General features: G+C 44.3%; 1 protein-coding gene across 3 annotated transcripts; it reads right to left on the bottom strand.

The window, feature by feature from the left end:
- Positions 1 to 30,841: 30,841 nt before the first annotated feature.
- FER1L6 (fer-1 like family member 6) lies at positions 30,842 to 130,056 on the bottom strand. Of its 3 annotated transcripts, XM_087825184.1 has the most exons (41): positions 129,977 to 130,056; positions 126,504 to 126,583; positions 122,456 to 122,576; positions 119,928 to 119,982; positions 119,707 to 119,838; positions 117,166 to 117,228; positions 113,489 to 113,567; positions 112,150 to 112,306; positions 111,365 to 111,551; positions 110,208 to 110,400; positions 107,023 to 107,375; positions 100,779 to 100,887; positions 99,867 to 100,047; positions 95,288 to 95,408; positions 94,602 to 94,702; positions 90,782 to 90,872; positions 87,658 to 87,777; positions 86,185 to 86,337; positions 79,707 to 79,884; positions 77,374 to 77,498; positions 72,033 to 72,167; positions 68,934 to 69,083; positions 61,599 to 61,709; positions 61,196 to 61,357; positions 59,876 to 60,056; positions 58,717 to 58,943; positions 57,101 to 57,223; positions 56,048 to 56,087; positions 54,740 to 54,855; positions 53,623 to 53,754; positions 52,633 to 52,758; positions 48,831 to 48,958; positions 45,723 to 45,893; positions 43,120 to 43,280; positions 41,123 to 41,265; positions 38,846 to 38,934; positions 38,292 to 38,390; positions 37,479 to 37,720; positions 36,320 to 36,483; positions 32,332 to 32,432; positions 30,842 to 31,097 (listed from the first exon to the last, which is right to left on the bottom strand). In XM_087825184.1, exons 1-41 carry the CDS (start codon positions 130,054 to 130,056, stop codon positions 30,914 to 30,916), a joined length of 5,664 nt encoding a protein of 1,887 aa, XP_087681310.1. In that variant the 3' UTR covers positions 30,842 to 30,913. The 3 variants fall into 3 exon arrangements, with proteins under 3 accessions (XP_087681310.1, XP_087681311.1, XP_016071484.2); XM_087825185.1 differs by lacking the exon at positions 129,977 to 130,056 and having other exon boundaries at positions 58,717 to 58,934; XM_016215998.2 differs by lacking the exon at positions 129,977 to 130,056 and having other exon boundaries at positions 58,717 to 58,942; positions 59,875 to 60,056; positions 126,504 to 126,576.
- Between the last annotated feature and the right edge of the window lie 14,123 nt (positions 130,057 to 144,179).

The raw sequence follows: 144,179 nt of genomic DNA, 5'->3' as shown, positions 1-144,179 counted from the left end.
TTTTTTTCTCACATTGATGTTTTTTTTTCTCTCTCTCCCCCCTCTAAAATCAATAAACATATCCTCGGTTGAGGATTAATAAAAAAAGCAGAGAGTCAGGTACTCACCAAATATTTGCTGTTGGAAACATATGAGAACAGCCAACCTAAATGGTTACTCAGGGCCAACCATTGTTCTAAGGGCTTCACAAGAATTACTTGAGCCTCACAATGGTCCTATAATGTAAGAACTGCTGTTATACCCACTTTAGAGAGATTATCACTGAGGCTCAGAGAGGTGTTAAGGTTGCACAGCTAGTAAGCCTGGAGCTGGCCTTCCAACCCAGGCCTCCTACTGACTCCCCGGCTGACTCCCTCCCCTGATGAACTTCCCATGGAGAAGCAGCATGCCAGTGGTCAGAGCGTCGGCCTGCACCCCGAAGGGCTCAGGGTTAGATTCTAGGGCAAGGTCACAAACCTGGGTTGCAGGTTTGACCTCCAGCCCCAGTCAGGGTGAGTGCAGGAGACATCCAATAGGTGTGTCTCTCTCACATCGATGTCTCTCTCTCTCTGGTCCTTTCCTCCCTTCCACTTTCTCTAAAAATCGATGGAAAAAATGTCCGCTGGTAAAGATTAATAACAACAACAAAATGGTGGACATAAGCCTGTAGATGGCACATCTTAGAAAGACCGGCTGACTAACAATAGCAAAAAAGATAGCTTACATAGAATGAGAGAGAACTTCACCATTTACCAGATAGTGCACCAAGCACGACGCACGGATGATCTCATTCAACTTTTGAGAGACAGACCAAGCTCTGGACCAGCAAACCTAGGTCTGAATGCAGGGTGACCTGGATAAGTTACTCAACCTCTCTGAGCCCGAGTCTCCTCCTCATTCTTAAATGGAATAATAATGGTACCCACACAGTGCCTGGCACATGTCAATAATCGTGTTTTGTTGAGTTGAACTGAATATTGTGTCAGTGTCAAGGACACTCCCAGCCTGTTCTCTTTGAGAGACGCTTGGTGTCCCCCAGCTCTGAATGAGGCACCCTGGTTCTCAGCTGTTGGCAGGGCGTGCGGGAGCCTCTGTGATGCTCCAGAGCAGGCCTCACTGGACTGCAGGAGAGAAAGAAGGCATCAGACTTTCTACTTTGGAGTAATGAGCTAATTGACATTTCTCAAAATTATTGCTAGGTCATTGTTGAAGAGTTCAATGATGTGTGTTAATGAAGAGAATGGACATTACGCAGGAATGGCTTTGGCACGAGCCTCAAACTCGTCCTGAATTTGGGCTTTGGGAGTGATCTGTTTGCCTGGTAAACGGGGGCTCCTTTTGCTTTCTCTCACTGCTTTTCAGTGGAAGGGCTAACACAATCTAGAAGGGGAGGAAGGAGACTCAGGGTGAGATAAAAGCACTTGAAAGACTTACCGTCATCTTGTTCCAGTTTTTGTCGCGAAGCATCTCGCTTTCTGGGAATTACAATTTCTGCTTTCCTCCCACCCCAACCCCACTGCTATAATCTAAGCTCCATGAGAGCCGTGTTCATTGCGATCTCCCGGGCACCAAGCACAGTGTCTGGCCCATAAAAGCGCATGCTCAATAAATATGTGTTGAATTAATTAATTAATTAATTAATGACATACTAATTTACTTATTTTAAACCCTGGCCATAATTCAACAACATCAGGGGCTTAAAAAAAAAAAAATCTAAGTTTTCAGAGTCTCCATCCTGAAAATCCTGACATACAAAGTCTTGCCCAGAAAGGACACTTCTTAAAACCTACCCTGTCTCTGGAAGGATCCACAGGTAATTAGTGACATCGGTTGCTTCTGGGGGCAGAACTGAGTGCTTGAGGGCCACAGAGGGAGATTTTAAACTGAATATCCTTTTGCATTTTTATTACCTACTCATAAAGGAAAATAAAATTTAAATTAAAGATTAAAAAACTCCCTAGATGAGTCTGATGTGCAGCTGGGGTTGAAAACAGATTGAAGACAAATTGTTATGTTTGAAAAGGAGCTGGATGGGCAGCACTGTTGACCTGTGGGCTGCCTGTGCTGCTTGAGTAGTGGGCTGTCACTAGAGCAGACTCCCCCGGATGTGTCAGGCCCCTAAATCAACTTGGGAGAGTGCCGCCTGTCGGACCAGGTGTTGAGGGGCCTTGCAGGCCTGAGCAAAATAGTGAAAAATATTCGAATGAATTAGAAGTTTCCTGTGCTCTGAGATAACCGAGCATTCAACAAGAAGTTAAAATCTTCACCCTTACTGGATAATCAAAAGCGTACCAAAAAATCAGATACATTTTCTTTCCTGGTTTCAGATTGGCAAAGCTTAAGAGAAGGATATCTAGCACTGGGGAAGGCATAAAAAAACAGGGAGTCTTATGCACTGCTGTAGGAGAGCCCAGTGCTGCAGTCTCCAGGAGAGCAATTTTGCAAAATCCTTGAAGGCATTACATGCGACCTTTTGACTCAGTAATTCTGAATTTATCCTATGGAAGTATTCAGCCAAATGAGCACATTTATATACATAAGGATGTTTATCATAGTATTTATTATAGTGATTGTACTGATTAAAAACTACACATAATAAAAAAAAAGTCTTCCAATATAAGATCATTTAAATTATGGCACCTACACACAAAGAAATAACATCATGAAAATGTGAAAAGAACATCATGACATAATATTCAGACACTCAAACTCACAGACACAAGACAGGTTACAAAACTAGGGGCAGAGTAGGGTGCCACTTTTATGAAATAAATAAATGTATATATGTTTGGACAAAAAGGGTATAAAACTAGGACATAAGCTAGAATACTAAAAATAATTTTATGGAGTATAATCATTTAAGATTGACTTCTATACATATTTTAATTTTTGCTTATGTTTTTACAATGGTCATGCAATGCATGTTAATTTTCAAATAACCACTGACATTTTAAAACATAAAACCGGGAGTCCTTTTCCTCATACCGGGTTGAAGGGTTTTGGTTGTAAGTAACAGAAACCCTACTAAAATATACTCAACAACTAGGATATTTATTGCTTTACTTGGTAAGTCTGGTGGTGGGTGGTTCCAGGGTTGGTTCATGGGCAAGAGTTCTGGGTGATCTTCTTAAGGGCACTCCTCCTCATGGTCACAAAATGGTGGCCACTGCACCAAGTATCACATCTGCAACTAATCATGTCCTAGGCAGGCAGAAAGGGGCTTCTCCATAATATTCTATTGTAACCAGGGGAGGATTGCTTCCCAGAAACCCTCTAACAGGTTCCTCCTCAGTTCTTCTTGACCAGTTTTGAGCCATACGCCCATACTCCAGCTACTCAAGAGGCCTCCCACCTTTGCAGTCAGGTAACCTCTGTCAGGAAGGCAGAATACAAATGTGGTTCGGGTACATAAGTAACAGTGCCTCCCCTGCAGGTTATTCCAAATTTGCACCTGACTCAGCACCCACCCATGCCTTCCAGAAGCTGAGGTCCCTCATGATGCTCCATTTATCCCTTGGGGGTGCTGCAAGGGAGGAGGTGATGTAGATCCAAACCAGTGGCAATGGTGGAATTAACAAGTTATCACCTTGTACTTGGCTCATACCTAAACCATTTCCAACAGGTGAGACTTTGCTTTACTTTTAAAGACCCTCAGAAGAGAGGATTTTATAATTTCCCTCCATATCCACTTTCTGTTCCTAGTAAGGTGTTGTGGACTGAATTGTGCCCCTCCCCCAATTTGAAGGTGTAACTCCTAGTACCTCAGAATGTGACATATTTGGAGACAGGGACTTTAAAGAGGTGGCTAAGTTAAAATGAGGCCATTAGTGTGGGGCCTTAATCAGATCTGACTAGTGTCCTAATAAGAAGAGGAAATACACAGAGAGACACCAGGCATGCACATACACAGACAAAAAAACATGTGAGAACACAGGGAGGAGGTGGCAGTCTGAAAGCCAAGAAGAGTGGCCACAGAAGAAACCAAACCTGCCAGCACCTTGATCTTGGACTTCCAGCCTCCAGAACTGTGAGATGATAGACCTCTGTGTTCAAGGCACCCAATGTCTTGTAATGGCAGCCCTAGCAAACTAATACACAAGGCGACATAGTATAGGGAGCCTCTCCGGCCCTTCAACCATCGGCAGCAGAGTCACCGGGGGAGGGGGAGATGTTTGTTAAAATGCAGATTCCTGGACCCATTCCAGACCCACTGAGTAAGGGTCTCCATGGCCAGGCCTGCTTGACGGAAATCCCTCTGTAGGCCTATAGAGCCCAGTGACCATGGGCTAGAGAGCCAGTGTGCCCTGTGCTCACCTGAATGTCGTCACTGAGGACTAGGGTGACCTTACAAATTGTCATCTAAAAGGGGATCATTTTGTCCTAGCCGGTTTGGCTCAGTGGTTAGAGTATCAACGCGAGGACTGAAGAGTCCTGGGTTCGATTCCCTCCAAGGGCACATACCTCGGTTGCAGTCTCGATCCCAGGCCCTGGCTGGGGTGAGTGTGGGAGGCAACCAATCAATGTGTCTCTCTCACATCGATGTTTCTCTCGCTCTCTCCCTTCCACTCTCTCTGAAAAGCAAAGGAAAAAAATATCCTTAGGTGAGGATAAGTAAATAAACGAATAAATAAAAGGAGACAATTTTGAGAATGAAAAGAGAGTGCTCAATAATTACCCTGAGACAACAGGTAGAAGCTGGGGCAGCCCCAGAGACTTCAGGGCCTATGGCCTCTTAATTACAACCAGAAGCTGTGTGACTGAGCAGAGCACTTAACCTTTTAGAGCCCCATTGGGTCCTTTATAAGATGTGACTAATAGTATCAACACCTTAGGGGTGTGGTGAAGATAAAAGAAATATCATTTGTAAAGCTCTTATGCAGTACAGAGCAATTAATTTCTCCCACGCCCTAATCCTAGCACATTAGACTAAAATAATTACACAACAGTGACTTTCTCCCATGTCATCATTCTTTGGTCAATGGATATAAACAACTGTGAGGTAATTGCATTTAAACTTTTAAAAAGTGTATATTAAATTAATTGCCTTCTTGTGCTGTGGGCAGACCAAGGGGGTATTGCACAGCTATTTTCAGTTTAATTAATTTTTTTTTTCTGAATAACTTACCCAGGTTAGGTTCTATTTTTATGCATTTGGAATAGTTGATGTATGGGACTTAGTCACTTTTAAATTTTAAGCTATGGATCTAAGTCATTGGCAGAACCCTACATCAGCTCCAGTGATCACCCAGGGTGAGAAATGGGCAGGTTGTGAAGTAGGTTGACATACATCACTTCTGCCTTCCTCTATGCAAGTGTGTTGGGGTCTTTTCAGTTTAGATTCAAATCCCAGTCTTACCGCGTAGAGAGCTGTGTGACTTGGCTAAGCCAGGAAACCTCGCTGATCCTCAGATTCTTAAGTTAAGAAATAGGAATCATAATAGTGTCCATCTCACAGGTTTATAATGTAGGTCAAGTGAGATATGCATTTGCTCCTTTCTAAGACGGGTCCCAGATGGTGATGTTTCCTAAAACATCACAAATGCATATCAAAATCCTTGGAGAAGAATGTGAGACTTTCTGAAGCCTCTTGAAAGAGGAGGAAAGGGGGACAATGTCACAGCAGGCAATGCCGGCAGATCTTCCTAACCCTTTGAGAGCACTGCCCTCCCCAAAGTCCCACGCATCATGGTACCTCTCTCTCCAATTTTTTTCCATTGCCCTCCCCCTGCTGCATGCCAGTAACTCCTCCTTCCACCTTCTGTGTCTCACCTTTCTCCTGTGCATAACTCTTTTGCTTATTACTTAATTCTGTTCCCACAGAAAGAACCCAGGAGCTGAAGCATCCCAAGAACCCTCCTTCGGGCCCTGGCAGAGTGGCTCAGTTGGTTAGAGCATTGATCCGATACCCCAAGGCTGTGGGTTTGATCTCCCATCAGGGCACATACAAGAATCAAGCAATGATGCAGAAATAAGTGGGAGCATAAACAGATGTTTCTCTCTCTCCCCCTTCCTCTCTCTCTAAAATCAACCAATAAAAATTAAACACAAAAACAAAAACAGAACCCTCCTTAGAAAGTGGAAGACAAGAAATGCTATGGATATCCACCTTACACACGGTTTGTTGTTGTTCTTGGAGTTGTTCATAATGTGTGTGCACAAAGTCATTGCTAAGAGATGCGAATTCTCTTTCCTTTTCCTTCCCGATTCTCTTTTGCTCTCTGCCTCTCCGGCTGTCCCCTAATGAGGTCCAGCGCCCTCAATTTTCCTCTTTGTCACCCCACCCAGGCCTGTCCATTCTGATGGGGTCCCAAGGTCCAAAGTTCTCTTCCAGGTGCCCTCAGTTCTTTATTTCTCTCTTATCAGGAGAAAGGAAGGGAGTTAATAAGATGTGAGCTTAAAGCTGTCTGACTGTGGGCCCAGGAAAAGGGCTCCGAGTTTGGGAATCAAAAATCTTGGGTCCCATTTAACGTTGGGTCAGGTTTTTGGTTGCAAACAACAAAATCAACTCTTGCTGTTTTCAGCAAGGAAATGATTTATTTAAAGGCATGAGACGGTCCCAGAATCTGTGAAGGTGCAGAGAGCTCTGAAGCTACATAGCCAGGATCGGTGTCGTGGGAGCTGTCCCAGTGAAAGCCCCATGACTCTCGCCACCCTCGCTGGACACTCCCTGCTCAGGACTAGACCCCAGAAAGTCTGCCACTGCAGCAGCTGTGGGAGTGGACATCCCACAGGCACATCTGCTTCCCTGGTTCCAGGACTCCTCCTTAGAGCTTCACTTCTGATCCAGGCCTTGCACGCACCTAGTTAGAGGGACCTAAGTCACATGTGTGCAGTGAGCTGCAGGGATTGTGGGAATATGACCTATTTTGGAATGGCAGGGCTCATAATGTGCAAAATTACCAAGGGGTAGACAAGAAGTTCAGAGGTTAGGGAGCCACAGAGACAAAGGCCCATAAGGAGTCACTCTTCCCTGACATTCATTGGTTATGCCACCATCAGATAGATCCCTCTGAATTTTAGTGTCCACATCTGTTAAATAATCAAAATCTGGTGAGGATGGAGATCATGGGATGAAGAATACATTTCCCTGGCATCTGGGTTCTAACCATTAAAATGCAGCCCAAGAAGCCAGATAGGGATGCGGTGCCTGCCGGAGCCTGCCGGCAGTCGAGCAGTGACCTGATTGAGGGGGTGAGGATTGGAAAAGAAAGACAAGAGACAGGATGGGATCGGGAGGGCTTCAGTACGTGACTGAGCCCCGAGTTTATTTTTCAGCTTGTAATTATAGCGCATTCAGTAAGGCAGCGGTTTAATCAGTAACCTTTGTCCCATGTATGTTCCCCACCTAGCTCTTTGTTCTCATGCATACATCATTGGTAGCCCTGTTCCTTGTTCTCGTACATACATCATTGGCAGCTGGGACATGCTGCACTTCTAACCCGGCCACGGTTCCTGGACCAAGGTACCTCCTCATGCAAGCATTGTTGATATTGGCCCCATGCTGAGCTACTCCTCATACAAGCATTGTTAATCTTAAGCTTAGCCAAGTCCCTAAGGAGGGGGAGCGGGGGGAGCAGGGCGAGTGCTAGCACCGCTGCCCACCACTCGGGTCAATGCCTCAGAGATTTCTCTCTCGATGACACTAGGGCAAGCGGGCCTCCCGGGTCTTTTTCCCTGGGCAGCACCTCGCCCGGCGGGTCCTTCCCGGGGGGAGTCCCGCCGGCTCCCCACAGGTGCCCACTTAGGAAATGACTGCTGACCAGTGATCAATAGCCCCAAAGGCAAAGCTCTCCCTGGTGACTAGGTTGGAGAATGCGGTGGGGCTACACACCTCTGAGCCTGCAGCCTCAGTGTCCTGCATACCTGTCTTACAGAAATAGGTCTGCCAGGCCTCAGGGGTGCACAGGATGAACCAGTCACTGGTGGAATAGCTGATCAGTAGCTGGCCTTATTTGGGCAGGAATCAGAAAACATGAACTCCCACTGCACCTGGGCACCAGGTTTGAACAGCAGGTCATAATGCCTTCAGGAGTCCTTCAGCCATCCACCGTGCCTGCTCAGCCACAGTGACACAGACAAGCTGAGCTGGAGGTCGCATAGTTACAGAAACATGCCTTTCCGCGCTTGGCACTGGGGGTGAGTGATGAAGGAAAAACAAGGTTTGAAACAGAGCCAGAAGCTACTCTGTGTACAGTTGTTCCAGTCATCAAATGTATAAGACTGTACCTGGTGTATTCTGTTTTCATCAATGTTCATTCAAAACGCAAGTACTCTTCTGCTAGGAATAAGTCACATAATGCAATGCATACAATTATTAATGCACCTTACTTTTCCCTTGTATTGATAGGAATGAACAAAATGGAATCTATGAAAATTTCTGTGTTTGTAGGATCCAAATCTGTAATAGTACTTCCAAGAGCAAGTGTGTCTTTGAGTGAAGTCTCACGTTCATGGACTTCTAAGTATCACATTGCCCCTTAGCACATCCAGCTCTGATAACATCTAATGGCTCCAAGTGAAATAACCTCAAGAAGCAAGTGTATTTTTAAGGCATTGGATGCTAGTTATCCTGGGATGCCAGCCATTACCAGCACAGGCGTCCCCTTTCTGCCAGAGCCTAGGCAACTCAACTTAAAATATAATTTGATGTAACCAATCAGCAAATTGAAATGAAGCCGTGATACAAGGTGGTTGCTAGTTCAGGTTGGGGAAGTGGACACCTGGAGAGTTCTTGCCTTCAAGGACTTGGGGTCAAAAATCCTTTGGAAACAAATGTAAGTCACTTAACATTATTGTTAATTTGTTGAGCAGCAAGATGGTCAGTGATGAAATCTAAGGAGAACAGCTGTGAAGAAAGCCCTCTCTTTCTACCAGGTTCAACCCCTATCATGTTGCATTCATCCTCCGTGACTGTCATTACAGCCTGACTTTAACATAAGTTAATTATAGTCTGATAGGGACTTATTTTGGCATGGAAGAGAAGGCCAGGATAAACCAGGCCAGGGCTGTGTGTGTGTGTGTGTGTGTGTGTGTGTGTACTCTTATATTCATGTATATATAGGGCTAGTACTTACAGAACAACAATTAAATCATGCTTTCAATCTGTTCACCGTGATAACAGCCATGCATTTCTGATGGATGGAAGATACTTTTTTTAAGAAACAGGCTCAAGAATTCCAGAGATATTAAATGACCTCTTGAATAACAGAGGAAACCCGGTGTCAGATAAGATGGGAGCTGCCTCCCACTTCCCCTCCTCTGCCTCTCTCAGTCTGGCCTGGTAGCCCAGGTCCTGCACACTGGCTGCTGTTCTACAATAGTGCCACCTGCCCTGTGTCCAATCTACCTGGGGGACCCTTTCAAACTTCTAATGGTAGTGTTTCCCGTCTGCCCCCTCACTGCCTAGAAATTTAATACTAATAGACACCTATAATTATTCTCTAAATGATGAGTTTCACAAGTAACCAAATAAAGGTAATTTTTGAAAAGTGCTATACTTTTCAAAGTTTTTGTCTTACTGGATTGTCAGTTTAAAAAGTAATACTCAGTGATATTTAAGGTCCAGAGGGCTGCTGATAGTTGTTCATTTGCCACCATCTTTCTGCCCTCTGGAGAGCAATCAGCTGAACTTTCTAGAAGCTTTAACTTGTACATATCCTTTAAGCTGGCAGTGCTGTGTCCATAAATTTGGCCAAAGGAAATAATTAAAAATATGAAAAATATTTAGCTACTTGAATGTTCACTTCAGTGTTATTTGAATAGAAGAAATGTATTGGGCGAGATAAAAGCCTTTATATCCAACCACAGACAACTGAATGAATTTCTAAAGGCTGAGTGTGGACTGTTTTAACAGTGAGAAACCCTAAGGGTCACAGTCTTGCGGGGGGGGGGGGGGGGAGGTAGGGGGTTGTCATATTTTCATGGGCTTTATCTCCAATAACCCTAAGAGTTTTTCACAGTGAAAATCAAGAATTATCCCCTTGTGGCTCTCCCAGGGAGAGGAGAAAAATAACCATTTGGAAATAAGCCAGAGTATTTTACATGCAGAAGCCCACAGAAAGGAAAAAGACTTTACCAGACCCTTACTCCACCTGAGGGAAGGGCATTTGTTAGACATCAGCTCCCTGTAGCTTTCCCGTTTCACTCAAGGTGGTAAGGGGATGGAGAGAAATTAAGAAATACTTTTGAAGGTCACAGTCCAGGGGCATGGGCCCACTAAATAACTGAGATTTAATAAGATTATAGAATGCTTCCACTCCTTACCACATCTTACTGTCACTCAACAGGACTCTAGTATAATGAGAATGGAATACACCTCAAAGAGTGGCAAGGTGGAGACTCTACTTAAGAAGGAGTCCTTAGGGAAACTTAAAGACAAACATGGGGGTACTAGAGGAGCTTGAAGTTTCTGGCACCTACACCTACAGTAAATATTAAAGACAGGCCAATTCCTAGACAGATTAACAAAAAACATCACAGTAAAGGCCTGCTTACTTCAGTTCTTAATACTTAAAACATCATGTCCAGCTTTCAACAAAGAATTACAAGGCATGCCAAAAGTCAAGGAAAAAAACACAATCTTCAGAGACAAAGTAAGCATCAGAACCAGACTGATACATTACAGATGTTGGGATAATCATACCAGCAATTTAAAATAACTATGGTTAATATGTCAAGGGCTGTAATGGAAAAAGTAGACGACATACAAGAACAGATGGATAATGTAAGCAGAGATGGAAATCCTAAAAAAAATTAAATGCAGGGAGCAAGGGGAAAGTGAGGGCTTCAGTAGGAGTTTCGTAAGTTGGTCCTAGTGTTGGTGGTGGAGTCGAGTGATGCTGGACGGACAGGGCAGTGAGGACAAGGAGAGGCCAAGAAGGCTGCCAGCTACACTGTGAAGGTACAGTGAGTACCACATGGGGCTGGGGGTGTAGACGGAAGGGGATGGGAGATTGAAGTTTAATTAACAAAGGAAGATGGGTTTTGGAACCAAATAACTTAAGAGAATTACCCAAGTCCTCACTGGGTTTACAAAAGGGTCCTACTCAGATCAAAAGAAAGCATTTGCACCTCAGTTCCCTCTGGCTACAAAAGCTACCCCAGCTTTGGAAGAGGTCCTGTTTTCCGTGGGAATCAGCCAAATTACAGTGGGTTGAGAAAAGTTAGGATTCTATGACATCGCCAGAAGAACAAAGCATTCAGCTTTCTCAGCAGGAGAGCCTCAACACCCACAGCTTTATGGAGGGGCAGGACTCAAACATACCACACACACATGATATATGCGCAGGCACAGGTCTGGGGAATTAGTAGTCTCAGGTTTCCTGGAAGGTTCATGCTTTTGTATTGAGTTTGTTGGCTGGAAAATAGACCAAATCTTCCTTTGCCAAGTTCAGATGTGGTAGAACCAGAATTTGCATTATTTGTATTTTCTAAAGAGCCGATGGAGGCCAATTTTCAGTGGGATTTCTGAACCATTATTTACATTTGTATTTTAGACTCTCATGTGGATGTGCAGAAAATGACACTTTTTTTCTTTTTTTTTTTTAAAGGAAACTCAAACCCACAGTGGAGTCTTTTGTTTTAATTCTGGTTTTGGAACATCACCAACCAGCACTGGATGTGCCAACCCTAGGATGTTTTTGAGTAGTTTTCAATTCTCAAGCATGTGGTTTTGCTTGTGGCATTTCTTAAAATATTGAATAATTAACAAGAATTTGGCTTTGGGAAATCTAAACTTGTTGACTACAGAACATTTTTAGAAAAGGATTCTGATGTATTTAAACAGGCACTGTTTGGGTTTTCCCATAAAGTCCTTTCTCACCTGCCAGATGGAAGAAAAAATTTTAAGAATTAGACCATGTCAATAACTTATTGAGCACCTACTATATGCCAATCACTTGAGATATATTATATCTGATCTTTATATGACAGGATGTTAAAAGGAGACTCTTTTGACTCAGTTTTCACAAAGGTATCAATGTGCTGGTTATGAGGATAGGAGCTGAGAGAGAACTCACCTCATGCAGGATTTACAGTGGAAATGAAGAAAAACCTATTCTGTCTACTGACTTGCTTTCCTGGTTTGAAATTATGAAAGACTGGGAGAAGACTGATAATGAGAGGGGGGTGTGACCTTCTAGTCTCAAGCCTAGTGGGGAGGGCCTCCAGGGACTCTCAGACCCTTGGAATGTTGCTCCTGACGTCTTACCCACCTCCAGGCCGGAGAGTACACGGTAACCTGCTAAGTGATGATTGTCCTCTCCTCCTCTGTAGCTCCCACTCCCGTTCTCTGATCCTGCTGGCAGATCGAAAAGGAAGAGCAGCTTGGGAGCAGGAGAAGGTGAGCTGTGAGACAGCAGAAAGACAGCCTCCCCTTCCCTCCAGTTCACCAAAGCAGGCCTGGGCTCAGAAGGGAAGCTAGGTCACATTCAGAGTTTGGGATTATTAAAAAGGACTGGAGCCCTGACCACTGTGGCTCAGCTGGTTAGGGGTGGTCTCATGCACTGAAATGCTGCTGGTTCGATTCCTGGTCAGGGCATATACCAGGGTTGTGGGCTGGATCGCCAGTAGATCTGCAGGAGGCAACCAGTCGATGTTATATGCTCACATCGATGTTTCTCTCTTCTCCTGTCTTCTTTCTCTAAAAATCAAGAAACTATTCTTAAAAAAAAAAAAAAAAAGAACTGGATTTTGTAATCGCTGAATTGAGGCTGTATTTCTGGCCTGCAGACTATCAAGTGTCTGTGTGTGAGCAGAGTACGTATGGGCCTGCGGGACTGGTCACTCACAGGCCTGGGGCGACCACCCCCCTCCTCCCAGTCCTACCCCCGGGAATCACATTTAAAGGGGTGTAAGAATGACAACTAAAGTATGTTTTAATCACAGTCCATCATCATGCTTATTTGGCACACAAGTTACGCCAACAGCACCACCAAGTATGTGTGAATATGTTCCCATTTTACAGATGGGGAAATAAAGGCCAGAGAGGTTAAATACTGGAGCTGGGACTCAGCTTTTGAATTCCCTGTCCTTCAAGTGTGCATTATGCCATCCTATTTTTGTTTATTATGGCAAAAGGGAAAAACGTTATGGTAAAGATTAGAAATAAGGAAGAAATAGATTTTTATAGAGAAGTTTCCCTTAATAATTGATTTTAGATATTGTTTATACTTTTAAAACAATTTGACAAAGTTCACTATTAAAAATATAAAACTGATTTATTTTTTAAAGCTAGGGGTATTTTATTTGTCATATTTCAATCTGCCTGAAACCACATATGGATGAATTTTTTCTTCTGCATTCACAGCCTCCCAGGAACACACAGAGCCCTGCATCTCTTTCCATCTCATGAGTCTATTCACTCACATTAAAACCTGAAATGATAAATCAGAGAATTGAAGAGCCGAGTTTTTATTTACATTACAATGATTTATTATAACATTAAAACTGATAAATTCTGTCTGAAAATACAATTTAAGACCAGCTACAAAATGGAAACATATAATTGCAATCTTCACCACTCAGAACAAAATAGTATCCAGAATATAGAAAAATTAATTTTTACCCATTCAAAACAAAACAACAACAACAAACAACCCACAATAAATTGAAAAGAAATTGAAAAAAGCAGAGCCCAGCTTTTGCTTTATAACATTAGTCACCGTGAGTGTTCTTATTCTGTTTACAAGTAGCAAGGGTACCAAGTTTATTTTGCAATTCATTTGATTTATAAGACTTGATGTAAGAAAGACTTTTCAGGAGCCACCACCTTCCAGAACTTCAGTGGGCACTGTCATCTTTTCCACACAACGTCCCAGATGATCATCTCTGGGCAGTGGGTGGGTGATAGAGATGCAAGTGGGGCTCAGCCACACCAACAATACTACTGGGGGGGGGCAGGGATGAAGAGTTCCTTCCTCCCGGGAGTCTTTTATTACTACTCTCTCAGAACACTTCACTTCTGACACTTTTGGCCACCAAATGTGTAGGAATTTTCCCCAACACCAAGCAATTCTCCACACCAGCTGTCCTACAGTTTAACTCAATTCAGACACTATCTACGTGGAAAAAGTGTCTGATCCCACGGGTGAGTGGCTCCATCCCATAAGATTACCCCCACTTCAGATGCCAATGGCAAGTAGCCGGTCCCCAGGTTAGCCCAACTTCTGTTTGACTTGGCCACAAACCTCAAATTCCCACAACCCCCTCCTCAGGATTGAATTTGCTACAGCCGCTCACGGAACTTGGGGAAACACTATTTACCAGTTTATTCAAGGCCTGGATAAGGGATCCAGAGGACAGCCAGATGAAGACATACACTAGGGCGAGGCCGGGGGGGTCCCAGGTGCAGGAGGTTCTGGCCCGGTGGAGTTGAGTGTGTCACCTCCCAGTACATGGATGTGTTCGCCAACCTGGAAGCTCCCTGAGCCCCACATTTTTGGAATTTTGTGGAGGTTTCATCATGGAGGCATGGCCGATCATTAACTTCTCAAGAAAATGAGGGACGGGGCTGAAGATTCCAAGCCTCTAATCTTGCCTTAGGCTTTCTGGGGACCAGCCCTCATCCCAGAGCCATCCAGGAGCCCACCTACAGTCCCCTCATTAGAACAAAAGACACTCCTACCACCCAGGAAACCCCAAGGGCTTCAGGAGCCCTGTGCCAGGAACTGAGCAGAGACCAACATATATTTTCTCTGATCTCATGCTACCCTTTTTTAAAGTTCACTTGTGCCCGGGGCTTTACATACGTGGTGAGCCGGAACCCTCACAGGAACCATGAATTGTTCCCATTTCACAGAGAACTAGAAGCAAAGGGGCTGTGACTTGCCCAAGGCAAGGGATCCACCCTCACCCCGTCCGCTGCACCATGCTGTCTCTGGTGAGTCCTGGCATTCAAGCCAGAGGCTGGCCGGCCCGGAAGGTGGGATGAAGAGTGGGGAGGAATGTCAGCAGCCTGCCAGCTGTGTGACCAAAGCATACCTGTCATGCCAAACAGCTCTGACCTGCCCCCTTTCAGGGCCTTAATTGGGTCAGCCTCTCTCCTCCCCTCTGCACTCCAATCAAAGTTGTTCATGTACTAGAAATAAATGCAAATTGAGCTAAAATGAGTTTAGCTTCAATCTCCAAAGGCCATCTTTCCCCTTCCTTGCAGCAAATGGATTCACATAATTTTATTCTGAGAGGAAATAATCACTCAACCTTTTAAAAAACACAGCCTCTTTAAATAGGTATGGTTTGCCCTCTTCTGTCACCTTTGAAAAACTGAACAGCAGCCCTGCTCTGTGCTCTTTGTTCTCATGTCCACGTTGGAGGACACAGAAATCTCAATAAATTGGGGAAGCAGGCAAAACAGGAAACATCAGGGGAGCCGGGAGTGAGACAGCACAGAAAAGCAATAGAATCTCCCCTGACTGCTGCACCTGACCTTCCTAATCTACTTGGCACCCATTAGACCAACTGAAATTAAAGGGGGCCCCAAATTATCTTCTAAAGTGATAGAACTAAGTGGGCAGGAATCATACAACATACGACACCCCGGATCTATAGTCAGATGAGTTAGGTCTCTTTGGCCCTTTCTAACTGTGACCTTTCCCATATGGAAAGTGGAGATAACAGTGCAGAGCCTGTTGTCCTGAACTCAAAGGTTAGTGTTCTTTTTGTTTGTTTTGTTTTTTTGTGGGAAGGGAGATGGTTTTAGGATTGCACGAGCTTGGGGAATGGTTGAGAAAACATGGTGGTGGTTCCAAGGACAGGCTCTCTTTTCTTGGGTTGTAATCTCTGGGCTTCTTGCTGGCTAAGGTTCTCAGTGTGTTCTATTTTCTTCTTTGCTGTGCCTTAAACTTCATGGTGACTGGAAGTGGTTTTCTGTGTGAGCCAGGTGACAAGACTGTGTGCCTGTAGGGAGCTGGGTTATAGCGCTTCTTTTCCAGACTACGGACGTCCAGTGGCAGGAGTTGAATGTTTCTCGGGCGAGGCTCCAGAAGGGGCAGTAGGTGCTCTGGGTGTGACTGCCTGGTGACCCCCTTTCTCTGGGAGCATACTCAGTCCTCAGGCCTCATCCCTGTGCCCTGGTCAGTGCCAACTGCCCATGCTCCCTGTCTTTACTGGCCATGGATGGTTTGGTTTTTCTAGAAGTGTCTACTTCACTTATGGTGGTCTAATAAAATTTCTTCTCTGGAATTTGGAATTTTAAAGAAAGGGGAAGAGGCGGGTTCACGTGCATGGTGGCACCAACAATGAAGGCCAGTGACCTGCTGCTGAGTCCTTTCAATCATCTGACACAGGCTGCTTCCACTCCTTCCTTAAGTATTTGATGAAATTTATCATCAAATTTGTGCCCATTTGGCATTGTGGGAACATTTCTTTTTTGTTATGAATTTAATTTCTTTAATCAATATAACATATTTGGTCCAAAGAATTTGTCTAGTTGCTGAAGTTATTGACATAAAGTTCTTTACAATATTGCCTTATCCTAATGTCTCATCCCCTCTTTTATTCCAAATATTAGCTGTTCTGTTTTCTCTTTATTATTTTTGGCTTTGGTAACTTTTCTACCATTTGTTTTATATTGTTGTTAACTATTTCATTAATTCCTGATCTTTTCATTGTTATTTTTCTTCCTTGTACATTGGGTTTAATTTATTTTCTTTTTCTAACTTTTAAAGGTGAAGATTGGATGATTTCTTTTAAAGCCTATATTTACTGAGATATAATTGTGATATAACATTGTGTAAGTTTAAGGTGTACAATATGTTGATTTGCTGCACTTAAATATTGCAGTATAATTATCATGTAACATTGGCTAACACCTCTACTACATTACATAATTATTTCTTCTTTTGATGAGAACAATGAAGATTTAGTCTTTTAGCAACTTTGAAGTTTATAATACAGTATGTTGATTGTACTCACTAAGCTGTGGATAAGATCTCCAGGACCTATTTATCTTACAGTTGCAAATTTGTACCCTCAAACATCTCCTCATTCCCCCCACCATAATATAATGTGGATTTCTCTCTTTTTCTGTTAGAGTTTGCTTCAAGAATTTTAAACCTTTGTAATTAGGCACATGCTCATTTAGGGTTGTTATATCTAAATTACTGATACTTTTATTATTTAGAAGTGTCTATTTTTATCTCTAGCAATACTCTTTATCTTGCCATTGACTTTGACATTAGTATAAGCACAGCAGATCTCCTATGCTTAGTATTTTTCATGGTGTTACCTTTTTCTATCCTTTTGCTTTCAATGTATCTGTGCCCTTGTATTTAAAATGCACCTTTTAGAGACAACATATAGTTAGATCTTGCTTTTTCGTCCAGTTTGACAATCCCTGCTTTTTCATTGAAGTGCTCAGTCCATTTTTATTTAATATAATTATTTATACGGGTAGGTATAAGTCTGACATTTTGCTATTTGTTTTCTATGTCACATTTGTTTTTCATTCCTGTTGGAACTTCCTTAACTAAGCTAAACTAGGCAGATCAACCTTATCAAATCAGGGACTGAAATTATTAGAAGGCCCAGTTCTTGGGAGAAATGCTGTCTTCCCATTCACTGTGACTCCTAGGTGGCAGTCCTTTCTACTGTCCAACTAAAAGACTTGTATATTTCTCCAAGCGCCTTCTCTAGTCCTGTGGGAACCCCAAAAGCTCTACTCAGCCTCTTAGGCTCAGCTTTTGTTTTTGGAATCAAGAGTTTGAGTAATAAAGATGCCCCATTTTCTGACCTCACTCTCCCTGGCTTTCCAGACCTTGGCCCAGCAAATTCTCTTTGCCTTAGTAGCTTCCTAATGCCTATAAATAAGCATTCATTATACTTTTTCTAGGTCTTCTCATGGTTGTCAGTGAGAAGGCCCAACACAACCTTGGCATGTGATTGCTGAAAGCAAAACTTGCCATTATTATTTAAAGAAAAACCAATTCAGGGATGTTGTGGCCTTATCTGAAAATCAAGTCTGTATTACTTAACTGCTGTATAATTTGGGTAAATCAGCCCCCTGTTCTGAGACTTGGGTTCCACCACTGGCCAAACACTCAAAAATATCTTGTCCTTCACGTGTTTTGTGAGGCCTTGCAGGGGTTAACTCTCAAAAAGGTTTTCTCTTTTTCTGTTGTTATTCGTTGATTTTTTTTTTTAATCCTATAGAATGAGCCTGCTCCATCAGTCATTATGTAATCAAGTTTCTGAGGCAGTTACCAATTTTTATTATCTGCAAGGGTCAATTCATTCGGTTTAATCACAGTGTGCTATCAACAGCAAAATATAATTTTGTTCTGGGCCCATATCTTTCCACAAATATCATTTATTTTTATGCATTTTAGGTTAATCAAGGTTTATTGTCCCATCAGCATGTTATATTTATGTTGTTGCTTTCTCGGGGTTGGAAGGAGTGACATGTCATTAGTTATTTATTTACTTTTAGAGCTTGGTTACACTGGAAATATACAAGTGATTTTTGGTTTCAATCATTTGAATATAACTTTTTATCACTTTATAGACTGCAATTTTGATTTTTTTAATTAAAAAAAAGAATGTAATATAAGAATGTAGTCAATGCAAATAGAGCCCAGAAGGAAGGAAGGGAGGAGAGAAGTTGGTTGGGAGGCTGAAAAATGAGGTTTAAAGAGACTTTAGGAACAAAATTTGTCATGGAAAGGGCAATGGGCTGGGAGTTGGGAGACTTGGGTTCTAGAATCAGGGCTTCTCCTAACTAGCGGTGACTATTTGGGTAGGTCCCTTCTGCCAATCAGAAGCTCAGGGATGTGAGAGTGGAAGGGAGAACACTGAGCAAAGTTCACGTCCACGAAGTGGAGGGTCTCTTTCCCAGCTAAGTGCGGGACTGCTGACCAGTAGACATCCATGCCTTCTTTGCATCTACTCTAAGATCAGTCTACCAGTACTTCCTATTTCTAGTCCTCAGTTTTCTATTTGTGAAATGAGGAAATTAAAATCCACTTTCTTTAAGGCCCCATGTAAGGCCTAAAGTTTCAAGATTTTGAAAGGGATTTTTAAGGTTTAACTCAGTTTTAGGAGCTCTGGGAACCCTTTGGAACTGATGTAAAATTTCATGTTTGTGTACAAATGTGCATTTTGAGGGGGAAAGCGTTCTTAAAGCTGTTATTTGATTCTAGGATGTTCCATGGGTGCAAAAAGATTCAGGAAAAAAGGATAATTATTTAGTCATAATAATTCATTTAATCATAGTAATCCAATAAGCATCTTAGTGAATATCTTTTGTGTGTTCATATAAGTACATAGATCTGAGAAATGTTTAGTAAGTAAATCATCAACAGGAGTTGTCTTGTTTCTCCTGGGATAGGTTGAATTGGGTCAAGTGTCAGAAATTCTGGGTTCTAGCCCTAACCTCTGGTACCTGGAGTGACTCTGACCCTCAGTCTCCTCAACTAAGAAACAGCTTTAATAGAGCACATCCTGCTTTCTTCTCAGGACCGTTCCTTCAGCTGGTAAACAGGTCACACCCAACCCTGGATGCCATGCACTGTGCGAGGTACACAGGATGCCGCTGTGAAGGACACTAACAGCGGCTCCATGGAACATGCAGGCCAGTTGGGAAGCTATGGGTGTGACTTTTCTGGGATACGGATGCTACAGAGGCATTGAGAAGTGGGAAAGAAATAGTTATACATCTCAGATGGGAACCTGAACAAATGGCTTATTTCTCCCCCTCTCTCTTCTTTATATATTAAATTGAACCAAGGGAATAAAGAAGTATGTAGAGCAGGGGTTTTCAACCGGTGTGCCATGGCACACTGGTGTGCTGCGAGAATTTTAAAACCTGCGACACCTGACTACTTCGGGGCACCCACCTCTTTTCCCTTAGGTTGTCAAATAAAAAAATGACAACAGCCAACACAACAATAGTTGTCTGGTGTTAATGATTCAAAAGTATACCTTTTTGGGGGGTCAGAGTGGGGAAAAATGTATTTTTTGGCGTGCCACAGAATTTTAGTAATTAGTTTGTGTGCTGTGAGATGAAGAAGGTGGAAAATGACCGATCGAGACAAACCGCATGCACACGGTGCCTCCTGAACGCTGAGAGGTGACGGAGATGGAAACTGGGATTTCTCTAAAGGAAGCTGCGTGCCTTTTGCAAAGCGACCCCTGGGCTTTTGCACATGCTCTGGGGCTGGCCTCCCGGAGGCTGCAGGGAACCGAGGAGAATTAAGAGCACATGCTGAGACTTCTCATTCGAGGCCGAGGTGGAAAAAGTGCCCTCATTTCAAAAGCACAGAGAAAGAATAAAAGAGGAAAAATGTGTGACAGGGAACCCTGCAGGCCAGGCACAGGGCCCCATCTCAGAAAGGGCCATAAAGCAGCAGCAGCGTGTGGGGGGCTGTGGGGCACTGATAACCCCAAAGAGAAACTTTGCACAGCCACGGCAGAGGACGGGTGGTCACCCCAAAGGGGCGCAATCACAGTGACACCAGCTTCTCAGCAGCCACATCGGATGACAGGAGACCCCGGAGGATCAGCCTCGGCACGCTGAGAGATCACCCTGAACCTGGCATTTTTTCTCTGGCTGTGTTCAAGGGGGGGCGGAGGAGCAGTCTGTCTTAACAAGACTTGCAGGTGGCTCTAGGGCTCCCTGAAGTTTGAGAACCACCGGGCTAGAGCATTTTCTCGATAGACATCCTGGGGAGGGCTTCTCTGTCCTGAATGATTCACTGTTTACTCCTTTCTTCCTGCAAAACCCTGGAACTTGACTTCCCTAATTCTGGCCCATTTTTACCAACACCTGGAGTGGGTTACAGGGACAATATCTTAGCCTAAAAGAATAAAATTACAGTGGAGTTGAGTTGTAACTCATTCGGCAGGTTGGGTTGGATCAGGAGGGGCTGGGCTAAGAAGTGGTATTTGGGGAGCCAGGTGGCTTTCCAGCAGCCACGGCATTACTTGGGGTGCTGCCTTATGAAGAGGACTTATGAAGTCCTCTAGGGTGGAGGGTCCTCTGTCTGAGTGTGTCACTGTTTATGTGTGTTGAATTATTTCTTTGCTCTAAGACAGAGCTTGAAATGAAGTTTGCAATAAAGTGACATGAAGGGGATGAGACCCACCTGTTCCATTTTTGAAAGGCTTATTTTCAGCCTCTCCAGTGAATGCTCATTAGAGAAGATCTTTACTCCCTGCTGGTTCAACTGTTTACCGTCTGGTGTTTCTAGGTCTGAGTCTAGCTTCTTACCTGTAGGACTTCTGTCGTTTTTAAAGTGTTTATTTTTCCCTTCAGATGAAAAGAAAGAAAAAGCAAGTTTCTATCAGTCACCCATGGAGAAGTGGTGGGAAGCTTTGCTTTTCAATCCTAGCAGAGATCAGACATGTCGTGATGGTCCCCGAGCCCAGAACTAAGAGGCGTGGGTAGAAGGTGGTCTGGGCACTTACAGCATCTACTGCCCACTCTCTGTCTCAGCCTCGGTCCCAGGCTAGACCATCTTTTTTATCTCTGGGTCTCCAGCACCAAGTACAGAGGTGGTTAGGAAATGCTTTTTGAATAAATGAATGGATGAACGAACGAACGAACGAACGAATGAATGAATGAATGAATGAATGAATGAATGAATGAATTTCTTCATGTTCTAGTTGAATTGCTCTCTATGTTTCCTGGCACCTAAGGCAAATAGGTCAATCCCTTGACATGTAGTTGCAAATCTTTGGACAGTACTCTACAGCCTATATAGAGTAGTCCCACCCTCACTATTTTTGAAAGAGCACCCCTCCCAGGGGTACTCTGAAGGTTGGGGGAAAAGTGCCACCCAGCTCCACTTTTGAATGAAGAGACTTAAGGACATTTAAGGCCAAGCATTCAGGAAGTAGCTGAATTGAGACCAAAAATCCATCTCTTAGGGTTCTCCCCTCAGTTAAGCTGATAATAGAGCGAATTATGTTTTCAGCCATTCTTGCTCAAAAGGTGGGAAATGCTACCTAAATGCAGGGCATAACATTAAATCACATTTCATTTAGAGGAGGTACTTGGGGAGGAAGGAGGTAATGTAGTCTGTGTTTTGAGAAAATCCAGGTAAGAACTCACAGTTGACTATGATTGAGAAGGGGAGAGTAGTGGAACAGCTATTTCTTTGAAATTGCAGTACTACCGCTGGATAACCTAGTCATTGGGTAAATTTGGAACTAGTTTCCCATTGTCCTCACTCACTGTTCTGCGCTGGTCCTCAAGGGGAGGCCAGGTATAAGCAAGGCCCAGGCCTCCCTGTGGGCTTGTCTCTGTGCCCAACTCAAACGGTGGGCGCCTGAATCCTCCAGAGAGAGTGTGAACGTCCACGAGCCGCTCTGCCAAGATCCCTGCAGGGCTCTGGGACAAAGCAGCTCCCTGCCAGGGCCATGAGCAGCAGAGGGGCCTTGTCCCCTGGCAGCTCGGCCCAGCTCTGGCACAGAGGAGCTCACAGCCATTGTAGGAGGAATTGCAGCCCTGGGAAATGGCAATGGTTCCAGCTGAAAACACGGGCTTTGTGAAAAATCAATTTGCTGAAAGCTAATTTACTGAAAGCCAACTCACCAAATGACCAAATGACAAAGTCACTGAATTATTGAAGAGTTTTTATGAAGTTTTAGTTTCACCCTTGCACCTGCCCCTGTCCTCTGCTTTTGTGTGAGTGCTGCTGACGTGGGGGGAGGGGGAGAGAGAATGCTCTCAAACATGGGTTACCATAGTCTATACTTCTGTGGACTTCTGTCCTGCCTCTGCTCCCAAATCTGGCCACTTCCTGCCTCTTGCCCTGCCTTTCTTCTACCATTTAGACCCAAGCAGGTGTGTTTTTCCTTAAAAGTAATTTAAGATCGCCTGTAATTTTGGAGATGTGTGCCTTGCCATTCGGTACCAGTTAGGATTCCTATTGACTGCAAGCCACAGAAAACCTAACAAGTTAAGGTATCCCCCGCACCCCCTTTTGAAAGGAAGTCTGTTGAGGACCAGTGCAGAACTAAGGCTCCTACACACTGCTTGATGCAATATCATTAGATTTGGCTTCAGTCCTCATATGGAGAGATGGCTGCTGCTGCTCCAAGCATCACATCTACATTTCAGAAAATAATCAAATGATAGGATCAAAGGGAAAATCTGAGCCACTACTTTTGTCAGGCAAACCAGAGCATTTCAAAAGCCCCAACCAGCAGACTTCTTAATACCTGTCATTGGCCAACACCTGTCAGGTGGCCACACCAGTCCCCTGTGTCCACATGTCTGTTCCGGCCCTGTAGCTGGAGGCCAAATGATGGTGGGTGAACTGTCCTAGGCCTAGTTTAAAGGTTTTATGTAAAAGCTTCTAGGACTGTGTGAGGGAATAAGACTCTTTAGGTGGTTGAGATCCTGGAGACCGAATTGGGTCAAGAGAATCCCAATTTAGGGGTTATTACTGTTACTGCAATCCCATTTCTACCCATCAGTCATGAGGACCCGAGGAAACTCAGTATGCAAAGAGGAATAAATAAGGCATGATGACAAGTACATGCTGATTCCAGAGCCAGATAAAATCTGTCTGGATCACAGGAGAGGTACAAAGTGCACTGGGGCTTGGCAGGGGAAAGGGAGCCCCCTCCTGGTGGGGAGGACCAACATGAGCAGAGCGCCGTACTTGGAATACTTATGTATGTATGTATGTATGTATGCATGTATTTATTTATTTATTTGTTAATCCTCACTCAAGGATATTTTTTCCATTGATTTTTTAGGGAGAGTGGAAGGGAAGGAGGGAAGGAGAGATACACAGAGAGAAACATTCATATGAGAGAGACACATCTATTTGTTGCCCCCTGCATGCACCCCGACAAGGGCCGGGGATGGAACATGCAACCCAGGTATGTGCCCTTGACCAGAAATGGAACCCGAGACCCTTTGGTGCTTGGGCCAATGCTCTAACCACTGAACCACACCAGCCAGGGCTCTAATGCTTATTTTTAAAATGGACATCAATGCACTGTAAACTGACTTCAGTGCAAATTTACTTCTACTTTGTGGCCATTGCTGGTGCCTCTACATGCCGGGATCTAACCGCTAAGACTCCAGCTGTGCTTCCTGAAGGCTATGGGAAAGAAAGGGCCTCTTGGTTATTTCCTAAGAGCCCCAAGTGAACTCTTAGAGCTGTAAGTGTTTCTGGAGAAGGAGCTCTGGAAGGCCATAAAAATGATTCACCACTCTCTGAGTTTTGTTGTTTTATTAAAAATCAGTCAGCTTACAGTTAGCAAGCACTGTCATTAAATCATCATAAACATCACAAAGACTGGTACAGGCAGAAAATTGGATCATTCTTTAGGGAAAAAATAGTCTATATCCAGTATATTATAATGTAGTAGCTATTGTGTTGGGGATAAGGAGAGAAGATGGTTTTAAAACCAGACAGAACCTCCTGAGAATTAGCTGTGGCACCTAATTATTTGATCTGTAAATTGGGAATAGCCATACCACATATGGTAAGCACTACCGTTATCCCCCCACATCTGGTTCTCTCTACTTTTGAGTGCATGGGGGGATGGTATTAACTTGTTCTCTTGAAGTTGGGCATGTCCACGCGACTTGATTTGGCCAATGAAATGTGGGTGGAAATGTCTTGTGTTACTTTCAAGTGGAAGCATTTAATAGTCAGTGTTAGAGACCCACTGCTCTGCTTTTCCTGGCCCAGCAATTGTGCAATTAGTGTTGCTATGAAGGGTCCATATGATCAAAGCAGCCTACCATCCTATCTTTCTGTTCCACTCTTCTTTTTTTAAAATTTATCTTTATTGTTGAAAGTATTACAGATTTCCCTTTTCTCCCCTCATTGATCCCCTCTACCTGTCATCTGCCCCCAGCCCCTCCCAGGACTTCTCCATACTATTGGCTATGTCAATAGGTTATGCATATATGCATATAAGTTCTTTGATTAATCTCCCCCCCAACTTCCCCACCCCTACCTTCCCTCTGAAATTTGTCAGACTGTTCCATGGTTCTATGTCTCTATGTCTATTTTGTTCATCGGTTTATTTTGTTCATTAGATTCCACACATGAGTCTGTTCCACTATTCTTTGGTGGCTTCCATAGTCAAGGTTGCCTCATGAACCAAGATAAGTGATGGAGCTCCAGCCATTACATCCACAATCCTGGTGGTATAAAAGAGGAAGAGGAAAAAGCACGAAGAGTCTGTCAGCTGAGTGAGCCCTCTTTGGTGAAATTTCCTGTAAGTTCTACCACTGAGCTATGCTCACATAGCCTTGACTATCCCCAATCGCAAGAGATTGAAAGACATTCTCTTTGAGCTCAGCACACTGCTGCCCCCAGTAGAGCTGGGCTTCTGTGACTGAGAAAGAAGGTGGAAATGGATACCTGGTATGCAGCCAGCAGGTTCTGGGATGATCAACTGCCTTCTACCCTGCCTGCTTCTTCACATAACTAATTCCCAAATCTAAGTTCTATGTCTGACTTATAAAGAGCTCAAAGAACTCAGTTAAATGTCTGCACTCCAGAGGTGTCTCAGCTTTGGGGTGGGGAGAGTCTCATTATAAGATGTGGCAAAATGAGGGGGGGAAATGTCAAAAAGATCTGGGGTAGCATGAATGATTTCTGTTACATTTTCCTAACATCAAACTTGATGATTCATGTAAAAAGAGACGTACACATGCGCCCACAGTGTGTGGAAAACACATTTCAGATATTCCAGGGGCTGTGGCTGAATCTTCAAAAATTATTAAGGACTTTTCTGACTGGAGGCAGCCCCACCTCCCTTAAATCAGTCATTGGACAGCCTCTTAAAAAGGAGAGAGCAGAAGGGCAGGAGACAGGGGTCTGGAAATCCCTGGAGTTGTGTCCTTGTCTACAAAATGAGACCATTGGGAAAATTATTGAAAAAATATACATATTATTTTGTAATCTACAATAGCATTCAGCAAACATTAGTTGTTTCTTCCTTAAATAGTAAGTGATCATTAATTTGGATACTAAGATATAGAAGACAATAAACTAGATACTTCATGAATGTTCCTCTACATCTCTCCCTAGTAAAGGATTATCTGGATGAGTCCAGTATAATTACATGGGTCCTCAAAAGCAAGAACTTTTCCAGCTGTAGTCAGAGGGAGATGTGACTGCAGAAGAAAGGGACAGAGAGATGTAATGCGAATGGCTTTGAAAACAGAGGAAGGAGCCACAAGCCAAGGAATGCCGGCGGCCTCTAGAAGTTGGAAAGGACAGGAAACAGATTCTACCCTGGACCCTCCAGGAGGAAAGGCAGCTCTGTAGACACCTTGATTTAAGTTCAGTGAAATCTGTGTTGGACTTCTGACCTATAGAACTGTATGGTAAATTTAAATTGTTTTAATCCACAGAGTTTGTTGTGATCTGTTACAGCAGCAATAGAAAACGAATACACTTGGGAGTATTACTGGTTGAAAACTTTCCTGGTCCATCTACCAGAACATTTAGAAAACAGGCCTGATCTGCCTTCCTCACTTCTCATATCCAGCTACACTCCACATCCTGTCGTTTCTACCCATAGAAATACTTGTGACACTGGCTATTATGCTTTGAGGACTGGCCTCATGCCAGGCACATGCTAGAGACTTTGCATATCTTTTCTCCAGTTTCCAGAACTCTTAATAAGAAAGTAATAATTCCCCCTTAGCAGGTGAAAAAATTGAGACTCTGAGAGATTACTTGACCTGCCCAGGTAGAAATAGTGCAGCCAAGATGAAAACTTCCCTGCTTTCTCTGGCAGGCATCTCGGGTGCTGGGAGGGAAGGGGGGTCTTACAGTGGGGTGGAGAACCTCCCCAACATTTGAGAATCTAACTCTTCCTCTCCATCCCCATGGCCATGGCCCTGCCACAGGTTCTTACCTCCCACCAGGGTTCGGCCATTCCTTCCTAAAATGTCCCCTATCTCTGTATCTCACCCCCATCAATCCACCATGCACTGTAGGCAGAGCAACTTCTCCAACGCACAACTTCTCTGCTTAAACCATCCCAGGGGTCCCCACTTTCTGCTGCATAAAGGCCAACCTTCTTAGCATAGCATTCGAAGCCCTTCACAATCTGGTTCTGGGTTCAGTTCACCCTTTGGAACTTTCTATGCTACAGATCTATCAACATGTTAGCTTTGCACTAGAATATGCCATGGGTTTTCATCACCATATATACAAACCTCGCCATATGTCAAACAAGGAAAATATAAATCAGAGATGTGAAGTTAGCTGCCATAGGTCACTCAGGCTTCTACAAAGCAGAGTCAATACTAAACCCCAAATTCCCCATTAGACCACCCTGCAGCCTTAAAGAGATCATCTCTCATCCCTCCACTTCTCTCCTCTGCCACCATTACTGAGTGAAAATAACCATCCTCTCTCATGGGGAGGAATACAATACCTTTAATCTGTTCTTCATGTGGAATGAAAATCTAATCATGCCTCTCCACGGCTTAAGAATCCTTTGCTATCCATTGCTCTTAAAGACCAAACCTTCAGGATGTGGCCCCTACAAGAACTTCCAGCCCCATTTCATGACCCCCTGCCTCTCACTTGATACTCACCTTCTTTCAGACCTCTCCACATGCCTCACTCCCTCCTGCCTCAGGGCCTTTGCACATGCTAACTTCTCTATCTGAAGTGCTCTCCTTCCTCTCCATGCTTCTCCCTCATCCTTCATGTCCCTTCAGCCATGACTTCCCCAGAAAGCCTTCCTGACTGCCAGACTAGCTGGGGGCCCTTCCCGAGATATTCTTCCTGCTCCCACTATTCTGCCCTTGTTCAGTCCTTCAGTCTGTAATTACCTGTGTGTGTGGTTATTTGATTAATGTCTTCTCTCTGTCAAACTCCACAGCTCATTAGAGCAGAGGCTTAATGTATCTGTGTACTTTTGTGTCCCCAGGGTTGACCCCTGCACCTGGAATCAGGATGGAGCCCAATATCCACTGAGTAAATAAACACCAGTGGCCCCAGCTGTGAAGTCAACCTTGTATCTGCCGTTGGTGTGTCTTTTAAGGAAAAGGGCAAGAAAGGTACCAAATGTGTCAGCTATTGGTGACACAGAATTGGCTGTCCCACGCAGTGGATTGCTTGGTGGTATTGTTGTTGCTGGTGTTAATTTTGTTGTGCTTAGTTTGGGGGAAAGGGTTCAAGTGTCAAACACATAAACAAAACCACTCTGAAACAGATTTAAGCTGTGAAAAACCTTTGATTTGCCAAATGAATAAATTTAAATTAATGTTACTTAAGAACACAACTTCTTGGGAAATGAGTTTTTAAATATTTTAATTTTTAAACTGTAGTATCTTTAGGGCCAGGGTTGCAAAATTAGGCCCAGACATTATTGTGCTTATTTTTTTTCACATGCATCACAGGCCGTAAGCAATAACCTATGTATAGAACACCAGATATAGCGGATTCCAAAATCATCCTTGCTTACCGCTTCTCGCATATTTATGACGCCATCTGATCTAAAAGCGTTTCAAATACTTGTGCTCAAGGCCTTTCGGCATTTGGACATTAAAGCAAAGTTGGTGAGCTCTGTTTAACTTTAAAGGCTTTTCCATTTTCAGCTTTTTTTTATGGTGTATGTGAACAAGGTGCATTGCTTTATCTAGAGTTGACCTGTCATTTTACTGCCCAGAATCCAGCAGAAAGTATGATGCCTTTCTTCCAACCTATCCTGATATAATACTGTTCTTTTCCTTTTCAACAACACCAAGATATACGCTGTGCTTCCCCCCCCCATTCAACAAATATTTATTAAATTCCTACTATGTGCAGAATTCTATTATAGCCATTGGGGTAGAGAGGCAAAGAATTGAAATCTCTGTCCTCATGTAGCCAACATTCTAGTAAATCATAAACCCTGGAATCCTGCTTGTACACATCAGATTCTTTTCCTGTGTGTGTGTGTGTGTGTGTGTACCTGAAACCTGTGTAATTTTATTAATTAGTGTCACCCCAATAAATTCAATAATAAAATAAGACAAAATGTTCTAATTGTTGTGCTTTTTCTTAAACCTCATGCTTGAACCATATACCCTACCTGGTGCTCTTCTTGGATACCTCATAATTTGGAGATAAAAAATATGTTGAGAAACTACTAGAATGGAAAATTCATGGCAATATTTGTCTTATATCTGTTGTATCCCCACTGCCTAGCACATGGGAGACACCCAATAAATATTTTTAATAGCATATTTATTAAATTTTTTACATTAAAAGTAATACATTTCCATCTTAGAAGTTTTAGGGGAAACAGAAAAACAAGAAAGAAAGAAAGATACAGCTACTTAAAAATAATCACTATGAACATTTTGGCACACTCTTCTACACATTTTATTTATGCATGCATATGTATTTTCTTTTTACATCACGCCATACGTAACAGCTTTCTAACCTATTTATTTTAAACCTACAATGTACTCAATGTGTATATTACATACCCTCAAGTATTTTTTACTACATTCATTATTGGGGATGTTATTCCACAGTTTATGTAACTAATTCCACGAGGAAACGTGGCCAATGCCGTAAATACTCTATTTTTCAGCACTTCAGGAAAATAGGGCATTGTGGTTACTAGGGAGTGAGTATCCAGGGCCAGAATTCAGTGAATAACACCAAGTCTAAAATCACACAGAACATGCTTCAATCTTTCTCTAATGAACCAAGGACATTCTAGAATGACTTTCCATGTGGAAGTAAACATCCTTCATTTTAGAAAAGTTACATATGTGCCAGGCTCTCTAAAGAAAACAATAGCCATAGCATTTCTGGGATGAAGAGGGGAACCCCAATCAAGCCTCCTCAATACCACCAAATGGCCCCTCACGGTAGAAAGAAGAAACGGTGGCCACATTTACTTGCATCTGAGGTTAAACATTCCAGTTCCTTTGTTCCCTTATTTTAACCGAGAACACCAGCCCCTCACTTCCACTACCTGCTTTAGATAGGGTAGCAGATCCAGACTGGGTTACTTTGAAGATCAAAGGTTCACTTTCAAGAACTGGCCCATCTGACAAGTGCGTAGGCTATTGTTTCTAAGACTGCCTTTGAAATTAATCTGTGCTTGAGAATCATGGCAGAACCTACCACCGATGGTGGTAAGACTAAGTGTTGAGTGGTGCCAAGGGTGGTCATTCATACCCCGGCCTCTGGGAACACCATATTCGGTGGGGCTTATGTATCTGGCTGAAGAGAATTCTTACTGGTACTTGGAGCTCTGCCCCTGCCCCTACACACATACACAAAATTATATTTTATATACAAAATTCCCCCTTGGAAATTGCCATAGAACATAAGTCCAAATGGATTTCTCCAGAACTCACTACTACTGATCACAAACTCCACAAATGTTGACTTTAATAGAAAACAAGCAACATCTCATCTCTAGATGGGAATTTCAACAATGAAATATTTTAAGGGATTTATATAAAGTTTCCTCCAAGCTAGTTTTGCGGCCTGAATAAGTAAATGTCTTTGTAAACTGTAAGGATTAAACAAGGTTAAGATATATGGGACAGGTTAAATACCTAGTAGTTGCTAAAATGTGCTCAGTTTATTTGCTGTAAAATTTTTATCTAAAAGAAAGTACTTCCAATAAAATCTCAGACCCAGAATTAAACATCTCAGAATAAAACCAGTGACATAAAGAAAACACTCGCCTAAGTTAAATTGAGGTCGCCATTGATTACTCTGCGGCAAAGGAGTCATTGTTTCACGCTGCCCAAGGGTGAAAACATGATTTAGAGCTTCTAAGTGTGAAAGGTGGTGGCAGGGGTCGGGTAAGGAGGGACTCCTTTCCCATCTCCCCCAAGAAGAGCTGATCTGTCCCTAGACATGGGGGCTGGTTCTTGGGCCCCCTGGGTCCACCCCACCAGCACCCAGCACAGAGCTCGTGTTCTTCTATCTTTGCAGGTGAGACGAAGAGAGGGGCAGTAGGAAGGGGGGCCCGGGTCCCCCGTGACCCTCTATGAGCCCACAACAATCTTTCGGCTGATAGCTCCCGGCAAGGTGTAGATGAAGAGGACCAGAAAGATGGTGAGGACGATCAGGATGAAAGCGATGATGATGTACTTCTTGTAATTCTTCCAGATGAGGTGGTACAGGCACTTGAAGGGGCTCACGACCCAGGAGAAGGAGGTGTCCGGGCGGCTGAGAGAGAAGCAAGAGGCAATCAGGGAGGAGGGCCCCGTGGTCCCCAGGTGGGGCTCTCTAGCCTGAGGGGGTGCTCAGGACCCCCACTCGGCAAGAGGAAGCCTAAGAACGGGACAAGATCATGTTGCCCCAAAGCAGAAGCGATCTATCACTTGGGGCAATGTTGATTCCTCACCATTTCTAGTATGGTCCGGAAGAGGGCAAGAGTCTAGTTAGAATCCAGACAGAGGCCTGAGTGCCCCCCACCTGACCAGCCCTGTCCAGCTCAAGCCCCCCCTTCCATAAAGCCCACCCTGACCATGCCAGTCCATAAGGACCCTCCTCGTTTCAAATTCCTATCTTGCCTATCACTTGACTTAGTCTCTTTTTGAACTTAACACATTTGTCTTCCACACTGTGAAAGCTGTTTTATGAGCCTGTGTGTTCTCCCTAAACAGATGGAAGGCCCCTGAAAGGCAGAGCTTATGTCTTATATTTCTTCAGTGTTTTTCAAAGTGTTCGTTTAGTAGGTACACACTGTAGGAACTCAATAAATAATTTTGAATTAAAGATAGGTTCAGAGAAGGGGACACTTACCTTGAGACATTTGAGGTATGAGGAGGGATAGCACAAATACAATTTGAAAGAGTATTTTGTATACATATTTTGTATCTGTATATATTTACTTTTTAATTGATATATAACCATGGATTAAATTGAATAGAGTAATCCTTCTAGTCATTCTACTTATTGGAATTTACTTATATTATGAAAATGGAAAAAAGGTAGATGTAAATTAAATATTCAATTATGGGGTGGCAACCAGTTCAGTTATGGAATATTCCATAACCATTAAAATCCTAATTGTGATGGCTGTGAAAACCAAGCAAAACTTTTTAGCAAAGAATGAAACATGAAGACAATTTTGTACGCATGATTGGCAGAGTAGAAAAAAATTCATGTGCCATTCACATTCACATAAAAATGAGTAAAAAATATATGAAATTAGTCTAGAAATGCCTCTGTGGTAGTATTACAGAAGAGTGCCCTCTCCATTTGCCTCTGTATTGATTTTTAGAATATTTTTCAATGATAGAAACAGAAAGCCATGTGGAATGGATGGCACCCCTTGGCTGCCTCCTGGCTTCCCAGTTCTCCCCGAGGGGGTCTCTAGAGAAATGGCCCATCCTCCGGTATGGAGACTGCAAAGAGTCTTTCGCATTTCTGATGCTTGCACCCCAACTCCACTCACTTGGGCTTGGCCAGGGGCTCTGGCTCCTTGCGTGCCTTTCCGACAGGATTCTTCTCAGCTTCTTCTGCAGTGACCAGGTGGAATTCAGCTTCAACCTTTCCCTGCACAAAGACGAAAGGCTCAATTTGTAGTCACAAAGATCTGCTGGGACATCGCCAACCTTCTAGAAGAGTGTTATCATGTGGGAGATTGCTGGGAATATTTTGACTATCCTACTGCTTTATTTTGAGAAATATTGTCAGCTTTTTGGTCCTGGGAGAAGCCATTTTTATGATGAACAATAAAAGCTCTGAAATGATGTTACTGTTGAGTTTTTTGAAGAGAGACTCCCACATGTACACAAATGCACATATACTCAGTCACATGTGCTATTTAATTTGTAATCATTTAATATCTGAAGAAATATTAATTATGGAAATGCACAGTAACTAGAAAGGGGACTGCCTACTTGAGTGGTAGAACCCTTTGGAATCTGCTAGTCTTTCCTCTCTGTCACTGATCCTCAGGAGGAAATAGGTGAATGTGTCCCTACATTTGCTGTGCGGCTTTTCCAAAGTCCTTCATTGCTTTTGCTGTCCCTACTACTTGTTTTATAATTATCCTTTTATTATACCACGTGTGATGTAAGTCTTGGGTTATCAAAGAACGAGACAGGACCTCTGCAAAAGGCAATAGTCATTCTTTCTTTATTCATTCATTCACTGCAGACTGGTGTGGCCACTGTGGAAAGCAGTGTGGAAGGTCCTCAAAAAATAAAAAATGGAACTGCCGTTTGACCCAGTGATCCCACTTCTGGGAATGTATCTTAAGAAACCCGAAACATCAATCAGAATGAATTTATGCACCCTATGCTCATATCGGCACAATTTACAACAGCTAAGATCTGGAAACAGCCCAAGTGCCCATCAGTAGATGAGTGGATAAAAAAGCATTGAGTGGAACATTTATACTATGGAATACTGTGCAGCTGTGTGAGAGAGGGGTCTCTTACTCTTTGAGACAACATGAATGGACCTGGAGATTACTATGCTAAGCGAAATAAGCCAGACAGAGAAAGACAAATATCACATGATCTCATTTCTATGGGAAATCTAATGAATAAAATGAACTGATGAACAAAATAGATCCAGAGACACAGAAGCATGGAACAGACTGACAAATCTCAGAGGGAAGGTGGGGATGGGGGGGGGGGGGAGATTAATAAAAGAACTTCTATGCATATATAGCCCAGGGACACAGACAGGTGAAGTCCTGGGGTGGGGCAGGAGCTGGGCAGAGGGGGGCAAATAGGGGAAAATGGGGGACATCTCTAATACTCTCAGCAATTAAAAAAAAATTATAGTTGTTACCTTTGTCTCTATTTCATGGATAGAAACACATAATTTAATGAGAAATATATCCTGTCCATGCAGAAACACCCAGAGATGTCCCAAGTACCCATATTCCCACAGGAAAAAAAAAATGCAAAGAAAAGGGAGGCAGAGATTATACAATTAATTCTTCCCTAGGCTCAGGAGTCATCAGATAGCATCATGAAGAGCCTGTCCCTTTTTCCCTGTGCCACCTGAGCGGTCGCAAAGCATTTACTTGGTGTCATAAAGGCAGCAGGGGGAAGATGTTTACTGACATATTCTGATAAATGCTGCTCCTCGCCCGTATCTCTCCACACAGAGGGTTCCAAGTCCCATTTCAGTCATCAGCATTCAACCAAGCCCCAGGTAAAGGTCTGAAGCTAATCATAGCCTCCAAATGTAATTTAAAATCAGAGCTAGAAAAAAATGGACAGTTTGAGAGACTATCTATTAACCTAATGACACCTCAGGATGGAAAGAAAGGTCCTGAAAAGACCAGATTTGTCGTTACTGCACATGCTATTTATGGGCTGCAGGCTTCACCATGTCAGAGCGATGTGGGGGGAGGCTGAGCGCCACCGTGTTCAGGTCAGACACGTCTTCTCCAGCAACAATGCTGCTGATTAAAACACAGGCCTTGCTGGCACGAGAGGAGGCCTGCTCCTGCAGTAGCTCCTACATGCATGCTGGCTAACCGGTTAGGAAGAGGAGCACACGCACACAGATATACACACCTATACATATATGTGCACGCACGTATGTACGTGTGAGTGTGTGCGCTTTATCTTATATCATCATACGCTAGACCTAGGAATTCCATTTCTGGGTAGCTAAAATTAAGGAAATAATTCAAAACCTTTCTGGCCCTAGGCAGTTTGCTCAGTGGTTAGAGCGTCGGCCCTCAGACCGAAGGATCTCGGGTTCGATTCCAGTCAAGGGCACGTGCCTCGGTTGTAGGCTGGATTCCCGGCCCTGGTCGGGGAGCATGTGCAGGAGGGAGGCAACCAGGCGATGCCTCTCTCTCACATCGATGTTTCTCTCTCTCTCCCTCTCTCTCTCTTTCTCTCTCTCTCTCTCTCTCAAAAGCCATGGAAAAAATATCTTCAGGTGAGGATTAAAAAAATAATAAAAAAATAAAAGCTTTCTGCATGAGGCATATTCGTTATTCTTTGGGATGTTCAAACTGTCCCACTTGTCACAAGGAGCTGTCCCAGACTCACCCTGTGTTTTATCTGCCCTAGGTCTGGAGTTAGCCTTTTCAAAGACTCCTGGTTTCCTTTAGTAGGACCTGTATTCAGAAACCAGGATCCAGGTGTTAGGAGTCTTCTTTCCTACTGGGTGATTTTTACCTTTTCAACATCTTTTGTTCTTGAAAAATTCATATTCTGCCCTGCTTGACCCCTCACCTCCCCGGGAGAGAATTAAATCCCCTGTGCTCTCTCTCCCTCGCCTGTGACTGACACTTTGAGTGCCCATGCACGACTGCACTGCTGACAATCTGTTCCCCTCGCTGGACTCTGAGCCGGCTGCGGGCAGAGGCCACGAGCACTTCATTCCTGCGTTCATCCTCTTATCAGCCACTTCACTGACTGAGCATCTAGTGTGCGCTAAGCTGCGGACCAGACTGAGTCCAGCAGCCGCCACACAGCAAACCCTCGATAAGTACCCAGGACAATGGGGAAGAGTGAGCCTGCCTGGAGCTTCCTTCTCTTCACCAATTTCACCTCTGGGGGGGGGGGGGGGAGGCTTGGGGTTACATTGATAATGGAGGGGAGATAAAAATTCCCAGCTAACAGAGTAAGACCAGACAGCACGGAGTCAGGCTGCAGCTGCCATTCACCCAGTCTGATTCAAAGGGCATCTGTGCCTCTCACCCACTGGGCCCCGGAAGCAGAGAGAGAGAGAAATAGCTCTCTACTCAGACCTGCTACCAGAAGGGTCCTGACCTGGGTGTGCTTCTGCCACTGGGCACCGGAGCAGAGGGGAGAGCATGCTCGCCCCAAGAGGAGGCCAGAGCAGAGAAAGAGGCTACCGATGCAGCTCAGCCCCTTTTCTCAACTTCAAAGATCATTTAAGTCATCCCTCCCCCTTACAGAAGCAGTGGGAAAGGGCAGAAGAAGCTTTCTTCCGGTATTTGTGAAAGGTCTGAATTCCTACAGTGTGTGCCACACGGTAGGACCACGGTGGCAGGCAGAGAAAGGCATAAATGGCTCTCCCTGCGGTCACTCTCTCCAGGAAGTTTCCAAAGGATGGATCACTTTTTAAACTGAGTCTCATGTTTGAGGGCGAAAGGATGAGATATTTATATAAAACTTCACATCAGTCAGGACTTGATGCTTAATTTCAAGAAATGTTGAAAAAAACAAAAAAACACTAATGCCAGTGGCATAAGTTCAAGCCAAAAGGACAGAAAACCACCCTGACAGAGAGAGCTATTAAATCAAGAATGCTGAAATACGGGAAGCTTAATGCATTTACAGTGTTCAGAATTCTTGCTTCTCAGCAGAACCTTTGCCCTAAAGGGCTCTGTGTCATCCACTGCAAGGCACTTCACTTGAGGTTTGCAAAATTACTCATTTAAGAAGCATAATGTTCCCTGGGTTCCCCCAAGCCCATCTCCTACAGCTGTCACTTACTGTGAGTTCTTTGCTTTTAGCAAAAGGCCACCAGCCCCGCACACGCTTTTGCTGGAATATAGAGATTTTGCTCTCCTCACTTGCATTTTCAAACTTGGTGAGATCACAGGCTTTGGCAGACTTGGCTGCCCGGGGGAAACTATTGAGGTTCATTTCCAGGGAGCCTGTGAAGAGATGCCCATAGCAGTTATGGAAGGGCTTTTGAAATCAATTACCATTATTCACTCATTCATTCATTCATTCATTCATTCATTCATTCATTCATTCATCCAACATACCTCCATCTATTCATTCATTCATTCATTCATCATCCATCAATAATCCATTCATCCATCCATCCCTCACTAGGCATTCAGTCAGCACCATATTAGATCGCTAACATGTGCTAGGTATTGGGGTACAAATACGACCAAGACATGTTTGGTGCCCTCAAAGCATTAGTAATGTGGTAGCAGGTAGGAGACAAGCGCAGAGCTACAATGTGAAATTTCAAGCCACAGTTTCAGGTGTCATTGCTGCTGGGCATCTCTGCTCCCTGGTTGCAGTCCGAATCACATGCCCATCTTCTGAGCCTTCCCCTGCCTTGGCATAGATCAGTCTATGAGAACCCCCTTCTCCCATCACACCTCCCTCTTTGAGTTCACTAAACCCTCCAGGTCGGGGATTTTTTCTTACAGTCTATGCAACTCACTAAATATTCTACTATGTTTAATGGCTGCAGGGTTATCACTTATTGGCTACTTACGATGTATGAGGCACTGTGCCTAGTTTTTAAATTATATTATCACATATACAGCTCCCAATACCCTTGAGATAATACTGAGTAATACTGAGATACGCAATATTATTATCCCCATTTTTACAATGGAGGCAAACTGAGGCACAGCATGAACCACTAATTAGCTCAAAATTTAACAGCTTCTTCGTGGTAGAGCAAAGATCAATCTAACTCTGTTTGAATATGTCTCTTCCACCATATGGAAGCAACATAACTCATTCAGCCAATCCCCTATGAATGGCTCTTTGGAGTGCTTCCAACTTTTCACTAACATAAATAGCACTGAAATCACTACCCTTGTAGCAAAATCAGAGCAAGCTCCCCCAAACCTGGGACACAACCCTTAGCATTCATATGAGCTTGACGAAGCCAATGGCTTACCCAGAAAGTCATCCGAGGACAGCCTTTCAAAATCCCAAACCTGGAGCACCAACACAGCTGGCGTCTTACACTCCATCTTCTCTAAGGAAAAGATGTTCTCCCTCTTGGTGATGACCATTTGCTTCTCAGCTGGGAGATACTGGAACGGAAACAGGAAGCGCCAGTTGAAGTTCCCCTCACCAGTGAGGGAGTTGTAATGCACGTCTGTCTCCTGCTTGTCATCTTCCAGGCCCTTTATCCACCTGAATAAAGGCAGAAGAAGAATTAAACACATTATTCAGGCACCAGTATAACCGAGAGTGACTTAGCTAGTTGTAATGTGGTCATAGATCATAGCTTTAAGATTATGACATAGTTAGGGGCAAGAGAGATATAAAATCCTTAGTTCCCGGAGTCCTAGGTTTTCTTATCAGCAGAACTAGCAAATGGGAAGTTCTAAGTTTTAGCATTTGTATTAGTCTTACTATCTTCTTATCATTTAACCTTTCTTTGATAGCACCACATCTCTCTACTTTCTTCAGGTGTAAATGTATTTTGATGTCACTCAAAAAGTCTAAGTATCCAATATTTAAACTTAAAGAGACCTTTATATAATAATATTTTTCACAAAAATATTTTCATAAGATAATAATTCTTAACAAAATGACCAAATAAGACAAATGTTTGACAAAGAAAGTGTCCTCATCTAACAAGGTAAGATGAACTCCTTTTGTGGGATGTGGGTGGAGTAGCTTCGGTAGGCACAGGTTTGGTTAGGGGTTAAGGAGGTGAGGAGGGAAGGCTAGGAAGGATGGAGTTTGTTGATGACCTTACCCTTTAACATAAATATCGCTTGACTTTTGTCCTGTGAAGATATTCTCATCCTCTAAAATGACATCTTCAGTGTTCCAGATGGTTACTCTCAATTCATACCTGGAATAAGGGAAGGCAGCATTAGGTTGAAAACTATGAACACTGAGTCAACAGGTGTCTATGGGATTCTGGTATTGCTTTGAGTCTGTAAGTTTCCTCAACTTCACCAAGTTCAAAAACAACGTTCAAAAACAACACTTAAGGTCTTGGCTTCATCAAAACCAAGTGTCCCAGCTGAAATCACCAAGGACATGAATTTCTCTGAGAAGATCCTCCTTCCATTAACCAATGTTTTTAAGAATGTTGAAGCTCAATAGTAGCTCCTACCATAAAACAGGGGCCGCCATTCCAATCTTTACACTCACCTCCTGCTGTAATTGGTCAGGCAGAAAGTGGGGTATACTTATCAGGTGGTAATTGATCAATGTAACACATGACACACCAGATCAAATGTCAAGATCTTTTAGTCGGCTACCGTGATCTCTTCCCTGAAGGTAGGGCTGCAGCTGACTTACCCTTTGGGTTGCCTTGGTGAAATGTCAACAGGGGGTCCAGGCTGAGGCATATCTTTGGGAAACATGTCCACCCACATCTGCAGGCGGCCCTTGTTAAGAAAAGAAAACCTCCTTTAGCTTTGGGGGGGTGCATACCACATGAGCAATTGATCATTCATGGTTTTAATAGATCTTTTTACTAGAAATGGATATTAGATACAGCTTGGTAGTTTTATACATTTTTAGAATATTTGTTGACAAATGCAGAACTGACATTTTAATTAAGAATAAATCAGCATATATTAAGAGCAGGAAAAGGGCAAGCGAATGCTTATTGAGCATCTGCTCTGGTAGACACAGAGCTATGCGCTTGATAAGCATTACCCCATTAACTCTTCCAATATCCCCACTGGGTAGATGTTATTATTCCTACTTAGCCAATGAGCAAATATCTTGCCCACGCTCACACAGACAATATGAAGTAGAGTCTGGATTCAACCCTTGTCTGTTGACTCCAGAGACTATGCTTTTTCTATAAACTCCTAAAGGTTAAAAAGATGATAATACTCTCCATTAGAAGTACCATGCTTTATTGTTTCCAGGGTACCTGAACATCCATTACCTCCATTAAATGCTCACCCTAGCCACATTTCTGTGTTACACATAAACTAAAGCTGAGAAGTCAAAGAAATAATCTGAAGTCCTGTGGCTGATTAGTGCAGAACAGGGCCTCCCATTCATTGCCTTGAACTCCATACATCATGTTTGCCCCTGCTGCAAGGGATTTAGGAACCCATGTGAGGAGAAGGTCTGGTTGGTTCCATGCTCAACATTCTCAGTTCTGTCAGCTCAGGCAAGAAGGTCTGGGCTGGAGTGGTCAGGGGTTATTTTATAAGAAGGAAGTAGGGCATCCACTAGAATGGGAAGCATATTCATAAAATAAGTGGGACAGAATGCTTTTGTTAGAGGAAAAAAACACTTTCCAAGGGAAGAGACAATATAAGAAAAGCTTTAGCATTTGGGAAGAGAAGAACCAATTCAGTGGAAGATTACAGTCCTGGAGAAAAGTGGGATGATTTATTCTCTAAAGATATATCAACATTCAGCTTTGATTAAAAAACAAAAAAAGCCACATCTGACAGGCAAAATCAAGGACACCAGTAACTAAGTGATTTCAAACATCCTAGTCAATTTCAGGAAACACTCACAAGCTTCTACATATGATAAAGGTTTCCCCTTTCGAGGCATTCCCTGACACATGCCATCACTAGGTTATACGCCAACACTGCTGGGGTGGGTAGCAAGGTGGGCTTTCCTGGCCCATTGTAGTCCCACGTTCATGTGCTTTTCCCAAGTTACACAGTGAGTCTAGTGCTGGGACAGGACTAGGGACTTAAACTGCCTGGGTTAAATCGAAACTCTACTTATCAGCTGAGTAACTTTGAACAAGTTATTTAAACTCTCTGAACCTCAATTTCCTCATCTTAAAAAGATCATACTAAGTACATCATGAGGCTATATTAAGGAATGACTAAGGTGACCCACACAGCCCTGTTTGCCTAGGAAAGTCCTTTGTAGCAGCATATTAATAGTGACCTCTTCCACTCTCAAAATGGACACAGTTTGGATAAACAATTCTGATCATTCCAATTATGCGAGACCATTTAAGTAAAGGACCTGATGCTCAGAAGTCTCTTAATAAAGTTTATCTTCTCTTCCCTTCTAAGTCCTAACCCGGATTTCTAGTTATTTTTTCTACCCAGTTTCTTCTGGCTGGTTCTTCAAGGTAAGCTGCCATCTATTGCTTCCATGGGAAAACTAGTGGACTGTGTGGTTACTGATAGCTTTTTGGGCAAGGACTTGAACGTATCCAATGTGTTTTGAAATTTTTCAAATGTCAGAATTCTTCCAAAAGAGTTTGGCAGCTCAAATAGTAAAAAAGAAAAAGCACTGAGTCCAACACTGACTCTAGGGCAGAGTTGCTCGACCTTGACATTACTGACACTTCGGGCTGAATGATGGATTCTTTGTTGTGAGCAGCTGTCCTGTGCAGTGTAGGATGTTTAATAGGATCCTGACCTCTACCCACTAGATGTCAGTGGCACCTCTACCCACTTGAGACAACCAAAAATATTTCCAGACATTGCTAAATGTCCTAGGGCAGGGCAGTGTGTATGTCACAATTGTCTCTGTTTGAGAACAACTATTCTAGGGCATAAAAGATTGATTTTTAGGGAAAAAGTCACATTTCTTGGGGAGGAACACTCCTATTGGGGCCAGAACCGTCTTGGCCATTACCTGCTCCATTCCTGGCTTATCCTTGTGGTACAGTGGCCGGGTTTCTATGTGTTCAGGAACCAGCCTGCATCCAACCTCCGGGATATCATCCCAAGAGTGTAAAACCTTGAGGGCCAAGTGCTCGTAAGACTCCACCGTTTCATCTGCATGGAAGAAAGAAAAATAAAGAGACTCGTCAGCTGGCTGTTCCTGTAAGGGGACAGTGATGGGCTGTCCGATGCATTTTTAAACACGCTTAAAGGTCCCTTTAAATATACTGAGACACAAGAAAAGCCAGCAAAAGAGCAAAAGGACAAAGAGGAAAAAGGAAGAGGTGGGGGTAGAGTGGCAGGAAGGGGAAGGAGGTTGAAAGTTTAGAGAACCAGACATGAGATGGGTTGATAAGAAGACCCAGAGAGTGGTCAGGGGCCTTGGAGTACAGAGCTGCTTGAACCAGATTTCTCAGAGTCTATAAGGAATGAGCTGGGCTTCAAGGTGCTGAGAGGGGATGTTTCTTCGCCAGCACCATAGGGTGAGGGCTGGGGAATCGGCACGGCCCTAACAAGGCGGTGAATGGGCACAATATGTGCTCCTGGGTGTCTCTGCCTTTTCTCATTATTGCCTGGGATTTCCTTCCTCCCAACTCCTGCTCACAGGAAAGGTTCTTTGATCCATCATTTTATCAAAGAAGGTAATTCATGATAAAACTGCTGGCAGAAGCATTATTTGCAAACATTATAAGGCAAAAATTATCGAAAGGATCAAATCTTTTGACAAAGTTTAGAATGGCCAAATGTGACGTAGGAAATTGAGCTTGTTGTTTTTTTTTAAAGGGGAGGGCACCAAAAAAATCTCTCGATAGTAGTAATTACAATCAGTAAGAGTTGATAGGGACAAACAAGTCATAGATGGACTAAATCTTTGTCATGAAGTTTAATCCCTCAAGAGCAGATCTTAACATAATTTCAGATTTTTGATGGGCAAAAAAATTGTTTCATCATGAAATATAGAATATTGACCAAGGAACTAAATTGGCTTAACAAAATATATTTTGAAAGAGAATATTTCTCAACATAAACTCATCAATATGTCATTAAAACACTATCTAAATGTCAATTAACTCTGCATGTAAGAACCTCTAAGAAGTTTTTGGGGTAAAAACAACATGGTAAAAAGAGACCTTGGCATCAGAGTGATGAGATCAACACAACAGTGTCAAAACATCCTGTGGCATGTCCTCCATCGGGTTCCTTGCATCGGAAGCACTGCACCATAATTTAGCACAATTAAGCACAAGGGTGACAGTGCAAGAATTGCTCTGTCTCATTAAAGTAGAGGTGACTTGCTTCTCATCTTAAGCTTATGAAACCCTCCCTGGGATCTTCCTGGTAGGCGCTATGATGCTCCTATGGAAAATCTCCCTGCTAGTGCTGAAATAGGAGAGTTGTTGGTATAACATTTATGGGGGTAATTTGGGTGTGTCCAGTGATTTATTGTACATAACATTCTTTTTAAGGTTATTGCCTTAAACAACAATTCTACTTATGTGATCTCTACTGCAGAAACATCAGAAATGTGCAAAAACATGTATGAGGAAGAACATGGTATCATTAAGTGTTACTCCAAAAAGTGGGCACAATGTGAATCAGTGGCACAACCATAAAAGTTAATATTGTCAATGAGTGTTTCAAAGCATAAGGGAGAATTGTCATAATCTATTAGAAATAGAAAAGGCAGGATACAAAACTATAGGACACATTTACAATTCTATGAAAATGTGATATATGGCACCCACACACGTGCACTCAGACTAAGGAACCCTACCAGCACGCAACGTGCTTCTCTCTGGTTTGGGGGGCGATAAGTGATTCGCCTTTTCCTCTTTACTTTCCTATACTTCCCCCCATGAGCACGCATTACTTTTACAATAGATGACCACTGTCCCGGCCACAAACACCACCAGAAGCAGGCTTTTCACGAGAAGAGCAAAGCCAGCGGACTGCATCGTGGGGAGTTACCAGAGTCCTCTTCAGTGAAGACTGTTTTTCCAGAAAAGACCTGGTTTCCTATCTGTATCTTCCCAGGCTGAAAGTAGGGTCCATCCAGCTTGTTGTCCTTGCAGAGCTTGGTGAGGATCTCGGTGGGTTTGGACGTGTCTCTCCAGGCGTTGTACCCTTCTCTGCCAAGTGGAGGAAAGGCGGACAGGGTGAGGCCCGGCTTCCCCTGCAAGGACACACTCACTGTCCCTATTCAAAGGGCCACCCAAGTATGACCTGTGTGATTCCCTTCAGATTCAATTGCCATTCTATACACTTGGGCTAGTGTGTTTTGTTTTCTCTCTTTTCTGGTCAGAACCTCTGCATATGATACTTGTATGAAAAGCAGGACTTCTGAATAGCTTGACATAAAAATCCTTTGCAAATTGTTTTTATTTTTTTAAAGAAATGTGCCTTAAAAAATTGAAGTAAAATTCACATAACATAAAATTAACCATTTTAAAGTGGATCACTTCAGTGGCATCTCAAACCTTCACACGGCTGTGCAACCACTGCCTCCATCCAGCTCCAAAACATCTCCATCACCCCGAAGGAAAGCCTTGTGCCCACTAAGCAGTTACCCCTTCATCCACCTCACTCCGGCCTTTGGCAAACACCAACCTGCTGTCTCCACGGGTTTCTTTGCAGGCTGTTTTTGTTTCGTTTCTGGCAGTATAGCCATTTGGCTGCTGTTTATTCTAAGAGAAAAGCCAAGCTCATTCTTTCCGTTTCTCTGCTTCTTTCCTCCGCTCTGCTTCCTGCAGCCCCAAATCATACTGTAGACTCATGACCAGGCAGAACGTCTAATGGGCTGTTTTTCTAATCAGTGATTTTCCTGGGGCTGAGTTTCTAAATCTCAACCTTTTTGTCCCTTAAAAACTAACTTTTCTTTAAAAGTTATTAACTGGCAATGAGCTGCTCTCTAAAAAGCCATGGCCAAGATGAGCTTGGATTTCTCTGCACATTGAGACCCAGGATTCATCAAAATGAACTTGTCGAAGTATTTAAATCAATCAAAACATGGCTATAAAGCAGTTGTCTTTCATTGTACTGGATACACGAGGGTCCTGGAGTGTCCATCTAAACCATGCCCAGAGCCCCACACAGGCCTCCCCAGACACAGCTGCTCTTGTCTTGTTTTAAAACATTTCCAGTGAGCAAAAGTTATAACTGTGCTAACTGAACAATTTTGCTCCCTGATAGGTCCACTGTCTGGAAATTCTTCTGAACAAAGGATGTACCACATTGGCCTGTGGCTCTCTCCCCTGACTTCAGAGCAAGAGCAGCTAATCATTTTCTGAATGGCACCCTCTCAGGTACTTGAGGGTGATATGAATACCTTGGAGGCTCATACAGTCACTGGAGTCCCAATACTGAACTGGCTTCCTGGGCTCAGAGGAGAGCAGGCCAGTAGCAGAGACGTGTCTGAAAATGCCATGGAGGAAGCAGGCACCCAGACTCTGTTCACTTGAGCCTAGATGGGGACAGCCTTTCTAGACAACCACTGGACATATAACCTAATGTCAATGGACTAATCTGTGCCTGCAGATGAATACCTACTGAATCATCAGAGGGTGAGCAGTGGCTGAAGGTGAATGCTTATAGCACAATATGTCTAATGGAATAAAGAAGAGAAACATAAATGCCCTAAAGTTCACGAAGACAAACTGATTATATCATTTTATAATAAATTCATATGCTGCAACATCATAGAGCTATTAAAATAATGATTTTGAAGAATATTAAATGATATTATAGAATGCTTATAAAGGTTAGCGAGACAAATAGTTTACAAAATCCAACTTTGGGGGAAAATAGCATAAGAAAAACACTAAAAGGAAAAACATAAAGATTTTTTACATAAGTTACTCTGGGTGGAATAATCTGAGCATTATTTTGTACTTTCTATATTTCCTATATTTTCTATAATACATATTATTTTATAGTCAGAAAAATATATTTCTAAAAGTATACCATAAAAAGCTAGTGACTGTTTTTATATTTTCCTAGCTGCAATTTATAATTGCAAGATTTTAATTTTTTCTTTAAGATATCAGATACAACATATGTTTAAAAAATGCAGCTGGTAGCCTACATTTTTATATGAAGCAGGATTCAAAATCTTTGCAAAGAGTGAGAGCAGGGCCCACGTTTCGCTTGTTTTTAAGTTGAGGATAACGCCTCAGTGGGTTTTGAGAGAATCAGCGGAGAGGCTCCATATAAAGTCCTTGGTCTATCATAAGTGTTAGTTATAATTAACTGGAATATTGGCATTTGTGCTACATTAATCATTCTTCCAGCCTCATTCTCCATTGCGGAACTCTGCCCACCAGCCCCAGCTGGCTGAGTGAACAATACAGCCCAGCCCCTGGCTCCTGAAGAGCCTTCCCTGGGCTCTGCCTCAGCTGCCTCCCCAACCGCACCCCCCTCCAGGGCAGTGGGCATCTCCCTCAATCCAGCCCTGCCAGCGTGGAGCCCATGTGAGATATGAAAGCTGAGCCTCGGCTGGCCTCCCCAGAGCAGGCCTGAGGCCACAGCCCGGGAACCTCGGACACCAGCAGTGTCTCCGCGGAGAAAGGACTTACATCTCATAGCGGCTCTGCAAGCCGCAGGAGGCGCGGTGTTTGCTGTAGAAGCGGTTCTCCAGGTCGATCCTGGTCTCGCCGATGAGGTCATCTGTCCCGATCATGTCATGGTCGTAGATCAAGACAGAGAGCAGAGATTCCTTTGGGAAGGTGGCCTGGATCTCAAATGACCTGCAGTCCAAGAAGAGGCTTGAGGAGTCAACATTTGGTGACAAGGAACATTTCCCAGCTTAGCGTTTAGCCTACAGTTCATAGGAGCACACTGAACACTCAGCAACTCACTCACTACTTAGTGAATACTTGTCTGGTTTAATTTTTCACTGAGATACAAACAATTTCCAATTCTGTTGTCACTTTTCAGTAGCCAGCAATCTCCTCTTTCATGGGCCATCAACTGCAGTCTTTAAGTAGGGTGGCAGCCAGACAGAGAGGAAAGAACCTTGGGTTTTGGTCTCAAACTGATCTCTACCCTTGGTTTCGAATCAGTCACATCCTGGCTGTAAGACTTTGGAAATTACTTCATCCCCGACTTTCGCTCTCCAGGGCGGCAGGAACCCCAATCACAGCCCAGCCGGAGCCAATTAACCCTCCCCAGAGAGAAAGGAGCAGCGAAGCTCCACAGCTCCATCGACTGACTGTCACTGCCACTGCGACTGCGACTGCGACTGCCTGAGGCAGCGGGAGCAGGCCAGGGATTCGCTGTGTGGGGAAGGAATTAGCATCTTCCACCTAAAGACATAGTACTGACTTCCTGGGGCTCTAAGATTTGGATTCCAGACGGTAATTGATTCTAGAAGCATCTCACAAGGAAGCCTCCAGCTACCTATGTCTGAGCTTAGTTGTCACCACAGCTGGTGCCACCGAGAAAGGACTTCTTAAGTGCTAACTGCCCCTGGCAACCATGACGACTCAATTTCTCTGTTCCATCTCTGTGAGCTGTGTGCTCACAGATTAACCTCTCCCGAATTTTCACTGGAGCTGTCATTAAAAAGGACTACCCCAAACAGCCGGTCACCAGGGGAAAACTAGGCTTATACCAGCTCCTGTGTCGACATGGCACGATCTCTAGGTCCGATGGTGGTTTGAGAGATGCATGGCGAACTGGGTAAAAACTAAGCCTTGTGAAACACTTAGTACCTCTCAGCTTCAGAGCAACAATTTCTTTGTTCAGTTATTTATTCTTTTGTTAATTCCTTTGTTCATTTGCCATTTATTACACATCCACTATGTGCCAGGCACCGCGGTTATTAAGAAACTGAGGAATCATCCAAGTCTGCAGACACGTGCCAGCTCAGGCTGACACAGGGTAACAGGTCCCATCAAATCCCACTGCAAACTGACTGGAGGTTTGTTCATCCATCTGTTCATTCATTCATTCATTCATTCATTCATTCATTCATTCATTCATTCATCACTCATTCATTCTACAAGTACTTATTGGGCATGAGCTCTGCACCATGCCTTGTTCTAGGTGCTGTGGACGTGGCATTGAACAGGCTAGCCCAGGTCCCTGCTCAAGTGGAGCTTATGCCAGAGGCTGTAAGGAAAAGCAGGCAAGGTGCCAGGGGTCGGGTGGAGCCTGTGGCATCCTCATACAGTGGTGGGGTCCCGAAGAGGGAGTCCCCAGAGCCTAGGTCAGGCCCAGGAGCCCGCCGCCCTCCCTGCTGGAACGCTGCAGGATGGGGCCAGCAACTTTTGTTCACGAGTCACCACTAAATACCCTTCTAGCAAAGCGACAGCACGTAGAGGGCTCCCGGAAGAGCGTCTGGGGTGCAGAGGCAGGAGAAATACCCCCTCATCCCCTGCTCCCGCTTTCCGCGCCCGTCCTGGAGCAGTAAAGCCAGTCTAATTCAGGGTGCTGCGGTGAGAGCAGCCAATGAAATGCAACTGCCAGCACTTGGCAAAATGAAGTGCTGGTTACATAAAGGCCGGATAATGATAAAGGTCACCTCTGGCCGGGCAGCAAGGGTGCCTCCCTGGCATCCTTTTAATCATTCTCACAAACTTGAACAGGAGAAATCATTTATTTCCTCATTTCCTCGGGAGCAGGAAAGCATGGGAGTCTGGTGCTCATCAAATGTCAGAGGGTCCGGAGAGACTACAAACGCGTAAATGAATTTAAAAGGCGGATGGAGATTTCACCCCACTTTCCCTGTTACTCGGGAAACAAGGAAATTACGTGCACTTACCATGTATCCGTTGCTAAAATGATTATTAAGGGAGCGAGGGGAAGCGAATGTTTTTGAGTATCTCCCACGGACTAGCATAGACAGTGTGTTTAATCTCCTAAAGGCACCGGAGAGGCAAGCGTCACTGCCGTTGCTTTACAGAGAAGGGAAACCAGGATCAGAGAGGTTAAGCCACCTGCATAAAGTTACACAGTCTGTATATGGCAGAATGAAACCTGCATCTGCTTGACTCCAACGTTAACAGCAATCAGGTGCACAAGCTCAAGCAGGAAACACGAGTGTGTGGCACACCCACTAGAACACAAGTGGGGGTGGTAGGGTTTCTGTGAACTGAGGAATGCCTGGTTCACCCAAACATACACAAATGCAATGCTTCTTAAACACTTTGCAGGAAAACAAAGCACAAGTGGGGGTACGCAGTTCAACTTTTTACTTCAGGGGTCACCTCAAATGAGCTACAAAATGATATGAGGGGAAAATTCCTTTGGTAGGTGACAAGACCAAAGGTCTGGCCCTTTCTCCTCCACCCATGCACTATGTGAACCTGAATGAGTTTCTAAACCTCTCTGGGCCTTGGCTATCTTGTTTGTAAAAAGGATACCTTTCTGTCCAAATGCAGGAGGCGGGATCTAGGAAAGATTAAGATCTAGGAGCAATCGTTATTGGAAAACCACAGGCATAAAGATCACCATATACTGTACCTACCACCTTATACCTGAAGGGACCAAGGAAAGAATTTGGTCTTTCCTCACAAAGGTTAGGTTTGGTTGGCTATTATCACAAGCAAAAGTCAGCATCTAACCTCCTGCCACCATTTACTCAGAAATACACACGTGTACACAGCAGTCCCCCTCCCCTCCAAACACAGCAGGAGCAAATGCAAAGGGGACAGTGCAGCCCCACCCACATGGCCACCGACCTTCCAAACACTGGGTTCAGCTGTTTGGGGATGTATTTGTCTCGGTCCTTGATTTCCGTTTTGCCAAGCTTGAGCACAATGTAGGGGTCGGATTTGCCATCTGGATCGGCTGGGCTAAGATTAAATGCCTGGGGAGAAGAAAGGGGAGCCCCTTGGTCGAGTGGTTCTCAGCACAGGCTGTTCAATGGGATCACCAGGGAGTTTCAAAAAATATGCCTGAGTTCATCCCCAGATTTGATTGGCCTGGGCTTTGGGATTTTTAGAAGCTCCCTAGATGATTCTAGTGTGTAGCCAAGGTTAGACACCACTGCGTTAACGTCCCCATTTTGCTGATAAGAGTTATCAACTTTGCCAAAGCTCAGCAGCCTCTGGAGTCGTCTCCCCAGGGCAAGCAGCACTTGGCACTGAGCAATGAGGAATAGGCTGGACCGGGAGGCAGGAAGCATGAACTCGAGTTCTGGTTCTGGTTTTAGGTAGTCTGAGATCCGTCTGTAAAGTCATAGGGTGGACCCCAAAGGCTCCCCACAGAAGGAGTGGTCTCTGAACCCATCACCCGTCGGTCTTGCATTTAGCACTGGCTGTTTCTGAGTAAAGTCTGACTCCAGACAAGCTGGGCATTAAACCATCATAAGCAAACACTCAATTTTTTTTAAAATCCTTGCCCGAGGATATGTTTTTATTGATTTTTAGAGAGAGAGGAAGGGAGAGAGAGAGAAAAAAAAATCTATGTGGAAGAGTAACACCCATAGGTTGCCTCCTATATGTGTCCTGACGGTGTATCGAACCCACAACCTAGGTATGTGCCCTGACTGGGACTCGAACCCACAACCTTTTGGTGTAAGGGACCATGCTCCCACAAACCGAGCCACCCGGCCAGGGCAGCAAACCCTTTCTAAGAGAAGGCGGGGTAGGGGGCATGTGAGGAATGCTACTGAGAAGATGGGGAAACTGGAGATGAGAGCTGTGAGAAGCAGTCCGTATTCGGGACTCTGTCCTCCAGGTCGGGTGGCAGAGCACACAGAGCTGTTTTCAAGGATGTTCATGATGTTGTTTAACAGCCACATTTATAAACAACCTATATGTCAACTATTTAAGGGGGAACTTAATCCAAAAGAGTCCCTTCCCCATTTACTCTCATCACATCACCCAATTTTAATCGTTCACTTAGCAGTTATCTGAAATTCATCTAATTTATCTGTTTCTTTGTTTATATTTAATACATTCTTAATCCCCTACCACCTCCAGCTACTATGTAATCTCCAGGAGAGCAAGGATACTGTCTGTCTTGTGCATTATATTATCTCCAGGACCTCGAATACGATCTTCTTAATAATATTTGTCGAATGATTGAATAAATGCATGCTAACTAATTCAGGAAAATGCTAGGTGGCTACTAAGGAGGAAGACCCGTATGTACTGATCTGGGAAAATGTCCAAGTTCTATTACTAGCTAAGGAAAGGGAATAGGAGATCATATGTAATGTACCAAGCAGGACCCTAGTAAATAAATACCTGGGTGGAGTTGCAGACAAGTGGAAATAGATATAGATTTATTTGCATATACATGGAATAGTAAGTTATTTTGGGGGGTGGAACTTCAGAGGTGGGGAGATTTTTCTTTCTTTATGCAACTTTCAAGTAGTATTTTTTACTTTCTTGGTGTTCTACTAAATTTAAAGATTTTTAATTAATTTGTGTAGTTAATTGATTAAATTGAAAAAATATCATATGCACCATTTCTCAAACTTATTTGTACACATGAGTCATTTCCAAGAGATGCATATTAATTATCTTTCCCATGAGTGACCTGAACAAGGTTTAGAAAAGGTTAGTCTAGACTGTCCTGTGAGTGGGTGTTTAGGACAAACTACTCAGCATCACCAGTGATTCTTTACAAGTACTTCCAACCTCAACATCCCTAGTGACTGGAACACGCCTGGCTCACGGTGGCCATGGTGATGATGATGAAGTGAGAGCGGCTCAACGGAAAGGTGAAATCTTAGTTTGAGAGAGCAAACCACACAATCACTATTACTAGAAATGTCAATGAAAAGCATGGACTGTCCATAATTGCAGTGAATTTGTCCTCTTGCAACCCAGGGCCGCCCCCCCACCCCCCACCCCGACTCTTCATTTGTTCAAATCCTGCTTATCCTCAAGTTCCAGCCCAAGCCCTCCCTCCCCCACGCTGCTTCCTGAGCAGGAACCTGATCTGCATTCCTGGTCTTTGTCTAAAGGGTACTGGACACATAAAAGTGTGCTGGAGATGTTTGCTGAGTGAATCAATAAATAATGATCCTTCCCCAGGCTCTGTAGTCCAAAAACTTTCTCCTTTCCTTGTACTGCTCATCCCTCTATTTCTGGGGTCCTCAAACTCTGTCCCATAGAACCGTAGTTCTGCAGGGTTTTCTGTAGAGGGAGAAAAGGGGTTGGGCAATAAGTTTAGAAAATGCTGGAAAGATTCAATAGTTAGATTTCTTTGCTTCTGGAATTCTCAGAGCCTTGAATGTGCTAATGTGCTTTGTGAACCTCAGGGGTCGGTGAACGGAAAAAATATCATATGCACCATTTCTCAAACTTATTTGTACACATGAGTCATTTCCAAGAGATGCATATTAATTATCTTTCCCATGAGTGACCTGAACAAGAGTTAGAAAAGGTTAGTCTAGACTGTCCTGTGAGTGGGTGTTTAGGACAAACTACTCAGCATCACCAGTGATTCTTTACAAGTACTTCCAACCTCAACATCCCTAGTGACTGGAACACGCCTGGCTCACGGTGGTCATGGTGATGATGATGAACTGAGAGCGGCTCAACGGAAAGGTGAAATTTAGTTCCCCTTTAGCCTTAAGAAGAATTCGTTTTTGTTTTATACTTCATTTATGGTTTTTAAAACAGGGTGCAGGCAATGTAGGCAAAGGGTTAATATAAAATAGGGCTACCACAATCTAATAAAATTATGGAAATCAACTCCAAGTTCTGTAGATGAAAACAGATACACAGACCATAAAGGTTCAGCAGACAATTGCTTGGACTGAGAACCAGACTTGGCCCTGAGCTTCCTGGCAATGAGGCCCCAAAGTTTCACAATTAAAGTTTAGTGCTTGCATATTCAGAAAGTAGGGCAGATAATGTTTTTCTCGGAAATACATTCTAAATGAAATTTCTGACCAACACGGTGCAGAGGCATAGTCAGGGGGCGGATTTCTCAGTGGCAGCAGCCCTGTTCGGCTTTCTAACAGTCTTGCCTGTGAATTCCTGTTTCCGTCCTATTTGGCTTTCTTCCCAGTCAGCAGGCAAACTCAGAGAGCAAATAAAGCTGCACATATAAAGCCTGGGAAGCCAGCAAGTAAATGTCCAAGTTACCAACCAGACTTCATACACCCTGTTGTGGACTGAATTGTGTCCTCAGAATTCATACGTGGAAGCCCTAACCCCCAACTTGACTGTATGTGAAGACAGGGCATTTAGGGAGGTAATTAAGGTTAAAGGAGTCTTAAGGGTAGTGCCCTAATCCATTAGACTAGTAGCCTTATAAGAAGAGGAAGTGACACCAGATCTCTCTCTCGCCCCCTCTCTCTGAATGTGTACACAGACGAAAGGCCATGTGAGGAAGAACACAGCAAGACTGGCCATCTGCAAGCCAGGGAGAGAGGCTGCCCCAGAAACCAGCCCTCATGGTACCTTGAGGGTGGACTCCCAGCCTCCAGAGCTGTCCGCTATTTAAGTGAGCCAGTCGGTAGTGTTTTGTTATGGCAGCCCGAGCAGACTAAGCCCCTCAGAGTAAACGGGGATTGCTCACCGCCACGATGTACACCCTGATCAGGACTTTGACGGGGTGGTTGGGTGGAATCCCTTGCTGGATTCTCAGCTGCCCGCTGTCCTCAGTGCTGGGATCCTCGGGGCTTTTGTAAATGCAGAAAGAGCCCTGGAACCACAAAGCACGACCCGTTGAAAGAAGATGGTCATGTGCACCACCAAAAACCACAGAGGGCGTAACACTGGGGAAAGAAGCACAGCCTGGGGCCTGCCAGGGGCACTCCTCTTGCCCTCTGAGTGTCCTCGGGAAATTCATCTGAGCTTCTTCGTGGTACGTTAGTGAATCGGTGTTGGCAGAGTAGCACCTCCCCACAGGGCTGTTGTGTGAGGAGCATGAATAGGAGCGTCAGATGGGATGCTGGGTGCCTTTGACACGTGGGCGCTGAGCTAATGCTTTCTCCCGTTGTCTCATTCAAGCCTGACTGCAGTATTTCAATTTTCAGATGCTGTAACCAAGGCTCAGAGTGGTCAAGCACTGCTCAAGATCATGAAGCTAGTTAGTGTTATTAACTAGGATCAAATTCCACATCGGCAAACTGCAATGCCCATGCTGTTTCCAACACACAGCACTGCATATAAAGGGCCCGGCATGCAGTAGGTTCATAGTAAGTGTCAGCTACTATTTGTGATGCTGACGCCACACCTCTGCCAGAGGAAGGGTTTGTGTTGGTAGGTTTGCCTAACTTAAACAGTTGGTAAGTTAGGGGTGGGAAGAGCAAAGTAAAACTCGGTGATTCTTTTAGGTAACAACTCTCTCTCCTTATATTCCACTAAGCTGAATTACAACCCTCTTCACTGGCCATGAATGAAATCTCTCAAAAAGACTGGGACTTGTGAGGCTCTAGAGAGGACCTGGTAAAAAGATGTAGGATTTCCCTTACACACAACCCAAGGCACAATCCATTAACAGAACTGGGTTGTGCCCAACATTTGTGGACAGGAGAGCCAAATAAGAGTTAACTCTGGAACTTGCCTTAAACTTTCCTATGACTCGGTCTCCATCGAGGCCATGGTCATCCTCAGTAGACTTGCCTCTGCAGAGCTCAAAGGTTTTCACCCAGTCTTCAAAACTGTTGAACTCACTCTCAAGGTCGCCGTCATATATCTGTAGGGAGAAGGGGGTAGAGCGTGTGCAGACAAAGGAAAGAAGGCCCAAAATTTATTCAACGAGAAATGCCGAGATTCTCTAAAGCCAGACTTGATAGAGGCCCCTTGGAAAAATCTAGAGGCTGCTGTTAATTTTAATTTATCCTGAGCAAAATAAGGGATGTGCTTGACTCGGCATTTCTGGATCTAACTATCCCTCTAAAATTTATAAAACCTTTTTGATAGACTTTGAAATTCCAAGAAATGCATAGCCGAGCCAAAATTTTTCAAATATGAGAGTATAAATATAACAAACATTTTAATAGCTAATTGATGTCATTGGTTTTTGGGATGTAGACTAGCATATTTTGAAGGCATTCAAAATATATGTTTATTAAGCATCTAATTCTTAACACATATAAAGTGATTAAATATTTGTTTTATTATAATGCATATAGGCAAGAGTTTTCCAAGTGGGAAATTATATATGCACTTTGGAAATGCAAAATTGAATTGAGTTTCAGATAACATAATGAAATCACCTATTCAAATTTTCTATCAAAATTACTTATTTGTTATCTAGATGCATAAGTTCCATCTTCCCAGCTTTCATATCCATCAATATGCCTCTAGCTAATAGTAAACGGTCTGACTTTAGTTAAGGTTAAAACTCCTGTTAATTCGAGTCCACACATGGCACAATGATGACAAGCTCCAAGAGGCGAGCCAAGGAGAACTCATGCACGGTCCATTACCTTGCCGGGCGCAGGCTAACCAGCGTAACTTATGCCCCTTTGTAGTATGAGGTTGTAGAAAATGGAAAATCAGCAAGCTCCATGATCTTGGCCTACATGCTTATTAAACCTTATTTCTTTACATCAATTATTATAATAAAGACAAAGTAGATGAGATCACGCAAAGGACAAGGACTGACTGAAGCATCAACAGAACCCCCTTCTGAGCTTCCCACCCCATCCCTGGAGGCAATGGCCGTGTCTACACACCTTCAAGACAGCCAGATTGGGGATTTCATCTTCTTTGGGTTTCTTCTTGAGCATTTTGTCTTTCTTCTTCTTTGGGCCATCTTCTATATTCACCACCACCTCATCTGGTTTTGCCTCTGTGGATATTTAGTGGAAACTGTTAGACTACTCATGGCTGTTAAGATGGGAAGAAAAAAGTCAAGCTCCCTCTTTCCCTTTGTCGTGCTATGTGTCATATGCTTGCAGGACAAAGACTCTAGGACTGCTAGAGTCTGTGCATTAGAGAACTAGAGGAAATGTCACTCACATAGTAACGCAATGCCAACAGATCTCCTGGGGCCAGACAAGTGTGATGGCCTGGCCTGGTATATGTAAGAATTCCTTATGTGGGAGAAATAATTTGCTCAGCCACCCAACTAGCAAAGAGCAGACTCAGGATGCGCTGACTCCAAAGCTTTGAGTTACATTCCCTCATAGAGCTGTTTAGGAGCTTGAGATTCATCTATTTAATAGCCTGAGGCTCAAATATGTTAAAGGTCTTGCACAAAGTCACGAATATAGTTAGAAAGGTTACCAGGTAATGTTTTAGGAGTGGGCTCTAGAAATAAACTGCCTGAGACAGGTTTTAGCTCTGCTATTTTCTAGCTCTGTAAACTTGGGCAAATTACTTAACCTCTTTGTACCCCTGTTTCATCATCTGCAAAATGAAGATAGCACTGCTTACGTCATGAGATGGTCTCCGACTAAATATGCTAATTAGGAGTGGCCTGAGGAACTGAGCTTGACTCTGGTTTTCCCACTTCCAATCGGTGTCACCTGAAACAGCTATGTCCACTTGATGTTACTGTTGTTTTTAGGCCAAGACCTTCTGCTGATTTGAATTGAGTTTGAGGTCATTGCTAATCCCAGGCCTCTTTCGTTTGATTTCTGCCAAACCAGGTCCATCCAATCCTTATAAACCGAGTTTTGGAAGCTAAATCCAGTCACCTCTATTAAAGTTTATCATGTTGGTTTTGGTCTGTCATCCCAGCTCACTTCTATTTTTACTCTGCTACTTCTACATTAAGATTGTCAATGTAGGGACATGAGCCAAGGGGTTGATTTCAGCACTGAACTAGATTCAGGAGACTTGGGATCTGGTTCCCAGCCCAGCTCAAATCAGCTACGTGACCTTCTTAAAGTGTTGTCATCTTCCTGAGATTGTTTCCTCACTTAGGAAATGAGGGAGGGGAGTACAGCTCTAACCTGCCTCCCATGGCTTCCATTTTACAATTCGCTCACCCAAATGACCTTATTCTATGTTCAAATGTCCCCAGAACAGCTACTTACCTGTATTGCCTTTTTTCTCTTTGAGATTTCTCTCCTTTTCCTTTGAGAAAAGACAGACACAAGATTATAGACACTCCCCTGCCTCATTTATTAATCCCGACTGCTGTGAGTTCTAATTCAATGATCTCAGCCCTCTGCACTCTCAGAGATGCCATTTTAAAAGAGTATTCAAACAGTCCCTAAGTTAGCTCTCAAGTGAAGCCTCACTCTAAAGACCTGAGACCTAAGGACAGCAAAATGCCCTGTCCTAGAGAAAAGATGCCCACGCATGCTAGGCAAGTGCCAGCAACCTCCAACCTCCCTCCTTTGGTCTGTTTATTTAACTATATATCAATCTTCATAGATAGTCGTAGGTGAAGAAACGATGGTCTTTCCAAACTCAAGAATCAAATACTTTCTATTCAGTTACGTATGATGACATCTGATTAATTTTTTCTTTCCTTTCTTACTCAGGGGTGAGATCTCTTACCAAATTCAGTCACTGAGCTCTGGTTGAATCTCCAGGTCCATTCCCCACTGGTTCTCTAGTTTTTAAACTCGATTCCCTTTCTGGTTCCATGTGCATGCGGCCCTGCTCTGGCAACGCGCTGATCATTCCCATTTGCCAAAACCTACACCTTTGCCTTTACTTTGATAGTTTCCCATATGAACTTAGAACCCTGCCAGAGGCCTGGAGCCCTTTGAGCTGGGTATCTCCAGGTGTACCTGAAGCCCCCATCACTGATGCCCACCCATCCAGGACCCCATTTCTCCTAGCTGGACCTCCCTAGGTCTGAGTGCTAGACAGATTCTCCGGATGCCATGCTCCACTGAACATCCTTCCAGCATTTACAACAGAGCTGGTGTCCTAGGGCCAGCTCCAGCCAGGGGTGGGGAGTTAGCAATTCTGGGTCCCTGGTCCTTCCAGGCTTTGAACCCTTCTGCAGTTGACAAAATCACACCCAAGTAGGGCCTACCTATTTAAAAGAGGGGGTAATGTGGGACTGGGAGGGTGACGGTAGAGACAACTTTCTCATCCAGTCCCTTGATTGTCACAGCAGGGGGAATCTCTACCTTCTGTGCTTCCTTCAGGGAGGCATAGTATTTGGACCACCAGTCAATGACGTTTTCAGCAGATTCATCCGCTATGGTCCTCTTTCTCCTTTTGGTAGACCTCCGGGAAGGCTTCCTGGCATCCTGGCAAAAGATGAAGACAGATTGTTAGTTAGACCCCATGGGGCTGCTGGTGGCTGACAGGTTTCCTGAGGAGAACACACAGGTGCACTCTGGGAGGTGCGTGGAGGTGTTGGCAGGTCTTGTGCTTGCAGCTCTCTGCACCACTTCAATGAACAGAAGTTTAATAATCTGCTCATTCATTCATTTATTCGGCAAGCATTTATTGAACAGATGTGAGACACTGTGCTTGACTTTGGGGATGTGAAGGGAATTAGACAGAGTCTCACATTTGAATTCTACATTAGAGTTCAGGAAGCGAGCCAGGCTTATAATACAGTGTGGTAGAGTGGACAGAGCATGAGCTTCACACAGACCTGGGTTATAAGTCATTAGGCAATTAATATAAATCTGGGGCAATAATACCTGCCTGCTTTACTGTTGTGAGGATTAAATGGCATAATATAGTCAATTCTCCTCTGGCAACATTTCTGATTTGAATGGGTGCAAATAAATGACACCTACAACATAAGCGATGGGGTAGGAGAGGTATTGATACATGTTTGGCAGAAAGGCCATATTTATTGGAGAAGACAGTTGTCCCATTAGAGGAGGCTAGCTATGAAAACATAACATGTACTCAATATCTTTTCACTCTCAGACATTTCTTGAGTCCCTACGTATGATGTATCAGGTACTCTATCAAATGCAGGGAATACAGAGATGTTCTAAAAACTATCTTTGACCTAGTAGGGCACACAGTTCTATGGTGGCAACAACCACTTAAACTGAAAATTCTAACATAAAGTGGCGGATGCAATGCTGGTGTGAGATATAGGACTGCTCGAGCTGTCATAGAGGGTCACTTGAGCCTGGAGGAGATTGGAACAGCCTGAGCAAACATCCATTAATCTATGTTACTCTGTTTTTTTTATTTCAGCCTTTATCATTTATTGGGCAAACAATCTCTTAAGACTTTCTTAAAACTACTTTCTCCTTTAAGTCAGTTGATGCCCAAGATATTGTACTTAATTTATGGCACAGAAAGATAAATCACAGTCTTGACTATGGTTCTTTGATACATGTCCATCTTCCCTTCCAGAATTTCAGCTAACTGGGCATGAGAAGTCTCACTTCCCTTTAGAATTCAGAAGACACACCTTTTTGTTCCACAAGACCTTGTACAAAATAGGTTTGAAATATCTGTGGGTTGGGTCCAGATGCAGAAACCATTGTCTTTCCAGGCTAATAAATTGACAAAAGTTTCTGTTCAATTAAATATTACTGTCCCATTTGACTAGCACTTTAATTTCGTATACATTGACATATCTGATTCTACAACAGTGCTGTGAAGTGGGTATCAATATCCCCATTTTACAGATGAGGAAATTGATGCTCAGAAGCATGAAGTGGCTTGCCCCTGGTCGCACAGCTAGTAGGTGGGAGGATTAATATCTAGAGACTCGAACACAAACTCTAACGAGCCTTGTAAATATGAAGAAAGGTTATATTCTGACCTTAGCTTTTCCATCCTGTGGTTGCTCCTGGGCTGCAGGCGTGTGTTCAGATGCCAGCACAGGGGATGAGTCGGGGATGTCAACCAGGCTGGCCTGCTGAACCTGGGCAGAGTCGGGTACCACTGTGGCAGGCGGCTCAATGTCCACATAGATGTGATCTGTTGGGGGGTCCTGAGAGGAGGTGAGGGGCCCAGAGGGCTCAGTGGCTATTAGAGAATCTGAAATAAGCAAAATGAAAGCACATCATGTCAGGCAACTGTACAGGGAGTTCATTTCAGGGACCCAGTACTGGGTATCAGACAGATCTAGATGCAAATATGGCAAGTTCCTACCATCTCTGAACTTCATTTTTCTTCTTTATAAAATGACAGTGAAAATACCCATGCCACTGGGGTCATATATGAGATCAGGATGCCAGGCATTTGGTGCCCAATAGGTAATCAATAAATGGTCGCACTTATTATGGATCTTCACAGTAATTTTAATGAGCGGAGGTCATTTGTCACAGCCTTGTTTGTGGAAATGGGGAGCGGAAGGCAGCCTCGGCGTTTAATATAAGGGGAAGGAAAAGCAACGTGGGTAGGTGCAGCAGGCAGTGCTAACAAGCTAACACACACACAGCAACACGGCTAGATCTTAAAGCACGGCTTTGAGTGAAAGAGTAGGAAACTAAATGAAGGTTATAGCACCATTTCATAAGCGTAAATCAAATGGATTTACATTTTATAAGAATGGGTGGGGTAGGGCTTACACTGGGGAGGGGAGTGGAGTGGAGATAGGGAATAGGCATGGGGGGTGGAGGGTGTAATGAGAAGCTTTGAACAGACCGATGATAATTATATAGCATCAACTGAGAAATGCAGTTAACTCTGTGCACCTGAGATCCAAAATGGAACAAATTAAATAACATCGAGCAAAGAAAAATGTCAGGGAGTAGAGGCAGGAGGGAGCTTGAGTAATATGCAAGGAGGGCTTCTCAGGAGTTGGCCCTGATATCATTCTTAAAGTAAGAATCTGGCAACTCAAGAAGTAGAGGTGACACTTAAGGAGCAAATTCTTCAGAAAGATCCAGTTGATTGGGGAGCATCTTTGTGCAGGTCCCATAGCAGGCACCAAGGCTTTGCAGTCTGTAGCCCAGAACCCAGGAGGAGCTTCCTACCTTGCCCAGGTTGGGTTCCATCGACCTGTGAGGTAAGGGCAAGGGGCTCCCTGGATTTACACAAGAACTGCTTCAAGCAGTTGATGGTATAGGTGCCCACCAGGGTGCTCCTCCCAAAAGCTCTCCAGTCCACCACAGAGATGCTCAGGGGTGGGTGCAGCAGCTCATTCTCAGGCAGCTCCTGGGGGGAGAGGCCAGGATGAAGTTAGAGCACTGTCTGGGCTGAGCCTGGCTGCTGGTGCCCTGCCGACCTGTCTGGGGGCAGGGCCAAAGTAAGCCTATCACCCCTCCTCCCTCTGTCCCTGTCTTGTCATTCTGTTCTTCTAGGCCACCCCTGCAGCTTGCCAGAAGTCTAGACTGTGCCTTCCCAAGCCAAGGAGTAATTCCCCCAAATGTGAAGAGCTGCACTAGCAGTTCACTCCAGGGTCAAACTGCAAAAACGACACACTTCCAATGGCAGTAGTTGTCAATTGTCTTACTTTGTCATTTCACCAGGAAAACTCTCATCTCAAATGGATGTTACTCAGGCCCAAGATAAAAAAGGGAGCCTTTTAAAATGGAGCTGAGGGTGAGGGGCCAGTGTGCTGCCCACTTGTTTCCCCAGTGCTCACTACCTGCCCCCCACCAAGCTCAACAAAGCTTAGTGTGAAATGTTAGCACATGATGTACATTCTTTAATCCTAGTCTTGCTGATTTAGCATGTGTGTCCATCAGCACTGACTGGGCTGGGCAAAGCAAACTTCACATTTACTTCCAAATCAGAGCAGAAAAAGCATGTTAAAATACTGAAACAAAAGCACAGATGCCAAAGAAAATCACTTTGGAAGCATAAATTCACATGTAAACCACTGCCATTTTATGCGCAAATAATTTTTTAAAATCCAACTGTTAAAATGAGTTTTGTGAGGGTATGTTCTCAGCCAGTGGTTCTCAAACTTTAGCATGTATCAAAGGGCTTGTTAAGCCAGAGCTGTCTGGGCCCCAGCCCTCAACAGTTTCTGATGTAGCAGGTGTGAGAATTTGCGTTTCTTAAAGGTCCCAGGTGATGCTGATGCTGATGCTGATGAATGGATGGGGGGCTGCACTTTGGGAACCACTGTTAACCTGATTTGATTTACTGTATGATCTAACCAGGAACCTTTCCAAACAAAACTCAACAACAAAAGTCTATTTCATCTCCTTCTGAACGTCTGCCTTCTCACTAAGTTAAGCTGTCCTTCCTTATAGCCAGTGGGCACCCAAACTCCAAAACATCTCCCCAAGCCCAGTCAGTCTGTGGGAATGAGGGGTACAAGCAGGTGGGAAACGGGGTGCCCGCACCACTTCGAAAGCATCCGCCTGGACGCTGAAGTTCGGGTTGTTCTTGTAGCTCTGGATCACGCAGGACTTGACTCCCCGGCCCCCGCACTCGATGAGAACCTGAGGACGATCCACCGAGAGCAGCTGAACCTTCTTCATTTCTCGGACTCCCCAGAAGAGAACCTGAGGAGGGGGCCAGCAGAGCTGTCACTCAAAGGCCCGGGGAGCCAGCCTGAGAGCCCACATGCTGCCCCCAGCCGGAGGGTGCTCTCCCAGGAAAGGCCTGTGCGGCCCTCGAGGGCCCCGTCTGAGCCACGACGTCTCCTTCCCACGCCACAGTTGCCCTCAGACACTGCACTCCTGTATCGCAACGACCACGGCCCTTTAGTCCCCATGATCAACCTGCTCCTTCCCTGCGCCGTACCTCCACTCGGTATTTACTCAGCACTGGCCGAATGCTGGCGGGCACCGGGTAGACCTGGGTGACATCTGGTGGGTCAATGGGAGGCAGCCCTTGCAGCCCAGATGCAGGGACCTACCACAAAGAGCAAGCGCTGGTTAGAAGGTCAAGGACAGGCGAGGGAGGCTAGCAGAGCCACACAAGCACCTCACCCACAGCCAGTCATTATTCACCGAACCCCCAACCCTCCTCCCGTCTGGCAACTGTCAACTTGTTCTCTGTATCTACGAGTCTGTTTCTGTGGTGTTTGCTCATTTATTTGGTTTTCTAGATTCCACTTATAACTGAAATCATATGGTGCTTGTCTTCCTCTGAAGGGATTAAGAAGTACAAAGTGGCAGTTATAAAAACAGTCACAAGGATGAAAAATCCAGCATAGGGAATATAGTCAATAATATTGTAATAACTATGTATGGTGTCAGGTGGGTGCTAGACTTATTGGGGTGATCACATCATAAGTTATATAAGTGTCTAATCACTATTGTGTATGCCTGGAACTAATATGATATTGTATGTTGACTGTAATTGGAAAAAAAAAGTGACCCATGAATAAAAGGTATGCATAGGCAGACGGATTTTATTTCAGTAGAAAGACATTCTCGTAATTAAAATATCTTAATTCCTTGCCTTCAGATACAGGCAGACCGGATAACAATCTAGGCAGGACATGAAGAATGCTGGGACCGGGACGTGTAGTGGGGATGTCAAGGAAGAGCACACATGTTCTCTGTGTAGCTGGACTTGGTGGTTGGTGGAAAGTAGAGAATTAGGGAAAGAGGGCATTTCTGGGACTGTCCCACCCCAGTGACATACCTGTGACTCACGGATGAGTCTGAGTTGCTTTTTTAAAAAATCTTTTCCCTCATTCACCTGTTATCACCATCAGCCAAATAATATAACTGATTGAAACTGTTTCCTCCATAAAAAATACAGTCATCATTTTAACAAAAGCAATGTTTCCAGCTTAAAATGCAATCAAGATGATGCATTTTACCACAATTATTTATTAATTGAAAAGTGCATTCATTCACAAGGCTGACCCTCATTTAGTGAGCACTTAGCGATGTGCCACAAAGTTACTAGGTTAATGAGCTCTCAGTAAGCTCACAAGATGGGGGCGGAGGGGGAGACAGGGAGCTAGATCCTTGAGACCTGATAAAACGACATCGGGACTGCAGCAGTGGACTAGGGAAGGGGCTCCGAGCAGAAGCTGGCCCTCTAAAATGTAACTATTCCCCATGTTGCACTGCTGCCAGAGATTCTTGGTTAATCGAGTAGAAACCACGTCCAATCAGTGAAACAGAAAATGAAGCCTTTTGGAGGCAGACCTCCAAGGATTAGAGATGTCATTTCCTGTGCATTCGGAGTTAACAAAACTGCAGGAGAGCAATTGTGCTTTATTAAAATCTCACACAAAGGACTTAGAAAGTCTACTAAGGAAAAGGTATTTCTCCTTGTGCAGACTACACAACCCCCGCCTTTAAGATCTGGCTCAACATATACATCTTTCAAGAAGCTGTCCCTGACTTGATCCTGGCTTTTGGAGCCGTTCTCCTACCCTTCAGCCCTTGGAATGTAGCATATCCTCTCTAGAAACTTAGTGCAGAAATTCGTGGACTGAGCCTGGACACCAGGCTCTGCTGTGTGACCCTTCATGAATCCCTTTCCTTCTCTGGGCCTCAGATATTGGGCCAGATGACCCTTCGAGCCCCTTGGAAGCCAGTTGTTCTATTAAACATTGCTTTGGAGGTTCTGCTCACTGGGGGTGTTTGTCTGACTTGGTCAAGAGAAAGTGTTTGTTTACTTCATTTCATTCATCAGCCCTCCATTGGTGTTCCACAACCAGTGGGTTCTTAATAAATGTTTATTGGCTGCCTGACACATTAGCTCCGTCTGCCCGAAAAAGCCTAATTGCTCATCACAGCCTGCAAAGCACAAACATATCACCATTTCTTTTTCGCAAACATACTCTAGTTGGCAATGGCAGATGTGGTCAATTTAATTATAACAAAGCTCAGAAAAAGCAGACAGCAGACACCTCGAATGCCAAACAGGCTCAAGACAATGAAGGTGCAGAATGAACCAGACCAGATAAAGGAGCTGGGAAATAATGAGGATGCATGGCCCATGCTGCCTGGCGGTGAAAGGTGAGTGATTCCCCTGCAAAACATCACCTCGCTGAGAAAGCTAATTGCCCCTCGAGCTCCAGAGGTAAAGGCACAGAACCGCTGGGATGGTGGCCTAGGATGGTGCCTCTGGGCGTGGTTTTTAAAAAGTTCCATACTTTTGCTTGCTCACCCTGGGGCTACTGAAATGTCGGCCTGGGAAGCTTTGTTCCACGAGTGCCTGAAAGATGCCCTTAGTGTTCAACACAGACCTTGAAGCTCACTACATGGTGGAGATTAAACGACTTTGCTCCCAGCTAAGCTGAAGTGCTTTCACAATGAAATGAGTGGGCTGCTGGCTTATAAAACTACGTGGTGTGTAGTTACTCGGTGCACGGGGCCAGGGGAAGACAAATAATTGTTTTGAAGGCAAAATGGTAAGAATCAGGGGTGGGCAGGATAAGTTGGCCCCAAAGCCAGATTGTCCTAACATCTCTTATTCTGAACTTTGATGGTAACTTTTTTCCTTGGTAGAGGGAGTGCAGAAGTTGGGGTGGGCAGATTCAGGAGACATTTCCAAACGGGATAATCGCACGACTAAAAGTAGAGGAGTACATCTGGGTGGTGAGGTCGGGGAGCTCGGAGTAGCCTGGCAGAAAGGGGTCGTAGTGTATGCAGAGTGCCATGATGAAATGTGAGGCCGAGAGGGCAGCTTGAAGCCAAATTTTGGGAGAGTTTAAATGCCAACCTATGGAAGTCTGACATTCTCCTATGGGCCAGGTTGTTTTTGTTTTCTCATGAGCTACAAAGAGTTATCATGCCCCCCCAAAAAAAGTTTCATAGTCAAAAACCTTTGGAAATTACTAGATCTTCTCGGAGTCTTCACCATGGTAATGGACATTTCCAATCCCCACGAAGGGTATAATATGAGGCAGTTCCCAAATTTTCACTTATTCAGAGGGACTATATTTGGCATTACAAAAAGCAGACTTGGGGAAATGTTTCCAAGGTACTAAAAAGCAGGGAGCCGCTGATGGTTTCTGAAGAGGAGGGTGTATGGTCCAACTTGTGTTCTGGAAGGACCCTGGATGAAAAAGTGAACAAGAAAACGAAGGGAGGCTATGCCAGGAAAGAGGCCAAGGTGACAGTCCTGAGGGGAAATAGAGTCTGTGAGAACAGGGAAGGGGGCGTGGCCTGGCTATGGATGGAGAAACAGAGTGAAGAATTAAAGCTGAGCCCAGCCAGGCGTGGCTCAGCGGTTCAGCATCGACCTAGGATCCAGGAGATTGGGGTTCGATTCCTGGTCAGGGCACATGCCCGGGTTGCAGGCTAAGCAGCCGATCAATGACTCTCTCATCATTGATGTTTCTATCTCTCTCTCTCCCCCTCCTTCTCTCTCTCTGAAATCAATAAAGATATGTTTTAAAGTAATAATAATAATAAAGTTGTATCTTTAAAAAAAGAAAAAAAAAGAATTGAAGCCGAGTCTGAATTCAAGGCAGAGAGTCTAGAAGACAGTGGGGCTATGAGCCAGAATTGGGAGGACGGGGCGGGGAGGAGGCAGCTAGCTTGGGCAGGTGAGCGCAAGAGAAGCAATGAATTCAGTCCGGGCCACTGGAACACCAGGGTACTAAATCTTTCTTCTGAGACAGGGAAGTGTTTCAGTAAAGGGGGTGGAGGGGCTGAATAAACCATCCACAGATGAAAACTGAAAGCCACGGGAGACAAATGAAGGCATTTCCAGCTCCCGTCTCCCAGCATGTACGAGACCCACATGCTAAGACAGCCACGCGGATGATCAAATTACTTTTTGAGCAAGTAATCGAATGAGAAATCCTAATGGAACCCTAATGAATTTTATCTCTTAGGCTGCCTGCCTCCGACAATGCTTCCTCTATTAACTCAGCTGTCAGGAAGCAGCAGGGTCTCACCTCTCTGCTCAGCCTGGAGGAATGAGGGAGGGGGAGAGGCAGACGGGGCCATGGAGAGAGCCGGAGCCCTCAGAGGACCTGCAGGGATCAGTAGGTCCAGCCCCTCCGTGACGGATCAGAGGACTCACACTCGGAGCGCCTCAGGAAGCTTTGCATAATGAAAAGAGCAGCTGACTGAATCCAATTCAATTAACCTTGAGCCTCAGCTTTTCAGCTCTCTTTTTTAAAAAATTAAGTTTATTGGAGTAACATTGGTTAATAACATTATGTAATTCTCAGGTGTATAAAATTATAATGACATCTGTGTACTCTATTGCATGCTCCCCACCCAAAGTCTAGTTTCCTTCTGTTACCATATATTTTATAGAACTACCATATGGTCCAGGAATCCTTCTTCTGGGTATTTATCCAAAAAATATAAAAACACTTATTGATAAAGATATACATCCCTCTGTGTTCACTGCAGCTTTATTAGCAGTGGCCAAGACATGAAAGCAACCTAAGTGTCCCTCGACAGGGGGCTGGATAAAGAAGATGTGGTACGTATATACCATGGTACTCCTGCTCAGCGTAAGAAAAAATGAAACACTGCCATTTGCGACAACATGGATGGACCTTGAGAGTATTGTGCTAAGTGAAAAAAGTCAGACTGAAAAGGAAAAAAACTGTGTGGTTTCACTCAGGTGTGGGATAGAAAACAAAAAGGAACTAACTAACTAATGAAACGAGCCTCAGCTTTCTGACACGTAAAATGGGAGCCTTGACTAGATCTAGCTTTCCCAAGCCTGCCATTCCTCTACTACTTTTACCACCTGTTCTATTACTCAGGAAACATGGTCAATAGATACAGTTTTGTTTTCAAAAAGGAAACTTCACATCGCTAAGTAAAACAAGTACCACTGGCCATAAATGGAAAATAACTTTAAAAATGAAAACAAGCCCTGCTGGCATGGCTCAGTGATTGAGCATTGACCCATGAACATGGAGGTCGGGATTCGATTCCAGGTCAGGGCACCTGCCCGGGTGGTTGTAGGCTCCATCCCCAACAGGGGCACACAGGAGGCAGCCGATCAATGACTCTCTCATCACTGATATTTCTCTCTCTCTCTCTCTCCTTTCTTCTCTCTGAAATCAATAAAGATATATTTTTAAAAAAATGAAAACAAAACATGTTATTGGAATATGTAATGTGAAACATTTCTTAAACTTCCTTTTCACTATATTTTGCTTTAATGTTCCATTTCATAACAATATTACTCCTAAAAGAACAGGTAGAATTTACTGAGTGTTTATTCCATGCCAGGGACTTTGGGTAGATTACCATCCTCACTCTGCAGGAGAAATACAGAGAGGTTAAGTAGCTCACCCAAGGTCGTACTCTAAGAAGTGATGGAAGTGAGCTCTATACGCACGGGATACATTCTGTTAGCATAGATAGCTAGCTAGTTATTAATATGGGAAGGGAGCAAATGGAATCAGACATTAAGCCTAATAATCTAGGGAGCCGAACTGGACATTAAGCCTCATTCACTAGGAATTCACAGACTCCGCAGGGGACTGCGGCATCCTCTGCCAAAGGGACTTAATCCTGAGCAACCCCCTAATGGGCAGAAAGAATCTACCCAGAGAACAACCAGTCCAGTAGAGGGATTATGGGGGAGGGGGTGGAGAGTGGCGGAAATTCCTTTGTTAGGCACATGTGCAGTAGAAATCAAGATGACACAGCAAAACTTTGAGGTGTGCACAGTAGGAGCCAAAACGGCGACATAAAGGCAGAGTCTAGCCTGGAAAACCCAGGGAAAAGACCGGATTGGATAGGCAGAGGACCCAGCACAAGCCTGAGAGGGATTAGGAAAGAGATTGGTTAGTCTGAAAGAAAGTCTGCTCTCTCCCAAACTGGAGGTAATATAATCAAAGCTTAACAAAGGCCCATCTACGTAGCACGTGTCCATTTGTCCATTCGTTTTCAAATGTTCTCTCTCTGTAGCAGCCCTGTGGCTCCACGCATGGGCCCCAGGGCAGGCCTGGGTGTGGCAGCACAGTGCCAGCTGGACCACAGCTGGGAACAGGAGCCGGGCAGGAGCAGAGACTGTGCCGGACCACCAGAGCCAGGGTGATGGCATTACAGTTCTGGATCCTGACCCCCCTGGTGGGCACCTACACTCACCAGGCCCAGGACTTTTCCAACAGCGATACGGAGGCCGGTCATCTGGTTGCAGAAGGGACACTGGGCACCTGGGGACAGCCTTTAATTTTGCTCCAATAAATCTTGCTAAATCCTCATAGGTGTGGGTCCCCTAAATGTGTTTCTCATGTCTCCACGGAAGAACCCTATTTCCACCAGCAATGAGTCCATCACCTTCACTCTCTTATTGTCTGTGTTAGGAATGCTTGTCTTCTAGTTTCTCTACCCAGTGAGATGTTTTAGAAATTGGGATTTCTGAAAAACAGGTTTACCTATAGAGGGACTGGTCTAACCCAAAGGTAAAGAGCCACCTGCCCTCAGTGAATGAAATGGTCTAGGAGAGAAATCTCTCTGACGGAGGCCCACCTGGTCACTTCTCTCCAAGGTCTTCTCCATGTCGCATTTGGTCTTCTACCGGGCAGCCAGACTCGAGAGTCTCAGCTTCCCTCCCCAAGTTTCCTGTCTTTGCTTTCTGAAGAATTCTTCCAAGGCATGTGTTTATCCCTATGTTCTAGGGGGACGGATTAAGAGCTTTTTATCTTTAGGACACTGTGTGATATGGTACAAGGAGCAAAAAGCTTTGAAGGTCTAAGTACAGCTCTCAGGCCAGTCACCAACTAGCTGCATGATCAGGTAAGCCAGTCAATCACATTAACCCTCAGTTACGATCTGTGAAATGGGAATCATAATACCTATCTCAACACGACTGAAGGAGGTCTAGTGTAATGAAAGGTACATGAGGCTGCAAATCCCACACCGGGCACATGGTAAGTCCCACAAATGTTTGCTCATCTCTCATGGTCTGCAGGGCGCTCAAGGACTTGTACATAGGGCTACTCAAGCATTGTTGACTAAACCCATAAGAATATTTCATCCTGGGATTCTAAATGGTAGACAGGGGCTCTGGGACTAGCCTGTGTTCTTAAGTGGCGCCTCCCAGATCCCCAGAAGGAGACACCTCCAGACACAGGACAGCAGGGAGGGACCAGGCAATTTCACTGAAGTTCGCTTCTGCTTCTCTAGCCAGGTAGACTAGAGAGACAATGACTAGCGCAGGTGTCATTTCTACTTCACTTACCTGGAACAGCTCGAACACGGCAAGGAGGTCCCCTCCAGAGAGGTTCCCACAGAAGATGGGGTGATAGCACAGCCTGGGTGCCTCATAGTCCTGGTCAGCCAGCTTCACAACAGGAGCAGCCACCGTGGCACCCAAATATTCTGGCTTTCCCTGAGGCAGAAAAGAAATGAATTTTCGGCCCTGATTGCCACCTACCTCGTCTGACCTGCATCAGTAGAATTTTGTAAATAATCTTCACAAAATCATCGGCCTCGTGTCTCCCTCTTGCTACAGTTCTCGTATACCTTTCCAAGGCTTGGGCTCCCAGGGAAAACTCCAAGTGGGTCACCTTAGGGACTTCCTGGCCCGAGACTATCTTAGGGGTTATCTCTCTCCTCTGCATATAGAGCTCAGTGGCACAAAGTTAAAATAATCATCTAGGGTAGACTTGAAGGGAAAAAGGAGAAATAAGTTGACACCAAACATCCCAAAAGCTCTCCAGGGCAGGAAACTATTGTGGTCGGGACCTTGAGCTTTGGAGTCCTGCAACCCTATGGCCTTGGGTCATTTACACAACCTTTTTTTGAGCCTTATGCTTAGAGGGGTTAAAAGTACTGCCTGTTAATAAGGCCAGGAGGTTGATGTAATGACGTGTGTGCTTTGCACAAGTGACTGGTATACAATGAGTGCTCAACACAAGGTAAGGCGATGAAGGTGATGATGACGATGATGATGATGATATTAAGGTCAGTGTGTTAAGTGGCAGAGCAGTTCTACCCCATTTTTCTTGGTAGTAAAAGCGGTTGTTAAAGTAGTTTTATATGTATGGATGGATGTGACCTGTAAGTCTAAGAAGTATTAGATGGCGCCATCTCTTGCTTCTGCTCCACGCTTGCTCTCAGGAGCCAGGGCCCACATTCCCCCAGGAGCAGCAACCCCCAGGGGCTGCTTTGCTTGCTGTTTATCTCGGGAACTCCTGGAATGTAAGCTCCATACGGGCAGAGTTTGCCTGTCTTATTCTCTGCTGTGTCCCCTGGCACAGGGCAGGCACTCATTACATATTTATTGAGTAAAGCTGTTGGATTAATGACTTCTGAAGTCCAAGGACAGCACCCCCAGGCCCTTCTGGCTGCAGCTGGATTTGAGCATTTGCATGGCTTCGTTGTCTTTGGACTCATGAACCAGCGCATGCATTCCTGGCTGTAAGAGGAAGCCTGGGTGAGGTGGAATTGGGATTTAGTTAAGTCGCCCTCGGAAACAAAGCTGCCTGCTGGTATCCACTAGTAGGGTCAGACCTGTTCCTAATCTGGGTACAGGTAAGGAAGCTGAGTAATGTGCCATATACTTATTTTGTTCAGGATCTAGCTGGGAATTATTAAAATTAGCCCTGGAAACAAAAGAGTCAATATAAACCCAAACAACAAATTTGCCAAACATAAACTCATTTCCTAGACAGCCAGCAGGCCCTAATGAGGGCACAGGCACTAAGTAAAGAGAGAAAGCTCTAGACTGAAGTTGCCTCTGGCAGAGTCAGAACCTCATGATCTGACCATCCCTGCAGGACTGTGGGCCCAGGCAGCCGCAGCCTGCAGTGTAAACTGAATCTGTGCGTGTCCATGTGTATCACTCCAGGAGGAAATTTCAACACTTGCATGATTTGTTTTCTCTCCTACATTTCCTTTTCCTTTAGATGTGAGAATGGAAGCTTGTTTTTCTTTGAAGGGCTTGGCTTGGGATGGAGCCCACAAGAATGGAATGGAGATCTAGAAGGAGTCCTAACAGCAGAGGATGGCCAAGGGAAATCCATGGAGCCACCTGGTTCAGGGGGAGCTTTCAAAGATGCTCGATTGTTGTTACTGGTTTAAAAAAAACAACAAAAACTTAGTATTGGAACCATGTTGTTGGGAACAAAATTGAAAAGGTGCTTATTTTGTGACTATGTCTACAGAAAATCTATACTATATGCCCAAGAGTAGCACTCACATTCCATAAATATATATATCTAGCTCCAACTTACAGCTGTGAGATGGCACCAACAGAGAGAGAGAGAGAGAGAGGGAGAGGTAGTGGGGTAGAGGGGTAGAATGTGTGTTTCTAAGGGCGTACAGCTACACCAATCACTCCCACATGTGCAGGAAAGAGGGACTCAGGAAACTAGGTTCAAGTTCTGGCTCTGCCTCCAGCTAGCTGTGACCTTGAACAAGGCATTTGACCTTTCTGGGTGTCCATTTCTTTCTCTAGGAAGCAAGAGGGTGATTTGTGCTCTCCAAGGTGCCTGCTCACCTTCTACAATTTCCCCAGCCTAATTTCCTCCTGACCTTGGTTCAAGGTCAGGGCTGCTGGCTGGGATGCACTGAGGTGAGGAGGTGAGGCAGTTTTAGGAAGGCTTTTTTGAACAACTGTTATCCTTAGTATATTTGTGCTTCTGCAACTTCCCAAGGAGGTAGAGACATCAAAGCAAATAAACTTTTGCCTTTCAATTAGACTTCTTAATCTAAAAGCAATTTTATTTGTAATTTTAAACAAATCTCCAGTAAGGTCTTGAATCTATCCAACATTTCAGAACACGGACATCTTTGGAGAGGAAGCGGTTTGGCTAACTAACATCATAAAAGAAATGGGATAGAGACAAATGTGTTGTTTCAGGTTTTGGAACCAACAACCAACAAAAAAAATAAAGACCCAGTTACAAAGGCTGAATTAGTGACAATACCCATTCATTCCCTTCCAGCCAGGCAAGGTCAGTAAACACCTCCTGCTTTCTAAAGGCATGAACATTTTTACTAAGCAGCAATAGGGCACAGAACTAGCTGGGGGCTGGGCACATATGGGGGTTGCTCTATAAAGTATCCTATCACTGAAGCCATGTGAGTCAAATGAACTTCTGTCACCCAGATCCCATTTTAATTGCAATCCAAAGGGAAATCTAAGTAAAAAACCCTCAGTGAAACAAATGACCACCACCAATTTTCCTGGTTCTGTAATTCATTGCTTTCCCGGGTCAGGATTGCTGCCAGGCACATCTAGATCCTGAGCATTAACAGGCTGGTTAAATAAAGAAAGTTAGTAGAACACAGCATTTTTAGCGAGGCACAGCCAGCACTGTCTGGGGACACTCACCACCGCGTCACTGTCATAGAGCTCCACCACCACCAAAGGCGGGGACTCTGCCAGCTCCTTGTGGTCTCCATGCAGCACCAGGTCATTGAACAGCAGCATCTGGTTCCAGGTTGGGGAGAGGGTTTGGGAAATGACCTGGAAGGTGGGGCCAAAAGAAAAGCAAATGATCATTCAGTTGGGGTGCAGGGGTTCCAAGGTCCATTCAAAAGATAGGTATGGATGGCAGAGAGAACACATCCTCGTCATCACTGCTCACTCATTCAACTTTCAAGGGACAATGTAAACCAATGCACTACTAAGTACTAGATGGCGGTGGATGAAAAGATTCCCTGCCTTACAGATGTTACATAAGTTTCAGGAGTAGAGCCCCTACAATGTTTTTTTGTGTTTTTTTTAATATATCTTTATTGATTTCAGAGAGAGGACAGGAGAGGGGGAGACAGAGATAGAAACATCAATGATGAGAGAGTCATTGATCGAGCCCACAACCCGGGCATGTGCCCTGACCGGGAATCGAACCCCGATCGCCTGGATCCTAGGTGGACGCTCAACTGCTGTGCCTGGCCAGGCACCCCTACAATGTTTAATACACTATGTGCATACATCATTTCAACTCAATCCTTACAGTAGTGCTGTGATGATAAGACTACGCTTTATTGAGCACTTACTACATGCCAGCTGCTGCATTTTACATGCACTGTTTCTGGGAGATGCATACACTTATCTATTCAGGTTACAGACCAGAAAACTGAGGCTCACTTGCCCAGAGCCAGCAAGGGGCAGAACTGAGATTCAACTTGGATCTCTGGTACCAAAGCCCAGGCTGCTAAACTCGTGCAGCTTCACCAAGTAGATGCTAGTATTATCTCCATCTTATGGAAGATCAGACTGAGGATGGGGGTATCTGGTAATTCTTCACTTGTGAGCAAATAAAATTTTGTCATCAAATACTCTAAAGTGGGAATTAAATCTAACATTTTTCTATTGAATTCTATGGTTCTGTGGATATTTACTTGACTGCATTGAAGAGACCAGGGTCTTCAAAATAACCCTCACCATTTTTCATGACATCATTCTCTCTACCATAGAAAACTGTGATCTTGGCAGTTGACTGCACCCATTATTCAGATAGAGGAACCCAAGGACAAAGAAGGACCACAACTTGCATAATTGGTCCAGAACCATGGGTGGCTCACCTCGAAGTGGCTCACAGGCCCCTGTCAGGCCATTTAAGTGGTACCTTCAGAAGGGAGGTTGTAGTTGGGCTTATATCCTCTATGGTTTGACTGGATGTCTGGAACCATGTGAGTTTCACAGAGCTAAGGGCTAACGTTCTTTGCAGAATGGGTGGACTCTGCACCATTACTATGTGAGGCCAGTCCTAGAAAGAGGGCACTGCTACATCTTCCTCTCTTCCAGGCTGTGCAGGCAAATGGGTGATTTCACAGGTGAACAAGGCACAGCAGCTGTGGGGTCCCGGGGAAATTTCCACACCACCTCTGAACTGCACCTTCACTTCTCACCTTTCACCCCAGGAGGAATCAGAGAGAGATCTGCCCTTGAATAACTGCCCAGGCTCAAAGCCCAAATAAAATTGTCATCTTAGAATTTTACATCAAGTGCCATCTCTAGACACAGCATGAAATCATTGGCAAGTTGGTCACGAAATAATTTTTTATTGCTCTTCTTTAGCTGAGTCATAAAATTGGTGTGCACTCCACAGTTTCCTTCCTTTGTTGCTTATTTGGTTTTAGAGTATTTTATGCCTCAGACACAGTAATATTTTTGACATAACATTTCAGATAAAATCTCAACTTTTTGGACAAAAAAATGAATGGTTTCAAACAACCTATAAACAGGAGTTATGGGGTTGCAACACAAAGCTAGTCTGGGTCACAAAGAACCACGTGTTTTAACCACAGTGTCTTTCCTACAGAAATATTTTTGATGTATTTCTTGGCACTCTGGCCTATAAATGCCACTTGATAAGATTCCAGAGTTCAGCATTCATTTATTCATTCAGTCATTATCATTTATTCACTCAACATATATTTATTCAGGACCTACAATGTGCTAGGCACAGTATTCACTGCTAACACAGCATCCTGTGCATGGCAGGAGCTCTGTAGCTATTTGCATGAATGAATGAGTAGATACTGGCTTATCCCCAGGATTGTTTCCATGAGTAAAGGGACCAAGGTCACCTTCAAGTGGTCTGTTAAGTCTCACCCAAACAAAAATATATTCTTCCACTTTACTGCCAAAGGTGCCCACCACTAGCCTCATTTTTTCAGGGCTTCCTTAAGGAGTCATGCACTATTATAATGTTAAATGACATTATTTGGGAGGTTATAGTTCCACTTTGCCAAAACTTTAAAGAAAGAGTGAGATACATGGGTGCCTTACATTCAAGTTGGACAGGTGATTCAACCTCTCTGACACAGTTTACCTCACTTAAATGGCACTAAAACCTCATAGAGTTGTTATAACCATTGTCTGAGATAATGCATATTAAGTACCTGGAACACAGTAGGTGCTCACTAAGTGCTTGTCACCCACCCTGCTCCACCCTACCAACACTCTTTTATAAATGAGTAAACATTTACTGAACACCTACTATGTATCAGTCTTGGTGCCCTGGGGTACTCGTGTCTAGCAAAAGACCATCCATGTCCTCAGGACGCAGCATCGGTCTGGTTGTTTGAAATCTCAGGTTTCATGCTCTTCACCCTATAAGATGCCCTCAACTCCTCTAAGACTTCCTCTTAACCAATTAGTACCTCTCCCCTGCTATTGCCAAAGCCTTTCTTTCCAGGATCTGTCTCCCTTTTCCTTTATCTATCCTTCAGTCACCACAGGTTTCTAAGTCTCACGTCCTCAGTGACATCTGGAATAACTGGATTCCCTTCTAAAACATTTTGTACCTTTAAGTCACTTTATAGAGGACTGGTTTGCGGGCCTGGCCCTTCAGAGACTGTTCTCCCTGGGCTCCATGTGGCCAGTTGAGACTAGAACTACCAGGTGAACCGGAGGAGCTCAGATATGGCTGCAGGGACCCCAAGCTAGAGCTTTCCCCATCATAAAGAGTAGGAAAGGGGGACTGTCACACACAGACCAGTCCCTCCGATGCAGCACAACACTGAAACAGGAGAAGGAAACTGGATTCCTTTCTTATCAAAATGGAAGCAGAACAATTAAGCAAAGTAACTTTGGAATTGGACCAACCTGGCTATCCATTGTGGCTCTACCATCTTCTACCAGAATTTCTTCTGAAGAAATTGAGGACAGAGAGGCCCTTAACTTTGCCTTCCTCATCTGCAGAATAAGGGCACTAATAACATCCACTTTGGGGCTGCAATGGGGTGTAGCAATCAATGCATTTAGAATGCTCAGCATCACGCCTGGCATGTGGGGAGCTTTTGGTAAATGACAGCTATTATTATTAACAAGAATTAGGTACTTGGTTCAAAGTATGGAGGCAGAGTCCAGGCTTAACAGAACCTGTTTTCCCTTTCAAAGGATTATTTGATAAATAAATGCCATCTGTTCCTTTGGGATATGGGTCCAAATCAAATGAAGATACTATATGGAGATACAACACAGAAGGATAATCACATGGTAGCCCAGGGAACAAATTCAAACCCCCCCAACACACATGCACACGCACACACTGATCTCTGCGATCACCTCTGAGCACCTGGATTCCATAGCTGTGGCTGGCAGAGGAGGGTCCCAGGGGCCCACCCTCAGAGAATCCCCCTCCCTCTTGCAGGAAGCCTCAGTGACAATGAAGTCACATAGAAGCTCTGATAGGCAAAGCACCGTCCTGGATGATGACACTGTATATACCTAAGAGATATACACAGTGTCATCAGCCGTATATTGCAGGTGAAGAAATTGAGGACAGAGAGGATTTTGCTTAAGATCACACAGCTAATAAATGGAAGAACTCGGATTTGAACCCAGGCAATGTGGCTCCAGAGTCTAGACTCTTAATTACTGCACTGCGTGCTACCTCTCAAGACAGAGAGGAGAAAGAATCCTGCACTCTCCTTGTTTTCACGCTCATTCTTTAGAATGGAGTCACTTCCTTCTGAGGTCTCTCTTGACTTCCCTCCTAGACAAAGCTAAGCCCTCTCTCCAGCACCTCTTGGAGGCCCAGCATTTTGGGGTTCATCAGAGTGTAGCTGACTCTTCTGCCCAGAGGGAAGCTTGTCTCCACGCCCAGATCACACATTGCACAGGAGCAGGGTCTGGTCCCCTCGCTCCCCTGAGCCCAGCATGGCGCCTGGCACAGAACAGACACTCCACAGGTGCTGGTGAGGTGGATGCAACACTGGTGCACATTATGATCTTGGTTTGTGGTCACAAATCAAAATGCAATCTCACCCGTCACCCAGATCATGGCCTCATTTTGGAAAGAAATGCCAGCCCTCATAACATCAACCAACATAATGGGCACCATTCATCAATCACTTACTCCCTTAACTCTTTGCTTCTTTACAATAGCCCTATTTTAAGATGACAGACCAAGGCTTAGTGAGTAAATGCAGCTAGAAAATAGATGAGCTAGAATGAAACCTCAGGTCTCTGTGTCCTGTGTCTTCCTTCCCAGAGACAGGCAAATCCTTTACTGAGCCCCCCTCTCTCGGAACAGTGCACCCTCAGACAACAGAGTAAACCCTAGTGAATACAATCCTATGAACAAGCCCAGTGGACTTGTGTTGATTAGGGACCCTCCTCATATTTCAGCACTCGGTGTCCAGAAAAGGGAGTGAGCACAGAGGGGACAGGTGTGGGCCTGTCTACACCAGGCCTCACAGCATCCATCAGGAAGCGGTATTTTGCAGGAGAGAGAGACACTGACTTGCAGAGATGTTGAAAGTATGCCAGGTTCCCTAGCTGGGAGGTGGAAAGCGACACTGCCAAGCCTAGGCTTCCTGTCCACAAAGTCAGAAAGCCTTCCCCCCTATCAAGACCCTCAGTACAGCTGGACCATAAGCCTCCTGTGGTTGTCTGTGTGCTGGTTTCCAGTTTGTTCATTCCCCACCCAGCTTGGCCTTGTGCTTGGCACTTCAGCAGGAGTTCTAGGTACCAGGTTCTGCTTTCCCCGCCCCTCTTCCTTTGCCTGAGGAAACTGATGCCTTGGCTTCAAGATAATGGGTCACACTGGAACAGTAGACCCCATGTCTGTCCTTCCTTGCACACGTGCTTTTGAGTCTGAAACACCTATGAAGCCAGAGACACGGGAATCTGCAGCGTGGCCCTGCCTTTTCGTTCCTGGGGTCTGCTGTGGGTCGGCTGAGGCTGCAGGAAGAAGCCGGCGGGCTTCCCTTGTTACCTTTGTGGTCTGGCAGTGGGAAAGGAACGTGACCTTGGCAAAGGGGTCTGAAAGGCCACTGCTGTCGGCTGCGATGAGGCCCCGGGCTTGGTACATGTGCGCTCTCAGCTGAAAGATATGCCGGTCTGTGGACAGACAGCAGAAAGGGCAGGAGTTAGCGGCTTTTCAGGGGCATTAGGTACATTGTGGGTGTCTGTGTGCAACGCTTGTCTGTAGGTACATCCAGGGGTGGACAAAGGAGCCACAGTACCAGGGCCCCTGAGACAGAAATGGACGCAGTAAAGAGGTCATGTTGGTGGGTCCCTGGGGGCCTGGCACTCTCTTTGGTGCTGTCACTGTGGGCTTTAATCTTCACGACAACCCTGTGAAATATATATAATCATCTCCATTTTACAGATGAGGAAAATGACCCAAAAGGCTAGAATAGGTTTCCAAGTTTACAGAACTAAAAAATGCCGCAGGCTGGGTTTCATTCCTGTCAGGTTCCAAAATCACCTTCTCTTTCCAAAACACCACATTTTGATAAGAGCTGGGCAGAGGGGGAAAAAGGGAGGGGATTGGGGGACATCTGTAATAATGTCAACAATAAAAAAATATCAGAAATAAATAAAGAATAAAATACCACATTTTAATTCCAAGCAATTCTTCTGTTTCCACTGGTGTGTGTGTGTGTGTGTGTGTGTGTGTGTGTGTGTGTGTGTGTGAGCACATGCGTGTGTGTGGAGGGAGAGAGAAAGGGTCTTCTCCACAAATAGTTTTTGCTTTAATAAAGTCAATAAAGCCTTGAGCCGTCCACTAAGCCATTCAGCCAGCCAAGGTCATTTTGAGCACCTCCCATATACCAGGTACAGTTCTGGTCTCTGAAGTAGTTAAGACACCCCTGCCCTTGGGGAGCTCCATGGAGAAGGCAAAAGATGACACAAACACCGCAACCATGGTGACAGGGTCAGGGCTAAGTGTCCTGGGAAAGAAACAGACAGAGGACATGGGAGCCGGAAGGCAGGAGCGAGCACACCTGCTTGATGGGATGGGAGGCAGGGAGAGGGCTGCAGGTTGGGGCAGGTCAGGGTTCAGTGGGGAAGCCCAAGGAAGGGTTCAAAAGTTCACAGCAGAGAAAGTCAACTAGATCGCTGCATGAAAACATGCTGCAGAGGGTCACAAACTGTGGGGAAAATCTTTCCTCTCGTCTGAATTGTTCGTAGCTGGGACAACAAATATGTCCAGGTACCCTGGGTCCCTAGAGGTGGTATCTATAGAAATAACATCAACCGGTGTGGGTGTTTTTCACCCAAAGATAAAACTCTAAGGACAGGATGGAAAGCAGTGGAAATAAAGTCTGGAGACTTTTGCTCCATCAGTTACTAGCTGTGTGATTCGGGGGCAATTCCTAAGCATCTCTGATACATCCTTTGTCTCTCTGTAAAATGAAGGAACCACCCAGGGTTGATGTGAGAAATAAATTAAATCTTCTGTATAAAATGTAGGGCACAATGCTTGGCGTGTGGTAGGTGCTCTCTCCAGAAGCTTGTCTTCTCTATTGAGCCCTTAATAGTCAAGGTCAACCGACATCAGAGGAGCCTACGCAACACAGGAAACCTGGGTGTGCAGACTTTCTCCCGGGTTTCCAACACTGGCTCAATTCAAATCTCAGCCTCCAGCTAAGTGAAGTAAAATTACTCTGCTCTATCTGAATACAGCAGCTAGAGACCCTGCAAACTGAAGCGAGTTGGAAAGAGAAGCAAAATGCAGCTGTAAGGCATTTATATTTATAGCAAAATTTAAATTACATGAAAATGTAAACATGATGGCATTTGTGAAAATGTCTACAAAGGAGCAAGGATTACATAAAGCAATTTCTAAAAGCAGCCAAGTCAAAAAGCAAGCTAGAGAAAGATGTGTGACCTCACTGATGCCAGTTTCCACTGCGTCCTTCCTGGGAAATGTAAATGCCTGCTGTTGCTGGATCAAAACCCCAGTGCTGTGCAAAAGGGAAAATCTGCTTTAATTCCTCAGGTCATGTCAACACTAGAACTTACTGACATTTACTGAAAACACATCTTTCTCTTAAAATCCAAACTCGACTTATATAGTCTGTCTACAAAGAAACTCAAATTGCTTTCTTTCCATCAACAAAAATATATAAATTTTCATTTCAGATGTGTTTAATGACTTCGCTTTATTCTTTTAGATCAGACATCGGAAGGTAAGGAAGAAAACTGAAAAGAAGGCAAATAAGTTGACCTTCCCTCCTCACTGCATGTCTCCCTCCTCACTGTTTTCTTAGAAGCCACCAGAGGCATCTAACAACCCCCTTTGCCCAGAGGGCATCGTACCTTTGTAGATCAGGTTGGCTGGAGGTTGAGTGGGGACAGCCACTTTGGAGGGCATTTCTGCTTCATAGCCGGCTGGCAAGTTGTCCAACATGGCACTAGAGTGTCTGGCAGGGCCCAGCCACAGGTACACGTCCACTTTCGCTTGCACTGACCAGCCAGCTGGACGTTTTCCAGGAAGCTGCGGAAAGGTCACAAGGAAGCTCACCTCATTGGAAAGAGCCAATTATGGGCCCTGCTTCAATGAAGTCCTTCCTGGGGACCGAGGGACATACCCGGAGGTGTTCAGAGAGCAGTTCTCAGGAGCTCATTGCATAGCAAAATGAGACCATTAAATGACCCCAGTTGTCACGATGCACAGTTCCAGAGGTGGATTCAGGGTTAATGGGGCCTGAAGCTCGAACAGGCGCTGTGTTAAGCACTCTGAGCCTTGGGTCATTTCTATCTCACAGGTTTGTATGGTTACTGCCCCCATTTTATAGATGAAAAAACTCAGGCTCAGAGAGGTTAGGTAAGTTCCCAAAGAACACTCAGCTTTTAAGCGACAGAGCCAGGACTTAAACCCAAGAGGGATGACTTCAGATCTAGACTCCAGACTCCGAACCCCCACCGCCTGCCTCTTCCCAGACTGAGCTGAAATCTCCCTTCCCAGATCTTCCACGTGCCTGACCTCCAGCAACAGCCTCTCCCTCTGCTTCGTTCAGAGGAACTCAAATGCTTCTCTAGGCCAGGTTTCCGTGTGCTTGAAGGAACCTACCTGATCTACCATATTCTTTCTTCCCAGCTAAATCCCTCTCATTCCTTCACCCCTTCCTCATGCAGTGTGGTTTCTAATCCCTCACCCATCACCAGGATTAGGAGACCCTTTGCCCCATCTAAGGAGTCCCAGGCCCCAGGCTTGGCTACTTTCAAGATTGCTGGCAAGGCTTTCACGCTGAGAATGGCAACCTCTCCAGATTTTGTTGACCCTTCTAAGTGCCCATTTCTTAGTGTTTCTTGGGATTGCCTATCAGTATTGCCCTCTTTCTTCTGCACTCCTTCTTTTCCATAGAGAATCACGAAATCCTACTATGAGAGGCTACAACTTGCTCTGACTTTTCCAAGGCACCCATGGAGAACCCCTGAATCCAAAACTGAGCAGAGTTGTTCACTTTCTTATCTTGCTCTGCAGGTGCCTTCGGTGGATTTTGAGCAACTCAGTTCAGCAACTACTACAAGTGCCTCTAGGAATTGCTGAGGGAGTGGGGTCAGGAGGGCATCACAGTGACTAAGACATAGTCCTGACCCCCTCCAAGAGCTCGCATCTAGACAAGCAAGGCAGCTTGCATTCACTTACTCACGTTCAAAGTCAAGGGTAAGAGAGGGAATGCTACGGGAGCGGAGAAGCAGCTGTAGGTACTTCCACCCTTCCTTGAAGGCTCAGTGCTTTGGAGGCGGCCCAGTAGAGAAGGCAGCCCAGGAGGAGGGAGTGCATGGACGAAGAGGGGGCAGGAACTGACGGTGGGCAGGAAAGAAAAGCTGGGACAGAGAATGGCACAGACGAGGCTGAAGAGTCCTGCTGCTTATGTGGAGGAGTTTGGATTTGATTCTTTAGGGAGTGGGAAGCATTCTTTATTCAGCTTACAAATAGCAAAAAGGTCATTTTGTTGTTGGTAAAGACAACCACTCTGCAACTCATAATTCTAAAATATATAAGACAAATCTCAATTCATCGCTTCTATGATAATAATAATAATAATAATAACAATAGCTAAGATGCACTGAACACTTGTTCAATAAAACAAATATTTATTGAAAGCCTAAGGTTATTTTGTTTTAATAAAAGCAATCCCTCCGCCATTTGTAGATATCACAGGAATTTTGTCTGTCGGTTCACAGTGATGTCCCCAATGCCCAAAAGAGGGTTTCGCATCCAGAAAGCACTTAGTAAATATTTGTTGAATTATTTATTTTACTACTAATAATAATAGTAATAATATTTCACATGCTTTGAGCATGTACATTGTCCAGACCCTGGTCTAACATTCCCTCATACACACAGAATGTCCTATTACCTGCATACTTCTAAGAAGTCATAGATAATCATTCATCTTCATGATGACTATAAAGTAGATACTTTTATTGTGTGTGCTTTAAAGATGAAGAAATGAAGGTTCTGAGTGGTTAAGACAATTGTCCAGTGTCACAGAGTGAGGCAGGGCTAGAGCCAAGACTCAACCTTGCTATACCTCGTTCGGAACCCATCCTCTTAGCCAGTGCTCCTCACACACTGACATGTGTATCAGTACATGAGAACTACCTGGGCATCTGTTTAAAATGTAAATTCTGACTCAGGAAGACTTGGGAAGAATTTGAGATTCTGCATTTCTTTGTTGGTGATGAGCCTGCTGGTCTACCAGCCACAGTTTTAAGTATTTAAGTACGAAGACTCCTAACTTACTATGTTGCATTGACAAAGACCATCATTCACTTCTATTGCTATGAAAACGTGTGTGTGTGTGTGTGTGTGTGTTCATGGTTAGAACCAAAAACCCAGCTAACATCTTGTGAAGATGTTACACAAGAACCACTGTTGCACTCTTAAGTTTGCAGGGTTATGCATCTTTTTAAAAATACACAAATTGACAGAAGAAGATCCGACTTTGGGTGGTGGGCACACAAATGCGATATATAGATCATCTATCATAGAATTATACGTTAGAAACCTATGTAATCTTATTAACCAATGTCAGCTCAATAAATTTAATTAAAAATAAAAATAAATTTTAAAAACAAAGTGTAATACACAAATTGAAATTGCAGAATCTCGCTCAAGTATCCAAGTTGGAACGCACGCAGCATCATTGAGCACCTCCCTGGGTGCTTTCAGTGGCAGCGTCCCAGTTTTAGCTTCACAGGCATTTCCAGCCTGCGTGTGCCCTTCCCTGCCTCCCCTCTTCCCCACCCTCCTCTCTCTCATGAGCCCCTGTAGCCCAGCCAAACATAACGACTTCTTCCTTTTTGAGAATAGCATGGTAAGGCAGGGGGGGAAAACAGAGAAAAATAATTAAAGAATGCAAAAGTACATTGAAAAACTATGATCATCAATGTATAAAAATTGCATGAGACAGAAAGCTACAGTCTACACCTCTCCCATGCCCCACCCCACCTCCCTTGGGGTCCTGGTGAATGCCAGCCAGCTTAAAAGAAAGAGAAATCTTGGCAAGTCAGAAAAGGGAGAGAAAGATGGTAATTCACACGAACTATGTTGAAGTATTTTGATCAATATTAGTAAGAGAAGGAGCTGTTTGCCTTGTGGAGGTTTCCCTCTGTGGCAGGACCCAGACACCATTTTCTACATCCTGGGGAAAGCTGGATGGAAAACTAGAGCCCTGAGAAGAAGAGGCTGAGGGGCATGGAGCAGAAGACAGGGAAGAGATGGGTTTGAGAGTGAGAAGGGATCTCTAGAGCTAATGCCAGGTAGACTGGCACAGAGAGGAGACTCAAGGAAATAAGAAAAGGAAGGTTGAGAATCCCCTTCTGGCTGGGCTCTAAGTGCACAGGAAGAGTTTCCTTTTGGTAATGAATGAATGTCCTTTCCTGCCCTTCGGCCACTAGGGGCACTGTGGGCATGAGACTGAAGGGAAAGACCCAGGCTTTTATGGGATGGTGGGTTGGGCTGATTAGCATTATGAATACATTTAATTTAGAGAAAAAGAAAGATCATGGAACCAGGGACCACGAAAGCCTGGTTGCCATTACAGATTTACCAATGCTCAACCATGTGTCTTCAGATGAGTCACCTTCATTCCCTTACATGAATATTACCCAAACTGGGCCCCTAAGAACCATAGATTCCCTAAAAATTTATAAATAGCTATTTTAGATGAATAAGATTGGCAAGTTTGGGTTGCAAAAGTCAATGATGTTTCCTGACTGCAGGACTTCTCAGAGCCTTCATGGGAACTGTGAAACTCCAAGAGAGGGATTCAACTGCAGCCTCCTAAATGTGCTTGAACAAGGAATGTTGTTGGAACCACTCAAAGGACATGTGTTACATATAATAAACTTTGAGAAAACTCTGGCCTGAGATTTTTAGATTTACATTCTGTCCTTTGTCTTACTGCACTTCCGAATTCTCAGCTAATACACGGAAGTAAGTGGCAGGTATGTGAAGATTTTGTCTCCCTGGTGCAGCTCTTGCTTTTTTATTTTCAGATTTACCAATTCAGTGAAGAAAAGGGCCTAAAGGGAGGTGGAGGGAGTGAGTTAAAAGCTGGGTTGGCAATCAAAGCAGGACTAAAAATAGTTTTGCTGAATCATCTTATCAAGATGTGTTATCATGTCGGTACAATTGAATTCAACAAAATTCACAAAGCTATCACCCAAAGCAATCCCAATGGCAGAAGGAAAATATAGATAAAGAAGTGAGCCAAGGTTCTCAATCCTGAGTTATGTCTACCCTCTGGCTTTATTTGACAGCTGTTCTTTGTTCTAATTTTACATAATGCCAGGATACATCAAAATATTCAGGAGGGAGCAGTATTTTTAGCATAGCGCCTTTGGAAATGATTTGCTGTTTTTAAGATAAATGTTTCTTGTGATCTCAGAATTTCTTGGATGGAGAAAGCTGAAGAAAAAATCCTGATATTTGTGGTGAAAACTTGGGTAAAAATTTCCTTTTTCAGTTACAATTTTACAGGGGTGGGTTTAAAAGTCATTTTATACACATGACAGAAAATAACATACAGAGCCCCAACACATCACTGGATATGAACGGGGCACACGCTTCCAGAAACATCCTCTAGACGTTGGATGCCTATTTGCTTGAATGCCAGTGTTTATTGGGTGATTACTCTGGGTGATGCACACTCTGTGTTCTGTATATGTGTTTATCCACTTAACCCTCAACGCCACCTCCACTTGACTGAAGACCAGGAGACACAGAAATGCTAAGTAACTTACCCAAGGTCACACAGCTAATAAATATTAGCCCTGGAATTCTGTTATGGATTAAATTGCATTCCCTCAAAATTCATGTTGAAGTCCAAACACAATACCTTAGAATATGACACTATTTGGAAATAAGGTCATTAAAGATATAGTTAAGATAAGGTTGAACTCGAGAAGGGCTCTTCTAAAAAGAACACCATGCAGGGAGAGACACACACAGGGAGCAGGTTGTGAAGACGGGAAGTCTGCTGCCACAGCCAAGAAACTACTAGAAGCCAGAAGAGAGGCCTGGAACTGATCCTTCCCTATCATCTTCAGAGGGAGCATGGCCCTAATGACATCTTACCTCAGACTTCCAGCCTTCAGAACTGTGAAATAATAAATGTCTGTTGTTTAAGCCTTTCCATGGTATTTTGTTACAGCATCCCTAGCAAACTAATCAAATTCTAACCCACAGTCACTTGATTTCAAAGCCCAAGAATTAAACCATTAGCCCACACTGCCTCTTCTGCCTGCAACAGTTAACAGTCACATCTGCAGTAAAGTCCAGCACCGATGGCACACAGGGGCTCCCTAACCTGGCTGCTGGCGGCCTTATTTATGTGCCTGTCCATGTGATGCGTAGCCCTACAAACACTCAGGGTCTCTAGTATGCTATCACATTTTCTCATTGAAGCATTGCTATCTCTCCATCCATCCTTCACGTGGCATGGTTTTGACCTTTTCACCCTCCTTTTGGGGAATTAGGGGAATAATTATGTTATAGCAAGAAATCCAAACCAGAATTGTCAGGATAGTCTAGTAAGAGTTAGGAAAAGTTAATCAGTCATTAGTGAGTGTTAAGCCTTCAGACCACTCTTTCTCCATATTTGCTCAAGTCTACTTCTGCGATAGAAATGTCTTTGTAGTAGAGGTAAAATACCCAGGGTTTCTAAGAAAGTCTCAAACCTTAAGTTAGAGACAGTAGAATCCATCCAGAGATTTTTCTTATGGGTGTCCACTCATGAGGCATTGGGGGACCCTGTCTTTATAAAGGGTGCAGGGACTCAAGTTGAAAAGACTATCATATTTTTACAATTTAAAGCCACCAGCAATCCTGAAATAGCAGTTCTGTGAAATATAAACCCCTTCTCTTATAATTTTCTTTGAAATCAATTTTGAAAATACAGATGAACTTATGTGAGAAAACAAAACAAAACTGCCATGGACAAATTACACAAGAGAAGAAGCAGAGAGGTGACCAATATAAAAATGTTCCTTCTACCTAGTAATCAAAGAACTAAAAATTAAAGTAACCTTGAGGTGCACTCACTAGATTAAAAGAGAAAATTTATATGTGTCTGGCGATACAGTAATTGGAAAATATTCAGCCTCAAGACAGTCTGCAGAATCACAACTTAAATCAAGAGGGGGCAGGGTATGCCAGTTGTCCTCAGACCTTTGAAAGTTTTAGGGGAGAGTTAGAGATATGGACAGGCACTAAAAATGCTGAACAACCCAGGAAAAGCAGAGATTTCCCATCTTTGAGTCAAAAATAGTGCAGACTTACTTTGAGGAAATGAGTTTTGATGGTTCCACAGTATTTCCCCATCTGCTCCTTGACGGGGGAGTAGAGCAGGTCTTTGGAGGCGATGCGGGCGTATGCCACTCTCTTGTTGTTGCTGAGCATCCAGAGGAAGACATCAGGGATGGTGTGCTGTGGCTGCAGGAATGCAGGGGAATGGGTTTGACAGGCTGGTGTCTAACAAGTGCACGTCCGGAGTTCTCCTATCCTGAAACAGTCCCCCTTCTGCAAATTCTGTGATTTAACCCACCCAGGCACTCAAAACACATCAAGCAAGTTAAGCTACACTTAACTTTTCCACACCTTCCCATGGATTTTTTGGTCAATCTTGTAAGGGTGATTTAGCTTCAAGCACTGGGTCTCCTAAGAACCAGGTAACATTTCTAGAATCTTCAAATAAAAAAACAAAACTCTATGAACGTCTTTCCATTTACTCTTGGAAGAGGAAACAATTCCACAGGGACTTTAGACCTAAAATATAATTGTAAGCATTTTAGCTCCATGTCACGTGGTTATTCGGGAGAAACTTGACTAAACTGCACAGAAAATTAGACTTTAGAATTGAGCTAGTCAATGTAGGAATTGCAGAATCCTCTGCCAAGAGGCGCATTATGTTATGAATGTTTGAAATGTACATTTCTGAGCCCACGTAGCTACCGAAACAAAAGAGAAGCATATTGTCATAAACCAGGCTTCACTATTCCTGGGCTGCAAGCAGATGCTCTGTATTTTGAATCCATTAACACCCTGATATAACTGGCGCCCTCATCGGGTATCCCTTCTCCCTTGATATGGAAACAAACATCCCTGTGGACACTTTCCTGGTCACAGGGTTGGTCGGTCACAGACCTGAAGCCCTGATGCCTGGTTTGAACGTTCTGGGTGTTTATTAAACCCCTGCATCTACTAAAATGACTGCCTGCCTCAGTGCTCTTTATGCCTTCAGAAAATAAGTGATTTACAGCAAGAAATAAACTTTGAGAATGACAGAAGCAGTAAACCTGTACCTCTTTCTGCAACCTTCACACACAAAACACTGTGTCTGACAGAGCAAATATAAGGGCCATTTTAGATCATTCTAGAAGTCACCAGAAGATACTGGTTAGGACTAACTTAAAAATGAGAAGCTGATTGGACCTTTACTGGGCATGAGTTTCAGTCCAATTTGAAAACTTACCAAAGATCTGTACTAATTTTGACTTGTCTTGAGCCCATTAAGGGACATGCTTTTTATTCCTGCTGAATACACAAGCTTCATTTAAAAAAAAAAAAATCAATAAAGCTATAGATGTTTGGCTTAACTCTAAAATCTCCTTTTTCACCCCTAAACTAATAGTGCCCGCTCAGCTCAGCAGGGTGCAGGAGACAATACTGCTCTGTCTTTCATCCTTATGAAACCTCACTGGGAAGACACCCAGTCTAATCTTCCAAATGAGGGTCACTATTAGAGTTGGTTACCTCGTCCACAAGAAAGCGGATTTTTTCCACAAAATTTTGAGCTTCATGAATCATTTCATCGAGTGATAACTTTTTCTTCTGCTGCTGAATGATCCCCTTGGCCTTCTTTGCCATCGCATCCTAAAACAAGACAAGAATCAGTGCAGATCTTTCTAGAAATCCGGAGGATCTTGAAGGTGTTCGTAAGCTCCATGCTGAGCCACTCATGGGGCTGTTTCAGGGCTGTTGCTGCCCATCTAATAGAATTTTCACAGGAGTATCGAGGCAGTGAATATCATCTCACTTCCCTCTGACAGATGAGAAGCTGAGGCCCAGAAAAGTCAGAAGTTTGTCGAGGTCCCATGGCTCTGGTAGACGAGACCTGAATCTAGGTTTTCTGATACTGACAACAACTATAATAATAGCAGCTGAAATGTATTGAGCTCTTACTCTGTGCTGGGCAATGTTCTAGCTGCTGCATTAATCCTCATAGCAACCATAGCAACCGGGGTAGGTACTATTATTCCCATTTGACAGCTGGGGAAGTAGAGTAACGCAGCTCTGAGACACACAGCAGGAGTTGGCCTCTAGCTGAGCCCAGAGTCCAAGTCCTTAGTTACTGTTCTCACCACCTCTTTCTAGAGGCCTGGTGGATGCTTCCAAACCAAGGTGGCAGCATTTGAGAGATGCCGCCAAGGAACTCAATACGAGTGACTGAAACACCCGAAAGTGTTTACTCTGATTCATTCGCTCAGCCCACATTTGGGCGCTTAGGGAAAAAGCCGTGCGAGTTGGCCCTGCCTGTCCCTCCTTCCTCCCGCAGCGTGTCACTCATTGTGCCCAGGCACACCGATCCTCAGGAGGCCCGGAAACATGCCAGCTGGGGTTCATATCTCAAGACTGGTGTGCTGGGGGTTTCCTCTTGCTCAAATGTTCTTCTTAGACTCTGCAGAGCTGGTTTCCTCTCTTGTCTCAACTTAAATGTCACCACTGCATTGCATGGCCTTTTAAGACTTCCTTCATCACCATAACCTCTAATGAATTTTATTTAACTGTTGTTTACCTTTATCTCTGTCTTCTCCACTAAACTGGAAACTTTGTTAGGACAGGGACCGCCTCTGCCTTATTCTTACCCTATATTCTCAGCAGACAGCCCTGTACATCATCTGTAAGAAATCTGGACTTTGTCCTGTGAATGATTAAGGTGTCCAGTGAATGCTTTAAGCCATAGCACTCTAGTCAGGTTGGTGTTTTAGAAAGCCCACTCTGGCTGTGGTGGGGGAGATGAATGAAGGAAGACTACAGCCATAGTCTAGGCCAGAGCCACTAAGGCCCTCAGTTTAGCAGTGAGTCTGGGGATGAAGCAGAGTAAGTTCCAGAGTCTTTAAGGGGCAGAATCAACAAGGCCTGGGGTCCAACTGACTGTTTAGGGTGAGAGGTAAGTATCTGAAATTGATTCGTGGGCTTCTGGGTGGAGCAACAAGTGTAGCTGGTGGTGCCAAAACAGAACTGGAAGCAAGCTTAGGTGGGAAGATGATGGGTTGCGTGGGATATGTGTATTGAGTCAGACAAGCAGGGGACGTGTCCACAGGAGGCTGGAAATACAGGTCTGCAGGTGAGGAGGTAGAGTTGGGCCACTGCAGAGACATTGGAATCATGGACTTGTCAGGCCAAGGACTGTCAGACACGGAGAAGACACCAGAGTGCCGTGGGCAGTAGGTAGTGGATGACACTGGGGAGACAGGGAAGGGCCATCAAAGGTGCTGAAGAAGAACTGGGCCAAGAAGATTTTCTATATGGTGGGAATCTGGCCTCACTCGGAGTACACAAAATGAGCACACAAAACTTCATTTAGTTTTCTGCAAAGAAGGGTGAGCCAGGAGTTTTGAGACTTGAGTTTTAGTCTCTAGACTATTATTAACTAGCTGTGACCTTGAAAAAAATCATTTAATCTCTCCGGGCCCCACTCACGTCTTTAAAATAGCCCTGGCCAGTCAAACACTGAGTAATTGTTCTTTGCAGAATGGTCATGGCCTCATATAAAATGTCCCTTGGTGCCACTGCTGGAACTGAAGTTTGCAAGTGAGAGAAGCCAGGGTCTGACTTGGTCTGGCATTTCTCAGTCATCCATCATTCAGCAGGGTCTGAGCATCTGTAAGGCATCCAGCACCATGCAGGGCCTCCAGGACACCCGGGGGGGGGGGGGGGGGGGGCCAGCTACAGCCCCTGTTCTCAAGAAGTGCTTACAACTTCTAAAAAATATTTTTTATTTTTCAATTACAGTAAACTAAACTTATATTAGTTTCAGGTGTACAACCCTATGATTAGACATTTACACAACTTATGAAGCTATCACCCTGATAAATCTAGTACCCATCTGACACAATACATAGTTATTACAATAGTATTAACTGTAGTCCCTATGTTGTACTTGACATCCCCATGACTATTCTGTAACTACTAATTTGTACTTCTAAATCCCTTCACCTTTTTCACCCAACCCTCTGGCAGCCATCAAAATGTTCTCTGTATCTACGAGTCTGTTTCTGTTCTGCTTATTTATTTATTTATTTATTTATTTATTTATTTATTTATTTTTTAAGCTTCCACATACAAGTGAAGTCATCTGGCATTTGTCTCCTCTGTCTGACTTATTTCACTCAGTGTAATACCCTCCGCGTCCATCCATGCTGTTGCAGATGGCAAGGTTTCGTTCTGTCTTGTGGCCAAATCATATTCCATTGTCTATATGCACCACTCCAAGAAGTGCTTACAACTTTTAACACAGTTCTTAATGGGAGGAAACCAAGAAGAGGAAGAACAGTCATTTGTTTTGTTGTTGTTGTTTTTGATCTCTCAGCTTGTGAAAGAATCTATAGTCTTTGACAGAATAAAAATACCAAGAAAATAAACAAGGGGAAATCCATCAGCGTAGGATGTAGGACTGGTGGGCTTCTAGCTCATTCTTGTAAATGTTCAGTAAATGTTAGTTCCTTTCCAACTCACCCACATATTCCCTGCTCATTCATGTCTCTGCATCATGCAAACGTATAACCTTGAGAACCATATCCTCATGCCTCATCCATGAATTTATTTTTAAAGTACGTTTCAATTCTCTTCAAAGTATAAATAGATTTTCACATACCAGTTCCTGCCAACAGAGAGTAAGTCGTTTCTTATCTAAAGTGGTTTGGTTCAACATCTTGGGCTTTTTTTCTGCTTCAGAGATAAAGGCACTGGAAGAGAAGGACAATTTTGAAACCTGCTCAGTGACAATCCATTTATATAATTCCAGAGATTTGCAAATATACTTCCTGTAGTACAATGACAAAGTCAGTGAAGCCACAAAACCAAGATCTTTCATTTAGGATAAGGCAATGACGCACTAACTTTTCTAAGGGACAAAATGAGAATCTTTTCTTATCTGGGAAAAATGATGCCCAGACCTCACATGGGGAGCAGATGTTTGTTTTCCAGTTTCTTTCACTCATATTTATTGCAACTGCTGCCCAAGTTCCTAACAACAACCACAAAATAAAACAGTTTTCCTTCATCTTACAAATATAACACTCACAAAAAGGTTCCTGAAAATTTGTCTGTAAAACAAATATCTTAGACTCAATACTGGGATGTGTCTTCACATGTGAAAAACTATACAAAGGACTGAGTAGTAACATTTCGAGGGATGAAATTAAAAATGTGTTCAATAGGAAAATGGTAAAGGTTATGAATGCAATTGAAGAAGAAATATACACGGCTTTAATTGGAGAAATGAGATATTGTCCTAATTAGCATTAACTTAAATGCAATACCATTTTTATCTATTAAAACTTCAATAGTAGTCAAGGTTGATGAATGTGGGGATGCTCTCACTCCCCTCCATTATTTTAGGAGCAGGTAAATTGTTATGATGTTTTTTAAAATTTACCTTTATTGCTGAAAGTATTGGATATGGAAACCATGAAAAACAACCAGCCAGAAATGAAGGATGACACAGCAGAAATAAAGAATACGCTGTCACAGTGTATAGGAGGCGACCTGACAGCACTCGTCAACATTTAAATGTCTATATAATTTAATGCAAAAATTACACTAGAATTCTATCCTTCAAAAATAACTGAAAAATTTTATAAGAATACATTTCCACAGTAATCCTTGCTATGGCATTGTTTACGGGAGCAAATAAATGGCAACAGCTTCAATAACAGGGCCTGCAGCTGACACGAATCATGGATAGGTCCATGAGGGTGACTGTCAGGTCCTACTATAGAAAGATGCCAGTGACGTGTTGCTGAGCGAGAAGGCAGCCTGCTGAACAAAGTGTGTGCTATCGTCTGTGAAGAAAGATAGTATTTTTATGGATGTGTGTGTTTGCAAATGCACAGGAGAAAATCCAGAAGGACAAATCAAACTCCTCTCTGGAGAGTGGGATTAGAGAAAGAGTTGAGAAAGCTTTTACTTTATACATCCCTGCATTTTTCTTCTTTGTAAGATGAGCAGGTAGTGCCTCTATGATGAAAAATAAATAAATAAAAGGGTGAGTCTAAGGTGCCGTACCCCCCAGTGCTCTGCCAGTTGCGATTGGAGGCCTCATCAGAAATTCTCTTTGCACGTACTCGACAAGTTACATTTTCTCTTAATTTTTAAAAAGAATTAAAAGCATGATATTTGGAGGAAAGAGTCTGTTTTCACACATCTACCTTTCCTAGAGGCACAAGGAATTTCATTTCCCTCCCCTCCTAGGATGCAGCAGCCCAAGAAGATATGGGGCACACCCTGACTTCTCACCTCTCTTCTTCTTCCCTGGGGAAAAATAACTTATTTCCTCATCAAAATCAGGGAAATGACCACAGCGCATGTTTCTGTCCATTCTTTGTCTTTCAGACCCACCCTGCTGCTAGCTGTGGGCAGTGTCCTCACCTTCATGTGACAAATGGTCTGTCCCTTCGGAGGGGAAACCCCAAAGGCCAGCTGCTCAACCACAAATGGGCTGGGGGACCAGCAAGCCCACCAAGAACTCAGGTCCAAGCCACTTTCTCAAATCCAGGTTTTCCAAATATAAAACAAACGTTTTCATCTCTATTTAACCCTCATGAATATGTTTTTCAATTGATTATAAACTTGAAAGGAGAATGATTATTACTCCAAATAACACCCAACATAGAAAAGTTAATGAATTATTAATTTGCCTGCAAACAGTTTCTAAAAATATGAGATCATAAAGCTTTTTAAAGATGCTTAAAAGGAGTCCTGGTGGTGTGGCTCAGTGGGTTGAGTGTCACCCCATGCACCAAAAGGTCGCCAGTTCAGTTCCCAGTCAGGGCACATACCCAGGTTGCAGTCTCCAACCCCAGTAGGGGGCATGAAGGAGCAGCCAATTGATGATGTTTCTCTCTCTCTCTCTCTCTCAAATCAATAAAAACATATTTTTTTAAATGAAATAAAAATGCATTTAAAAAAAGATGCTTAAAAGGAATTGCAGGTGGCACTCGGCTCACAGCAGGAGTAGCACCGATAAATAATGCTTCTACAATGAAAAACAAGAAAGAAATTAACATAGAAAGAAAAAACTACATATCTTTTCTTTTCTTAAGTAAAAATGCTCGGGTAGTTGAGAGATTAGGAAAGCCAGAACTTATAAAACAGAACACCAGAATTTCACTACTAACTTTTGCCTTCCAGCAACTGAATCTCCACCCCTTTTCTATTAATTCCATTATGACAGATTCTCATTTTTGCTCCAGTCTTAATAAATTTCAAGAATTAGTGTTAGCACTTCCTTATGTGGTAGGTAGATCTAGCATGACCCCCAGAGAGCTCCATCTCCTACTATTCTTGTCATTATATAGCCCTCTCCCTTCGAAAGTGCACTGGACCCAGTGACTTGCTCATAAGAGGGATGGGATGGGATGTCACTCGCAAGATTAGGTCCGAAAAGACTGTGACTCTTAGCTTGCTCACTCTGATGAAGTCAGCTATCATATCCTGAGAGGTAGGTTGGAGAAGCGCACGTGGCAAGGAATTGAGGCTGATGACTAACCATCCACTACAAAGGAACTGAAGTCCTCAACCCAACAGTCCGTGAAGAACTGAATTCTGCAAATAACAACAGGAGTGATCTTGGAAGCAAATCCTTCCCAGCTGAGCCTTGAGATAACCCAGTCAATGCCCTGACTACCGTCCGTGAGAGGCTCTGAGCAAAGGACCCAGCTATGCCACACCTGGACTCAGGGCCCACAGAACCGTGAGATAATAAATACCATGGTAAGTCACTAAATTTGAGGGTTGTTACTCAGTAATGAGTAACTGATGCCATATTTTTGAATCTTTGATTGTATTGTTCACCTCCTAAAAAAAGAGTCATTAACTGGTTCTTATTAATGTGTTATATGCCAAATTCTATTAAACAGTATTTGATATAACTTATCTATCTCATGGTCAATGTAATTGTTGAGTATCTACCAAGTACAAGAACCATACTGGGCACTCCCACTGCTGGCATTTTTCTTTTTTTTCTCCTCACCCGAGGATATGTTTATTGATTTTAGAAAGAGGGGAAGGGAGGGAGAGAGAGAGAAACATTGATGTGAGAAACCTCGATTGGTTGCCTCCCACACGTGCCCCAATCGGGGATCGAACCACAACATTTTTGGTGTGTGGGACGACACTCCAACAGCCCGAGTCACCCAGCCAGGGCACTGCTGGCATTTTTCTTGTTTCATAAAGAGCCTCACCAGTAAGCCTTTTTTATCTTCTCTTTTCTTTCCCCCTTTGCTTTATGTTTTAGCTGTTAATGTTTCAGGAAGCAACAGCAGTCCCACTAGTGCCAGCCAAATTACCGAACAAAATAAAGAAGGATGGAACTCTACGAAATGCCCATCTGAATGCATGTAAATTAACTACTTTCTAAGATAATTAAAAGCCAATTCTGCATAAGTCTCAGCACCCCACGGGCCAGCTGGTACCTGCTTTGACTGATGAAGTCATTGAGCACAGTCTTCATTTTCTCCTCTGGTGCCTTCTCTGAAATCTTGATCAATTCTTTCACTTCTTCTATACTTTCTTCCTGAAAACAAACCACAGACGTGGAGAGGGGAGAGGTGGGAATGAGACATTGTACTGAAGATACTGATTATAACACCCCCGAAAGAATATTTACCTAGTTTTTGTTTTAGAAATGAAGGAAGATTTCCCCGATTTCTTGTGCCTGAACCGGGAGAGGTGTGTGCTGACTCGGCACCTTCCTTTTCTTAACTGGATTTGGGCCTAATCTTGTAGGAAACTCTGCACAGTGTTAGGGACCTAGGCTTTTACATTCATTGAGGCCCAGGTCTATCAATCTTGTGAGAAGGCTATCAATTCCCTGCCCTTTGAAGGTTAGGAAAACAGCCTACCTTAGGTCCTGCACCAGTAAGAAGCAGAGCAGGGATCTGAATTCAGATAGTTTGATTTACAGTCCAGGGATTTTGTAAAATGTATTCGCATTCCCCTGGGTCCATGTGGTAGAAGGAGCCATGAGTCCTCCAAATGCAATAACCTCAACTTACTTGCATTTAAACTGAGGTCAGGACCTTCTACTGGGTGGATTTTAAAAAGTTCCTTTTACCTCCAGCTTCCCGATGTTCAAATCCGTCACCTGTCAGCCACCTACCAGCAGGTCTGCCATTTTCTCCAGCATGTTGGACCAGTACAGCCTGAACGTCTGGTCTCCCCAGGAGCTGATGAAGTAGACACAAGGCTTCTTGGCCTCAAACGGCAAGTAGTTGTAATTTCTGTGAAAACACATTGGGCCTGGACATTAGCTGGCAATCAGTGTTTTCCAGGCAATTCCAGTTACACGTTCATGTTTCATATGTTCTATGTGGGGTGGGTGAGGGGTGGTGACAAACTATCAAACTACTATTAATTTCACCCTTAGACTATACTTGGGGACTCATGAACAATAAACAATGAATAGTTATGTGGCTACAATGGAGAGGTACTAACAGCTACTGCTATCAGACCCAGGGAAAACTTAGAAATGATCACCAGAGGGCAAGATTTACAGGCAAGCCTTCTACAGGGAGGAAGGTTTTAAACTGAGAGAGGAAAGAAGGGGGGAAAACAAACATTTTTCTTTTAATGTCTATATGGAAGCCCTGTGTAAGGGTCACTGGAGGTAACAGATGTAAATGTGTTTCATAAACTGAAACTGCTAGAGAAATGTAAGAGGGTAATATTATTAATGAGGTTGAAGGCATATGCCTCAAACTAAACATCAGTATTTCATCCATCTATCCATCCACCCACCCATCCACACATCCATGTATCCATCCATCCATCTAATATTTATTGTTACCAGGCATTAGTGCTAGTAACGTAGGTGACTCATTTGGTTAAGAAGTGACGAGAGGGATGTCGAGGTAGCTAGAAGGGGAAATGTAGAGCCAAAGAGAATTTTGAGGGTGACAGTTGGGTAGGCTTAAATGCTGCTGAGAAAAAGACAGTTATCAGGATGAGCTTGAAGATAGGAAAGAAGGAAATAATTTATAAATTTCAGTTCCTGAGTAGGAAAGGGATGGGAATGAAGGCAGGTGTGAGGTGAGAGAGGTTGTAGCAAAAACTTGAAGTTCCCTGCCTCATGACAGCTATATTTTTAACTAGGTTTCCCCACTCAAGCCCCATGTAATTTTCCCACAAACACTCAGGTCTGTGTAAAAAGAAATGTGGAAGGAAGGCCAAAGCAAATTTCTTGGAATGAGCATCATGGGAAAGGCAGATGGCCCTGATAAATGTAGACAGTGTTTGGAGTCACTCATTTATAAGACAGAGAGGAGAGAGAGAGAGAGAGAGAAAGAGAGAGAGAGAGAGAGAGAGAAGGGGAGAGGGGAAGCTTTGTTTCTATTCCAAAAAGCTAATGAGAACTTTAGCCTGGAGGAATGCATGATAGTTCTTTAAAGCTCTCCAACCCAGATTTCTTTTGGAGATCATGCCCCATGATCTGTTCTGCAGAAAATAAGCCAGCAGGTATCCATTGAGAAGAGAAGCCAAATAGATTCTTGGCAGAAACTCAGATTGTTATTACAGCAAGGAAAAAAAAAAAAGAAAAAGAAAGAAAAGAGGTTAGAACCAAACTGCTCTTTTATCTCTTTTTAAAATGATTACACTGAGAATCCTGCCACTGAATAAATTCCCTCTCAATGTTTGTGCTTTGTTCCAAGGTTTCTTTGGTTTGGATTATTTTGTGCTAATGATGTTTAAGGCCTTTGTGCTTTGGTTCCCAGGGTCCTCCTGGTCTTACTGGGTCTGCATGGACCAGGATGCTATGGTTCCTCAGGTAAATTACAGTGCAGATGGAGGGCAGCAGATGGGACGACATCACATTGCCAGTGGAAAGAGAAGACTGCCAGTTTGAATGGCTGCCCTGACACAGGACCAGCCTTATGACTTTGGGCAAGGGTAGGCCTGGAATCCTGAAAATCAAGTGACCCATCATTAGGTGTCTTGTGCTCCGATCTCATTCCTGAGCTCCAGACCAAAACACAAATTACATGTGAATGCATGTGCTTTGCGAAAAGGGAAAGCCTAGAGCAAGCACACGGTGGTTTTAAGTGCCCTGCTAAACCACCCTTTACAAGGTGGTATTTTATTGGAGGCAATAGACAAATAAATTGTGTGTGTGTGTGTGTCTGTGTGCACATGTGTGTGCACATATGTGTAGGGGTCTCTTATAGATATAGGATCTTTCAGTTCAGCTGCTGCCACTCTAGCTTGCCACTATGTGGACAGAACTTCCACGTAGTGACCGAGAAATATACAGAAAGCCCCAAGACACCAGCATGACTTATTTTGGTCTCCTCGAGCCAGCTGGCCAGCACTAATATGAGGTCCAGCCAAGGGTGCCTTGAGACCTCTTATCTCCTCTCTAGCCCTTCCCATACTATATTCCCTGACACTGTCACCAATAGTCACCAATAGGCTAGTCCAAAAAAGTGGAAGGTGTTCTTGCTGCCTGGTTCCAGTGAAAGGATGCAGAATACTTCTGTTTAGCCTCAGAGAAGAGCTTCAGATCCCGCTATAGGATCCACTCATTGATGTCCTCGGTTTTAAAAATGCAGAGAAGCAATTAAAGAGCTGGGAAATTTGGAGGGTTTTTGGTGTGTGTAAAGGAGGATTGACAGCCAAGTATGGCTGCCAGGGAACCAAAAAAGGGCCCCAAAAAGGCCCCCATGGGAGGGGGAGGGTGGTCCATGAGAAGGGGGAAAGTGGTCCATGGGAGGCAGAAAGCGGTCCATGGGAGGGGGAAGGTGGTACATGAGACAGACAGGATTTAGAAAACACAGGGCTTGCTCACAAATGAGGGCAACAACTAAGATTATTTTCACTTACTCCTTCCTACTTTGTCCCACTTTCTCTCCATCCTTAAGCCCCCTTTGATCCTTTAGATGTCACCTTTGCTGTGGCCTTTCCAACTCTTCACCTCCTCCCCAAGCAGGGTAGTCACCCACCCTCCTCTCTCTGCTTCCATAGTACCTTGTGCCCAACTCACTTAGAGTAACTCCTTAACTCATTCAGAAACAGTTATGAGCACCTACTATGGGTCAGGCTCAGAGATGAGCAGCTACACAGGGGGCTAGCGCAGGTCCTGCCCTCAGAGTGCTCACAGTCCAACGGGTCACAGACAAGTGAACACATCTTCACACAGTGTCCTCAGCTCCGTGGAGGAGAGTGCAAAGTCCAAACCAGACTTGGGATTCAGGAAAGGGAGCTTGGTCTTCATCTTGAAGGTTAATGGGAGCCAGCAGGTCTGAGGAGGGGATTTGTTGCCTGGCAAAGGGACGAGCTTGTTTAGAAAAACCAGAAGCAGCAGTTTGGGAAACCGCCAGGGCCATTGTATGGCTGGAGGAAACGGGGTTTGGGGAGTGACTGAAGATGATGTTAGACAAGTAACTGGAGGTCGAATAACCAAGTTTCGGCTTCTGAAATTTACCCTGAAAGCCACTGGTTGCCAACGGATGATGTCAATTAGGGGAGTCACTGGTTCAGGTAGATAGTTTGGTAAATTTCTTAAAGAATATCCAGACCAAGAAGAAGGTGTTTAAAATAATCCAGATGAAGATGCCAACTTCCAGAATTAAAGAAATGGCAACAGATATGAGAAATACTTAAGAGCCAGGATCGACCAGACTTCATCGCTGACAATGGATGTGGGTAGAAAGGACAAAGGGAACAACTGACAACTTTGTGGCTGAAAGGACTCAGAGGGCAGGAGGACCAGCCTACGCGGTGGGAAAGATAGGAAGAGAGCAGCGTTCTCTGTGCAGGCGATGAGCCTGCTGAATAATTTATGGGACACCCAGTGGAGGCGTTTGGATCTGCTGCTCAGGAAAGAAGGTGTCTGGGGAATTGTGAGTCCTCGCTTCCCAACAGTGGTCAGGAGGCCATGGGTCAGAGCCCAGGGGGAGTCTACACGGAGCAGAGCAGAGAGTGGAGAGCGCTGGTGATGTGGTTCCAGTCTCCTCGCATGTAATGAGAAGAGCAACGTTCTCTTGTGAGAATCCCTGCGGATCATGACGCCCTGACGCACAGCACAAGGCTCAGAGCACAGAGGACTCTCACGAAGTGTGGTCTTCCCTTATTCTCAGATCACTTGGTTAGTGCTTGGACCATTTTCTTAAGATAGAATTTTATAATTTTACTTCTCTTTGCATGTTGTAATTTTACATGGATTCGAGATCAGTGAGGGTACATGTAGGTGCCCCGGCTGTTTCCTGAAATAGTCTTTTGTGGTGGCTAACAATTGTTTTCTGAGTTCTTCAGTTGGACTGTGGCAATAAAATAAGAAAAGATGTATTCAATAATGCCACTAAATTGAGTTTACATAACAGCACAGAACTCAGATGAATATAATAACTGTTAATAGGGTTTGGATTGAATTTTTAAACTCTGACCTTCCTACCTTGTTATGCATCAAAGTTACAGAATAAAAGGAGCTTCAGATCTGATCATAATCATCATCATCATTGCTCTACCCTTAAAAGAAGTACCTGGATGTGTCATTTGGAGAGTTGTTGACATGTAACTAAGGATTCAGTAGAGTGGCACTTACCATGTTACCCCGATTTATGCTTGCTCCCATCACTGAGATTTTAAAAAATTGTTTCTGATTTTAGGGAAGACCTGAACCTAACAGTCCCAGAAATTGGTCAGACTCCCATGGTCAGAAACTGTTGTTCTGCTGTATCTCCCACCTGTTCCCCTCTGTCACGAGTGGCTTCTCCGGGTGAGTGGTGGAGACCATAGGGATGGCAGCCTCCTGGGCAGTGTCCTTTTCCCCTCCTTGCAGCAGTGGAAGGGCGTCTTCAGCTGATTCAGCTGACTTCTTCTTACTCCCGTGATGGGACCCTCCATCAATCAAGTTCCCAAAATTACCTGCAGGGGCAGTAGCAAGGGGAGGGGGCCAGGAGTCAGCCAACAAGCAGAATCAGGCTGCTTGACATGCGAGATCCAAGTTCATGTCCTCCCCGGGCAGGGAAATAAGATCTCAGTATGAAGTGGGAAGAGCATAGTCAGACCGAAGAAATAAGATTGACAATGACAATGAGGCGTCATCCACATCCATTCTCATTTGTAAAAACTACTTAAGTTACAAATAAACTGGATTTCATCTCCTTTTCTTTCTTTGAAGCAGAGCTTCCCAAATGTGACTAAGACCTTCTCTGATGGAAAGTCCTTTCTTGGAATGGTTTCTCTGGATGTGTATCAGCCCAGAAGGATTGCTTGGAGTTATAATAACAGCACCTGCTACATGCATGGCACTTTGCCTGTGCTGACTCATTAAACCCCTTCGACAGCTCTAGGAGAAGTTATCATTATTCCTATTTTGCAGACGAAGAGACTGAGACCCAGAAAAACTAAGTGAACCAAGGGTAACAGAACCAGGGATAGTAATCCAAGTCTGTCTGAACCCAAGCTATACTCTTAATATATTTTTTGAAGTATGAAAAGAAGTCTATTCCTTATGTAGCAACACAATAGAGGACAAGGAATTATTCATTGTTTTCTGAGTGCTATCATTTGCATGTAAGGCCTTAATTCACTCACTCAAGAAATGGTTGCACCGCCCCAGTCATGTGCCAGGCACTGTGCTTGACTGAACTTACCAATAGAAACTTCAAAGCTAATGGGTTTATCTCCAATCCTCCGGTCAATCATGGTAGCTTCAAAAAATGCTCCAAAGAGTAAAAATTCCTCATATTTTTCTGGTACAATCTATAGAAAGGAAAAATATATATGAAACAGACCTGGTTTCTTTCTTTCTTTTTTTTTTTTTTTGGTATCCCCTGGGAGCTGATGCTAACCTGGTCCAGGGTAGTTTATAGGTATTTGAGTCTTGAGTCTCAGTGTCAGCCTGAAATGGCACATTATTTCCCCACTAATCAGACAGACAGGAACCAGGACCTACAAACTGTACATACAAATTCAGCCATTTATCTAGAGTAATGTAGTCTCAACCTTTGGGGCTTCTACCTTACAATAAAGAAATCTCCTTTTTTTACATTTGTTTAATTTTTAATTTTTCAATCATAGTTGACATTTAATATTATTTTATATTAGTTTCAGGTGTATAACATAGTGATTAGACATTTATATAATTTACAAAGTGGTCCCCCCCCATCAGTCTACTACCCAGCTGGCACCATACATAGTCATTACAATATTATTGACTATATTTCCTGTGCTGTAGTTTATATCTCAGGACTATTCTGTAACTGCCAATTTGTACTTCTTAATCCTGTCATCTTTTTCACCCAGGCCCCCAACTCCCCTCCCTTCTGGCTACCATCAGTTTGTTCTCTGTTTCTATGAGTTTGTTTCCATTTATTTTGTTTATTTTATTATTTAGATTCCACATATAAGTGCAATCATATGGTATTTGTCTTTCTCTGTCTGACTTATTCCACTTAGCATAACACCCTCTAGGTCCATCCATATTGTCGCAAATAGTAAGATTTCATTCTTTTTTATAACCAAGTGACATTCCATTGTGTGTGTGTATTACATCTTCTAGACTGTGACAGGTATTAACCTAAAAATCAAATTGTCTTCTGATGAGCATGCTTTTATTTTAGAGGATAAGCTTGGCATACTATCTTTGTAAGATGCTGTTGTGGAACAGAGACATGGAATCGCCTTCTGGTGAGTAGGCATTTAGAAAACAGAAAACCAAAGATGAGATACTCAGAGCCATAGGGTTAAACCCTTACATTTGAGCATAGTTTTATGGATTATACAGGATGGTCACTTGCATTATATGTGGTCCTCTTAACAACCTTAAGAGCTCAAAATTTAGATCATTCCCTTCGTACAGATAAGGAAACTGAGCATACTAAAGCTTGAGGTTGAGTCAGTAACTTTCCCAAGTATTCTGACCACAGATCCAGTGCTCTTTGAATTTTAACGTGTTAACTCAATGCCTTGGTGCTTAACTCAAAGCCAAACTTTTTGCTCCCAGAAATAACACAGGCCCAGATAAAGGGGGTGGAGGGTTAGGCACTGGCATGAGCATCAGCCAGTCAAGTACACCCAGGGTGGGCTATATACAGTGGGGTTGCTGCTGTGAGGAGTGTGTAGGTCCCAGAAGCACAACAAAGTAAATTGCTTTTACATTGAAAAAGACCTGAGAGTTCATTTGCTCCAAACTCCACCTTTTTTTACCTAAATAAACTAAAGCTCAGAGAGAGAGTAAGGGACTTGCCAAGACCACACAGCAAGTTAAAGACAGCCAAGATTTGAGACCAGGTCTCCACTGAGGCTGCCTTCTCAAGCAGCCTACATTCTAAAAGACTAGACTGTGACAGGTGTTAACCTAAAAATAAAAAGCCAAAGTGAGAGGCAACAAGAACTTATTTGAGATCCAGAAGAACTGCAATTTTGGGAAGCACTGATTCAGGCAGAAACCCAAATAGTGTTCTAATTATGGGCTGAAGGCAAGGGGGGTTTAAGAGAAAAGGAAGGGAAATAATTACATGAATAGAAACAAGGAATTTCTATTGGTGCAAATAACCTAAGTTACCCTTTAGCTGTACATTGCTGGTTACTGATTCTAAGAGACGTCTACAATTTTCAGTCCTTGTGGTAAGGAGGTCTGCTTTCCTGTTGACTCTACAAACAGTTGTTTGGGAAACAATGCTGCTCTGGCCTTGTCCAAAGGTTATTTTGCCCAGTTCAAACTTTCCAAAGACTCAAGGAGCAAGACATGCGATGCAGTTCCTCTGGAATGACTGCCTTGGCTCCATTTTAAAATGGCTTCACTTATGCCAACTTTTCATACAGGTCATAAGACAGGAGCCATCCCAAGAGATCACACAACTATTTACAAATGACTCCTATTGACGTGGAAACAGGCCGATGCTCCAGGGAGCAGATGTTGCTGGGACATGGGGATATTTCTGAGCAAAGAGGTTGAATGAGTCGGAATCACGTCATCTGTGCTTTCTGGTTTTGTGGTTGGATTTATTAAACTCCACGGGAAAAGCAATAAGATTCCTCTAAGGATTAATGTAGTTGAGGCCTCGGAGGTTAACAGCCTCATTCAGTCAAGAACCGTGAACCCTGACCCTCAGAGAACCAAAGGGTTTCCACACCATTAGGTGAAGGTCGCCCCTTCCTTCACACTGGAGCCTCCGGTGTTCTCAGCATCAGCAGGAAATGTCTCTGCTGATCAGAAAATGCGGGACAGGGTGGGGGCCCAGTGCTGGACCTTAGTCACAGAGCACACACCTGTCCCACCTGCAGCCACTGTGTCCTTTGGCTATAAACCAGCCACTTATCTCACCTCCCTGGGGCCAGGTTTACTCTCTGGGAGGAGGGTTGAAATTCCTCAGAAACCTGGAGGGAACAAAGGCCATGTAGCCTGGAAGAAGGACAGCAGGTTCCATAGCCAGACAGACCTTCTTCAAATCCCACCTCTGCTACTTCCCAGCTGGTGGACTTTGGACAAGTCATGTCCACTCTCTGGGTGTCACTTTCCTTGTCTGTAAACTAAACATCACAATGGAGCCTACGGGCAAAATGAGATCATCAATGCGGAGCACCTAGGAGTATAAAGCCCACACATGTAAGTGCCACAAATGGTGTTCATAACAAGTATTTCAACAGCTTAGAACTCATGTCTTAATTCTACCCATCCTTCAAATGCCTCTTCCTCTGGAAGCTTATCTTGACTCCCTGAGCCAGAAAAATAATGATAATAATGTTTACTGAATTCCTATTATGTGTCAGATGTGACATTAAGAACTTTCCTACATTATCTCATGTAATTCTCATAACTACCCTAGGAGGGAGATATTTTATCACACCCATTTAAAAATGAGGACACTGCAGTCCTGTGAAAGATTAGAATAGCTGTCTAATGAGACTAATATTTACTGAGCACTTACTATGTTCCAGTCTCTGTTCTAAGCCCTTTCCATGTATAAATTCATTAAATCCTCTCTGTGAGCCTATAAAGTAGAGTTTATTATTGGAATTAAGCATTGGAATTTAAGGAGCTTAAATCACTTGCCCAAAGATTCAAACAGAGGCTGGGCAGTAGCCACTGCACCTTACCTAAATCCAGATGTCTTACTTTGGAGCCCAACATTTTAATCTTAATGGTTCACTCCCTCCAGGAAACAGCACTTTACCTGTGCCTCCTTATTGCACTTACCACTTTCTACATCCTATACCTCTGTTTTGTACATCTCACCTCCCCTTTTATGCCATAAACTCCATGGAGTCACTCTATTTGCATTTCTACCAATGTTGAGGTTGATGTTTAAGCAAGAAGCTACTCCATTAGGGTTCAGAGAATTTAATAATGAACACATCTATTAGATTAGCTATGCTCTGTGGAAGTTTGGCATTAGGGAGATAAGCTTTGATGGTGGTGATGAGGGTGAGTTGGAAAAGGCAACACCATGGACCCTCATTTGCCCAGATATGCAGTGAGGGAACAGCTGCAACAACGGAGGTTGGAGCTCGAGGACCCTGGAGAGCTACAAAAGATGCTGCAAGAAAACCTATCACCATGTCGGTGAGGCGAGCGCTGAGCTGGCGAGGCTCTGGGGAAGGTAGAAACCCAGCATGGTGGTTTTCAAATATGTCCACAAAGTCTTGGAAAATCCTCCCCTTAAAGGGAAAGCCTAATTCCCCTTCCTTTCAGTGTGGGCTAGACTTAATGACTCCTTTCTAACAATTAGAATGTGGCATAAATGTCAATCTGTGTCTTCCATGGGTTTGGTCATAAAAGACATTGCAGTTTCTGCCTTGCTCTGTCTTGCATCACCCACTCTGGGGGAAGCCAGGTGCCACGAGGACACTCAAGCAACCTACAGAAGGGTCCACTTGGTAAGGCACTGAGGCCTCCAGCCAACAGCCAACTGGAAACCAAACCAAGTCTTCCTGCCAACAGCCATTGTGGAAGTCAAGCAGCTCCGGTCAAGCCTTCCAATGACTGCAACCCTAACAGCATTCTGACTGGAACCTCATAGAGATTCTGAGCCAGAACCACCAAGCTAAAGTATTCCCAAATTCCTCACCCACAAAGAAAATAAATGTTTGTTGTTTTAACCTGCTAAATTTAGGGATAATTTGCAAAATAAATACTAACCACAAATATGAATGCAAGAAGAAGAGAGAAGGTAGGAGAAAGAAGGGTTTGAATGATGCCTGAATTTCCCTCCTCTCCTATCATCTTCCACGCAATAGCCAACAAGCCCCCCCCCCCCCCGGCCCTGTGGGAAAACGTGCATGCTACTCCACATAAATCCCAGCCACCCTTGCTTTCTGCTAGAATTTACTTTTTCAGATGGACTCAGCAAAATATCTTGATGATATTGACTTGGATTAAGAAAATCTACTAGCCCCTCTCAGCTTGGCAATCCCTGTTTAGAAAAGAATGGGCCAGTCTTAACAGCAGGAAAGATGGACACAGGGTCAGATATAAGGGACATCAGGTTAGGTGGCTACTGAACCACCAAAAAATCTCTGGCAAAGTCCAAAAAAAGTCAAGTTTCCAAAGCTGGCATATTGTGAAGAAGCACATAAACACAATCACTTCAAGGCAATGTCAGTTTTAACAACAAACTAATAGCACACATTTCTGGAGAATATATCCCAAAATACAATTTCAGAAGGGAGAGCTGGGGAGGTTGACAAAATATTCAAAGTCAAGTCAGAAACAATGGGGTGGAGAGCTCTAAATAGCTGTCCACTGGTGGTGGGAGCAAACCATAGCAACATCAGTAACGACAGCAAACGTGTTGCCTGCCTACCATGTATGTGCTCAGAGCTCTGCTGACCATTTTGCAGGCATTCCCTCCCTTACCCCCATGAGATGCCTACCACAGAGGGAATACTACTCCCTCATTTTGTTGATAACTAAACTGAAACACAAAGAGGTGTTATTACTATCAGAGCCTTGAAAAGAACCAACTCTCAAAATTCCAACCATGTGCTCCAACCTCTCCCCTACAGTTTCTCAAGATTTATTAGATCCCAGCAGTAAAAATAAGTAGACCTTCCAAGGCTAAGGTGACCCACATGCTTCAGTCTGTCAAGACTTTCCTAGGAAGGGACAGCTCTGGGAGGCCAGCCATCACCTCCCTTCCCCACCGGAAATGATTGCCTGGTTGACCTGAGAAACACACTCCCAGAGGCGGAATCATCCAAGCTGAGAGCTGGCATCCACCCACCTCTGCTATTAACGAAACATAAAGTTCTCTCATTTGCTTAAACTACGAAGTACTGCTGCTAAACTGAACAGCCGAGGTTATTAGCAGTTTGTGTTAATCTCAGAGCCCCAGATCTCTTTCCTATAATAGAACCAGGCTGGAAAATGCTAATGCACTTGACATTGAGTAATAAGCAAAGATAAGCATTCCCTTGAGTTGTGATTTCCCCACAGGCTTGGAGCAGGCAAATAAGTTTCTCAAATCTCTTGTGTCCCAGCTTGTCACCCACTCTTCCCCCTTTCATCCCTTCTCCCACATTACCTCCCATCCAGAGCATACGCTGAGCTAAAAACAAAGCTAAACAAAATTCGGCCACAGATATAGTTGTTAATCACCCCACCACCCACTCCCACCAGCTTCTCCAGAGAACTTTTATTTCTCTTTTACTTTGGTTTCTATGGGAATTGTGTTTGGGGGGACACTGAAGGAATTAATCATCAGCAGATGTCTGTGATGTGTGCAGGAAGAGGCAGAGGATCCACCCAGGAAAATGGGGCTGAGCCAACACATGTTTGCAGGGACAGTGACACCTCAGTGGGCCTTTGGGAACCTGTGGCAGGTGCTGCTCCTCTCTGCGAGGTGCTGCTCCTCACCTCTCAGGTGTGTGCAGTGGGGCAGTGCTCAGACCTACCTCTGGGGGCACATCAAAAGGCTCCACCTCGACCTCAGTTGAGTTGTTTTTGTCTGAAGCCTGCTGGGCCTTTCCACTGTCAGTTTTGTCACCCTTGTCTTTACTTGAGCCTTTGGAAGATTTGGAGTCTTTGTCCTTTGAAGACAACTTGAGGTCCTTGAGAGCCTTGGAAAATTTAGACTCCTGTGCCCCTCCCGAGAGGATTTCCACAGCAATTTCTACCAAAATTCTGCCTCTGAATGACACGCCTTCTCCAAAGCCTTCATTCATCTCCTGGTAGTCGTCCATCAGACTGTGGTTCCTGGGCGAGCCGTACAGGTTAATCCAGGCAGGTCCGAAGGTAGGTAGGAAGCCTAGGAAGATCCCAAACTTTAGTGCATGGTTATGTTTACAAGTTGATTATTTTTTGCTTTATGAAAGTTGTGCACGTTCACTTAGAAATGTAGAATACACTGAAAGACAAGAGAAAATATTTACCGGATATCCTATGGCCAACAGACAGCCACAATTACCATTTTGCTATATTTCTTTCTAGTCTTTCTTCCATGCAAATGTTTACACATGTTCACAGTTGAAATAATATTGTGAATGCTCATGTGCATCCATGTCTGTTCATTAATTCATCAAATGTTTATGGACTCCTAACATGCTAGACTCTAAACACAGAGCCCAGTGGAGAATAAAGCAGATACAAGCATTAAACAAATTATTACATTATAGATGCTATGAAGGAGAAACGCCTTGTGCGGCAAGAACAAATAACAGGCTGATACAGCATGAGGAGGAGTGGGGGGGTGAGGGGAGGGGAGACAGATTTCTTTTTTTTCTTTTTTTAATATATCTTTATTGATTTCAGAGAGAGGAAGGGAGAGGGATAGAGAGATAGAAATGTCAATGATGAAAGAGTCATTGATAGGCTGCCACCCCCGACTGGGGATCGAGCCCGCAACCCGGGCATGTGCCTGACCAGGAATCGAACCCCGATCGCCTGGATCCTAGGTCGACCCTCAACCGCTGAGCCACGCCGGGCTGGACATGGGAGACAGATTTCTAAGTAGAGGGAACAGCGTACATCTGTCTTCTGGAAAGGAGCTTGGAGATAGAAGATGAAAGAGAAAGCCAGATGGCTTGAGTCCAGACAACAAGTTGTGTGAGATGAATTTGGAGAGATGAGTGGGTTTGGGGGCCTTGACAAGGTCTTTATCTTAGAAATAATGGGAATATTTTAGAGGGATTTAAGTAAAGATATAATCAGATGTGTGTTTTAAGATCAGTCTGGCTGCTATGTGGATGGGTATAAGAATGGATGTTGGCAAACTGGTTTGGGGACCTCATCATCACAATTAAAGACATCGGTGGGATCTAGGATGATGGTAGTGGAGACTGAGAGAAGTAAATGTTCTGAGATATGTTCTGAACATAGAACTGAAAAGACCTTATGATTTTAATTTACTATTAGCATAAGTATTTTCCTTTCTTAATACACAGCGTCTGGGAAAATGCACAGTATCTATGTGAACATCTCCTTGGCAAGAGAATGTTCCATTTTGCCAGGTGGTATGGCATGGCCATCCTGAAGCCTGACAGCCTGGGTTCAAGTCTCAAACCTCTGCTATTTTCGAGCTGTGTGACCCTGGGCGGAAGTGATAACTTCCCTATGCCTCAGTTTCCTCATCTGTGAAATGAAGGTGCTAACAGTCCTTATCTCACCTATCAGGACTAAAAGAGATAATATCTATTAAGTGCTTCACATGGGCCCTTAGGAAGAGCTTAAGAACATTAGCCATTGCTCTCAGTAAATATATGTATCATCGTTTGCTTAACAATTCCCCCACTGTTGACAAGTAGATATTTCTGTTTGCTTTACTGTTATCAGTAGTTTTATGCCTAAATGTTTCCTTTCCCTGACCCACAGCCCCATGGACTAGATTCTGTCCTTCCACTGAGTAAATTTTAAGAGGCAGGGATATTGTGTTAAGAAGAATAGAAAGATTTTATGGCCCCTGATGTCTACTTTTTAAACACTGTTATGTCTCCCTGAACACCATCGCAATGTTCCTGAAAAGCTGTGGGTAAAACATGTTAACATCTAGCTGAGAAATCTGCAGACAGGAAGAGCATGCTTTGTTGCATAAAGCATCCTGTGGCAAACCCTTCCGTAACAGGAGGAGTTACACAATAGGTATTTATTGAGGCCTTCCCAAGGTGTCACTCTGTGAGGGGCACAGCAACGTGATCCGGACCTCCGCGTATGCCAAGCCTTCAGTATATGTACACACACACACACACACACACACACACACACACAAATATATACATCAATCAGCACAGACTTGTAGCGCAGAGAAAGATTGCCTTGGGTTTAAAGGAGAGAGGGTTTGTTGGGATATTTAGAAAATCATCACCTACTGACTTGGGTTTTGTAATAAAGAGATTTATCCTGGGTGGAAGCTCTTTTGACTGACTCAGTGGATGAGCTGGGATTCTGTTCCCTTCTTGGCCCTCCCAGTGCACCCTCAGCAGCACCTCCCTGCACTACTCATGCTCCCCTGCTCCCATCAGTGAGTTGGGGGCACAATTTGGGGGGGATCATTTAAACATGTAAAAACCATTTTTAGCTTATGAGCCGTGCAGAAATATGTGGCAGGCCAGATGTGGCCTGTGGCCCATAGTTTGCCCACCTGTGATCTACTCTAAACACTTCATTTTCTACTTAAGAAACTTAAGGCCCAGACCGGCCGGGCGTGGCTCAGTGGTTGAGCATAGACCTAAGATCCAGGGGACTGGGGTTCAATTCCCGGTCAGGGCACATGCCCCGGTTGCAGGCTAGGCAGCCGATCAATGACTCTCTCATCACTGATGTTTCTGTCTCTCTCCCTCTCCTTTCCTCTCTCTGAAATCAATAAAGATATATTTAAAAAAAACAAAAACTTAAGACCCAGAGAGAGGAAGTGACTGCTTCAAGGACACACAGTGAAGCTCCTGGACGACCTGAGATGGTGAGCAAGCCTCCTGGCTCCCAGAGTCTGGCTCCATCCACTGCCCTAAACCAACCTAAATCAGAGATCACACAGAACATGGAAGGGGCCTAACAGTGCCTGCTCTAAGCCTCTCATTTTAAAGATGAGGCCTCCAAACCGATCATTTCAAGGTCCTATGTCCAAGTCAGACATGTGAGGCTTTACCTTTATCTCCATCCTGTTCGTTGGAGATTTTCTTCAGGTCGATGAAATGGGTTGCCAGTGCTACATCATTCACACTGCCTTCATCCCAAACCTGGATTTTCACCCTCCGACACAAGGGAGGGAACATTTCCTTGAAGATCACCTGTTCGTGCCACACAGGATCGGCACAGTTCTTTTGCACTGTGGTTTGCCCCTAAAAGCAAAGCCAGGAAGATGTGAGCATGAAAAGAAACGAAACAGCCCTTGGCTGACCCAAACTCGACAAACCCACTGGACATAGAAAATAATGAATTTTCATCCACCCAGCACCCATGAAAATCAGTTACACCCAGCGAACATTACTGATGTCCTACTCTGCTAGGCATTGGGGGGAAAAGTGAGTAAGTCTCAGGTCCTGCCCTCAGGAAGTCCCCATCCTCATCCTGGGACTGGGGTGAAACTAACAGCTGTGTTATGAACAACAGTTGCTCCGTGCAGCTCCAGGAATGCGGCAGACAGAGTTAGACCCTTGGTGACATTTATAAACGTAGGAATCTGTGCAAATCACTTAGGCAGTCTGGGCCTGTTTCCTCATCAGAAAATGGAGTTAATGTCCTATATGACCACCAAGGCAGTCTCAGTAAAAATACTCCAGTGTTCACCCTGCCAAATGGAGGGGTCAGGGTAGACATGTATTTAAGGACAGAGACAGTATGTGTGTCAGCTGAAGCTTCAAAGTCCAGCCAACTAAGATTGAGCTCCGACCATGGGCCCAGGTCCTGGTGCTTCCAATGCTCTTGAGCAGGGAACACGGTGTCTAGGCTTTCACAGGACAGGGACTACCTGGGGAGACTGTGGAGCAGATTGGGAGGAGGGTGGTCATTCTGCAGGGCCTGGGGACTGGGTAACAGCTCAGAGAAGTAGCCAGAGGTAAGAAAGGCAGCTTGTCTGCCTGGGTCCTGAACCACGATCCCCCATGGCTCCTCTCCACCATCTCCCATGGATAGTGAGTAATCCTCTCTTTCCTTCTTGCCCTGTGACTCTGCCTCTTTGTGGCTAGCTTTTTCTCTCAAGGCACTTCCTAATCTTGATTTCAATTTCACTTGACTAGAAATGTCCTTGGTAAAGAGCAGGGTCCTGGCCAAGGCTTGTCATTGTTGGTGACAACAGTTCCTCACCGTCTGCCCAGCAAAGGAGACCTCCACGAAGGGATCCACAAGGTCCTTACTGTCACCCACAAATGCTTTGGTGACATTTGCCATGATGCTGGAGTTCATTTTGGGCAACCCTTCTGCTTTGTAGAGTCTCACATAGAATCTGGCCCAGGGTCTCTCTGATGGAAACCCTTGAGGGATCAAAAGATTCCTTAGAGGGGGGAACAAAAACAAAAAATAAAAAAGAGCTCTCACTTCAAAGAATAGAGAGAAAAGCTGGAAGCAATTTGGAAGCATAAAGAAGGATCCTGACACATGACAGAAATCTGAAAAGATTAGGATTTATGGCTAAAATGAGTTTTTTTCCTCATTTAACGACAACAAAGGGCATGATTGGAGTGAATGCAGACTCATTTAGATCCTACAATTATAAAATAAACACTGTCTCCCATGCTGCACCTTAAAAGAGGTACATTAAGTCTCCCCATCTTTACAAACCAGTGGTAGAAATTATAATCCTTTCAAAGGAAAATCAGCTAAATTCAAATAAATCAGATAAGCTCAACAGCAGCTTGCCTATTATGGATTATTATAGGAAGACAGGCTTTTCTTGTCCTAGAAACCGACCTCCCAATGGGTAGCTACACCTTCAATAAGGCGCATCTTGGTGCCTTGGACAGAGTGGAATCCCGGTGGACAAGCCGTAAATCTGGCCATTCTCATGCACCCATAAGGAAAGGGAGGGCGGGAAACAGGCATGGAAATTGGGACACATTTCCACGGCTCAGCCCTGGATGCATCTGTCTCACTTTTCTATTTGCTCCTCAGCATCGGAGGTTTTAGGGTTGGTCTTCAGGACGTCGCCTTTCCCAATCACATTGATGTCACACTTCAGGTATCCCTTCGTGCCAGTCCTGATGTCACCAGGGTCTGTGAGTAGGGCCCACTTGTCACAGAACTGATGACCTGTAAAAGTGTCCTGTCAGCTCAGAAATCCTGCACAGATGGACCCAGCAGCCCTACCCAGTTCCCTCCCACAGCCAAGGTCTCCCACATTCTACTGAGGCGGCAGCTCATCTGGGCTATTTCCAAGTCTTAAGCCGCCCCCCTCTCCCCTCTCCCTTCTCTCCGTTATTTCCCATTCTCTTCCCTGTCTTTTTCTCCAACCAGCACAGGTATTTGGGAAGGCTTCGGCCTAGTGGAAGTTCCTTAGCCAGGCTTCTAGCTTTGATGGGATAGGAGGACACTATGGAGTATAGAAGTCACATATTATTTCACAGGTCATAAATGTGGCTCATGGATTTTTTTGTTTGGCCTACACTGTAAGTCTAAACTTCAAAATCTCATACATAAATCTATACTTCTGGCTTATAAAAAAAAAAAAAGTTAGACCAGGCAATACAGAGGGCACATTTCCACATGACAGCGGATGGTAAAGAAGTAGACTCACATGACCTGGATCCCTGGTCATGTGAGTGAATCACAGTTGAAGAAAAGAGACCTTTCATAAGAAGATCTATGTTTGTTGTTGGCTGTATTACTTATTAGCTCTTGACCTTGGACAAATTACCTAGCTTCTCAGGGTTTCACTTTCTTATAAATCAGGGATAATAATGATTATTAAAGCAAATCCTTATGTGGCATACCACGGTCATTCTCTGCTGGGTCTACACTAAGCCCTCTATGTATATTTATTAACTTAATCCTCTAAAACCCTGTGAAGAAAGTCTTATTTTATCCCCACAAGGAAACTGAAACATGAAGAAGCCAAACCATTTGCCCAAGGTTGCACAACTAGGAACGAGCAGAGTAGAATTTGAACCCAGACAATCTGGCTCCAGAGTCCATATTCTTAACTTCAACACTTTCCTGTCTTTCTTGATGGAGTCTCACAGAACTAAATTAGACAGATTTGTGAAAATAATAACTAAATAAATAAATAAATAAAAACCTGCCCAGAAGTATGGAGATATAAGTTAATTTTATCATTAAATCAAAAACTGAAGAGCCATATCTTATTCAACTTTCTATAATTGGTGCTGTGTTATTGAATGGATGGTTAAATGGATGAGCAAATAAATAAGTTGACCTCCAGGTGGGTACACTGGAGAAGAGTAAGAAAGATACTGGGAGGCAATGCTTTCTTACCAGGTTGGTTGTACACGGTGCCCAGGTCCACTTTGAAAGCGCCAATCAGTATGCTTCCTATCAGCTTGTGGTGAAAGACCTGAGGAGAGACGGAGCAGTGAGCCCAGAACTACATTTCTTTTTGAGGATAGACCTGTGAAGTAGGTTTCTGACACCTCAAAGAGCATTCTAGGCCTTGACCCTTGTCTGGCCTTCACTCTCCTCTGAAGCACAATGACATTTGGTCACCAAAACTCAGGACTGTAAAGGGCATCCAGAAGTACCTCTTTGTCCTAGCAGGTTTTCAGCTAACCCTCTAATGAAGGACACCTAACAAACATCACTGTCTGAAAGTTCTTTTTCTGTTTTTAACCAAAATGAACTTTTGTGCAACCAACCCTTCAACACCTATCCCTGCCTGCTGAAACTTTACCCATCCTTCAATGTCTAGAGCAAATGTTGCTTCCTCCAAGCAGACCCCCCTGAGTCCCCACAACTGAAAGTGTTCCCTTTCTCCACTAAACTCCCACAGCACTTTGCTCACTAGTTTCTCAGACAACTCATCACATATGACCTCTAGAAGTTATGGACATGTACAACAGTCAGAACAAGGGAGACAGCTGTTATCAATATTTTGTCTAATCAGAAGACAGTAGAGGTCCTGGCTGGTTACAGCAGCACATTTGAATGCTAATGCTATAAAGATGAGTTAAGCTCTAAAGGATGGTGTCAGAGCTGGCCCTGGGTTCAGAAACAATGTTGTATGAGACACTGCTGAAGAATCAGGATGAGCTTAACCTTTAACCCAGAAAAGAAAAAAGTGGAGATGTTGACAAAGGGCAATGGTAACCTAGTGTCTTCAGATTTTGGAAATGCTTCCATCTAGAAGAGGGGTTAGGTTCCCAGTGTAGATCCCAAGTTATAGGAAGAGAGATTTCAGCTCACCATAAGGACAATTTTTATAACCGAACTTCTCAGTGATGGAATGGGCTTTCCTAAAAAATTGGATATGATCAAGTAGAGCCCGAGAATATCATGTCATGGAGGTGGCAGAGAAGGATTCCTGCACCTACTGGAGGTTAGACTAGATGATCTCTAAATTTTCTTCTAATTATAAAATCCTATGAGTCCCTCAAATCAAGGAGAGTTTCCTAGTCTCTTCTACCCACCACATGGCCTTGTTCATAATAGGTGTTCAATAAACATTGAATGAATTAAGGAATGATTGACCAGTTGAATGATAGATAAATAGGAGACTTTTGTAGCTTCTAAACAGCTCCTCTGGTAGAGATAGTAAGAAGCAAATTCAATTGACTTCAAGAAATGAAAACATGACAGCTCTTCCCATCCCCCTTTCCACTATTTCTCCCTTGTCCAAACTTTGCAAGGGTATTAGAGAACTGAGGGGAAGCAAGGACAGCTTGGCTTGATAAAAGAGTTATTTAAGGCCACACACACCAAGTTCAATCCAAGCCCTCCATGCTTGCAGTTGTTACTGTGGCTTCCCAAAGGCCTGAGCAACAACACAAGCCTGACTCAAGCTATTCTCAGACCAAAGGCATCTGGGTCCCAGTGAGCATGATAGGATGCAAGAGCCCCAAACAGATCTTTAAATAACACTGGAAGCTTCCTGAAATCTATCTAGTGTGAGAGCCAGGCAACTGGTGTGGTCAGGCATTGGACTGCTAGAACTCTGGGGCATCTCATATACTGAGTGCTGGGGACCCTGCATGCCTGGTGCCACTGTCGAGGGAAGATGGTCTTTGGCACCACCAGGGTTTGCCCCAATAGCATCTGCTTCCAGCACTTCCTCCCTCTTCTCCAATGCTCATTTTATTCTAGGCATGCTGACTTATAGTTCTTGTACTAGCGGAAAACTTGTATTAAGTACTTCCTCCTCAAGGGAATTTTCCCTTTAAAATCTTTGGCTTCTGTCCTGAAGGGTCATTTAGGGAGACCAAAGTGTTCTCTTCTTCAAAGTTAGAGGACCAGAGATAGGCAATACCAGCTCTGATCCTCTAAAAACCCACTTGCCCCAGAGAGACTCATGACCCTTGTCTATGATACAGTATAAAAATCTAGCTATTAACTGTTTATTTGCAATCTAGACAGTCCCTTAGGAGCTTGAATCTCACAAACAGGTCATCGCCTGAGCTATGCAATGTAACGAAGTCCTGGGCAATGTCCCAGGTCCCAAAATACCTTCTGCACCACTTGTCATCATGCCTGAAATTTAAACAGGACGAATGTTTGGCTCTTGATAACTTTCATTCTTCAAGAGTCACATTCTGCAAGTGCCCTTGGGAAAGATAATATCATAATTTCACTATTGCCTAAGCCTCATGCAGGACTGATATAGAATACGCTGTGTGTGTGCGTGTGTATGTGTGTGTGTGTAACATAATATTAAAATAAAGAAGAGGGCATGTCCGTCAGTTGTAGGCTCCAGCCCCAGCCCCAGGCGGGGTGCATGCAGAAGGCAACCAATTGATGTTTCTCTCTCTCTTCCCCCCTCTCTCTCTCTTCCTTCCACTCTCTCTGAAAAGCAATGGAAAAAAATATATACTCTAGTGAGGATTTAAAAAAATAAAATAAAGGTGAGTGAATGATAAAGGCAGGCAAGGAAGTCTTCGAGACAAGTTTTGCCATCTTCACAATTCTCATTAGAGTTGGTGTCACTGTTAGGAAAACATTTCCTCAACACGTCTTATGTTGGTATGTAAAGTAGGAATTCTGTCTTTGAGAACAAGTTGGAGGAGAGCATGTGCCCTGCAACCCCTCACCCCGCCACGTCACGTTCAGGCATGAACAGCCTCACTACCCTCTCCATGGGAGAAACAGCGATTTCTGCAACTGGTGAGATACATGCAGTCTGTCCCCCACTGGTCTCTGCCCTTTCGCAGTGGTGTGAAGTTGGTAATGATCCTGTTTGTATTCTCTCATGTGGACTAGTGCAGCTTCAACGCTAGTATACACCTTCCCACTCCTGCCCTCCAGGTGGTGGGCCAACCTGGATAAGACACCTGGCTGGACCAGAAAGCTCTCCCTGTCTCTACTCTTCAGACTTGATCTGTGGAGGTAGGAAGGACTTCACCTGCCAGGGCTGAGGAAGGGTCTACGCAGCAGACCCGATCCCCCTCATAGGCAGGTCTGGAGGTCTACACTCAAAGGCAAGTAACTATTAACAAGCTAAGTGGTAACCACTTGCTCCAAATCACACCCTCTGATCCAGCATCACTGATACATTCGGTTCCTTCCTGATTCTTTCTTTCTATTTCTCTGTTTATTACTAACGAGGAGGGGAAGGGATGTGATTAACTGTCATTAGTGTGGAGATCACTCCAAGAGAGAAACACTAACATTTGCTTCATAAAAAGAAAGAAACCAACCCAACAATGGCAATCATTGTCATTTGAAGCGTAGTCCCACGTTAGTAGGCTACACAATTCAATTCATGATGGCTTGATAGTGGATTGCAACTTGCCTCCCACAAGCACGGATTTTCTTGAAAAGGTTTGCCTTCCCGAACTCCTCTATTCTGGTTACTCAAGTTCGATCCTGCTGGTTTCAAACTCAACAGCTCGCACTCACCTTCCTGAATCTATTCTCTCCTAAGCAGGCTGAGCTGCCCCTGAGAGTTCCCAAGGCCTAGAATCTCTCCAGCCTCCTCCCACTCCCACCACCATGGACATACTTACTGAGATTTTGATGATCTTGTCGAAAAGATGCACTTGAGGCCCAATGAAGTCGAAGACAAAGTACTATAAAACATAAAGTTCATTCTGACTGTAAATCCCAGCCTTGCATTTAAGAACCCTGTCCCTGGAGTAGATTTAAATGTGCATTGTTCTAACCAGTTGCAGGCATGAGCCTCAATGGCATGAATGTATATATCATCAACTGATTGGCCATCCCCTATGGAAGGCCATTTAACTTGCTTTCAATTTTTTTCCAAATAAAAAAATAAAGAATGCCACCAACCACATCTTTGCACAGGATATATGTGAGTTTTCCTCTAAAATGAGAAGTAGAATTGTTGGGTCATGGTTTACATGCATGTAAGTGTTTAGTAGATAGCATAAAATTTCTTTCTTAGGGAGCTAAACCATTTTACATTCCCACTGGCAGCATATAAATACAGCCATTTCTCCACACCTTTGCAAGCCTTGATATCATCAAATCTTTTATTTATTCATTTTACCTATACAGAATGACGGGTGAAAAAAGTATCTCGGTGTGGAATATAGTCAATAATATTGTAATAACTATGTATGGTGTCACGTGGGTACTAGACTTATGGGGGGATCACTTTGTAAATTATACAAATGTCTAACAGCTATGCTGTATACCTGAAACTAATATAAAATCATGTTGCATGTTAACTGTAATTGAAAAATTAAATAAATAATAATTTTTTAAGAGAGACGTATCGATGAAAGGTTACAGTATATCCAGTGCCTTCTGTTTAAGGAAAAAAAAAAAAAAGTGTAACATTTCAGGAAGTTTTCATATATATATGTCAAAGCTTTTTAAATGTTCAGAATTTTTTTTATGTGCAAAATTCTCTTACATGCAATTCTTCATTCTCTGATATATGAGATGCTATGGGTGCCTTTGGACCAATAAATTAGTTCCAATGTTTCTTGCCTTCTGCTGAGTTTCACATTCAAACTCAACTGCCTCACACAGGTTCCTAGACCTCCGAGGCCACACACATTTTTCTAGCTGGGAAATATTCCCCAGTCCCTACTAACCAGCTCCTTCAACATCTAATGGAATTTTGGGCTTAAAAATTAGGATCAAAAGCTGTACCAAAGGTTTTTAGTTCAACTATAACAAAGGTATTTACTTCAACTTTTATGTTTTTACGAGATTACACTTGGGCCAAAGTTAGTGTCATTAGACCCAGGACTTCTATGCATAAAGCAAATACTAATTCTAATAATTAACAAATTTGTAGAGCTTTGCACGAAAGCATTTTCACACACATCCACACCAAAGATATTACAGAGGAGGGGAGAGGACCATGAAGGAGACAACTGCCACTTTTACTCACTATAAAAGGTTCAGAGGCAGGGGTGATAAAGAGGAAAGGTATTAATAGCTCTAATGGGATTTGGGTATTTTCTAGGCATTTCATTATCCATGCTCTCCTGCCTTCCTTTTCAATTACTACTCCCATCAGAAAAATAATTAAGAGTTTACTGCATTTTTTGATAATTCATGGTGTCTGTGGGAGACAAGCACCCTTGAACACTATTCGAGTATAAATTGTTACCTCTTTGGAGGGCGATTTGGAGATATCAAAATTTTAAATGCCTATATTCTTTGCCCCAGTTTATGCCAGGTCAGTATTATTATAAGTAGTAGCCAAAGACTGAAAGAAATTGTAATATCCATCAATGAGAAATTGACTGGCTTAGTAAATTCCAGTGTATCGATGCAATGGGAAACTACAGCAATGAGCAGAAAATGAGGCTGAGCTGTGCATCCAGATGCAGGCTGATCTCCAAGGCACATTGGTGAGAAGAGCAAGGTCCAGGCCAGTGTGTGTAGAATGTTGCCATTTGGGTACAATATTTATTTGTACTCTTGTACATGCCTGAAATAGCTATAAACGGCATTTTTTAAAAGCCTGGTGAGAATGGCTGCCTGGAAGAAGGGGAACTAAGAGATTTTTCACCCAATATCATTTTACACTCTTTGTATCTTTCACCATTTTTTTTTACTGTGGAATCTTCTTATTTTCAAAGGAAAATGTAGTATAATATTTACAAGCTTCATGTCTCTCTTTGATGATTTCCTTTACAATTTTTACACGGCTTAGAAAAATATGACTATTTTACTTTCCAGGGCAGCAGGCCTGTTTCAAAAGCAGCAAGTAAATTTCCAGTGTCTCACTGTGCGAAAGAATATATGTCCTCTCACTAGCCGACAGCCAACACATTTTTCAACATAAACGCAGAGCTTACAATGGATGAAGATGAGCTTGTAAGAAAGAAGAAAATGGGCCTTAATAAACATATAGTAATGTATTTAAAATCAATAGGGATTTCTTACCTATCCCTTCCATTATCTTTTTGCTCAGCTTTATGGGGCTGCTTGTTAAGAAGGCCTGGAGAGTTTGCCATGGGCTGAATGAGTGATGGGGGGCAGACATGCGGGGCACAGGTTTCTACTTGGCTCAAGGCTACAAGTGGGGAGAGTGGTGGCGGAGAAGGGGTGACCCCGTGGCTTACTTCATTGTAAAACGGGCTGTTGGTTCCTTCCTTCACTGTGCTCTGCTTCTTCTCGTCGCCGACCTCGATGGTCACAACAGGGCTGATGTTCTCGCCCACCAGCTGGCGGGCCTCGATGATAGTTATTGCGATCTGCAACACAAAGCGCGTGTGCGCCCTGGGCCTGGCTCTTCGCTCGCGCAAGAAGAGCTGGGGGGCTGGCAGGGAGGGCCATCACTTACTTGATAACTTTGGGATCTCACCTCCCCATCATGAATCTTAGTCAACAGTTTTGATCTATTAAGAGAAAGTTTAACATACAGGTTTCATCAAGAAAGAATATACTTTATAGCCATAAGCCACGGTAATATTTCCCGAGGTGTTTCTAAGGGCTTTTATTTATGTCTCTTCACCTAATCTCTTTATATCTCTGGAGAGAGAAGTATAAATGGACGAGTGGCTTAACCTCTATGACTCAGTTTCCCCATCTTAAGTGGAGCTAATAATAGCACTTACCACATGAGCTGATGGCTACAAGTTAATGCTATAATGCACGTGTAAACATTTAACCCAGGACCTGGCAAGAATAAGTGTCAACTCTTATTGTGAGTATGGTTATCAGTATTATTTATTTTTTATTTTGCAGAATGAGAAACTGAGCTTCCCCAGGAAGTCAGCGGCAGAGCCGGGTCTCAATAAGGATGTCCCTTGTCTCCTGGCAGATCCTTTCCATGGGAGCACTTTGCCATTTCCGTCAGATATAACCATTCTGAGTTTCATGACTGTGTTGGAAAGAATTGGTAAAAGAGAAATTGGAAAGAACAACCAACAGGCTATCTCGGTGAGATTTCACATTCCAGGCTTCCATTACTTGGACTGTCATAAGTAATTGAAAACAGATGTGCCACACCTGGGACTTAGAGATTGGATAATAGTAGAAAGAGATGAAGAATTCTTATAGTCACAGAAGCGGCAACGGGTAGGAAGTGAACTGCACTTGAGCTCCTTGTAAATGCATCCTCTTGCCTTCTAACAATACCATCTTGCATCTGACTTCATTCCATTTCTTCTGATAATCGAGTCCCGCGGAGAACAGAGTAAAGTAGCAAAAATCTCAAGGCTTTGTTGTCTGACTGATCTGAATTAGGATACCTTCTCGCCAATTTTGTGATGTTAGCTTTAATTTCCTCATTGGAAAATGGAAATAATAATTCCTACCACATGGGGATTAAAGGAGATAATGCTTGAAGGAAAAGGTAGGTACCAAAAGGTAGATGTTCATTAATAAAATGGCAAATTTGTATCAATCATTTAACAACGTGCAAGCTCTGGGATTTCCTCAGTTAGAGGAAAAACAAAGATGAATTAGCCATCCTCTTGGCCTTTGCAAAACTACAGTCTATTCAAGAGAGAGGACCAAAGCATTTAAAACGAGAACTAGCAGGTGTGTCATAGGAAAAAAATTCCATAGAAGTTCAGAGAAGAGAGAAACTCCTGAGGGGAGGGGGTAAGCCACAAAGATTTCAGTACAGAGGTTGGATCTGAACTGAGCATTAGTTGGTGGATAGAATTTCAACTGCTGGAGAATGTTCTGACCAAGGAGAAAAGAAAAGTCTGCTACTCCGTACTCCTTTTTTTCCTGCCTTCCTCCATTCAGCGCTATTATCCTGGTGAATAAATGGCAAGTGATCCCTTAAAAGATATTTTAAAATAATTTAAATTCCCCCTAATAACAACTCAGGATCTGCCACACAGGGAAGCACAAGTTTTCTTTGAGAGAAAAGAGAGGATGACATGAGAAATTATCATGAATAGGAAATCGACGTAAACAGATATGGGAGACTGAAAGCATTGATAGTTCCAATTATTGGCTTCCTTGCCTCCATGCTCTTTGCCCTGTAATTCAGCCTCCTCTTACTATCATGTGCAGTAGTCTTGCTACCTGCATTGGCCAATAGGATGCAGCAGAAATGACTTGCCAATTCCATGCCCAGGCCTCAAGAGACCTGTGTGCTTCCACTCTGTCCCAGAATACCACCAACACCACCATTGGAACAAGCTCAGACTAGCCTGTTGGGGGGTCTGATACCATACGGAGGAGAGCCCAGTGGTTCCAGTTGGGGCAAACCTACCCCAGCCTACCACCAGACTAAAATCAGCAGAGCTGCCAAATGACGACAGACACATAAGTGATGTATATGTAACTATCTAACACCCATACAACTACCCAACTAATTTATAGACTCATGAGCAATCATAAATGCTGATTACATTAAACCACTGTATTTGGGGGTTATTTGGTACACATCAATAGCTGACTGATACCACAAATTGCATGCAGAAGGCCAGTTTCTTCTGACTTTTTGTTGGGTCATGTAAGAACCACCTTCTCATTTGGGACAGACACAAAACTAAGACATCCAACATATTGATGAATTAAAGAGGAGGTGAGGGACAGCTCCTGAACCTGTCTCCTGTTGCTACTGTCATTCCTGAACTGTGAGGGACATGAGGACCTTAACTCAGGGGATATAAGACTGAAAGCTGGTAGAGCCAGGAGGACCCTGGCCTGCTGAAGGCTGGCCCAGATCAAGAGGCCAGCACTGCCACAGAAAAAGCTGGACATGAGGACATGGCACTCGGTCTTCCTTAGACCCTTTGGCTCCTTGCAGAGAGTGACTAGGTGATATTCTCTGTCCCCCAGAGCCTGCAAGGGAACATGGCACAGGTGCTCACAAATGCGTGCTTGCTGCTTGTATCAACACTGTACCTTCTCTTTGGAGGAGCTGAGGGGACAGGAGTGACAGACGCATCATCAGAAATCAAACCTCCTCCCAGACCTTCCTGGTGAGAAGGGCCTGCCTGTGGTGCTTCTGCTTCACCTTGATCATCTAGAGAAGCAAAAAAGGAAGAAAACCCTGTTAAATATACACATAGTGGTGATCTGAGCCTCCACCTTGTGTCCAGTGCTATGCCATAAAGGGTGCCAAGAAACAATTAGACAGTCCTTGCCAGCATAAAATTTAACATGTCACTGACAGAACGGCAGACACAGATCTTAATTTTTTAACAGAATATGCATTTTCTGTTTCCAAAAAGAGAGTATGTTTAAATCATAGTATAATGGAGAGACAACTTTATTATGAATTTAAAGACATGCTTTCAAGTCATAACCTTGCCACAATGGGACTTAAGATAAATGTATTCCTCCTGAACCTCATTAGCAACATTCAATGTGCATAAGGATCCCCTGGGAAATGTTAAAATGCAGATTCTGATCCAGTGGATCTGGGGTTTCTATCGATGAGATCACAGGTAAGGCCATTCCTGCATCTGCGGGCCAATTTTGAGTAGCAAGGTGATGTAGGTTGAATAATGTTCCCCAAAGTTATTGGGTCTCAGTCCCTGGAACCTGTAAATGTGACCTTATTTGGAAGAAGGGTCTTTGCAGATGTGATAAAATTAAGGATCTGAGATGAGGAGATGATCCTGGATTATACGGGTGGGTCCTAATTGCAATCGTATGCATTGCAATTCCCTAGAAGAGAGAGGCAGAGGGACGAAAGAAAAATGCAATGTGACCATGAGGCAGAGATCGAACAGATGCTGCCACAAACCGAGGAATGCTGCTGACACCAGAGTTACTACTATGTTCTCGCCAGTCCACTCACCATGGAGCATCCAGAGTGACCATTTAAAAAAAAAAATCAACCTCACGCCTGGCCGGTGTGGCTCAGTGGTTGGGCATTGACCTATGAACCAGGAGATCACGGTTTGATTCCCGGTCAGGGCACAGGCCAGGGGTGCAGGCTCCATCCCCAGTAGGGGGCGTGCTGGAGGCGGCCGATCAATGACTCTCATCATTGATGTTTCTATCTCTTTCTTCCTCTCCCTTCCTCTCTCTGAAATCAATAAAAAAAAATTTTTTTAAAAACCCACCTCTTGTTGCTTCTGTTCTTAAAACTCCTCAGTGGCTTGACTTTGATTCTCTGCTCTGCCTGCCTTCCGCCTCCTCCTGGGCCACCTGTCCCTCTGTCCCTGCCATCACTGCTATCTAGTCACAGGGCCTATTTCAGTTTCTTCTACCCTAACAAGCTTTCTCCTGCTTGGAATTTGTCTTCACAGACGTCCCTCTTCTTCTGCCCACCCCTGCTGGGCTCCTGGGCTCCTTCTCTCCTGAAATTTCAGCTTAAATGTTATCTCCCCAGAGAACCCCTCTCTGACTGCACTGCAAGAGGTTCCCCAACAGTCTTTTTCAGCAAGTCTATTATCTTGATGCTACTTTTCTCAACTTGTAATGCAGTTGCCTCATGAGGGCCCCGATAGATAACAGATGGCCCATCCGGAGCAGGACCATTTGAGGACTTTTTTTACAAAGGCGGGGGTGTAGGAAAACCACAAAGGGCTGTGCAGCTCCCTGGGGCTCACAGCAGCCAAGCTGTTATCGCTCGGAGGTCCCCAAAAATGAAGACAGAGCAGTTACAAGAAACTAGATGGAGAAGTCAGGTTCAGTCAGCTTCCCTACAAGGAACAGCAACCACCCTTCTGTTGAGGGACACAGATCCTGGCCTCACTCCCTTCCCTCTCTTAGACCCCCTGCTGGGACAGCATGCTGGGGAAGGGACCCGGTCATGCATCCATAGAGGTTTGCCTCCTGGGACAGAGAACAGGTGGAAAAGGGTGCAGAATAGATCTGGAGGGGCAAACAGAAGAGTCCTACACAGAGCTGCCCCCCCTCCAGAATGCAGCACAGCACCCAACTCTCAGCAGACACTCCATTACTACCATTGAGTAGATGAACGAATGGATGATCATGGAGGGTACCCAATAAGTCTTTGTTGGGTAACTAATTAATGGAGAAGTTAAGATAACTGGAATTTTAGAAAATTAAGGCACTGCCAGCATGCCTCCAAACATATAGATATAGGAACCACAGGCTTTGAGAATCTAGAAACATTTCACCAGAAAAGCCCTAACTTCCCAGGCCAGGACAAGGAGGAAAGACCAGTGTGTGCCCAGTTCGCCGGACTTTGTTTCATCAGCCTCTACAGGGCGGCCCCTGGCCAGCAGGATGGGTGCTGTTTACTTTCTAGGAGGAGCCTGATTCTCTTTGCCCTGTTTGCTTTGTGGGCTGAAGACTCTAATTAGAATGAGCCACAGGAGCCAGCTCCTCAGAAATGCCCAGGGTTGACTGCCCTAAATCTCTGACAGCTTGTTCCTTCCTCCCCTGCACCGTAGGGGCTCTTAACTGGAGGAAGACCCAGGGGGCAGGAGAGCCCAGGCTCTGGTGTGAGACTGACCGAGGCTCAGGAGCCCGCTTCTTCACTCACTAGCTGTGTGACTTTGGGCAAGCCACTCACCCTCTCTAAACCTCTGTGAATGGGGCAAAGGAATCTATATTTTAGAGTAATGAACAATGCCTGTCAAGTAAAAAGCACCAGGGTCTTATTAAATGTGTCGTAAATATTATTTTTCATAAGGTCCCTGAAGGAGGGGATGGTGCCTTGACATGTGTCCCCAAAACCTACCACAGTGTCATGATTTCAAGGACACTAGAAAAGACCCCAAGCCTTTGCTACTCACTCCCTGATTCCTTTAATTTAACTGAGTAGACAACTACTTCTATGGAGCTGTAAGCCTTGTCCCACTGAAAATGTAATGCCCCTCCCCTCCTGTGCCACATTACTATGAATAGTTTCATTATTTGATTGTGAGGTTAGGTTTTACCTGAAGCAGGGACAAAGGCTGGGACAAAGGCTACAGGACACCTGCCATGGACAGCAGTGAAGGGTGAAGCAGGCCCCCCAAGAAGACGAGAGGGGTAGAAATCAGAGCACACCTACAGCCCCATTTGGTTTAGAAATGGCCCACAAAGCTGGCCTTGAACTGGTTGCTGTCAGGGCCCCAGCACAAGTCTCCCGGGCCCCCAGACCTGTCTAATGGAAGCAGTTGCTCCTAGTTGAGTCAGTAAAGAGGGATGTCCAGTGGACATCTGCCGGCCTCTGGCGCAGTTCACACTGCAACTCGGGCTTTGCTCTTTAGAAGGAAGTAGCCCCTTCTAAGGGCAGAAAGTCCGGAGCCTGAATTTACCTCCAACCTGACCGCTTTCTGGCTCTCGTTCCTGGGTCTGGGCAGCCACACAGGGCCCTGTGATCAAAAGGACCTCGTCTGACTTGACTTAATGCTCTGCAACCACTATCTAGAAATCCTCAATCATTTATTAACAGTGGCTTTGCCTTTTGTTTCTCACTGGGCCCTGCAAATTCCTGCAGCTGGCCTTTCCCACCTCGCTCTGTCTGCATCTCTGTCAACTCATTTGTAAAACTGGGACAGAAACACCTACTGGTACAACGATGGAAACAATATATACAAAGCCTCCCCCGTAGCAGCTGCTCCGCTCGCTCTTATTTTCAAAGTCTCGCTTGATGCTCCACGTGGCCATGTGAGGTCAACCAGCAGCCCATCTCATGTCCATTTGACAAAGGAAGAGACTGAGACTGAGCCCCTGAGTGGCTTATCCTGGGCCACAGAGCAAATGAGAACAGAAGCAGGAGCCTGAATCCAGCTGCTGCTTCCTCATGGGTCCCCTTCCCAGCAGTGTCCATCCAGCCATGCTTGGTTCAGTGACCAGGTGACAGCCATCCTGGGGCAGATGGCCTTGGGCCTGCACCTGTGATCAGCAGGCAGCACTTTTCCTGCCTCGCTCCTATGGAGAGTGAACCCCAGTCTCAGCCAAGGAGGGGTCCACCCGTTAGGCCTGCAGGCCCAGGGTAGCGGCCAGCCCCCCCCCCTCCCCCCCCCGCCCACAGATGCCTCACCTTGGGCAGCCTTGTTGGTTAGGATTAGCCCCTTCTCTGCTTTATTCTTTTTCTTCTTCAGCTTTCCAAACATCCCCTTTCTGAAAACAAGAAGAAAAACTTCAACACAGTCATAGTAACTCTGAGTCATTCAGATAAGTTAGGAGAAAATGAGTGCACATGTGCACACGCGCACACTGAGCTCTCCTGGAAGCCGAGCCAGGATGGGAATCAAAAGAAGGGTCAGGTTTGGCTCCACGAGGGATCCAGACATTTCTACTTATGCAGAAACCATGAAAACCCCACCTGAACAGAAATCAGAAAAAAAAGGGAAAAAAAAGAAATTGTGAAGTGCACCTGCAATCGCACTTAAACGAGGCACAATTCTAATACTAACAGCACTAGCTGGCATTTCCCCAGTTCTCCTCACTCACCTGTGCCTTGCATGCAAAACAAATGACATAATTTAATCATGATGGCAATACAGCAACCCTCTGCTACCCATGTTACAGAGGAGGAGCCAAGGCCCAGAGAGGGTAGGTAATGTTTCTGAGGTCACACAGCTCCTAAGCATCAGAGCTGCCACTGGAACCCAGGTCTGTCTGATTTCAGAGCCCAGGCTCTAACCAGCGGGTGGCCATGAGCCTGCCGGTTCCCCTGAGCAGCATGAACACCCTCTTCAGAGCCAGGCTCTCAGGCCATTTCCAAGGTCAAGAGGCCCTGGAACTCACTGAGGTCACGCCACAGGTACACAGCTAAGCTGACACATGGTGTGTGACCCGAATGTCAGCTACTATTGTTACTGTTACTATTAGCCCTGAGCCGGAGGCCATTTGGGGGCCTCCTTCCCATCCCTGGAAAGGGCCTTAGTGTGCTGTTTCTCAGACAAGAGGAGCATCCCCGACCCTCTGCCGGCCTCCCTAGAGCAGCCCTTTCTGGGGCTGAGAGGTTGGAGAGCAGCAGGCTCTGCGTGGAAGAACAGAAAGTCACAGCTCAGAGGGGAGTCCTGGCCTTGAGCCAGGCTGGCTGGTGGGGACCCCATGGAGGAAGGGGGCAGAGGAAAACGGGAGGCCCAGGGGAGGAGGGAGGAGAGAGCGGCGGAGGCTCAAACCCCCTCCGTGAGCTTTCTCCAGTCCTGGAGCAATGCGCAGAGGGCCGGGACCATCCGTTTCACTTTCTGCTTACATATTTAGGGCTTAGGAGGGGGTAGAGTGCAGGGACTAAGTCGGGACCTCCACAGTCGCAGCCGGACTGCCTGCACTCTCTTTGCAACCTTGAACAGGTCACGTAACATCTCTAAACTTCAGGGTCCTTGTGTGTAAAGCGAGATAACGAGTGTAAAGCTTTTCGTATGGTGACCTGAACTTAGTGGTTGGTCAATAAACATTCGTTATTCTTGGTATTCTAAGGGATAGGATTAGGGCCAATGAGCAGAAGCTTCTAGGAGACTCGCACGTCCACTTATTCATTTATCTACTTATTTGTTTATTTATTGTTTATGTTCTGCCTTGATCCAGATGAGCAATTAAGAATCTCTCCACAACTGTGCTGTCTGAACAGTGAAATGGACTGCACTGGGTGGGAGGTGAGTTCCCCATTCCTGGAGGTGTGCAAGCAGAGGCCTGAGGACCACTGGTAAAGGACATTGTAAAAAGAACAAACATCAGGAAAGGGGTACCTGAGAGCCCCTTTGAAACCTGCAGATACAGTAGAATGGAAAAAATGGGCTCTTGAACCCCCCGGGCATGGATAGATTGGGAAAGTCACTGCCTCTCTGAACCTCAGTTTCCCCATGGGTACAGTGGAGGTAACAGTAAAGTACCTACTTTACAGGATTGTTGTGGGATCCAAGTGAGATGAAGTAAGCAAAGTGCCCAGGCAGTGCCTGGTGTATAAAAAGGGCTTTTTAAAAAAAGCATCCTTCCTGGAGACAGCATTTTCCCCTTTGATCTGCCATCATCCTGTGATGAAAACATTAATCCAAGTGTCCTGGGAATCTAGGGGGAGCATATGCAAGGGGGATCTCTTTTGTCTGGAATTTCTTAAAGGAAACTTCAATAATAGTTTGTGCTACCCTGTTTTCAAGAAAAGATACCAGGCAGAGGGCCCAAGGCCAGTACTTTCCAGGCCTGCAATGCCATTGTAGTCCCCAGGGCTCACTACCATGATCATTTCACAGAGGCAGAATGTGACATTCTGGGAACCTGGCCAATAGTCTCCGCAGACTACTTGAAAAGGCCGAGTTACTTCCATCTTCAAATAGGAAGTTGCTTCTAATAAATGACTGTATGTACCAGAGGGAGACATAAGGTTCCTTTTGGAGCATCTTTAACATCAGTGGCCTCAGCATTCTGAATTTCCCATTGGGCAGCCAGTGACCGAGGCACGGGGGATGCCCGAAGTTGCTGTCCTGTCAGGAGAGGGGGGGAGGAGTCCCACCTCTTAGAGACAGTACCCTTTCCCCTCTGAAGCCAAGAGCTCTTGGCCCTGCTGTCCCCTAGAGGCAACTAAGAAAGCTTCAAAGATACTGATGTCTGAAATCACTTTTGGAGATTTTTCATTGCTCTGGAGAAGACCAGTGCTGAGAAGGCCTGGTCTAGGCACAGCTCAGACCCCCTGCAGAGGAAACCAGAGAAATCCTTCAGAATTGTCCTAAGGATTTACACCCAGCTCAGCTGTTGTGGGTGGGTGATGTTTGTTTCACAAACACACAAGGCTGTTTGCCCGAACCCCTGAGTCAGTCATCAAGGGCACTCCCAGCCTGACTCCCAGCATGAAAAGCCTTCTTGATAAAATTGATTTCTCCTCCAGGGCCCCACGACAGCCATAGCAGAGATGACGAACAGCTCATCAGCCCAGGACAATCATGCCACTGGCATATTGGGGAGTACAGAGTAAATTGATGACACAAGACTCAGGTCAGGGGCCAGCTCTAATCCACCTGTTAGCGCTAGTATTTGGGGCTGGATGCTTTACCCAGATAAGCATGTTTCTTTCACATGTGACACAAGGACATCTCTTGCCCAACTCACAGGGTGACATTAAAATAGGAAACAATGCTTGTAAAATACAAAACGTGCTGCAAATGATTGCAATGTTGACGACAAAGAAATGGGCTAGAATGTTTCCCTGAATGCATGTAAATTTTTTTAATGTATTGAAATTCACTATGTGCCAGGAACACCATTTTACACACATTACCTCCTAAGCTTCCCACAACTTATCACTGGGCAGATGCTGTCATTATGCATTTTACAAACGAGAGGTTGTCAGGGGTTTCCAGCCCATGTATTGGGATCCGCCAGGAAGACTCACCTGGTAAGTCTCCAGGGCAGTTGCCATCACACCCACGTCTCCAGTCTGCCCAGGATTCCCACATGGGAACCCTCCCTCTTCATAAAATGATTGAGACTCTCTGGTTTAGGATTTACTGAATCTCCTCCCAGGGTGACCGCAAGATAAGCCAAGAGACACCCAGAAACCCCCATACCAACCTGGGGGGTTTCTCCTCAGGGTGAAAGCTACCATGACTCCGATATCTGTATCCAAACAATAAAAATAGGAAACAGTGCATGTGTTAGACTTGCTGCAGCACATCTGTTCGAGGTGGCGACGCTTCCTGTGGGCCCAGGGCCCTTGCTGCTGGGGGTGGGGGACAGCCAGCCTGGGGCATGGAGAGAGGAGCTGGACAACGGGAACCTGGGTCTCATCTGCACACTTTCTAACTGTCACGGGGGCACTGCTCCGAGCTCCAGGCTTCTCTTCTGCGGAAAGTGGCAATAAAGTTAACTCCGCTTTTCTCCCTGTGATGTTATATATCCAACTTCATTGACCCCTCATGCTGAACTGGTAAGAGCCCTACCAATAGCTAATTTAATGTCATGTCCATCGCTCAGTGGAGCCAGGATTAGGAAATGGCTCACAAGCAGGGTTTCCATGTGGTTGTCCACTGTGTCACTAGATTCCCCTACTGGGCTCACCATTTCTACCTTTAGTGGGGAATCAAAGGAGCTCGGGCCACAGGACAAAACACTAAGTTAATTGTGTTGATGGGTGTGAACAGTCCTGGCCCCTGCTGCTCCCCTCCCCATCTAAGAAGACACAGGATACAGGCGACCCCTGAACCTCACTTTTGAAACCCAGAGTCATACCCCTAGTACCTTAAAAAAATCTTTGGCTGATTTGTGAATTTATTTGTGAAAACACTTATAAACTTAAAAAAAATAATTATGTTTAATTATATATTTAATAAAATTTCTTTCTCCAAAAAATAAATTTGCATATAACAAGCCTATTTTAAGAACTAAACAAAACCAAGCTTTACCATCATTCTGAGGTTATCTAAAAAGCTTAGATAATTTCCCAGGTGCCTTCTGGGAAATACCTTCTTGGAAATATCCCATCTGTGCATTTACCTTACTTCTAAGACTGAGATATATTCATTAAAGGCAAACCATCAAACATAGAAACAGCTATAATGTGGATTTTGACAGAAGATTGTTAAAATATAAATCCTGCTTGCCTTTGTCAAGACTCTGAAACTTTTTGCCCTGGCCAGTGTGGCTCAGTTGGTTGGGCACCACCCTGTGCCCCCAAAGGTTGCCAGTTTGATTCCTGGTCAGGGTACATGCTCAGGCTGCAGCTTGATCTCCCACAGGGGACATGCGGGAGGCAGCTGATCAGTGTTTCACTTTCACATCAATGTTTTTCTCTCTCTCCCTCTCCCTTCCTCTCTCTCTAAAAATCAATTAAAAAATCTTAAAAAAATTAAAAAACTGACACTTTTTCTTCCTCTCTCCATATGATCTTCCTACCACAACTTACCTGTTTGATACCGTTTCCTTAGGGCAGTGATGCTCAGCTGTGGCTGCACATTGGACTCGTACAGGGAGCTTTCCAACACTGTCCGCCACACATGGCCAGGCCCCACCCCAGAGAGTCTGATTTCATTGGTCAGCCAGGCGACTAAGGCTCAGTCATTTTTAAAGTTCCCGAGGTGATTCTAAGATGCAGCAGGGTTACAAACCCCTGTGGTTAAGTAATCAGCACCAATGAGTTGTCTTCTCAAAGAGAAGATTTATATTTTTTAAAGAAAGTTCAAAAGATAATTTTATAACCAGAAGGAACAATGAAATTTAGGAAATTCTGAATACTTGGTAGATATATTTGAGTAGGTTGAATAAACTTTACTGTCTAACATCTCTTCCACTCAATCCCCATCCTGGCAAAGAGGCCACAGAGCTGGTTGACTCTTCTACTTATGCTTAGGATCAGCCCAGTCTTGGAGGAACTGAGTCTGAAGTACCCCAGGCCTGAATGGATGGGGCACTGACTCCCCATCTCACGGGAGACATTTGTTCTTGCCCCACTGCCATTTGGAATCCCCTACCTCACTGGGTAAGTGGGTGTTTCTCTATTAGGTCCTCATTTTGTACATTCCCGCCCCATTGTCCATCATGGTAAGATTGAAATGTCACCAGCTCAACAGACCATCATTGAGAACCTTGATTTTCCATTGAGAGGGTCAACCGAGCCTCGGAAATACACCTCGGAGGATGCTAAGGAATCCCTCCTCCTGCGGTTTCTCTGAATGGAGGGCGACTCTGGAGCAACCCAGAGCTGCATCACGTAAACCACCCAGGGGGAGCCAGTGCTTCGAGGTCTTTGCCAAATGCTCAAGGGCAAGGTGGTAGGATGGTTCTGCCCCAGAAAAATGGGGACTTTTCCTGGCGGGCATCTCACCCACCTTGCAGCACACTGGAAGTGCCCGCTATTGATGCCATCTTCCAAGGCGTGGGCTCCCTTCCCAGCCTCTGGTCACCGGCCCCCCTCCTCTCCTGCTCCTCCTCTATGGCTGAGATCGGGACGTGACCAGGTCGGTCAGGGTGCAAGGAAAACAGAGCAATAACACTGGCAGTACGATTAGGGCTGCTGGATCCTCCCCAACCGCAAGCTTTCTCTTGCCCCGGCCCCTAAGAAAAGGTTCATTTTTCCTGTCCCATCGTCTTTCCAGCCAGGCCAATCAGAGCCCTGACCTCTGTTCTCCTAAAGACAGAAGAATCGACCTTCAAGCCAGAAATAAACTACAGGCCGCTTCCCAACATTTGGAACAAGCAGCTCCCTCTTCCTATCTCCCAGCCTAAACAAGTCTTCAAACCTCCACCCTTTTAAGCTTTCTGCTTTTTTTTACTCCCCAAACCTTTCTCTTCCCATATATTCATAGATTATCTTTAGGCAGACACTCCTCTTGGGTAAGACTAAGGCCCAAGGCTCCTATTCCCATGCGGCCTTCCCTCCCTCGGGTCTACCTTTCCACAGAACTTCCATATTCTACTTTCTGCCCCCACTCCCGAGGGCAAGTAAGTCGCTAAGGTGGGGCTTCTCCTCCCCGCAGCCGGGTGGGTGAGTCCATCTGACTCACAGGGAAGTATTTAAAACCAACGTGGACTCCAGTCCACGCAGCTTCCTCCCATCTAGCTTTGCCAGCAGTAAAGGTGAGGTTTCTATCTCGATTTCTCAATGGGTTTTGAACATATAGGGGGAAGTAAAGGGCTTGGTACTAGCCGTAGTGCCACCAATACACTGACATATAACAGATTTTTGTTACAAGTGAGAATCAGTAAACTCCACATGGGTAAAAAGAAGGTCTAATGAAACTCCTAAACCTCATTTTTTGGTGTCATGGATATTGAAGACAGGTCCTGTGTGAAATTAAATTACTGTAAGTAACTACCCTTGCTAAAATATGTTCTCAGAGCCTTTAATATGCTGATGTTCATTGCGACTCTCTCAGAGGGTAATACAGTACTCATATTTTTCCAAATTAATTTGCTCACACTTTATCACAAAACACCAAATATCTTTATACTTTTGGAGATACCCAGAGAAAGAGAACCTTGGCAACTTTCAGTGCTCTCTTCTCTTTTAAAATGTTTATGAGGTGAGCAGTGATCAAGGAAGAAGCACTGAGGAAACAGAGATCCCAGGACATGTCTCCCATGTCCTGGTTAATTCCTCCTCTGCATCCACACGGCTCCTGTTCCAGTTCAGTGCCTAACTGGGCTTTCTGTGTCCATCCTCTCTCCTCCCTGCAAACTATTCTCCATTCTGCAGACATCTGCAAACTAAAAGAGCAGAGAACTTCCTTAATATAATAAAGAATATCTGCAAAAAGCCTTAAAGTTAATATTATACCAATTGTAAATATTGAAAGACTTCCCCCTAAAATTAAAAAAGAGAGAGACAAGGATGTTCACTATCACTCCTTCTATTCAACACAGTACTAATTCAATAAAGTTTGACTATTTGAATTAATAAATAAGTTTAGCAGGGCATCAAGATACAAGGTCAATATACAAAATTCGATTGTACATCTCTATACCAAAAACAAAGAATTACAAAGTAAAATTGTAAATAAAAGGTCTTATAATAGCATCAGAAAAATTCAAAAATGTAAGAATAAATCTCAGAAATATGAGCAAGACCTCTACACTGGAAATTAGAAAATAAGATAAATGGAATGATATTCCATGCTTGTGAGTGGGAAATGTAATATTGGGAAGACGTTGGACTTCCTTGATGTGATTTAGAGATTACTATTTACTATAGCCACTCTGAGAAGTTTCAAGTCATAAGTTTGTGATTTGTATGTGCATATTCTGTGTGTATGTCAAGATTCAACAAAATGTTTTGTTTTTTAAAAGCATAGGTTTTGGGACCCAAAGTCCTGGCTTTGAGCATCAGCTCAGCACCTGCTAATTATGTAACCTTGAGCAAACGCCTATCCTTTCTGCTCCTCAGTTTCTTCATCTGTAAAACGGACTATAAGTTAAGTCTCTCTCCGAGGGCTGTCGTGAAGATCAAATGAGATAAATGATGTAGCAACCTATTTGTAAACACTAAAGTGCTATATCCTGTACATGTTAATTAAATGAAAAAATAAGATCAACATTCTGTGAACGTCCCTTAAGGCTCCCCACAATGCACCCTCAGCCCACCAGTCCAGCACTTGACTCCCCAAACCTTGTGCTCCCCCCGGTGGACAGCTCCTCCCAAATTCATCACACTTTTGCCCACGATCCCTTTCTCACTCCAGGCCCTCCATGAAGGTGACTTCTCCCATCTCGACCTGCCAGCACCCAAATCTGTATTCTAGGCCCAACTCAGCTACACCCTTTTATACGATGGGTCTTCCAATTTTGCAAGAAGGGACGAGGCACTCATCCTTCTGGATCCCACAAGCACTTTGTTCCTATCTCTGTTGCAGCATCAGCCACATGGACTACAACGGTCTAAAACGATCATTCTCTGTTATTAGGGGCTGAGCTTTTGAAGGCAGCAGCCATGCCTGTTTACATCCATACCTTCAGTGTCTTAGGTATGCCCGGCACATAGCAGGGCTCAATGACTGTTGGACACATGGAGAGTTAGTTGGGCAGACAGAACATTCACGTAGAAAGCTCCACGAGAGTGTACTGGAAGTTCTTTGGCTCTCTTAGAAAATGTATCATAGCAGACAGAAAAGAGCTAGGGCCATTCCAAAACTGAAAGCATAGTGGGAGAAGGGAGCAATCAAAAACATCAGCTGCTAAACCTTGCACTAACAGTTACCTTGGAGCTGCTAAAAAAGTGGAAATTATCCTCCCTGGGGCCCGATGAACTGGTTAAATGGTGCATCAGCTCTGGCTGTCGCCCAGCCTTGGTCTCCATCCGTTTCTTAAAATCATTCCCTTTTCTAATGCACCCTCCTTTTCCTTTCTCTTCATCACGACTAAATCCCTCTTATTGGTCCGTTATTTCTCTACCACCGTTCCTTAGGTGGCGATTCAACAGAAGTATATGGAGCCTATTTGTGGCCCAGCACAAATGGGCCTGGTGAACAGAGATAAAACTAACAGGGTCCTTAGAGGCCCTCCCAGTGTGGTTGCACTATTATAAGCACAGGAGAGCAAAGCTATCATGGGCAGGCATGGAGTGCTTTTGGAGAATGGGGGAAAGAATGACTGACATGGGACAAGAAGAGCCAAGGAAGGCATCAGAGGAGGTGACACTTTAGTTTGATCTTCAAAGAATAATAAGGTCCTGAGAAGCAGAAAAGAGATGACTGGAAAGAACAAACATGTATTCATTAGTATGGGTCAGATTCCTTTACATATGGTAACTCATTGAATGACCACGGCAACCTTGACCTCTTCACAATATTAGTCTGTTTAAAAAGGAGAAATTGACTTAGGGAGATTAGGCCATACTATGGACTGAATGTCTGTGTCCCCAAAATCCATATGTTCAAGTGCTAACCCCCCAATGTGATGGTATTTAAAAGTGAAACCTTTGGAAGGTAATTGGGTTTGGATGAAGTCATGAAGGTGGAGCCTTCACAATGGGATTGGTGCCTTTATAATGGAATAAAAGGCCTGGTTCCCCCCCTTCTCTCTCTCTCTCTCTCTCTCTCTCTCTCTCTCTCTCTCTCTCCAATGTGCTCTCATCAGATTGTCATCAGATACGTCTCTCATCAGGCACCTTGGATTTTCCAGCTTCCAGAACTATGAGAAATAGATGTTGATTGTTTAAGCCACCCAGTCTATGGTATTTTTATTATAGCAGCCAAATGAACTAAGATGGGCCACTTGTGGTTGTAGACAGAGTTCAGATTCGGTAAGCAAACAAGGGGAACAGAACGTACAAAGACACTCAAGGAAACTCCCTCTGAATACCGGATGATATTAAGGGTCTTTCCAAGAATTGAAAATCTCAACAAGCCTCCTGTATTTTCAAATCTGAAAAAACAATAGGTACCTCTGGCTATAATAGATACCCTAGTGCCCTATTCTACTGGGTATATTTTCCACATCTGTCAGGTTTCTCTGAGGTTCCAAAACAAGACACCAGAGCAAACTATATTGTAAAAGTCCATGCATTCTGCTTAATCTTCTGGAAATTCATAACATCTCAGAGCTGGAAAGTTTCTTTAAAACCACCCATTGTTCCATCTGAGGATGGAATTCCTTTACACCCAGCTCCATTAACTCCAACCTATTATATTGTTTGAATATCTCTGGGGATGAGGAATTTACTACCTTCCCAGCTACCCAACTATTTTAGTAACAATTTTTTTTCAAAGTAGATAGAGGTCCACGTGTAACTTTAGTTACATGTTTGACACTCAACCAAGAGAAAGCTCTAATGTTTCAGCAGCTACTTGATGTTGTAAGAGGGATAAAGTAGAGGCTGGTCCTTCAGCGAAAGGCCAACAGCGGGATGTAGAGGGACAGAAAGCCTTGGAGCAGCAGTGAGTGACAGGCTTGGAAGGGGCTTGGTGAAACTCAGGGTTGGCAGCATTTCAAATGGCACTTGGCTCTCTGCCATGCGGCACCACGCTCAAGCATGAGGTTCACAAGGCCTTCAGCCACTCTCTTCTCTCCGCAGGCCCTGGAGAACACCGTCTGCTGCCCAGCCCTTGAGGTGGCATTTTAAAATAAGCCTCTCACTTTGACAGAGTTCTAGAATGAGGGAACAGCACGTGTGAAAGTCTGGAGGCAAAAGTGAATGCGATATAAAACGTACCCCTCTGCATGCCTGGAGCAAAGAGTGGAGGGAAAGAGAGGAGAGCAATGAGGCCAGAGCGGTGGGCAGGAGGCAGATCACACGGGAACTCAAGCCGCAGGGAAAGGACTTAGGTCTCACCGTAAGGGCAACAGGAAGTCACTGAAGGGTCAACAGGAGTAGTTCGTTCTCCCCTGCCTAGGGATCTTCTCTCACAACCCCACCACTCTCGCGCAACAGCCACACCTTGAAACACTCTCTTGAAGTTTGATCTGAGTACTTAGCCCCGGCAAATGTCACTAAGCTGTCAGTTATAAGTTGCCAGTTGCTTCTCCGACTAGACAGGCCCAGCAAGGCCCCTGGCAGCGGATGCTCCTCGAGGATACATGGCTTGACCAGTACCTCCTAGTTCTGCAGCTATAAGGGGAGGAGGCCTCAGGGGAAGACGCTCTTTTTTTGTGTGTCTTGACCAAGATTCTGTCTCACATGCCCTTCAGAACTTAGATTTCAGAAGCTGCTTGGGAGGAATCGGTGAATCTGGATGAGGGCCTGGGAGATACTGGAAGGAAAGGGGTGGAGTCCTTTTGAGGCCCAGTGTTATTAGAAATACTCTGATAGATCATGTTTGTCTCTGACTGAGGATCACTGGCTGGAAAGAAAACAAAGAGCCCAAAAAAGGGATGATGGAGGGCTAGGGGGATTCACCATGAGGATCAGTGAGTCTGGATTGGTGACCAGTGCCCAGTACTAAGGCTAGACAGTCACGGAGAAGCCCAGCACCTGTCCAGGCTGTGGCTGAGGCTGGAATCCCCTCCCAACTCTATGGCCTCGGTACTGGAATGGCTGAGCATCCAAGTACAAACCAGGGTGTTAGAGCCTAAGGAGGCCCTAAGACCATCCGTTATCAAAGAAGGACTCCCGTTCAATAGGACTGTAATTCTGAGTGACAGGAGCAAAATCTGGGACTACAAATGGACTGATCTTGTCTCTTTGTGCTTCCAAAGACACTTGAGAGTAGGAAGGCAGACCTTCATAAAAAATAAGCTGAACACTCTTCTAAGTTGCTTAAGCAATTACTCTGAATGGTAAAAGACAATATGACTTATCTGTAACTTAAGCTAATGAAGCAGATCATGTCCTCACGTATTGCTTGTGTGTCTATCCCTCCATTAGGCAAGGTGTGACACATACTTCAGTGTTTTGCACATACTGGGTATTCAAGAGGTGTTTATTTAATAAAATGCATAAAACTCTGTCAACTGACAAGGCAGCCCTTGTCCTTGAGCCTCCAGTGACGAGGAGCTCACTACCTAACAACTCAGGCTGATGACCACAAACACTTTCCAAACATGCAACAGGGGAAGTGAGAATTTATATTGGTTCCTTGAAGACAAAAAAGTTCAGAGTGAATCATAACAGAACTATGTAATTTCAATCATAAAGGGATGAAATAATAAATATGAAATTATTTCCATATATATTTTTGGCAGAATGACTAGAGAAAAGAGGTTGAGCAAAAATAGGGGCAGTAAAAAGAATTCCAGATACTTGATGGGAGGGATTAGCAATGATCTAAAGCCCAGGTGTCTGCTCAAGGATTTAGGAGTGAGAGGAAGTAAGAGAAGAAAGACCAAGTAGAAGTCAAGGTGGCCCAATATGCACCCCCACTTTTCCCCTACCCCTTCAACCTAAGGGGGTCAATTTCTATCTGTTTCATATATGGAGGAGTTTGAGTAATAAATGAACTTTTGAAGTTTGAAAACCATTTATCAAGATCAACCTGTTCATTCAACAAATAGGGAAACTGAGACTCAGGGGAAAAGCAGGAACCAGATCAAGGATCACAGTCATATATCTGTCTATGGACATTTCTGTGACTTCTGGATGCCCACTTATCCTGTGTTTCCCCCCAGGAATGCTAAGCCTCCTACAACACATCCTGTCCAATCCCAGTCCAGGGTCACTGATAACGGATACACATGAATCCCATTCTCCAAAAATTAACTCTCTTCTTCAACAACGCTTTCCTTCAGAACTCTGGAGCATTACACAAAATGCTCCCAGGGGTTAAATATGATGGCCTGATTAGCTTTCTCTGTATACTCAAAAAGGAAAAAGGAAAGGAAATTCACATCTGTTAAAAGCAAAAGCAGTTCAATATTGTACAGGAAAAACTATGATATTTCAATTATGTTCTACAAAGGATTTTATCTTTAATCATCACCCAGGACATGCCGAGAGAGGGGGAGTGGAGGGGGAAAGGACCATCAGTGTGAGAGAGAAACATCAATCAGTTGCCTTCTGGATGGGCCCTGACCACAGATAGAACCCGCAACCCAGGTATGTGCCCTGTCAGGGAATCGAACCAGCAACACAGGATGAGGCTCAACCAACTGAGCCACCTGGGTTGGGCTGCAGAGAATTTTATATCCTTTACATGTCTGAGTTCCTTCATGGCTTCTGCCACCAAAAGGAGGAAAAACCTACTCCCCTGAACTGATTACTTCCAAGAATAAAAACTTTAATAATGCAGTCAAATGAAGCTCTTTCATCAGTCAAAACTTGAAGTATAATGAGGCAACTCAATGCAGTTACAAACACCTTCCAGTTATCCACACCCCAGACGTGATCTCAAATTTTTTTTTTCTATTCCCACCAGAAATTCATTGCTTCAGTTTTCACTGATGTCCTGCATAGAAGGAAGTAAATCCAAAGGCTCATGTGTCAACCCTAACTCTGAAGGCATTTTGGAGAGAGGCCTGATAGAACAGCTTGCCTTGAGGGAGCCTTTTGTGTGAGACTTACAGGGCCTCAGAAACAACAGAATCCCATCAAACGCTCTCCCTCACTCAACCAAGATGACTTGAGAGCTCCGCTCAGTTTCCTCTGAAATTACTTTGGCAAAAGCTGGAGTTTGAGCCCGTCCGACGGGAGGAGGCAGCTCTCTTGGTTCTGCTGAATTCTTTAGGGGTAACTGTCCATGGAGTTTCAGCCTCAGCCAGAGTCCAAATGTGTGGAGTCCCAAACATGCAGAGGCATCCCAGTTCCTTCCCTTCCTCAACTGGGAAACACCAGAGAGAAGGGTCTGGTCTTGGGCCTCAAACTCGGAGACTCTAGGTCAAGATTATTCCACACAAACAACGAGGAGGGCCTCATTGATCCCAGTCTACTATAGCAAAGTCAGAACTGGAGAAGTCTGTATACTGAACTTATGTATGGACACCATGTATCTATACTTCTATCTGCTTAAAGTCCCAGCTTACACAATGATGAATGCCACACACTTTAAAGAGACAGGGATGCATCCAAGACCTGGGGAGGTAAATAGTGACTGCATGTTCTTTCTGTAAGACATTCCACCCTCCCAGAGCACTTAGCACACATGAGACCCTAACAGAAGCCCCATGTGGGAAAGGAGACTGTGGAATTCCCAAAGTATACAGGGTAAGACACAGGCTCAGGTCGAACTTTGGCTTCATAATACAATTTATAATCTGTATGACCTGGAGCAAACTGTATAACCTCTCTCTGCCTCCATTTTTTCATCTGTAAAATGGGTATCAAATAATACCTGCCTCAGAGTGTCAAAAATTAAGTGAGTTTAGATATGTAAAGCACTTAGAACAGCTCCTGGCAAATAAAAAAAAATAGCTACTACTACTTTTATTTTAAGATGAGAAAATGGAGCTCAGAGAAGTTAGGTAACTTGCTCAAAGTCACCCAGCTACAAATTGGCCATACTGGGGACAGAGCTAGGTCTCCTCACAGCTTGCTGAATGCTTTTCCATCTAGACCACACTGGGATCGAGCCAATAAACAATTATCCATCGCACAATGTCCCCAGTACCAAGAAACAGAGCAATGGGCCTCACCTTGACACGAGGGCTCCTAACCGTGCCTGGAGCACTCGCCCTCACGAACTTCTTGGACCCGAGGCAGGTCAGCAGGGCAGGAGACACAGCGACCAGACTGGTCTCGGAAGAGAAAGGCTCCTGTCTAGAAGGCAGTGGCCCAGGGGGTGGGTGTCAGGCTGCCCCATCCCCAGGGGCAGGGCCTCCCAGGAAACGCCCTTTCTGTGTGTTCGCCCAGCAGCTCCCTATCTCTGTTTGAGATTCTGCGCCCTCTGCTTGGCTTGGCCACCAGAGTCCAAGACTGATCAGCAAACACAGCAGCTCAGAGCAGGTCCTGAGAGGAGGGGCCACCAACCAACACGTTTTACTCCAAGTCAGGTAGCCACAGGTAGGTTGAGACACAAAAGAACCGTAGCTACAGACAGTGCGAAAGTCCGGGGCGCTTTCAAGCCTCCATCCAGCCACCCCACCCGGCTCCTTAGTCTTGCTCACTGCTCCCTCCTCATTTGCAATGCATTCTTGTTGTTCATTTTAATGATAATAACAACAGTTAGCATTTGTTACTTGGGTCTGGTTCTAGACGCTTTTACAAGTATTATCCTATTTAAGGCCCACAACAGCCTCAGGGGTAGGTATTGTTATTATGCCCAAAGTAAAGATGGCAAAACTGAGCCTCAGGGGGTTGGTAAGTGCTGGGATTTGAACCGAGGCCCTGTGACCTCAGACAGCGCCTGCACTCTCAGGCTGTCCAGCTGCCTGCCTCCACTCTGTGACATTTCACTAGGACTTGTGTTCTGATGCTACTTCAAAGACAACAAGTTTATGAAAAAGAAAAAGGAATAAAATAAAAGAAGGTATTTCGGTAGGTCAACTGCCTCAGAACTCACTGCCTGTAGGGGGTTGAATGGTGTTCTCCACCCCACCCCCCAAAAAATACATCCATGTTCTGGAAACTGTAACTGTGCCCTTATTTTGGGGGGTCGGGGGGAAGTCTTTGCAGATGTAATTAAGTTAAAGATCTCAGGATGAGAACATTCTGGATTACCCGAGTGGCCCTTAAAGCCAATGACAAGTGTCCCTACAAGAAAGAGAAAAGGAGCCGGCCGGTGTGGTTCAGCAGTTGAGCATCGACCTAGGATCCAGGAGGCCGAGGTTCGATTCCCGGTCAGGGCACATGCCCGGGTTGCGAGCTTGATCCCCAGCAGGGTGCGTGCAAGAGGCAGCCGATCAATGACTCTCTCATCATTGATGTTTCTATCTCTCTCTCCCTCTCCTTTCCTCTCTCTGAAATCAATAAAGATACATTAAAATAATAATAATACTTCTTAAATTTAAAAAAAAGAAAGAGAAAAGGAGACACAGAGAAGGGTGGTGTGAAGACAGAGGCACAGACTGGAGTGATGTGGCCACAGCCAAGGAGCACCCGGGGCCACCAGAAGCTCGGGAGAGGAAGGAAGGACTGGGGTCCCGCCAGCACCTGATGCCAGCCTCCTGGCCTTCAGAACTGTGAGAGGGCACATTTTGATTGTTTTAAGCTGCCAAGTCTGTGTTCAGTTGTGTAGCAGCCCTAGGAAGTGATACACTGCCCTTTGTCACTCCCTCTTGCCCTTCTTGATGACACTGTAGGAAAGGAAGGAGTGTTGGGCCCACCCCGGGGTCACCCCACGGGAAAGGCTGGGAGGTTAACACTTGTGGGCCAGGCAGTGGCGTAAGAGCCTCTGAGGGCAGAACAGTGAGGGAGGAAGGCAGCCCCCGTTGTCGTCGCCCCCCCCCCCCCCCCCCGCAGGGCAGGCGGCTGGGGAGAAGGGTTTGAGGTGAGGACTGAGCAGTTAAATTGCAGTTCACCAGGCAACCTCCTTCAGGATCCCCAACTTCCAAAACAGTGAGCAGTTCGGGCCTTCGCTCATCTCTACTGCTTCCTCCATGTTTCAACTTACTATCATCCTATCTTTTTTTTATTGGGGTGACATAGGTTTCAAGTGTACAATTCTATAATACATCGCCTGTATATTGTATTGTGTGCGCACCACCCCAAGTCACATCTCCTTCCATCACCATCTATCCCCCCTGTACCCTCTCCTATCTCCCTCCAACCCCCTTTCCCTCTGGTAATCACCATACTCTTGTCTGTCTATGAGATTTGGGGGTTTTTTTGCTTAATGCCATCACCTTTTTCACTCAGTCCCCCAACTTCCCTCCCCTCTGGCAACTATCAATTTGTTCTCTGTATCTATGAGTCTGTTTCTATTTTGTTCATTAAATTCCACATATAAGTGAAATCAATATGGTATTTTGTCTTTCTCTGACTAGATTATTTCACTTAGCATAGTTCTCCAGGTCCATCCATACTGTCCCAAAGGGTAAGATTTCCTTCTTTTTTATGGCCAAGTAGTATTCCATTGTATAAATGTACCACAGCTTTTTTATCCACTCATCTGCTGATGGACACTTGCTTGCTTCCAAATCTTGGCTATTGTAAATAACGTTGTAATGAAATAGGGGCAAATATATTCTTTCTGATTAGTGTTTGGGGTTTCTTCAGATATATTTTTGTGGCCTAGACTTGCTGAAGGATTTGTTCTGGAGGGAGTGAGAAAGAGAAATTACAATCGCCTCTTACATGTAATGCATTCATTTACTCTCATTCTCTCATTCAACCTAGGTATGCCCAGAACAAAGCTTCTTAGGGTCTAGGCAGGGAGTTGGGAGAAATGGTTCTTGTTTTGGGGTGCATTTTTTTACTTGCTGTTTTATTTGCCTGGACAAACTCCTTCTTGCTCTTTAATCTTTGTAAGAAAATGAAAATAGCTTCCACCTCTTACCTTAGAAAACTGGCGAAGGGTGATAAATTGATAATATTCTCTGTAACAAAATATAATGGGGACACAAGATATTCTTCTGGCTAAGTGATAAGTCCTGAGCATTTGAATTTAATTAGACTGTAGCATATTTCTTTGACCTTAACAATGATGATGACTAACTGGCTCCATGTGAGTGAGTTATACTTTAGACAAAGGAGGAAATAACATAATCCTAGGCTTGGGGCAGTTAATATCACTTAATTGAGTCATAGCTACATAAACCACAAGTGAATGTGCAGAGGACTGACTCTCAGGAAAATTTTTTACATCAAAAGAATGTTTCTGTTCCTTTGCTTTTTTGGTTCCTTTGTTAAGAAAGGGTCTTCTATTGTCTCCAGATTTGACTCATGCTGCAGAAAAGAAACTCAAAGGTTCATGTGAGGATACCAGCTGTCATTTTCTACAAGCGAGCAGACACTTTAGGCCCCAGAGATCATGGAATT

Source organism: Miniopterus natalensis, chromosome 16, assembly GCF_054644295.1.
Source record: "Miniopterus natalensis isolate mMinNat1 chromosome 16, mMinNat1.hap1, whole genome shotgun sequence".
NCBI classification, from domain to species: Eukaryota; Metazoa; Chordata; class Mammalia; order Chiroptera; family Miniopteridae; genus Miniopterus; species Miniopterus natalensis.
The sequence above is the reverse complement of the archived record's forward strand: the minus strand, read 5'-3'. Positions and strand labels throughout refer to the sequence as shown.

What these genes read in the sequence shown, in the direction of transcription:
- FER1L6 (XM_087825184.1), bottom strand. Translation starts at nt 130,056, where the DNA reads ATGCACTGTTTCCTATTTTTATTGTTTGGATACAGATATCGGAGTCAT. An exon ending in AGAAAATGGCAGACCTGCTG is followed by an intron (nt 94,703 to 95,287) that starts GTAGGTGGCTGA and finishes GTTTGTTTTCAG; the next exon opens with GAAGAAAGTATAGAAGAAGT. An exon ending in TCTATGACAGTGACGCGGTG is followed by an intron (nt 69,084 to 72,032) that starts GTGAGTGTCCCC and finishes TTTCTGCCTCAG; the next exon opens with GGAAAGCCAGAATATTTGGG.